The sequence below is a fragment of the Periplaneta americana genome, chromosome 12 (genome assembly GCF_040183065.1).
Source record: "Periplaneta americana isolate PAMFEO1 chromosome 12, P.americana_PAMFEO1_priV1, whole genome shotgun sequence".
NCBI lineage: Eukaryota > Metazoa > Arthropoda > Insecta > Blattodea > Blattidae > Periplaneta > Periplaneta americana.
This window is the reverse complement of record NC_091128.1, coordinates 47,590,785-47,714,543: the sequence shown is the minus strand read 5'-3', so window position 1 is coordinate 47,714,543 and position 123,759 is coordinate 47,590,785. Positions and strand designations below refer to the sequence as shown.

General features: G+C 35.1%; 1 protein-coding gene across 2 annotated transcripts; it reads left to right on the top strand.

Annotated features, from left to right (window-relative positions):
• The first annotated feature begins 42,302 nt into the window (after positions 1-42,302).
• Positions 42,303-109,886, top strand: LOC138710384 (salivary glue protein Sgs-4-like). 2 transcript variants are annotated; one of them, XM_069841265.1, is made up of 5 exons: positions 42,303-42,405; positions 93,960-94,082; positions 100,836-100,915; positions 100,958-101,207; positions 109,435-109,886. In XM_069841265.1, exons 2-5 carry the CDS (start codon positions 93,972-93,974, stop codon positions 109,507-109,509), a joined length of 516 nt encoding a protein of 171 aa, XP_069697366.1. In that variant the 5' UTR covers positions 42,303-42,405; positions 93,960-93,971; the 3' UTR covers positions 109,510-109,886. The 2 variants fall into 2 exon arrangements, with proteins under 2 accessions (XP_069697366.1, XP_069697365.1); XM_069841264.1 differs by having other exon boundaries at positions 100,836-101,207.
• The last annotated feature ends 13,873 nt before the right edge of the window (positions 109,887-123,759 follow it).

The window sequence follows — 123,759 nt, the reverse complement described above, 5'->3', positions numbered from 1 at the left end:
AAAATAATGCTTATTATTACTATTGATTGTTGAAAAAATGAACAGGAATAAAATCAACCGATTTTTAAGAATCACACCTATACTACCATGTATTGTGGGTCCCTATCACCACGGCATGGCGCGTCCTCAGGTTGCGGATCGAGGAGACGGCCTCCAGATATGGAGGGTAGCTGTGAATATATTGAATAAGCAGTCGCGGACAGCCGATGAGGGCTGGTCCTCCAACTTCGGGGTTGGGCGAAGGGCTAACAACCCATCACCGTAAAAAAACAGCTTGTTACGAATCCTTCAAATAAGTAAATCCCGAAAAGACAAAGCATATGATTATGTCTCGTGACGAGAATATTGTACGAAATGGAAATATAACAATTAGAAATTTATCTTTTGAAGAGGTGAAGAAGTTCAAATATCTTGGAGCAACAGTAACAAATATGTGATACTCTAGAGCAAATTAAAAACAGAATAAATATGCGAAATGCCTGTTTTTATTCGGTTGAGAAGCTTTTATCATCCAGTCTGCTGTCAAAAAATCTGAATTTTAGCATTTATAATGGAGTTATATTACCGGTTGTTCTTTATGATTGTAAAACTTGGACTCTCATTTTGAGAGAGGAACATAGGTTAAGGGTGTTTGAGAATAAGGTGCTTAGGAAAATATTTGGGGCTAAGAGGGATGAAGTTACAGAAGAATGGAGAAAGTTAACACAACACAGAACTGCACGCATTGTATTCTTCACCTGATATAATTACGAACATTAAACCCAGACGTTTGAGATGGGCAGGGCATGTAGCACGTATGGGCGAATCCATAAATGCATATAGAGTGTTAGTTGGGAGGGCGGAGGGAAAAAGATCTTTGGGGAGGCCGAGACGTAGATGGGAAGATAATATTAAAATGGATTTGATGGAGGTGGGATATGATGGTGGAGACTGGATTAATCTTGCTCAGGATAGGGACCAATGGCGGGCTTATGTGAGGGCGGCAATGAACCTCCGGGTTCCTTAAAAGCCAGTAAGTAAACCAGTACGACTATATTCAATCTCTTCATTGGGTGGCAACGTTCATGACGTAATAGCACACAGCGACATCATTGGAATAGGAGTTGGTACTTTACGCTGTGAAAGCTGACGAGGATATATGTTTGCTGTAAAATGTAAACTCTGATGACATCTAACTTATACATTATAGTTACTTTTTGACAAACATTCTTCTCTCATCAGATTCTGAAACCTAGTACGTATTTTCTGCAGCATATTACTCATTTTTCGAATATTATGTCTTTCGTAACCTTTGGAAACAAGCCCCAAATATGCTATTTTTCATATTCTGTGAGCAAATCACTGCCAGATGTCGATAATTAGTATCGACCAAAGTGATTCCATAGTTATAGAAATTACTGGTATGCAGTAATACTGATACATGATTAAAGGTTATTAATATAATTATAATGAATTATGATTTACCAAAATATGAGCATATTAATATTTTAATGGGGCAAAATTCCCATTTTTAAAGGAACGACGGAACGGGGGAAACATGAAAAAATAGGCCTACTCTCCGTTCAAAAAGGCACAATGGTCAGCCTACTTTTGATTCTGTTTATAGTCTGATGGACTTTCAAGTAATTTGCATTATTTGCTGTTATTGTTTGTATTATTTGTATATGTTATCTAGTTGGATGGAAAAAAGGCTGTATGGCTTTAATCCTATCAGATTAAATGAATGAATGAATGAACGAACGAACGAACGAACGAACGAACGAACGAACGAACGAACGAACGAACGAACGAACGAACGAACGAACGAACGAACGAATGAATGAATGAATAAAGAAATAAATAAAATAAATAAATAAATAAATAAGTCAATAAATACATAACATTTAAAAATACATGTCAAATATCCCAGTTAAGGTTGTCCCTGTTGCATTTAAATTACACTAATAACATAATTCAGAAAAAAAGTATTTTGATACTATTAACTTATTCATTGATTAATATTTGTTGTTAAGTAAATACATTATCGACTAAGTTTATAGTAATAGTGAGATGGTGCTGGCAAAATGTGACCAAGGATTCCCTACGGAATTTTCTGTCGTCTGAATCTTACAGTTCGGGAAAACCTCGAAATAACCCAACCAGATAATAACTCCAAGCGGGAGTAACAGATTAAATCTGCAGATTTACGTCATACATTTCTCTGTTATTTTTAGCTATCTTCCAGTTTATTACATCACTTCAGAAATACATTTGGCATAAAATACAATCTATTATAATTGCATTAGTTTGCTGGTACAAAAGCATATTACGCGCAATTTTTCGTCATTTCCATGAAATTTTAGTTTCTGCAGATAATTTATATGACGTACGTAGGAAATATTTATTGCTTGTTAACTTCAAATGTCTCTTTGGTTCCATTAGAGTATAAAGTTACGCTTGTTGGCTTCCTGCTGGTATCACGGATGTTGTGTAATAACTAATAAGACTGTTAGTTTCAAGTACTTGTACGTAATTTTACGTACTCGTTACTTCCTTGTTTCATAGCTTACAGAATTCTGTACATATGATAAATTTTCCATAGAGTAATACATTTTAGAATTAATTTGCTCAGTATACAAAAGTTCGCACACATTCATTGAAACTTTCCCCTTACGTCTGTTGGTCATATTTTTCCTAGTAATAAACATTAATCTTCAAAAAAATTCTTCTACGTGTACAAAGTTAAATATTTTATAATATGTGGGCAGTAAAGAGCTGCAGAAATATTAGTAGTAGTTGGCTATTTATTTATTTATTTAACCTGGTATAGATAAGGCCGTTAGGCCTCTGCCCCTCTACCAGGAGATTCCAACTATAATATGAAGAATAAAATTACAATTAGTATTAAATTTACAATTACAAATAAAATTACAATTACTTAGTTACTTACTCACTTACTTACTTACTGGCATTTAAGGAACCCGAAGGTTCAATGCCGCCCTCACATAAGCCCGCCATAGATCCCTATCCTGAGCAAGACGAATCCAATCTCTATCATCATATCCCACCTCCCTCAAATCCATTTTAATATTATCCTCCCATCTACGTAGTATTAAATTTACAATTACAATTACAATAAAAATCAAAGTACGAAAAGATTACCTGACTAATGAAAGCTAGATAATTTATCATAGAAAAACAAAGAATATTTCATATTTACTGAATTACAAATTAATCCTAGAATAACAAAATTGTATAGTGATGAAATTACTGGATATTGAAATATTTTGTGATAGATTAAGGAAACTATTTACAAGAAATCAATTACTGACCAAGTGCCTAGTAAGTTTGCATTTGAATTCAATTTTATTTCGACAGTCCCTGATGCTAGCAGGTAGCGAATTCCAGAGTCTTGGCAGGGCTATTGTGAAAGAGGATGAGTATGAGAAGGTACGATGGGATGGTATTGTTTGTATTGTTTCATGGCGAGAGCGTGTGTTCAGATTGTGGTGAGAAGGAAGGTAAGTGAAGCGAGACGACAGGTACGAAGGAATAGAAGAGTTCAAGATTATGACCACTACAGAAACTCTTCTTGTTCGTTTTACTACTACTTCTAGTACTAATAATGGTACTGGTAGTCGTGGTGGTGGTAGTGGTTGTTTTGGTGGTGGTGGTAGTATTAGTAGTAGTAGTAGTAGTAGTAGTAGTAGTAGTAGTAGTAGTAGTAGTAGTAGTAGTAGTGGTAGTAGTACTAGTAGTTATAGTAGTAGTAGTAGTAGCAGCAGCAACAGAATTACAGTATTAGTAACAATACTAGCTTGTTTTTATTAGTAGTGTAGCAGTCGTAGCAGCAATATTAGCGAAAGCATTGTAACAATGTTATTATTCTTAATAATAGCTATATTTCTTCTTTATGAAAATATATATTTTAGACAGTCGTTTTTTAATGACAATTTTTCGATTCTCATTTTTGTACCGAAAAATCACCTTTTTCCGTATCTATAAATTAGCGTGCTTAAAAGTAAATTTACGTGTCTAAAGTACTTTTAAGCACGCTAATTACAAATACTGAAAACAAATTCCAAATATTTATTTATTATCAATATTCACAACACAACTAATTAAATTACAATGTTTGGAGATTTGATACATGCTTTTTATTTTCTCCTCGCAGGACACAGTTATGTTCTGTAGCAGAATATTGAATCTCTATTGTCCCAGAGTTTCACCTTCTCGGTTGTACTTTTCTTTTCTCCTCGTGAAAGCAGCAACGTTGGGTAGATCGAGTAATTCGGCGATTTTTCTGGCCATGCTATCGATCATATTTATGCCTATAGGTTGGATACAAAATTTAGATCTTCTGCGAGTAATAAAAAACCGACTACGATCAATGTTGCTAGGACATAGGTTTACTTACATATTTGCGAAAAATGTCCAAGAAATTTACTCTGTCTATATCGTCTTCTGTTATTGTAAATAATTTTGGCACTTTAGTTTTGGGGATGGTGATATTCCTAAGATCCTTACTAGGTGCCATCGGAGAAACAGGATACTAAGTTCAGCCATGCAATAAAAACTGCATGTATAAAATATAACTGAAGAAATCAGGAAGTATCAACAGGATTGGCTACAGCATTACTCAAGTATGCCACACCAAACATTGCTTTCAATTACAAACCCCTTGGTCAACAACACATAGAAAGGCCTAGACAATGTTGAACCAACAACATCATCCAGAATCTCATGGGAAAAGACCACAATAAGCCTAAATCCAGATATCGAAAAGAAGAAGAAAAAGAAGAAGAGGAAGAAGACAGTACATGTCTATTTCACTGTCGATAAGAGTTACACCGGAAAAATTGTAGACGTATGACATAGTACGAAAATATTTATTAATTACTAGGTAATGGATTAATAAAAAAACGGCGTAGTTTTTATTTGAGATTAACAGAAAACAGAAATTAATGAGTGAGTACGAAAGAAAGAAAGTAAGTAAGGAAAAAAGAATGAATGAAAGGATGAATTAACATGCATTGGAACATTATTCTATTTTCCTACATTTCATATTTCAAATAAATTGTAATCACATAGGCTTCGAAATTGTAGAAGGCACCCTTACCAGAAAGAATAGGGCTCCTTTAGGTATATTATGGTCTTGGGGCATATCTGAACTTCTTTCATAATTTAAAATTGTAGTATATCTTTACTTATGCAGTGTGTAACAAGACATCACCGACAAACTTTGAGGAATGATAGGTCAATAGAACGGATCATTTCTTGTTAAGAAACATATGCTCCATGACACGTCCTTCATGAGTTTGCATCCTTTTTAGAAGCGCATTCCGCATCACGTATACAGGGTGTCTCTATATTAGACATACAAAATTAGGGAGCACACAGATAACCTTCGTGGAAGCATATTTTGTTAAGGAACCTATGGGCTGCGGTGCTTCGTTTCATTGCAAGAAGGCGGGAACGGATAATCACTCTTTTCAGTCCAAGAGGGATGTGTTATTACTACTACTACTCGGTTTGTTTACGTCCGGAGCCCAGTATCATTTGGTATCGATTACAGCACGTTTTTTTACTTCTATTGGTACGACCTCTTGTTATCCGTGTTATCGTCGACGTAGTTTAGTACTTGTACTGCACTCATTCTGTTGTAATGTTCAGTACAGTTTACTGCGTCGTTGGTTTTGTTTTTCTCCACGTATGTTTTCTTTGCTTAGATTAACACACAGAATCATGTGACACAGAATCGCTTGTTATTATTCCGACCTGTAATTCCTTCTTGCACCGAAACGAAGCATCGCAGCCCATGGGTTCCTTAACAAAATATGCTTCCACGAAGGTTATCTATCTGCTCTCTAATTTTGTCGGTCTAATTTAGAGACACCCTGTATTGCATAGTAAGTGTGCTCCTTAAGTCCTTATCATATCTGTTACATTGTTGTAATTTGTTATTGATCTTTGTGATGCATCTTCAGTCCGTCTTATCATCTAACAAATCCAACACAACCCTGTCATGCTTGATAGTTGGATGATGAATGCTGAAAAGGTATCAAAAATGTAATGCGGTACCGATACTGTATAGGGCATGTAATTTTAACGGTTGTTGTAAATTGTCAAAATATGCATGGAAAATTAAATTTAATTTCCGTAAAAAAAATTACTAGAGCTCTGACTTTCCCGATACTAGCTCCTTCAGGGTGTGTCTTCGAGCGTATGTTCCTTAATAAAGAATGATCCTCTCTGTGTGACCAATCATTTCTCAAAGTTTGTGTGTTAGATCCTGTTACATCCTGTACAATGAAAATGTACGTCCGAATAATTTTTATGTATTTCAATAATTCTCACAGGGAATCATTATTATACATCTGGTAAGATAGCTTGAAATGTTCGTAAGTCTAGCACAGCTATGGGAACTATCAGCAAAGTAGGGAGGGAACGTGTCCTACTCACCCCACATTCGTTTGATTGGCAGACGATGGGTAACACAGTTGTTTTGCTAAGTCAAGTGCAGTGGTGGATTCGACACACTTTGCGCGTCAGTAATTTCTCTGCTGTTATATCTTGTTTCCAAATCTTTACAGTCTTTTGTTTATATGAAGTACATGTGTCATACAATAATTATTAAAGCCACCTACTGTGATTAGGCTAATTACATTGAATATTATAGATTTATTAATTTGTCCTACAGAATAATATCTGTAATATTGACAATTAATTTTTCTCCTCAAATATTAAATTATATTGAAGTTCTGGTCCACAACCCTTATATATATAGCTAGTTGTGCTGTATCCTTTGTATCTGTGCACTTATCTAGGGCGAAAGTATAGAAAAGTAGGTGCTCCATTTTTCTTTTCTAACTGCTCCTGTATGTCATTTGCCATTTCTGTAATTCTGTCGGTGAACGTCCGACGAGACAGAGCAACAGAGTTTATAGCAGACATTGAATTTGGAGAAACCTCCCCGTCAGCAGTCGGTAAGCAATCTTTAACGAATTTCTAATCTAAAAAACAGCGGTTTCTTTTAGCTATAAACCAGGATATTCGAAAACTTGCGCGTAATATTTTCTGTCGAGAAGTTTCATTCTGGGGTACATTTGATTTCGATTTCAGTTCATTAAGTCTACGTTCTCTCTCCAACCCTAAAGAAATAGATTTAAAAATATATTACAGAACTGATGACGTCGCATCAAGTAGGCTTAATATGCACTCAAAGTTTTAAACAAGTTAGTTCAGCTCCAACTTTGATAAAATAATAAGTAACTAAACCCCGAAAATAACATAAATATATCTTGTTTTGTATCTTTTCACAAATATTACAAAAATAGCTTTTCAAATTGTAAATAAATCCCTGTAAGGTCATGAAACTGCGCTTTATGCTTCTGATCAATGTGGCGTTTAATATTGAAGCGTTTTAAACCCACATATTAAGCAGCAGACTTTTTTCTTTTTGTAAGTAACAAAGAATTCTTTCTCCCACTCTTCCTGAAACTGACGTCCCGAGATCGAAGCCATACTCTCCACTGAATGAAGCGTGTCTTTACGAAGTGCCAGGCGGAGGAGATGGTCGGTGGAGTGAGGTAAGGAGACTTTGAGTGCAGTGGCCCTTCGGAGCCATTTTTCCCCATGGTTGGTCTAGCACAAGTAGTTTTCCTATAAAGCATAAGTAATAATTTGGAAAATGCATGTTTCGGAAAAGAGCATTTAAATAAATATTATTGATCACTATGTTGCCACGATATGAATAAGTATACAGTCATTTATTTAACACAAATATTCTCGGAATATATACGTATGTAATATAACTTATATAAATTTATTATATTATTTTAATGTACCGAAGTACGTGTGATATTTCCATGCAGATATTCTGCGTCATCATACGATGAAAGAGTAATGGAACAGAGAAAAATTCTCTCCGGCACCGGGATTTGAACCCGGATTTTCAGCTCTACGTGCTGATGCTTTATCCACTAAACCACATCGGATACCCATCCCGGTGTCGGACAGAATCGTCTCAGTTTAAGTTCCAACTCTTGGGTTCCCTCTAGTGGCCGCCCTCTGCACTACGTCATAGATGTCTATGAACGTAGGACTGAAGTCGTATGATGACGCAGAATATCTGCATGGAAATATCATATGTACTTCGGTACATTAAAATAATATATATATATATATATATGATATGCGTAAATCACTTCGTGATTTAAGACGGCGCTTATTCCGTCGGATCCCGGCCAACTAGTCACTCAGCACATGTATGGACTTCAGTCCTACGTTCATAGACGTCTATGACATAGTGCAGAGGGCGGCCATTAGAGGAACCCAAGAGTTGGAACTTAAACTGAGACGACTCTGTCAGACACCGGGATGGGTATCCGGTGTGGCTTAGTGGATAAAGCATCAGCACGTAGAGCTGAAAACCCGGGTTCAAATCCCGGTGCCGGAGAGAATTTTTCTCTGTTCCATTACTCTTTCATTATATAAATTTGTTTAGAAAAGGACGTCCTTTAATAGAGGGAAATTTATATTTATATATATATATATATATATATATATATATATATAAAACCTCTTCAAGGAGCAATTCCCCTTAAAGGGAATCTTTATAATGAACTTGAAAATTTATATGATAAAAGTTACAACAGTTGGTTGTTGATCGTTCGGTCGACTGACTGACTGAATATATATATATATATATATATATATATATATATATATATATATATAAATGGAAATCTTCCTGCATATTGCTAGTTTGGTGGTTTGGGGAATTTCACTTCTGACTTCGGGACATGTAAGACAATCCATATCCTCGATGACGTGAGTGATTGTCGAGAATGATGACTTATAGGACTAAATTTTGACATGGAGGAGAAATATTAGGTAATAACTATCTAGAGATCTCTAATTGGGATATTGCATCGTTCTAGGTATAATAAATTAACGGCAAGAAATGTATGTGATCTTCAAGTTATCACTGCTATTGGATGTATTTGAACTCTTAAATCTCGGACATAATGGGAAGCATATTAAACACTTGGTCATCCGGGAGAAACTTCATGTAGAAGGAAATAAAATTTCCTGATGCTGAAATATATTCAGTTTTATTTTATGTCAAATAAATAGTTTGTCGCAGAGAATGTGGATGCCCTTCTTTGCGCTTCTTTGTGACATTTTTTGTTACATCGAAATGATCTGTAATTGGCTAGATGGTCTACCGTTCTTTAAAATTGTTCTTAGATAAATCGCCCAATGATCTGTATTGACTGTGTAGCCTAACAATCAATTCTTGTAAACTTTACTCGTTCCCGTCGCGTTCCATTTTCATTAACTATTTTCCACTAAGTTAATCTAATGTATAGCGGACAGGAATTGTGTCAAGGGCGGATGAGGGATAAAGTAAAGAAAATAAAGAGAGCGATGTTGATTGCAGATAAATACAAAAATAAATACCACGAATATTAGTGCAGCCTATATGAATACTTACTTTACGGCATGTTGTAGTTTACACACATTTCATTTCATATAATCTAATTTAATTTTATTTTATTTAATATAATATAATTTCCTTTTATATTGTTTTATTTTATTTCATGTATATCCTCAGCGCTAAGTTTTATCACTTATCAAGAAATAACCTTGCCACGTGTAATTTTCATGAAAATTCTACCCAAAATTTGTCCGTAAATAATGTTCCTTTTATACAGGGTGTTTCCGAGGTGATGTTACAAACTTACAGGAATGATGGCGAAGGAAACATGTATCAATTTGAGATAAGGAACCCTGGTCCGGAAATGACTGAGTCGAAAATTACAAGCAAAAATTGTTGTGTGGAAATGAAATAATTTTATTCCTCTGTACACAGTTATTTATGTGTATTTATCTGTACATCTTACACATACTCTTTTCATCTGACGTTGTTTACGTTGTCTACTTTCAGTATTCCATTCAGTGCGCTGTCTGAGGGATGGGGACAGGAAACTACACTAAAGCAATGCAGATAGCTTAATGTGTAATATCGGTCCTGATATGCACGTCTGTAGACAGCAGTGTATATGTAAAAATTGCAGTGTCCAGTCGATCAGTCCTAGTGAAATAGAGGAGTACACAAGAGCGGAATATGCAGCCATGATTTTCGAATACGAATGGGAACAGTAGACAAACCTCACAGACTGTATCGGGGCAAGAACACACGTAGGAGACATCCGGCCCATACCATCTTTCCACGACTGTTCCAAAGGTTAAGGTAAGGAGGGCACGTGGTGCCAAATTACAATTCCATTTCCACACAACTATTTTTTCTTGTAACTTTCGACTCAGTCATTTCCGGACCAGGGTTCCTCATCTGAAATTGATACATGTACCCTTCGCCATCATCCCTGAAAGTTTGTAACACCACCCCGGAAACACCCTGTGTAAGTAGCACGGAAGAGATACGCGATAATGCGCGTCATCTGTTGTCACCATTTTGAAGGAAGTAGACTATGCGTACTTGTTTATTCTCTAAGTGTAGAACAACAAAAACTTACAGTAACTGCAATGGCTCGTACTAACGATTCAGAGAAAGTACAAGTCGTACGAAAGTAATAGACTGCTTCCATTCCGCCTCTTATCCTCGAAAACCATCTAGGACTTCTTAAGTGTGGTGAAGTGTATGTCCCCTAAATTTTCTTCCATATATCCGTAAATGTGTTTGAGTTCACTCATTATTCAGACTACAGAACATTCTTACACAAAATATGGATTTGGAATGAAGATGTCACATAACCTGCTTAAAAACAACTCCGATCTGTATGTGTAGAAAGCAGTGGCGGCCGGTGACCGAAATCCTCGGTGAGGCCAGATGCAACTAGTTTAAGTGCCTCCGATAGGAAATGTTTATTTATGATATTAATTATTATTGTTATCATATCTATATATAATATGAACTGGTAATGGAAATTGCGGGAAAACGGCTGAATGGATTTTAATGAACGACCCGTCATTTTGAAGCTTGGCATCCAAGGATTTTCAGAAAAACAGTAACTTTCATTGAAGCGTTAGTTTTCCTACATAATTTTCCTATTTTCCAAAATCTATCTTTCGTCAGTTTTGAGAACTAATTAATTGCATTTCAGTATAAGACAAAACACAAACTGTAACAAACAATAAGCTACTACACGAACACCATGACCTGGAGGATTGGTGACAAATTCAATTGGTTATTAAAAACTTCAAGACTTAATAAATATAATTTACAGACCTGATTCTGCGGTGTGCAATTTTCTCAGTACAGCTGTGTATTGAATATTAAAATCTACAAAACAACTGGAGATGGTTTGATGACATTATTACCATTAGAAATGAAGTATTATTATAGTTAATACAATGATGTGACTATTTTTCATATATATATATATATATATATATATATATATATATATATATATACACGTTTTGGGGTTATGTAAGTGGATGTGGAGAATATCTTAAATAATATCTTTATTTCTAAAAATGTATATATCTTCTCACCATTCGTGAGCTGCCACAACAGACAAAGAGTATTTAACCATAGAAATTTTTACAAGTTCATGAAAAAACCATTAATTTTGTTTTAACAATGAAATTCTTACAAGTACATAGCTTCAAATATTTTTTTTTTAGATTAGTGGAAATATACCTATTTTTAGAAAGGTAAGTGTTACAAAAAAGTAAGGAATGCTACTGAACTTAGTTTGATTTCGAATATAGGTGATTCTTCAGGAGAACAATTGATCCTTTCAATGCAGCTAAGGTTACAATCGGAATAATGATGTAGGTATTCCAAGCCTCTTAAACACATCTTTCATGAAGAGAGTAGCGGTACCTCTTGCTCCAACCAGAAGTCCGATTACTTCAAGCTCTTTTAACTGGTATTTTTTGAGGTAATAGGGAATGGTAGGATTGTAGATATTCTTTTTTTCATTATCCACTTCTGCTGGCTGTTTCTCATCCGTTTCGAAACGCACAGTGGGATCAATTACGTATACAGATCTTTTAGATTCCTTGAAAGCTATTATATCTATGCGCCGTGTACTGCCAATGACGGAGAGACCATATACTTCTTCAAAGGTGTTGTAATCGGCATGTTTAAGAGCAGTGGCTATAATTGATCGTACTTGGTGGTATCTAGCGTTTCGCAGAGCTTTGCCGTGCGGACAGGATCCCAGGACGTGTGCTAGAGTTTCAACCTCGTTGTGGCGGCTTATATATATATATATATATATGAAGGGTTCGGCTGTAAAAGATGGCAACCCACAGTTACAGTTTATATATATATATATATATATATATATATATATATATATATATATATATATATATATACTGTATATAAAACTACAAAACGTACGTAAGATAATAATACAGTATCATTAAAAATCAAATATTTTTATAGTTATTAATCAAGTGGGAGCGCAAAAATTACAGTTCCTAAGGAAAGACCAAAAGGTATTACTTACTGATAAAATAAGAAGCCTACAAAATTATGTAGTCTCCCGATTATTTCAGCAAGATCTCTTAGCAGAATAAAATGATTTTATCCTCTACATTTCAAGCTCTACATGCAGCAGCTATACCAAGATGCTATGTCTATTGTTCGGAAGCATAGCAAACGTTGACTTTTTTTTTTTAACTTTCATCTACAATCCACAATGACCTGAAATAGCTATTGCTTTACTGCCACATGAAAAACCCACTGATCGTCTTGACATTGTTACTTGCGTTTTCGCGTTGAAACTCAAAAACTGAAGGTGGATAGGTTCAAGGAAAATTATTTGGCATAAAAAAACTATTCAGAGGGAATATGTTTCGTTATTATGGAAGCAAATAACTTTCAAAATGTCTGGTATTCTTCATTGAAAATAAATCTGAAAAATTTTTATTTGAACGTCTGATGAACATAGGTTGCAGCACTTGCTGCACAAGCCACTAGTTATTAATATAATTATTACTGTATTATTATTATTATTATTATTATTATTAATGAAAAATAATACTGTCACTCACCAAATAAACTGTTATGCTGTGAGTTTGTTTCAGTGATGTTTGAGTGTGATGAAGCAACCCATATTATGCTCAGCTGATGAAGTATATGTTGAAATTCCCCTGGAAATATTTTTCAGATCGCTGAAGCTCTCAGTAGACATACTGTTCTTCCTTTCCTTCTTTCCTTTCTATTTTTTTCCTTTGATAGCAACAAACAAGGTTTATTTTTATTTAAGATTGTTTTGCACCACACTACTAGTTAATCATTTAGGTTGCCCATATCACGATGCAATAGAAACTCGCGTTTTAAGATTACACCGAACAACAAGAATTTTGCTCCGACTTAAAACAATGTGTCCCTTATGGTTTGGTGTGCGCTGAATCCGAAAATGCATCTCTTTTCTTCGTATCACGAAGGTTTTTAAGATATACTATGATTTCACTTTTCGATAAGCGCTCCCCCAGGAAACATCTGGCGCGGGTTGGGGGTTGTAAACCAAAACAAAAACTAATGCATCTTATGAGTTTATGACCTATTTCCGGTTTCTTATGGTTGTTAGCATGCTCTTTTGTACTTCTAATAAATAAACAGATATTGGCCCCTTCTATTAAGTAAATTTCATAACAGTTCAAAGTGAGGTCTACTCAATGAACAAACAAGGGTGTGGTTTTCATATTTAGAAGAAAAGTTTACCATTTTGAATGAAGGCTAATTAAAAGCGGGCATTTTCATTGGCCCACAAATTCGCAAAGTTATGGTTGACTCTTTCTTAGAGGAAAAACTTTCCATTACAGAAAAAACGGCGCGCTTTCAAAGATGTTTGCTCAAATTTCCTTGGAAATTCTAAAACAGACAACTGCATCAAACTTGTGGAAACCATGTTAAGTGCATATGAGAAAATGGGGTGTAATATGGCTCTTAAAATACACTTTTTACATTCTCTTTTGGATTTATTTCCTCCTAACCTTGGAGTGGTAAGCGACGAGCATGGGGAAAGATTTCGTCAGGAATTATCTGAAATGAAAAGGCAATATAAAGGAAGATCATCATCCAGCATGCTTGCAGATTATTGTTGGTTCCTTGTGAAAGACAGTTCCGAGTCTAGTTATAAATGGAAGTCATGTAAGAAATCCTTTTAAATGGTAAGTTCAAATTCCGAGATTTTTCTCATTATAAGCATGAAATATTTTTATTGTTATTGTGTTTTTTGTGTTTTAAACTATGTAATATTATTTTTGTATCCAGTACACATTTATCACGTATTATGAGGCATTTTTAATCCCTAGTGTGTTATAATTTTATCAATCGCAGCAGAAAATATAAAAAAAAAAGTTTTTTCATTAAAAAAAATTCAATTCCCTTTCCCCGAAAAATGGTACGTGATGGGGCAATTTCGATTTTAAATTCAGATTTAGGGCACACATATTAGTAATATTCACCTATTTTAATTTTGGAGCAAGACAAAAGTAAAAATGTGTTGTTCAGTGTTATCTGTCAGAAAATTTTCAGCGATGACGTAGTCATCTCGGTAGGCTATATCTTTATTTAAAACTTCCTTTCTTTCAATATAATTTCTTCTCGAAAAAGGACACTCTAACAATGGATTAACTAGGACTACATCATCATTATTTCTCGCATCTCTTTCTGTTTATATTTTCCCGAAACACATAACAACATTGAACCACACTCACTACTGTACTACAAAGTACAATAGTACATCACCCTCGCTTAAGTCATAAACTGAGACATGAGGGAAGAGAACAGTGTGGATCTCTGCCTGCTAAACAGCTGGAATTTTTATGTTATTAATGCCTATTTAGGAAGACAAGTCACCACTGCTATACCCACCCCATTCCACCTTCGAGACCGGTCCATGGATGGGAGGAGTGAAAGCTGACCAGGCCACGAGGCCGGACTAATTGTGCCTCATCTACAACGTTTCAAGTGCAACTCCAAAGCCTGCGAAAACATACGAAATGCAGAAGCCAGACCCGGCACGAGCGATCCTGGCCTCAGGAACAAATTTTACTCAAAACAGATCTATATACATCACAAAGTCTTCAAATACTTCTATAGCGATATACGCTTCATTCAAAAGACTAATATATTGTATAAAAACACAAAATTTTATTTCAATTATGTCAAGTGATTGAGGCCTGGCCTCACTTGCCTCAGTCAATCAACCGCTACTTGAAGAAAGTCAATAGGATCCAATTCAGAAGCGCCATTTTTCTCCATATGTATTCTTTCTAAGTAGCAAAATAAGTGTAATGAGATGAAATCCAAGTTAGACCTATCTACCAACAACGTAATTAGTAGAGACATCCATTACTAAAAGGCAATACGATTTACTGGATGGATGATTGAGACATCTTTCATTATAAGACAGCAGAGTAAAGTTAAGTACCTATACTGTTTTCCATTTTATAACTTATTGATAAAGGATCTGATGACTCATAAATAGGCACTTTTCAACTATATGGCCTCCACGATCTCCAGATTTCAATCCGGCCGACACCTCAATATTTTGTAAGAATCAAGACGCACTCTTTGTACAACACGGTGATGATTTTGTTTTTTTCTATCTCAATCATGAAAATATTTAAGGTAAAATGCTTTAAAATTCGGAGTGACTTTTGAATGAGTTCATACATAAAACTATTTATAGAAATTGGCATGTTTGATGTAATTGATACGATACTGCTTACACATTACTGACAAGATTTTTGCGGATTGTGTCCACAGCTCTGTAAAACATTTCAATAATGAATAGGCCTATACTGTATTTTAAAAAGTGTGCAAACTTCAAGCGAACGTATTATACTTCATAATTAAATTGGTGTGTATTGATCTTAGTATCTATTGTCTAGCATCGCTAAGGTTTCCCATTCCTATCCACAAAGTATGGTGATACTTAGGCAACATTATTATTTTATCTACTAATGTTACAAAAGAACTTCAGTTGACACTTTCACATTGCAAAACTATCACTTTATTGTTCTATAGTAAGATTCCATAGTAACGCGTTATGAAGTATTTTATACAATACTTTTATAACACACTTTTCTATTTACCACAATAAAATAAATGTAAGCTTTTTGAGTAAAAACGTTAAAGAAATGTTATTGATATATTGCAGCATTCTGTACAGCTTCTAGGATTTCAGGCGGAGTACTAGAAAACCCTTCTATTTCAATCTCTTCCTCCATAATTCCGATATTTAATTGCAATTATCATGTTGAAAATGGCGACTTCGCCAACAATATTGGTTAATCTCTACGTACACAATCTTGTTCCTGGAAACGACTCTGTATGCAATCAAGTAGGCTTTGACTAGCTCAATTGCACCACAGTCTAGTACAGTGATCGCCAAAAGCTGTGTCGCGACACATGCCCCTTCTTCCACTCAAGCGTAACCATGGCATCATACCCCCACCCTCTGTTTACAGCCATCACTTCGATATAAGTAAAGACATTTATCAGCAGCGGACGTACGCATGTGATGTGTAGGATAATATGTTTCGATGTCTTTTCGAAAACAGATAGTAAGCAAAAACTTAATTTTAAGGATCTTGGGAGGAAAAGTATTTATTTTTTTGCAGATGGCAAAAATATGAGATACTTAATTTGTTGTAAAATTTTAAATGAAGTATAAAAGAACAATGTACGTTGTCATTATTCTTCTTGTTATGAAGACAACCACGCCCTTACCTGTAACTTGAATATTTAATTAATAAACGAACAATAAAAGGTATCGGCTTCTATGTTTTAATCGGGGTAAAATACTTCCACGTTTTTTTTTCGACTTATGTAGTGTAATTAGAATATTTCATAAATAAATAAACAAAAAAAATATTGGCTTCTATGTCTTAACCGGAGTAAAATACTTCGACTTTTTTTTTAAGTATGTAGGCCTAGTGTAATTTACAACTTCGTGACCACCCTGGTACGTTTTTCTAATTTCAAATATCTGCTGATGTAAAGTACACGTTCTTTTTATGGTAAATAAAAAATAAATTTATTTTATTTTTTTTAATAATACAAAAATAATGAGTAGGAGGGTAAAAAATGAACATGGAAAAAAGTGTGTATAGTTAATAAGTAGAAGAATATTATATTGCTTTTGTTTTCTGGTCACAGTCCGTCTCTGCATTGTTATTCACTGCATTACCTGAGGAGATACCCACTCCACTCCTCTCCTTGCGATAGTGGTGTGCGGGTTGCATTTCTATTACGTCACAATTTCGTGGTGTTTGGCAACCACTGGTCTAGTATATACAGTCACGAAACTCAATACGTAGTAAATATGTATCCATAGATAGTTGCTAACCACTAGGATCGTTACTATCGCCTCATTACAGACAATGCGAAATAGTAGCTGCATAGTCTATTGTTACTAGTACCTTCATAAACTGAAGCTTCGTGACTGTCTATACTAGACTGTGATTGTACTACAAATTATTATAAATTTGTTTTCTACATTTTTAAAATAATTTTTGTTAAATAGACGACAAGTAGATAACATATTGTAGTCAACACGTTACGAAACTAGCTTTAGTAACTCTTGGGTATTAGAACACTGCCTCCGGTCGTGTTCTAACTCCACTCTATCGTTACTAGTGCTCCACGTTAACTAGTTATCTATATAATTATATATATATATATATATATATATATATATATATATATATATAATGTAATTTTTCCGTTAATATGGAGTAGTGTATGTAGATTACTTATTAAGTTATTACCTTCTTGGTACAATGGTGTTTCTTACAATTTTTTTTGTGTTATTTTTAATATTATCTACATATTTTTGTAAATGCTTTTAATTATAAAGTCCCGCGTCATGGCGTCGTGGTCTAAGGCATCCTGCCTAGGACTCGCGTTACGGAATGCGCGAAGGTTCGAGTCTTCATGGAGGAAGAAATTTTCTCATGAAACTTCGGCCAGTGTATGGGACTGGTGCTTACTCAGCATCGTGATGCACCTGGGGAGCTACGATAGGTAGCAAAATCAGATTACTAAAGCCAGATATAACGGCTGGGGGATCATCGTGCTAACGACACGATACCTCCATTGTGGTTGGATGATTGTCCACCTCTGCTGCTGATCGGTCATGATTCTTCATGGGCTGTCGTGCCTCGGATTATAATTTTAAGTTATGAATTGCTTTTGGAATAGTTTTTCTAACACTTTTTGTTTCTGAAGATAGTATTATTTTGGTTTCTAGAGTGAGAAAAAGCGTATTTTTGAAGTAGATTACAAAGACAAACATGAAAACATACAATTAAAAATGCAGACAGTTTATGAAAGGGGAAAGTCTTCTCAAGTAGAAGAGAGACACAGTGAAAGGAAGGTGCAGTTGGACATAATGTTTTGCAAATATCTTTTCAGTAAGTCAACGTAATCTTTAATAAAAGAGTATCAACAATTTCCTTGAGTTGCTCCATCACTTATTTGACACAATAACAAGCAAGGGCATTGGCTCAAGGAAAGTATGTGATATTGTCTGAAATCATCTTCTTAGAAATACTTCTCTGTTGGAATATTTATAACACATAGATGTGCTCCGTGTTTACTTTTAAAGGAAGTTTCTACTCATGTGAATTAGTCATGCAGTTACTCGTGAAATTACAATTTTCGCTACCATATACTGAGCACAACTGTAATCGAGTTCTTTTTCGAGCATGTTGAAGAGTAGAAAAGAGAAGCAGCAAAGAGGAACATAAAGTCAACGAACGGAACAGTAAAACTTCCCTTACCTCTACGAACCAATATTTATCTATCTTGACATGGATCTCACTAATCGAAACTACCTATATTAATGTTTAATATTTGGTTCTCCACAGCATTAAAATATATAGGGTAAACATTGGTAATTTCGTGGCAGTGGTCATTTCATGATATTTTTTCCTGGCTCTCTCGTGAACTAACCAATGGTATTACGATACGAGATTCAAACTTCCGCCATGGGACTGCATATGTTGTCCGGTTTCCAGAAACATACAGCTATGCTTTGTGTGACTATTGTAGCCGCTTCAGTGAGCTTTTGTGTTTGGAGAGAGCAAGTTAGAGTCGATTTTTCAGGCGTACAAATTTTATGGATGTTTATAATTACATTATAGGCTTATTACTGAACGTAAGCATATGATATTTCGTACAATGATTTATTATATGATTCCTATAGATTCAAAATCCCCTATATCCACTTTCAGAAATTAAAGGATTTTGACAGTAACTGTTGGAAAATAGAGGGAATTTCCAACCTAACAGTGACTTTTAACAAACCTTTTGCTTCAAATTTAGTGGCTCTTTGAATTCAAATTATATAAATCATTAGAATTCGCTCTTAGCAAGCAATATGCGGGTATAACTCAATTCTGAACAAAATGGTCTTTAGGGGGTTTTGAATCTAGGGGATTCATATATCAATGAAATTTTAGAACATACTTTTCGAATTTTAGATACACCTCTAGTCGACATATAGGCTTAGCTTTACTGATAGAAATCTTAGCTGATTGAGGCGACATTTTGTTGAGCATTACGGTTAAGAAAGCTTTGTGCCAGATAGGTTCCGAGGATGTTGCCAAAAGTCCACAAAGAAACTCAAGAAACAGTGCGCAGTGAAATTTTGGACCAGTATGCGAATGGTGGAGATGACTTAGGCCCGTTACACAGTCATCCGTATGCTACGCGCTACGGACTACGGATCCGTAGCAAAATACCTTACATATATGGGAGCTTACACAGTTCTGCGTACTGTATGCATCCGTAGGATACATACGGACGTCCCGCTACGCGCTACGGACTACGGAGAACAGTTGAATACCTTGGACAAGTGTGGGCTTACACAGTCATGCGTACTACGCATAGCGTAGCGGCATAACAAGCAGTAAAATTCATGTTTGAAAGCATTATGATTTTGAATGCGCAGCTGTTATCAGTCAATTAGATAGAAGACAATGTTTCTGGGATCCTTTTTGTGAATAATACAAAAATAGAGGCATCAGGTAGAAGTTGTGGCGTGATATGTGTGACACTATATTGAAAAATTTTGCAGAAATGGACAATAAAACACAATGAAATGCAGGTGAGTGATGAAGATGAGAGAAGACATGGCAGAAGTTCCAGAAAAAAATCTTCCGTTGAGGATAATTTTTGTTAGCTGTTAGGACATTTTTCAGAAGAAACTACATTATTGTATGGAAACACAGTCTTGCGAATACAAAACATGAACCATCCCCTTTTATTCCGTCCTTCCAATTCACATCACCTACTTAGTCTGTTCATTTGCCATTTTTCGGTGGGCTAATATTCAGAAAAATCGTACATCAGAATACACAAATATCAGTTCACATTGCCACACTGGAAACATTTCCCAAACAGAACAATAGTCTTCCTTGATGTCAATTCTCCAATCTCCATCAACCTCCAAAGATACTCTTTCACTCACAGGAATTTACCTATTATGGGCAACACACTACTGCATATAATATAAATAAAACCTCTTATCTATAAAATAAGTTAAGAAATATTTAATTAAGAGTACCTAGTCAATATAAACATTTCCTCAGTGTATTTAAAACAGATTAAATCTAAATCAGTGATTCTCAACCGGGAAGGAGGGCTGCAGCCCTGAGGGTGACCGACCAACTGGTAGTGGAGTGCAATGGAAAAAAATAATGGTGGTAATAATAATAATAATAATAATAATAATAATAATAATAATAATAATAATAATTTAAAAGTTATTCTTTGAAAATTTTATTATGTGACAATTTTACATTAAATTAAAACAAGCTAATTAAGTTTTTTTCTCTTTGAATTGATACCAAATTTCATATTACTACTTTGTATGTTCTACATTCTACTTTACACCTCAGGCCAGGGGGCTGCACTAAAGTAATGTGAGGAAAAAAGGAGCCTCAAAATCAAAAAGGTTGAGTAACACTACAGTAATCCACCGCTGTGGAGTAATGGTCAGCACGTCTGGCTATGAAACGAGCGGGCCCGGGTTCAAATTCTGGTTGGAACAAGTTATCTGGTTGAGGTTTTTCCGGGGTTTTCCCCCAACTAATTAAAGTAGATTTACTAGGTAACTTTCAGCGTTGGACCTCGGACTCATTTCGCCATTATTAATTCACATATCATCATCATCCATACACGATGCAGCATGCTGTACTTGTACAAGAGCGCGGCAGTTCGGCTACCCAATCATTCACAAGAATAGGGTGGTAAGCACAATAAGCCTAAGGCTGCAGTGTAAGCATACAAGAGAAAGGAAAAACATTACAGTACATTCTACACAATCTACACCTTAGACTTTGCGGCCCGCACTAAAATAAAGTGAGGAAATGAGAAAGGATGAGAAACTCTGATCTATATAGATTATAACAAAAATAATTGATGGTTTTGTAATTTGTTATAATGAACACGAAATAATAAAATGTCGATTATAAATAATTTATTCATCTGAGTAATTTTTATCACCTTATGTTAACAGCAAACCGCTCGGTAAGGCATAATTATGTAGATCCAGTTCAAGCTGCATTCATTGTAATTTTTCCAATTGTTCATCAAACGAATGAATAAACATGCGAAATTAGTTAAAAGAACTTTCTTTCGGTCTCGCGCAAGTCACTCTGTATATTTATAAAAGCTTCCTTCAGGATTTTTAGAATTAGTGCGGGTGAACACAATATTGTCTATTAGCCACTCGTTTTAATACAAATAATGTGCAGCCAAAAGCTTTCCTTGAAGCACGCTCATTTTGAAACAAACAAGCCGACTGATATAATTAATCTGCTACGGATTTACTACGCGTGACTGTGAAAGCAAACTGCCTGCGGATCCGTAGTGCGTACTGCGTAGCATACGGATGACTGTGTAACGGGCCTTACTTGCAAGAATTGTGCCAGGAGATGAAACATGGCTCCACCATTTTGAACCGGAGACAAAGAGTCAGACAATAGAGTGGCATCATGCAAATTCACCAAAGAAACAGAAATTCAAAACTGTGCCTTCGGCAGGAAAAGTTACGGCTACGGTATTTTTCGATCCAGAAGGATTCTTGCTTGTGGACATCATGCCACACGGAACCACCATTAATTCTGACGCGTATGTGGCAACTATCAAGAAACTTCAAGCTCGAATGAGTCGTGTTCGACCACATCGGGAGAAGCAGGATGTTCTGCTATTCCACGAAAACGCACGGTCACATGTCAGTCACAAGACCACAGACCAGATCAGAAAACTCGGATACACAACACTGAAACATCCGCCTTACAATCCTGATCTGGAACCATGCGATTACCATCTCTTTGGTAAACTGAAGGATTCCTTCGAGGAACGATGTTAGAAGATGACTCCCTCGTGCACGCTACTAAAGAGTGGCTCAGACGTGTTGGTCCTGATTTCTACCGTGTTGGTCTACAGGCCTTCGTTCCTAGGTTACATAAGGCAGATGAAAGGGACGGGGATTATGTGGAAAAGTGGCATTCTGTTCCTAAAGAATGTATCTACATTCTGTGAAAATAGCAAAGCTGTTGGATAATAATGTAATTTTTTTATAAATCTTGTGCATTACTTTTGTAGTGACCCTCGTAATATACAGTAAAGTATGTAATAAAAGTGTTCACCCTTTCAGAGCAAAGAAGATCCCTTTTGAATTTCAATTTTTATTTTGATTTCATTATTATTATGTGCTGATATGTATTCTATGTTTTCCTGCTAAGGATATTAGCCGAATTACTATGTTTGAAGTCTTGTAATAATAAATGATAATTTCATTTGACTTTAATTAATTTTTCCACAATTCTTCAATCTCTGATGAAATTATCAATGTAATATCACGAAATTACCAAGGTTATCATGAAATAACCAACCAGTGGTTTTTGGCAATTGTTCAAAAACGTATCCAATCTTTTATGTCTCCACATTTGTACAGCACATTATCGTCTCTTAGATGGAAAAATCGGAATAAGAAAATATTTACACATTTACATTTTAAATTAATTTTCATAAACTTATCACGAAATTACTAATGTTTACCCTATAAGGATTACTCTTTATATTTATTTGAAGTTCCGTAACCTTCACTCTTCACAAGCCAATTCATATTTGAAATTCTCTTCGGTCTTTGCAGTCTACATCGATAAGTTGTTTTTATACAGCTTCATTCAGAGAAATTCTTCATTTGACTCTTATTCATCTCTTTCTCACTCCGGTATCCATTTTGTGATTGTGTAGCGCAAACTCTTTGGTTTCCTGCTTTATTTATTTTCTTATCATGTTACCCATATTATTATGCATTTATTCAGCTGTATTATTTACCAACTAGCCGTACCCGTGCGCTCCGCTGCACCCGTTAGAAATAAATGTAAAGTAATTACATAATTAAAATAGAACATTTGATCCAGGGAACATTCGTGTTTGATAGAAGGATAAATCTTTTAATATGTTACTTAATTTAAATTGCATCCAAATAATTAAAATGCGATCATTTTGATCCAGAAACACTCATTTGGTGCAATGACAATTCCTTTAACATGTTTCTAATTTTTATTACAGGCATCCACACTTTAATGAAGATTGACATCATTTAGATTTAATGTGTATATTTTATTTTACTTGTTATAGGTTTCCATTGAATTATGGTAATAACTTAATTTTAGCCCTTGTTTTCTACGTATTCAGTAAATGGCGCTTGGCCCACTATGGTCCTGAACCCTTCAAATAACTTAAATTATATTATATTATATTATATTATATTATATTATATTATATCACAAGTTACTGTAATAACATTATAGCATTATGTCCATCTAGAGAAACTACACTTTCCAATGGTGAAATAGTAATTAATTATTCAAATCGGTTAATTTAGCTTCCGATATTACTTCATACAAACACAGAAACATTCTCTGTAGGCTATCTTTCATAGCTTTCGATTGTTGCTGTCCAAGGCCCCTTATAGACGAAGTCATTTGTTTTTTAATTCGTTACACGGCCTTAGATGGCAGTTATTTTAATTTTAAAACTCATTTATCTCATTAAATATCAGTCCTATCAAAATTTTTGAAGGAATAAAACCTATCGTAAATTATTTTTAAAGAAACTTTTGTTATGTAACATTTTTCACAAAAATCACTAATAAGCGAGATATTTCGATTTATTTCATTCAGGCCCCCTCATAACCCCCCTTTTAAATAATGTATTTTGAATGCCATATAGCCTAAAATCTAAGTTAGAACGAACTTAATTTATATTCCAATTTTCATCGAAATCCGTTCCGCCATTATCGCGTGAAAAGGTAACAAACTTGCAGACAGATAGATATACAAACAAAAATTTCAAAAAAGCGATTTTCGGTTTCAGGGTGGTTAATTATATATGTTAGGACCAATTATTTTTGGAAAATCGAAAATTACCAGAAAAATTTCGGCTACAGATTTATTATTAGTATAGATGTAAACAATCTCATTATATCATACTTTATTTTCTGACAATCCTAGGCTTCTTCTACAGAAATATTTCGCTAATGCATATATTTTCAAACAATTAATATTGGGTCTGTGAAAGCGTTGTAAATTCATTCCAGGTATAATAATAAATTCTCTCTTTACGAAACCGAGCTATTGTAACACACAACGTTAAAGCTTTGTTAACTTCAGCTGTTACACCTCATTACATTAACATGTGTCAGGACTATTGAATATTATGTATGTATGTATGTATTTATTCACACTGCAATGGGTATATACCCGTTGGCAGTGGTAACTAATTACACTCAATAATGACAATAATAAACTTATTAATTAAAAATACAATTAATGATAATACTAATAATTAATACTAATAATAATAATAATAATAATAATAATAATAATAATAACAATAACAACAACAACAGGGAATATACTAAATTAAATGAAACGATCACTTAAAATAACATTTGAAATATTCTAATTTGTATCTTAAAACTAAGACCGAACTAAAACCCACGAGTATATGTTCATATCTGCACAAGTACCTTTCAACATTACACTCATTTCGCTGTCAACTCACTCACTGCACTGGAACTACGACACATTTCACTGATTCTATCCTGATTTCACTAACACTTCAAAAACATTTCACTGTTCAAATACTTTGCACTGCCACTATAACCTATACAGCTTCACTGACAGGAACACGTTTCACTTACACAGCACACTTCACTGACACGACATACTTCTTCACTGATACAACACACTTCACTGACACAACATAATTCTTCACTGATACAACACTTCAATAACAACATATCATTTACACCCTTTAAGTACTGTGTATAATTACCTTCTATTAGTAAGGTCCTTAAGCCTATTTTTAAATACATTTTTGGTTGTTGGTAAAGCCTTTAGTAAGTCTTCAGGTAAAGCATTCCAGTCCCTGATAGTACGATTGAGAAAAGAAAACTTTCCAGTGTCCGTCCTCTGCCTTCTTTCCCTCAATTTATATGAGTGGTCGTTCCTTGAAGAGTAATTTGGCGGCTGCAACCTATTTTTTATTTCTTTCCAGGCAGGCTCACCTCTGTATGTTTTGAACAGTGCGCATAATCGAATTCGCGTTCTCCTGTCCGTGAGTGTGTCCCATTTTAATGGTGAATTTTTCCGACAACACTTAAGAGCCCGTTTTTGAATCTTTTCCAGTGTCTTAATATGTTCTAATCTGTAAGGATCCCAACATGCAGCACCATATTCCATTACTGGACGTACTAGTGATTTATATGCAATCTCTTTGGATTTATCAGAACCTTTTCTTAGTACCCTTATCACAAAGTGTAACGCTCCCCATGCTTTTCCCGCTGTGTCTGTAACGTGTTCCCCCCAGCCGAGATCGCTGCTAAGTGTTATTCCGAGGTATTTACATTTGTTAACTTCCGGAATGGTTTCACCCCCTAACGTATACGATGCGACTATTTTATTTCTTTTCCTTGTAAAGCTGATGGCTTTGCTCTTTAGAGAATTTATTTTCATTTTGTTGGCTATTGCCCAATCATTTATTCTATTGAGGTCATTCTGGAGAAGAGTAGTATCTTCATGACTTTTTATTTCCCTGTATAACATACAATCATCCGCGAATAAGCGAACCCTAGACAAGATATTAACTGGCAGATCATTTACAAAAGCCAAGAATAGAAGAGGCCCCAAGACACTCCCCTGCGGGACCCCGGAAGTAATTTCAATTGGGTTCGATAATTCCTCCCCTGCCCGTACTCTCTGAGTGCGACAAGTTAAAAATTCCTTGATCCACTGGAGCACTCTGAAGTCAATCCCCGTTGATTGTAGTTTAACCAACAATATATCGTGTGGGACTACATCGAATGCGCGTGAAAAGTCAATAATCACTGCATCTACTTGGCTATTGGAATCTATTCCGTCTTCTAAATCCTGACATACCGTTACTAATTGACTCTCACATGAATAGCCCCCCCGAAATCCATGCTGACAGTTATGTAACCAATGTGAGTCATCCCAATGCTGCCTCAGATAAGCTGAAATCAAGTGTTCCATCTGTTTGCAAACGAGATCTGTTACGAGATAGTTACAATATCCTGAACTGTTTTCAGTTTTGTGGTTTCTTTATGGGTTATTCGAAAATTAATGGCAACGTTTTAATTAAGGGCAAAAACTTATTCCTTCACAATTGACACACTGGCAGCTATTAAACTTAGGGCCGATTGTATAAACCATTTAATCTTAGATCAGAGGTTAAATTGATCCTTGTTTCAGCTGAACTTGGAATTTTGTGTTGTATTAAGTTTAATCTGAGATTAATTTGCCTCAAACTAAAGTCAACTTTGACTGAAGAAATTTCTCCGATTAAGTTAGATGATCCAAGTTCAGTTATTTCTTTTCTGTTTGAAATATACGAGTGACAGATCGTGCAAATAAAATATCCATTATTATTATTATTCATATTAGTAGATATGGTAAATACATGTGTGTGTGTGTATATATATATATATATATATATATATATATATATATATATATATATATATATATATATATATATATATATACATGTGTTTTAAGATAAGAGGTTAAAATTATTAATGAATATAAATACAAGATTGTTAACAAAGTTACGAAATTATTTCGTGCTACAAAATGTACATCCCACATTTTTGCACACGAACCAGAAAAGTGCTCTGATTGCCAGTAATAAGAAGAAATTGTACAGCTAGATCTTTCGTGTTTACTCGCATAGCTTCCTGTTTATAAACAACATGTTTCATTTTCACAATGTCGCCGGTTTATTCAGTCACTTCCAAGGGGGACAGCAATCAATTGACTAAAACCTCAAACCAAGAGCAATAAAAATAAAAACGCTACAAGAAAAAAGAGAGCGAAACCAAATAATGGAACGAGAAATGCAAGATTCGACAGCCTGACGTGAAGGGAAAGTCAGCACAGCTTGCACGATACGCCGGACCCTTCTCCGGCAACTAGGACATTGATCGTTTGACCAGAGTCGGTATTCGATCGTATCCGCTTGTATCTGTACTCTTATTTTGCATCCCACGCACAATTTTCACCAACATTCCCAGATAAAAATTTTATTCCTTTTTAGTCAAGTGCATTTCTCTCATCTTAAATTGATGTTACCAAATTTCGAACACTAAAACGAAAAGTCATGGCTTTTAGGGGCACAGTTCACATTAGAACTCCCATTAGCATTGCTAACAAACCCATAGAATAGATTATAAGTAGACAGTGGATGCGGGATGACTTATCGTTGAATTTAGGTGCACATTTATTATGTGTTACATTTTTTCATTCAGATCATTGGCTCAACAGGTTTTAAATGTAAACAGACGACGTCAACATGCTACTGTATCTCCGTACAGTCAGAAAGAAAAGAAAAATAACGTACTGTAGTACATACCTTGCAAGGTTCAGTCCTCGTCATCATTGATTTATTACCAGCGTTGCAGTAAACGACGATATATTCTCGTAAGTTGTCGAAGCTGAATCGTCTTCGCCTATCGCTTAAACAGTTTTTGTATCGAGAGAATTTCTGAATAAAACCTCTAAAATGGGGATCACTCAATTTCTTTAGAGGAATATTTGCACTGAGCATCATGTTGCACGTGTCGTTTAGACTCGCACAACTAAATGATGATGATGATGATGATGATGGCTCCTCAGATTTCTTTTCAACGCATTTCCTGTGAGATGTACTGTTGCAATGTTTCTCTATAGCGTGAGTTGTTCTGGTTTGTATTTCAATTTTACATACATAACACACGATATTTTCTTCGTTAACACATAAAATGTCACTCTCATACTTCTTAATTGTATTTCGTATCTCTAAGCGAATTTAACGTTTTGCCATTATGAATGGATCAGCACAACATATTCAACGCGTATTAATACTTGAGCAGGATAACACAACTGCACACATTGCGTTGCAATGTTACAAAACGAAGGACCTCGGTTCCTTCGTTTTGTACGCTGCTGTAGTCGCCAGGTACACAAAGATGGACGGCGCGGCACGTGCCATATACTCCGATACGAAACAACTTCACTTTCCCTTAAGTCATCCCGCATCCACTGCCTAATTATAAGCTATAGGTCAAACCAGAATATCCAAGAAAAAAATTGCTACATTCCATCACATGTCTGGAATGCTTTACCTGCAGACTTACTAAAGGCTTTACCAACAACCAAAAACGTATTTAAAAATAGGCTTAAGGACTTTACTAATAGACGATAATTATACACAGTATGTAAAGGATGTAAATGATATTTTGTTATTGAAGTGTTGTATCAGTGAAGAATTATGTTGTGTCAGTGAAGTGTGTTGCGTCAGTGAAACGTGTTCCTGTCAGGGAAGCTTTATAGTTTATAGTGGCAATGCAAAGTATTTGAACAGTGAAATGTTTTTGAAGTGTTAGTGAAATCAGGATAGAATCAGTGAAATGTGTCGTAGTTCCAGTGCAGTGAGTGAGTTGACAGCGAAATGAGTGTAATGTGGAAAGATACTTGTGCAGATATGAACATATCATACTCATGGGTTTTAGTTTGAATTTAGATTTAAGATACAAGTTAGATTTATTTTAAATGTTATTTTAAGTGATCGTGCTTCATTTAATTTAGGATATTCCCTATTATTATTATTATTATTATTATTATTATTATTATTATTATTATTACCATTATTATTGTTATTATTATAAATTATTGTTAGTATTAATTATTTGTATTAATTATTGGTATTATTAAGTGTATTTTTAATTAACAAGTTTATTATTGTCATTATTGAGTGTAATTAGTTACCACTGCCACCGGGTATATACCCATTGCAGTGTGAATAAATACATATACACATATAAATAAGAACTTTTACGTAATAAAACAAGAGAAGTTATTCAAATAAAATTGTATCAAGTTATGGCAATTCCAACATTATTATATGGATCACCGACCAGGTCTATAATGAAATTTCATACACAGGAAATACAGTCTTCAGAATGGGATTTCTAAGAACAGTGATTATTATGAATATGAATAAAGACATAATAAAAGAATTAGCAATAGATTAATTAAACACATTCAGCATGTACAGCGGGTGAACAGCAGGTTACCAAGGACAACTCTTTAGTGAGGTGTGATTTTAAGACCTGTGATTTTGTCTCTGTTTCAGCTTTGTCTCAGGTTCCGACTGTGACTCCAGTTCCAAAATCACAGCTCTGAGAAATCGCAATCTCCCCGATATGTGACTCACAGCGATGACGACTGATGTACGTATATGTGCCAACTCCAGACTCCAGACAACTGCAAGATTAACTTGAAGGACAACATAACTACGATCCAATTAATTTTCGTCCCTCTCAAAAGGTTAACGTCGGCAACTCTTCGATACTGAAGTGATGCTCTCGCTAAATTCTTTCACGAATGAATTCATTTGTCTTAAGCAGAGATGGGCATCGTGCCTCACTTGAGAATTTGTGCCTGACTGACCTTCACAGAGCTTATCGCTCTGAGTGACATCATCTTCACAGTCCCCGTTCCTCCCTCACGTAGCTCCTAGGCGTGGACAGGTTCTATATCAGTTTCATAAGCAATATCAGTGGTGGCATAATGGCATTATCAAAGCAGTGTGTACGCGTTAGAAAACGATTATTTCATGCGAAATGGGAGGAAGAGTTTTTTTGCTGTTTAGAAGGAGAGAACATACGATGTATGTTATGCTCGAAATTCCTATTAGGCATTAATAAATTTAATATACAACGACATTAATCCTTATGTCATAAAGAACATGCTGAATTAGAAGGTAAGACAAATTAAATGTTATTTTTAGTACTATTCCGAAGAAACTTTATGAGCTTAACATTTGCATAGTATACTAAATACGACATTATACCTTAAACACGCTGCATTAAAAGGTACTAGGAATTAAATGTTGTTTGTACGTATTATTTCCAAAAGAAATTTATAAAAAAAATATCAAATGTGCGTAGAAAACGAAATATGATTTTCTGAAATTATTTTAGGTCGAGAACGTGCAAATCTATTAAGTAATCTTGAGAAACGCCAGAATATTCAAGAAAATAAACGTAGACAACGTGATGGAATATTATTGGCTAGTTACGCCATTTCTCGCCTGTGATTTAAATCAATTCAGCTACGGAGAAACAGTAAAGAGGTTTATGATTAAAGCTGTCGTATTAATTTTCCAAATTGAATCAAAGTTTTCGAGTCTCTCACGTTAACCAAGCGCTTTCCTAATAATTCGCCACTGACCGCCTTAGCGATTACGATAAGGTGACGCTGGTCACAGCAGTTTATATTTCCCATCCTACTCTGCAGTCTCCTCTCCTATAGTCCCGTCGCTCTAAATTCCGGCAGCCAATCGCGTTGCAGGTCGGCTACATTTAAACATGTGCGTCTTGTGATTCGCTGATTCGATAAATACTTAATATAATCGCCCGCCATTTTAGCCCTTTAGTTGGCGTTCGCAGAAAGCGCACGAAGACGTTATTTGCCGCTCAATTATATGGCGAATTACATTGCGTTTGATTTATTATCATAGGAGCTACGACATGATAATGTTTAACAGTATTGCAAATAGATTCCTCGTATGGTAGCTCGGCAACGTAAGAACAAAAATGGCGAATGATACTACTTACCTAGACATTATAGAGCCTTCACTTTCTAAGACGTAAGCAAAGAGGCGGAGTCACGCCGGAAATAACAGCGTCGGGACTATAGTAACCAAACTATTTCAAATCGAGTGCCTCACGTAACCGAAAATTGTGCCCAGGTATGGCCTTAAGTGAATCATTCGTTAATATTCTTGGACGAATATACGCGCCCCACATCGCGATAACAGATCAGAGCGTGTTTTGTTTTCAGTATACTCGCAGCGTTAATCACTATTGTTGATATAAGACTTGGCACCGGCACATCAATTCAATTCGCAGAAGATGATAAAAATAAAGATCTGTCGGCTCGTGATGGGATGCATGAGTATTCCTCGTTGTTTGTTAAGAGGTAAGTACAGTCAACTCCGGTTATAGTGAACCTCTGCTGACTAGCATATTTCATTCACTAGGCCTATAGCCGAGGTTCACTAAAATCGAAGTATCTGCTTTTATATTACTGAAGTTGTTATACATAGAGTATTAATGTCTCTGGCAATAAATGAAAAATAAATAAGTTAGCAATCCTTAAATTGAGAGGAATGGAAAATAATATAACTAAAATAACTCAGATATTGTATACTTGGCCTTGGAATTTTCCTGAGTTCACTTTTACAGGTAGGGTTAAGACTCATTATACACTAATCCTTTTTGTACTTACCCTTTGGTCATTACTCTACTTCCCTTTACAAAAGAAAGCACTTTCTATTCCTATTCTTCTACCATTTAAAGGGTCAGAATTAATCCTTTCTTTATGTTTCACTGGGTACACTATTCTCTTAAACATGTTTTAAGCTGTCCAGGAAGGTGAACAGATCCTTTCTTTGTCTTTCCATGCACTTACGGAGTAGAAGTCTGTGTGATGTATCTTGTCTCACTGTGAAAAGAGAGAGAAAGGAGATATGTCTTACTTCGTCTGTATTGTTACGGCAATGGGGCAGTGGAGCAATGCCGTCCATCCATCCAGTGGCGGAAGGGACCAGTTGATACATTCTGTAGCGCAAAATAAAATTACAAAATATCTCTCTTCATACTGTGTAGTTCCGTCACTGAGCTTGTCTTTTCAAGAAATTGAGCTCCGGTAGCCTGTACAATAACAAGGTTTCGAAAAGAATCCTGAAAATTTACAACCCTCCTATAATCTCCACCCTCATTTGAAGGGACTTGGTTTTATTGCTACTGAGACAAGATAAAACTTTGCAGGTATAGCAGGTTTGAAATTTTGTTCTAAATATATTCTTGCTATACGAGAAAGGGTTTTCATAAATTAAATTTTGGTCATTTTAAAGTTACAGCATTTTCTTAAAAGTTCTATACTAAAAGCCAGGTTATGAACCGACTAAACCGGAAGCAACGTTCTGTTGGTCTCTTTCTGAGCTCTGTTGCCACATAGTGGGGAAAGATTCAAAGCGTGTTGAGCGTTTGTCACCGATATGTTTAAAATAACTACTGTATATAGTTCTCGATAACACTATCCACAATATTAGTAATTAAAATTACTGTTTTTAAGAAAGCACGAGCTAATGACGCTGGTACGAAATGCGACTCGTAATGCACGTGGTACTGCAAATGAACTGGCTACACTGTCTCCGTGATTCCGTTGCCAGATTTTCGTTAGCAGACGACATTTTCACGCGAGGTCCAATGAAAAGCTCAGTTCTCGTTCTCCCCTCCATCCCCCAACGTGTCATCACTGCACAGGCTACCCCTCTAACCAGCACTTTCCTTTCGCCCATCCAACTACTTCCTGTTTCGTCGGTTCATAACCTGGCTTTTAGAATAGCATGGACCAACCATTTAGGTTCACTTTAGCCGAATGTTCACTATATCCAGAGTTGACTGTATCTAGAGTTGACTGTAGATGGCAGTGATATTGAGTTCTAGAGGACTTGAAAATCAAATCACTAAGAATCATCAGAACAGAAACATGACATTGTGACAAAATCGCTATAATCTGTCACAGCGATTATTTCGGAATTGTCACAGTTCGGAATTGTGCCGTAAAAACGCTGTCACATCCCATCTTTTAGACGATTCTACAGCAGACACCAGCTGGAAGCAGACATTTGGGAAGACCTTTGAAAAGATGGACAGACCAATAAATTACTGAAAAAAGTTTGGAGTAGGAAAGTGTACAGAGACTACCAATCCTTCACTTTGGTGATGATAATGATGATGATGATGATAGTGATGATAATGATGATGATGATAGTGATGATAATGATGATGATGATGATGCCAAACATACCGCAACATTCCGTTGTTATGTTTGCGCTGTAGATGTGACATGGGAAAAGCATTCTACAACATTAACAGAGAAGCAGATTCGCTTATGTTTTGCTTTTCGAGTCCTTGCGAAAATATCACAAATGGGATTTTTAATACCGGTCTACATTGGATATGCAAATCTAGCTTTCATGTATAACTCCCTGTGAAGCTTACTTTGGATATGTTCGTTCGATATTATGATATGGCATTATTACCTGGGAATCTTCAACAAAATTGACACAAGTCCTCAAATTACAGAAAGAATCATGAAGCAAGTTCTTATTCTCATTTACAGATAACTGAAATCTCACCTGTACCCTGCATGGTATTGTAGAAATAGTGTGCTTTATTCATCAAACACAGATGCATTTAAAACAAATTCAACCTATCCTGAGTAACACCAGAACATCCTAAAACATATATTTCAATTACCATATACTTACCAGAATTTTAACAGTATATCTCACAGAGGCAGCAATTTATACAATAAACTTCCACAAAATATAAAAGAACTTAACATGAGAAAATTAAAAAAGAGGTAAAGAAATTTTATTAACACAAAACTTATATCATTTTGCACAAATGAATATAGGCCTATAAATTTAAAATTTTAAGAATTAACGTTCTCTCCTTGATACTGCCCTTGATAATTTCATGTTTCGGGTAAGTAGAGTTTGGGAAAATGAAACAGAGAGACTGAATGGAACAGTGACGGAAGATAGAGCTTATATAATAAAGAATGATAAGAATGACTATTTTTTCATCTCATTCAGTATTAAGCTTTATTAGAATATATAGGTTGAATCAAAAGTCTTTAATCATATAAATATGTTCCATACGCTTGATTTTCGATTACTATAGGTATTACCAGTTTTTGTAAGACCAAATGCTCTACCAGTGACACATTCGATTCTAGCCCTCAAATATCTCAAAGCCGCCATTTTGAATGCCACTTTGAAATTTTAAATGGAAAGGAGGTCATGTAGGTACTCAAAATGGTGTGAAATTTCCTGAAAAAAAAATGGTGCAAACCGGTTTGAGATATCTCTAATCGTTTTCAAATTATTTAACGATAACTGTAATAATGACACAAACATTAGTTACTGCATCTACAGATATTTTGTAACAAGGTACGGTACTAAGGAGGCTTTGGAAAAGGTGTTTTTATGCAATTCTGGTAATTAACTTTTCGTGCTTTACTGTTTTGTTAACCTGTGACAGTTTCAATGCATTGTTGTGATTATTTTAAGCTTTCCTATAACAAATTTCTTGATTTTCGTGATGGCATTATCAAAAGAGGAAAGAATTGATATCATTCTTCATTCTGATAGGTTAAACCACAGAAATGTTGCAGCAGACTGGACGAACAGTTCCCTGGACATTGAATTGGTCGACGTAGACCAATAGAATGGCCGGCCAGATCTCCAGATTTAACACCCCTTGAATTTTTCTTTTGGGGATACATAAAGAGCTTGGTAGGATGAAGAGAAAATGGAGAATGTGGAACATTTAAAGAACCGTATCATTGAAGCCTATGCTAAAGTCACCCCGGAAATGATACAAAATGTTCTATCCACATTCTCAATTTTCTCTTCACATATCAAGCTCTTTATGTAACCCCAAAAGAAAAAGTCAAGAGGTGTTAAATCTGAAGACCTGGCCGGCCATTCTACTCGTCCACATCGACCAATCCAATGTCCAGGGAACTGTTCGTCCAGTCTGCTGTAACATTTCTGTGGCTTAACCTATCAGAACGAAGAATGATATCAATTCTTTCCTCTTTCGATAATGCCATTACGAAATCAAGAAATTTGTTATAGGAAAGCTTCAAATAAACACAACAATGCATTGAAACTATCACAGGTTAACCAAACAGTAAAGCAGGAAACGTTAATTAACAGAATTGCATAAAAAGACCTTTTCCAAAGCCTTCTTAGTACTTTACAAAATATCTGTAGATGCAGTAACTAATGTTTGTGTCATTATTACAATTATTTTTAAATGACTTGAAAATGATTAGATATATCTCAAAACGGATTGCACCATTGTTTTTCTCAGAAAATTTCACATGATTTTGACTACCTACATGACTCCTTTCCATTTAAAATTTCAAAGTTGCATTCAAAATGGCGGTTTTTGAGATAGCTGAGGGCTAGAATCGAATGTGTCATTGGTAGAGCATTTGGTCTTACAAATACTGGTAAAAAAAATCAAGCATATAGAAGGTACTTATACGGTTCCAGAGTTTTGATTCACTCTATATATTACTTTGTATAATCTAAACTGTTTTTCACTTTCATTATATTTAAGTTTATTTGTATTATATTGGATGTTATGCCATTTTTCTTGTTCACTGACGATGTCATGAATTCTTGTAATTCTATTAGTTAATAAATATCTAATGTAATCTAATCTAACCAAGCCTTTAATTAATTGATTAGCATATAATTCTTTCTGCTGATTTATTTTCAAATTCTCTCGTATTACTTCTACGAGTATTTATATTTAAAATCTTATCTTCTTGATAATCACACATGAAAAGTGTTGTGAGCTCCTGCCTCCCAGTCACTCTCCAGAAATTGTTCTTAAATACTGAGTTGGAAAGAGTTCAATCTATACAGACAGCATTTGATCTCAAGGAAGTAGAGCCCGAACAAACATGGTTTAAAAACCTGTAACATTCTAGCATATAAGAAATGCTCATAGCTTCAGAAAATAAACGCCAAATTGTATTTAATATTTACTGCAATCGATGACTTAAAATAAAATTTATAACCACTGGATTTTTATCACAGTTTAGAGCTTAGACATTCATTACTTTAATTCACAAAAATTTTGTTCACTCTCCATTCACAACGCGACTGACAAACAAAATTACAGATCATATAAGAACGTAATAAAACGCACACAGACAGACAAAATAAGTCTACGTTTATAACTATTTAAGTGTTGTTCTTTCTTCTTCCTCTTCACTAGCACCACCGGCACAAATCTATTAGGCCAATTATATTGTCGGTTCACATTCACTTGGTCCATTCCTTTCTACAATCGCACATAACTCACGCCACTGGACTTGTGTTTGTATGTCACTAATTGAATTCTATAATTTTCCATTCCCTAGCCACTCTCACTCTTCAATTTTCTCTACAACTGGGTTTTCGTGAATTATACAATTAGTTAACGAAATGTTCTACTTACAACAGAACTTAATTCCGCGAAGTTTGTGTGTAATTTAATCAAACCTTATAGGTGAAAAATGTAGGAATACGCTAAAACTAGGGAGATATCAACTCAGATTGTTAATTCTACATAGACCTATACTAGGTTATTGTGCATGCAAGGACATTTATGAAAGATAGTTAGCAATGCAATTTTTGGATACGGTGTAACATATGTGGTGAACCAACACAGTATTTTTATCACTGAAATATAGACACACAGGATTTGCCTTCATTAAACCAATTGAAAGTGTTTAAGCCCGAATCAGATTAATATGTACTTCACGACATTCAAATAATATGAGGCTGAATGAAACATACAAATTAGGATAGTGTAGTGGATCTATAATTCATGTAACGCTTTGGATTGTTCAAGTTCACTATTTAACATAATCTTAAAGTTGATTATGTATACGAAATTAAATTAAATATACATCTTGTCCATAAAGTCCCGATGTCATTTATGGGTTAGGTACAGTTTACAGCAGTAAATTTTTGGAAATATTCAAAAATGTTTTTCCTCCATTACTGAATATTGTACAATAATGAAAATTAGTGTGTGTAAAACACTGTCCTTCTGCTATATGAAAAAAGTATTTTTGCGATTTAAAAGAAATTATTTACATTTTTTTTTTTTCAAAATTCAGTTCACTGCGCAATGATGATGCTTTTCCCACATAACTAAAAAATTATCCAACATTTTGCGAGGAAATTTTTTGTGTGTATTTATGCATTTCATATCTACAATATGATGTAAGATCACTTCTCTACCTTTGATAGATTGTAAGATAAAAAATCAATTCATTTTAAAAAATGTTCAAATAACAGTATTTTCTATTAAACAAAATAAAAAATATATATATATTATTTATTAAGGAATGTAGTTGAAAAAGCATGATATTGTAAACATGAGTTTCAGCAATAAAATAAAAGAGAGCGTACAAGAAAACGTAACAAGTTTTTGAGTTACGAGGGAATCGCTTCATCACTACACAGTGAAGTGCCAACATTTTTAATTTTGAAATATATATATAAATATATATATATATATATATATATATATATATATATAGGCCTATAAAGTGCCTGTAACATTTGCAACCTTGTATCACGAAGACTGATTTTCTTGTCTATGCTTGCCAGCACAACGAAACCAAAAAATGTTCTTGAAATTCAAATATTAATATGTGTGTAAAACTAACCGCAAGTGGAAGATAAAACAACTTTTTTTGTATATTAAATATTTAAATTGTAGAAATTGTATTTATATAATAGTATACCTTTGTGTAAAATTATAAAATGTGTAATGTAAGGGTTTAAATGATTACTTGTACGTACTTTGTCTGTGAACTGTAATCATATCATAATAGTACATTATGCAACGAGCCTATAATGATAGTAATTAAGACGCAAGTATGATTGTTTATGAAACGAGCGCAAGCGAGTTTCATAATTTTCATACGAGCGTCTTAATTACCATTATAGGCAAGTTTCGTACGACTTTTTATGCTCGACCATATTTCTAACTTGAAATTTTTCAGAAGTATCATTTTATTTGTATCTGACTCAAGATCGGAAGTGACCTTGTGTATAGCTCGTGTGAGATGTGCGCAGACGCGAAAGTATTGATTTTTTCCGAGGAACAATAATGTCATTGACCTTGATGTAGAGAATAACATGAACTAATTTTGGTATAACCTGGAAATTGATTTAGAATTGAAAAACGAGATGACAAATTGACTTTATTTGAATATTATTTACAATTAACGCTAATTATTATAGTAACAGAACATAACCTTCTGCGACAGTATTGGATTTCCAGCCTCCGTGACGTTTCCCTCGTTATCTTTCGATTGTATATCCGAGAATAATCGGAAACCTGAACTTTAATGAATTGGTGTATAATTACTACATTTCGGCATGGTCGAGCATTAAAATAAATATGTGTGTGTCGAATACAGAGCTCAAATTTTAGAATATACTTTCTAAAAAATAGAGACATTTATTGAATTAATTACTTTTTGCTTTATAATTTCTGAAAGATTTTTCGATTTTTATGTTCAACCTTTCTAAGTACAACATAATATATGTTCAAAGGAGTTTTTTTTATTTTTTTTTATTTTTATTTTTTTATTTATTTATTTATTTATTTTTGTAAACCATCTCACGACCCCTGTCAGCCCTTTACACGACCCCCACTTTCGGAACCACAGTTCTAGAGCAACGTGGTGGAAAATATAAAAAGCGATAGTGCGGTAGGTCACGCCAAGAATTACTGCACAGTAAGAGTACTAATGAACCTTACAGATTGTGAAGTATTGTATTTGAGAAAATCTGCTACTGCTTCCCAGTCCCTGGGCATTCATTCTTACCTTGCGATCAAGACCTTGCACGCATAAAAAGGGTTCATTACAAATGTGATAGGATCTACAGTGTTGAACATTTCAGTGAACTTATGCTAAAGGCCAGTTCAATTGGGAAGTTCAGCGTCATTAATCCAACAACTGATATATAGTCCGGGTCAGCTTATTTCATACCCTAAGGGTGAAACCTAACCATTTTTCCCCCATTACTACATATGCTAGTTGGAGTGTGGTGATGTTATAGTTTGCAGGTTGAATTTTCTTTTTCCAACTTCGTTTCGAATTTCGATACTGACCTGATGACCTTAACTACACCAGAACAAACAAACAAACAAACAAACAAACAAACAAAAAAATAAACAAGTAAATAAATAAATACATACATAAATAATTAAGTAAATAAATAAATACTACAAATGGTAGTGATTTTGTAACTGGTATGTTGGCAGCCGGGACAAATATCGACAATATTGTCGGTACTGGAGTTCCATGAAATTAAAATTGTACTAGATTTCTGAGCCGGTTGCTGGAAGTTAGTGAAATTTGAACATACTAATAATTAATTAATATCAGTATTAATATTAATACATAATAGTAGCCACCGGCGTGACTCAGTTGGTTAAGGCGCTTGCCTCCCGATCTCAGATTGCGTTCGGGCGCGGGTTCGATCCCCGCTTGGGCTGATTACCTGGTTGGGTTTTTTCCGAGGTTTTCTCCAACCGTAATGTGAATGCAAGGTAATCTATGGCGAATCCTCGGCCTCATCTCGCCAAATATCATCTCGCTATCACCATCCCATCGACGCTAAATAACCTAGTAGTTGATACAGCGTCGTTAAATAACTAACTAAAATAAAATAAAACTACATAATAGTTATTATATGCGTTTCGTTGCGTTGTGGTTATAATTCAAGACTATAGGTAAGTTTTCGGAGTGAGTACTAATAATTTCATGTGATCGAAAAAAATACATTTTTAGGTTAGGTCTCCTGAGTCTATTGTTTAGTCAAACCAATGAATTTCGTAATGCCAGACAAAATACTTGACATGTTGATCCCTTTCCCGTGTAGTTTGCCTAAGAAAATATGTTACAAATTATTCAATTATTTAGAATAACCTTCCAACATAAAGTACGGTAAGTCATTTAGTACTTAGGATCGTGTGATATCTGGTAACAGTTGGCAACACTGACAAGAAGGCGATATTTGTTGTTTAGGAACTGTTCTTATATGACCCTCACTATAGTTGTAGATTACCATTAATGGCGGCCAACAATTTAGAAAAAGAAATGCGCTCTGATGAATCATATGATAGAGATGTCATAAAACGCCAACAGTTAACATTCCAAGTGTCCGTAAAAAAAAAAAAAGAAACAATTCAAATCTTCTAAAAATATGAAAGGTAATGTTACTTACAGTATTAAGCTTCATCGATTAACTTCATGAGCATATTTCTATCTTGGGGACACAAGCAAGAAGTGGTGTCGATCTTCCAACTACCTAAAAAAGGAAAGATATCGATAGAGAAGATACAAATGAACAATATAAAGACTCTACCCTGTATAGATTACTTTTGGAAAGAAAGCTGTGAATGGCCAGTGTGTGAGAAGAAAGTAGAAACCAATAATGTTAATGTGGACTAAAACAGATGTACAATTTCTTTCAAGTGTTTAAGTATTGTGAAATGTCCGACACACTTATTTTTTTACAGTTTTTCGTAGTTTGACTTTCGTAATATTGATAACATTGTATTTTACTTAAATGTTTCGATTTTCTGAAGACAGGACATCAATTTTCTGGTTAAAAAAAAAGTTTGCTAATAGCGTAATGACATATCAAAAATATGTGCGAAAATTTCAATTTTCCTTCTTTTACATCAAATTAATGAAAATGGTTTTGTAAATGATATAATCATTAAAAATGAAGAACTTCATTAACCTATGATAATGTTGGCATAGAGTAACCTATAAAATTGAAATGAAGCATCAGTTCTTTTATCTCTCCTGTATAACTTGAAAAAGAGAAGACGTACCCTTTCTGCATTAAGCTATTCAAGTGTGTTTTTGAGGATTCACGAATATTTATTGCGCCTTTTATATGCTTGCAATCACAATAATCATTGCTGTCGCATCCGAGAGACGATGCCGAGGATTAGCTACAGATAACCTGACATTTACCTTGCGGAGATAAAACCTCGGAAAAAAATCTACTAGGTAATCAACTCAAACGAGAATGGACCCCATGCCCTAGCTAGACTCTAATTAGATCAACACTTGGTACTAAAGTTAAAGTTGGACAATGTTTGATTACTATCATTCTACCTCGATTATATCAGGACCAATGTCAGCTTGCCTTATTTCGACCTTTACTCATGCTGCAGGAAAGCATTTTTATAGCTCGACAAACGCATTCTCGCTGTAGTGTGTAACGGAACTAAAACTGCAACTACACAGTTCAATATTCCAATCGCGTATGCGTGCAATCTGGGAAGAATATTGAAAGAATCAAGTTTAAAAGGTACGTTCATTTAAGATACATGTGTCTTCACTGCGTAAATATATTAATTAATATTGAATATCAATCTTGCATTCATTGCTTTAAAGTTGAAAGGACAGTTTAATCGTGTAGTTGCATCTTAATGTATTCATGATCATCAATTTATGGGGAAACAGTTGGCGACAACGACTAAACAAAAGAACGACCATGCGATAAATTGATAGCGAAAAATCTAGCTGAAAAAATTATCGCAAAGCGTGACTGTGGTTGGAATTCAAAATTTCATTACACTTCATTTGTCGAAAATGGAATGACGTCATATAAACGAAATAGTCATTTATAATTCATATAGTATTCTACATTAGTAATCATTATGATTTACATAACAACGTTAACATTCTTTCAAAATAATATTAATTTGAGAATTACATACAGTTATGTCGAAAGTTATAGGAAAATACACTTAGGCCTACTTGTTACGAGGAAGGCAGAAGGGTTATCATTGCAGCATTCTCGGAACACTATAATTTTCTGTTTCTGTGATAGCGCATTGTAATGTGGAAATGTATTGCATGTATTTCCCTACAAACGCAACTAATCGTCCACTCTATAATTTACATGAATCTTAGGAAAGTATTGAAAACAGAAACTTTCTACACAAACAAATATTTGTTGGATTTTGTGGCCGTATATCTATCATTAAAGATTTTTTTTCCTCCACGGGTGGAGAAACCGGGCAACGAAGCAGTGTGATCTGTAGTGGTCGCTGGAAGTAGGTTGCGGGAGGCAAGTTCTTCGCCGCAGCGAGTCCGCTGCAGTTGCAACCCGTTTACCAGCGCGAGGGGACGCACGACAGCTTCTGCCCGCAGGTGAGTGAGTCGGTGCTTACCTAATTTATTCTTCGTTACTTATAGACCTGAGGCGTTCAACATCAGATCGCTTGTTAAACAAACGTGGAATAAGTATTGTCTGTATAGACACCTCGAAATGAATGACAGCATTAATAACACAAAGCCGACATCAGAATTGTGTACTGGTCTATTGAAACTTTCAACCTTGACAACAGCATTATGATCTTTGACAAGATATTATATATATATATATATATATATATATATATATATATATATATACATATATACTAGTGGCTTGTGCAGCAAATGCTGCAAACCAAGTTCATTAGATGTTCAAATTTATTTCCAATGAAGAATAGCAGACATTTTGAAAGTTATTTGCTTCCATAATAGTAAAACATACTCCCTCTGAATGCTTTTTATACCAAATACTTTTCCTTGAACCTACTCATCTTCAGTTCTTGAGTTTCAATGCGAAAACGCAAGTAACAATGTTAGGACGATCAGGGAATTTTTCATATGGGAGTAATGCGGTAGATATTTCAGGTCATTGCCGATTATAGGTGAGGCTTAAGAAAATTTCAAGTTCGATTAAACCAAAGAAATATGAAATTACTGTAATTTTGATTTAGTTATAAGATACAGCTAAAATAGGAAGCATGACTCATTACTACCTGGGAAAATTAGAGAATCACACATATAAATACCTACATCACATTGCCATTAAATATATGAAAAAAACCCACATCACTTGACTAATAACTATAAAAATATTTCATTGTTAATACAAATATTGTTACCTTACATAAGTTTTATAATTTTCGGTAACAATATATATAGCTGTTACTCAGTAAATAATAGAAATAAAGATCTAATTTAAAATATTCTTTCTCTGCATCTACTTATATAAAACCTCAAAATGAGTTCACTTTCATATCATCAATATAGTATTAATCTGTGTAATTAGTGGCAAATAGGTCTACTCACATAATATTGCATTAACTATAATAATATTTCACTTTTAATGGTAATAATCTCATCAAACATTCTTAAGTTTTGTAGTTCTTAATATCCAATACACAGCTGTACTCGGAAAACTACACACCATAGAATCAGAACTGTAAATTATTTTTATACGCCATCTGAACTCTAAGTATGTCAGCAATCCTGCAGATCATTGCCTTCATGTAATATTGTTTATTGTAGTGTGTGTTTTGTTTTATTCTGAAAAGCCATATTTTTTCAAAACTGACGACAGATGGATTTTGGAAAATAGGAAAATCATGTACGAAAATTGACATTTCAACGAAAACTACAATTTTTCTGAAAACTTTGGGTTCCAAGCTTCAAAATGAGGAGTTGTTTTTTAAAATCCGTTCAGCCGTTTTCCCGTAATAATTTCCATTACCAGCTCAAATTATATATATATATATATGTAATTTGAAATAATAATGGAAATTACGGGAAAACGGCTGAAGAGATTTTAATAAATGACCTCTCATTTCCAAGCTTGGAACTCAAAGTTTTTCACAAAATAGTAGTTTTAAGTTAAATGTCAATTTTCCTATATCATTTTTCTATTTTCCAAAATCCATCTAAAGTCAGTTTTGAGAAATAATGTTTTTTCACAATAAAACAAAACACAAACACACTACAATTAACAATAGGCTATTACATGAAGGCCATGACCTGCAGGATTGTTGACAGTTTAAATTCAATTGGTTATTAAAAACTTCAAGACTTACTAAAAATAATTTACAGGTATGTAATTTTTTGAGTAAAACTGTGTATTGGATATTGAAACCTACAAAACCTGAGGTGGTTTGATGGCATTATTACCATTAGAAATGAAGTACTATTATAGTTAATGCTATAATGTTATTATTATATATTATAGCCTATATTAATGTTATTATTAGTACATAATTATCTCATTGGAGTGTTGGGAAGGTAAAAGAATTGTATTGTATTGTATTGTATTGTATTGTATTGTATTGTATTGTATTATGTTTTGCTCCTTAGCAATATAGTAATTTTATATTTTTACATCGCACTGGTTGAGTGGAAGAGAAGGCTGAATGGCCTTAACTCTGCCAGTTAAAATATACAATTATTATTATTGTTAATATTATTATTATTATTATTATTATTATTATTATTATTATGTGACTATTTTTCATTAATTATACTTATTAATGCTATATTGATGTTACGAAAGCGAAACGTTTTGGAGTTATGTAAGCAGATGTAGAGAATATCTTAAAGTTAAATATTCATTTCTATAATTTATTGAGTTGCGGCTATTATGTAAAACTGCAAAACTTACGTAAGATAATAATATTGTTATTAAAAATCAAATATTTATATAGTTATTAATGAAGTTGGGTTGGGTCATTTTCATATACTTAATGGCGGTGTGGTGTAGATATTTATATGCGTCATTCTCTTCAGTATTGGCTCGAAAGAGCGCAAAAATTACAGTTCCTAAGGAAAGACCAAAAGGTATTACTTACTGATAAAATAAGAAGTCTACAAAATTATTTAGTCTCCGGATCATTTCAGCAAGATTTCTTAGCAGGATAAAATGATTTTACCCTCCACATTTCAAGCTCTATTATGCAGCCGCTATACCAAGATGCTATGTCTATTTTTCGAAAACATAGCAAACCTGACTTTAACTTTCACGTACAATCCACAATGACCTGAAATAGCTATTGCTTTACTCCCACATGGAAAACCCACTGATCGTCCTGATATTGTTACTTGCGTTTTCGCGTTGAAACTCAAAAACTGAAGGTGGATACGTTCAAGAGAAAATATTTGGCATAAAAAAACCATTCAGAGGGAGTATGTTTCATTATTATGGAAGCAAATAACTTTCAAAATGTCTGGTATTCTTCATTGGAAATAAATTTGAAAAATTTTTATTTGAACGTCTAATGAACTTGCTGCACAAGCCACTAGTATATATATATATATATATATATATATATATATATATATATATATATATATATATATATATATAATGTAACATAATATCTAGACATAACGCGGTTTTAGGTAGATTAAGAATGGTGTTTAAAGGTCGGTACTTAGTTGGAACTTAGTAGATAACTACTTAGCATCGATGATATGACAATTTAACAAAAATGGAATAACTATAAAATGAAACAATAGCAGCAAGGAGAAAGCACATATATTGAAAAAAACCTGCTACGAAATCGTTATTTAGCCAGAAATATCAGGGAATGAACTCCGGTTCACATGAAAAGTTAGCTCGTCGAGTTATGGTAGGTGTGGCTTTCATAAAAGAAATACAAGTATAAATGAAGGATGTCTACGGAGGTAAACATAGAAAGTCACAAAACATCATTGTCGGGAGAAACAAGTTTTAATACCTGAATATTCCTAGCTTTAACCAATGAACCAAACGTTTAACGACACCTTACACGAACATTTCAAGTTTTAAATTTTTTATGGACAGTTCTATAGTCCCAGTTGCTACCTATACAATTCACTATACATCATACTATAGCTAAAAATTGACATTGCTTTTTTCTTCCTAACACCTTTGAAGCACTGCAGTTGTGCTGATCAATCCGCCTCTTTTCAGGGTGTTGATCCTTCCTTTTGTGCAATCTAAGTACTTAATTTGCAATAATTTTGGAAACATTCTGCTTATAAAGTGTTGTATAGTTTTCAATACCCTTAATTTGTATGTAGACTATTTATTTACACTACAAGTGGGCAAGCACCTGGTGATAGTGGTATACACAATACAGGGTGTTTCAAAAATACGGCGCATAATTTCAGGTATGTATTTCCCACATGTAGACAATCAAAATAGTTCATTACAACATGTGTCCGGAAATGCTTTATTTCCGAGTTATGGCCTTCACAACATTGAAATTCACCGGAACCATACCTCATGTTTTAGAAGACACTCCACTGATCAATCGTCAACACGTTCACTTCTTGCATGATGGCGCTCCTGCACACTTCAGTCGTACGGCTCGCCGGTACTTGGATCGAAGGTTTCCTGATCGATGGATAGGTAGAGGTGGCCCAATTGCTTGGCCTCCACGCTCACCTGATCTGAACCCTCTCGATTTCTACTTGTGGGGCCATTTAAAATCATTGGTTTATTCGTCTCCGGTGCCTGATTTGGAATCCCTTCGGAATCGAATTGTGGCATGTTCTGAGGACATACGCAATACTCCTGGAGTTTGGGATCGTGTTCGCAGGTCAATGAGATATCGATGTGAGGTCTGTATTCAAGCAGGCTGTGGACATTTTGAACATCTTCTGTAATGACAACGACCTGCGGAAAGAAAAACGTTCCGGTGAATTTCAATGTTGTGAAGGCCATAACTCGGAAATGAAGCATTTCCGGACACATGTTGTAATGAACTATTTTGATTGTCTACATGTGGGAAATACATACCTGAAATTATGCCCCGTATTTTTTAAACACCCTTCATAAACAATACACAATAAAATTACAATGCACAATACAATTATATACACAATACAATAAGAATACACAATACAATTTAACACAATAATTACAATTAATAATAATACATAAAGTAACCTAATTAATAAGTGAACCTAATTTTACAATACAACCTACATATGTATAGGCCCTACATAAGTTTCACATTGGTACTGATAATAGTCTATCACTTTACTCTCATCTCACTCACTGTAGTGGCACTATGACGCATTTCACTGACAGTTTAGAACACATTTCACTGACAATATAGAACACATTTCACTTACACTATAAATTATCACTGATCGGAACTATTCACTGCACTGTAAAACCATAACTTCACTGACTCACCACGCTTCACCGATACAACAGCTCAAATAAGACAAATACTTACACACTTATGCATACTTATAAACAGAACTATATTTAAGCTAAACATTTAGGGTGCTATTCATAGACATTTCGCTAGCCCGCGCTACGAGCGTGCTAAACTAGCCCCGGCTATCGGCTGGTTACTTGTACAGGATTCATATATTATCATATCGCTAACACTGGTTTATGAATACGAAAAACGTTAGTTCGCTGATCATCCACCGGAAGCCCGCTCTAAGAATGTCTATGAATACGGCCCTTAGTCTAAGACTCTTTTACACGCTTATTTTAAATAATTTACAATTCAAACTAAGGGGGTAACTCGTCGGGCTAAATAAATACATGTCACCTTAAAAAATTTAAATGTTAAATGTCACCTTAATTCTAATTTACACTTTATACACAACTTTTTAAGTTATTCTTGAATCTCCTTAAGGAAGGACAGCCCTCAAAGACTTCTGCAGGCCGCGCTTGCTAGATTAGCCGTGATGTTGTCAAATGCTTCATAGAAACGTAACGATTTCCTCTAAAACAGTGAATGTTAGAGAAAAAACTTATTTAGATTTTCAAATCTATCCTCATGATCTATTACCAATTTATAGCATAGATATAGTGACAATGATATTATTTCTGTACAAAAGAGGCACAGCTATCGATTAGGCGATAGGCGCGTTTTTATCTATGGAGCGTGGGTTCAATTCCCGCTTGGACTGATTACCTGCTTGGGTTTCTTCTAATATTCTCTCCAACAGTAATGCCAATGTCAGAGAATCCTATGGCGAATCCTCGCTTTATCTCGCTAAATACATCGTGCTAAATAATCTAGTAGCCGATACAGCGTCGTTAAATAACCGATAACAAACAATTCTATACAAAATGTGTCAATGAAGTACATGTAATTAGGAAGCACTGTGATCGTTTTACTTCTCTTTTATGATTTTCCATCTTCAGGAGGCAAGAGCAACAACCATCTCAAACCGCGCCTATGGTGCACCGTGAGTCTGAGAGACAGGTTCTTTACAAGTACTGTAACTTGTGTCGTTGTCTAATAATTCATTCAACTTACATTCCTTTCTTGTCTCAGATCATCTCGTGGATCCTTAGTACTTTTTATAGTTTAAGGCAGACGTTAACAATAAACTAAACCAGCGGTGGCGAAAATGTAATCGTGCGCCGAGCCACTGTGTAACCTGCAACGTGCATTGCACCTATGGAGAGAGACGGACACCCTAAGGGGAAGTGAAGCAACTGTCTGACTTATTAACGGATTTTCTTTTTCCTTATGTCCAGCACTTAAATATAATTTTATACAGTACAAGGCTACAAACTAATGTTTAGTACGTGTAACGAAGAAAGAAATGAATAAGAAAACATGGGACACATTATCACAACCTAAAATTAACTGTCTTCAGAATGTCTCTGCGACAGTTTCAAAATCAGGAATTATGTCACTTACTGTCAGTCGTAGTTGATCACGAAGGTATTTGTCTGTCAGTCGTGATCTAAATTTGGTTTTCACTATTTTAATTATTAAAAATAATTTTTCACAAACGTAAGTTGTAGCGAACATGGCTTCAACAGAGCAAGCGAAAGAACGAATCTTCGGATATTTATTTTTTGGCAAAGATTTGAAAGTTCAACATTTGTCAAGTCCTTACAGTAGTAGTAGTAGTAGTAGGGTTTAAAAGGAACGCGTCAGCTACTATGGCTATTTGTGCCCTTATCTAAAATTCTTCACAAAACAAAGACATAAATAATATAACAATCAGCGTGCTAAAGAAATTAAAAAGCGTTATCACGGTAAAACTAGGTACACTCAAGTCCTTACATCTAGCTTTCATTTGACATCACATAGTAAATCAGTGAAGAGCTAACCGTATTATTCGTACATCTGTTGAAAAAGGGTTGACGTACAGAGATGATGATGATGATGATGATGATGATGATAACAACAATAACACTTAGCTTAACCTTTTAATGTTTCATCAGTAACATGTAGTATAATGCCGTTTTATGTTATACAACCGTTTTCCTCGTAATACTTGTGAACAAATCATACATTTAATATTCTCATCATATTGACAGCAAAAAAATGCGTCCTCCCATCCTACATGGAACTTTAGTAGGCTACATGGTTTCGAGAGAGACATATGCCACTCGCAGGTCAGAGACAAATACAAATGGAACGGAGTTTGACTACAGTGAGTGAGAGGGTGGTGGTTAGCGGAGGTTAGAAGCAAGCGAAATGCACAGCTATCACTGTGAGCCACAATGTCTCGCGAGTCACGTTCTCGCCACGGCTGATCTAAACTATAAAATGAAATTTAACAAAATGAAATGTGTTGTATTTGATTTATTTTCAAACATAATTTTTTCCTGGAAAATTGTACAATTGCTCAAACGCAAGCGGGCTGTATGAAGTGAGGCCATTACCTATTTATTTATTTTTCATCCATAAATTTAAAAATGCTCTCAAGTGAACTATGAGCACCCACCTCTCATAACAAGGAAGCAACGTAATAAAACAACGAATCAGACGCTTATAAAATGTCAGTGGTCCATGTTACGTAAAGATACAATGCCTGGTGTCTCACTGTAGCACTAGGAAGAGATTTAAAGTTACGTAACTCCCTGCCAAGCATCCAACTATTCATGCATTAAATTCCAAGCACGGTAAGTGGCTGGTTCGATATGACCTCACACGCGCAGGCTTCTTATCCATCGATGATCTTGTAATTAATTTCTTTCAATGAGATTTTGCTGTTGCTTCTGAACGGGGTTCGGAAGGTGTACTAAAGGAGGTTAACGGAAGTCTATTGACGTAAACTGCGTCTTTCTCGTCACTAGGTTTGGGGTGACGTAGCTTGCAAACCCCCTCGTTGCTCTCCTTGTATTCCCCTTGTTCTTTTTTTATTTCCCTATTTCTCTTGTATTCCTATTGTTATCTTTACCTCTCCTTGTTCTCCTTGACTTTCCATTGTTCTTCTCTTCTCCTAGTTCTCAGCTTGTGTTTCACTTTTTCTCCTTGTGTACCCTTTATTCAAACAAGGAGATGCACTATCACCTTTACTTTTTAACTTTGCTCTAGAATATGCCTTTAGGAAAGTTCAGGATAACAGGCAGGGTTTGGAATTGAACACGTTACATCAGCTTCTTGTCTAGGCAGATCACGTGAATATGTTAAGAGAAAATCCACAAACGATTACGGAAAACACGAAAATTTTACTTGAAGCGAGTAAAGCGATAGGTTTGGACCTAAATCCCGAAAAAACTAAGTATATGATAATGTCTCGTGACCAGAATAATGTACGAAATGGAAACGCAAGAATTAAAAATTTATCCTTCGAAGAGGTGGAAAAATTCAAATATCTTGGAGCAACAGTAACAAATATAAATGACACTCGAGAGGAAATTAAACGCAGAATAAATATGGGAAATGCCTGTTATTATTCGGTTGAGAAGCTTTTGTCATCTAGTCTGCTGTCAAAAAAATCTGAAAGTTAGAATTTATAAAATAGTTATATTACCGTGTGTTCTTTATGGTTGTTAAACTTGGACTCTCACTTTGAGAGAGGAACAGAGATTAAGGGTGTCTGAGAATAAGGTTCTTAGGAAAATATTTGGGGCTAAGAGGGATGAAGTTACAGGAGAATGGAGAAAGTTACACAACGCAGAACTTCACGCATTGTATTCTTCACCTGACATAATTAGGAACATTAAATTCAGACGTTTTAGATGGGCAGGGCATGTAGCACGTATGGGCGAATCCAGAAATGCATATGAGTGTTAGTTGAGAGGCCGGAGGGAAAAACAACTTTGGGGAGACCGAGGCGTAGATGGGAGGTTAATATTAAAATGGATTTGAGGGAGTTGGGATATGATGATAGAGAGTAGGTTAATCTTGCACAGGATAGGGATCAATGGCGGGCTTATGTGAGGGCGGCAATGAATCTGCGGGTTCCTTAAAAGCCATTTGTAAGTAAGTAAGTACCCTTTATTTCTCCTGTCTTCTCCATTCGTCTTTGTATTTCTCTTGTAATCCTCTTATTCCCCTTTTTATACTTGTACTCCCCTCGTTTTCCTTACCTTCCCCTTATTCTCCTTATCTTTCCTTTATTCTCGTCTTATCCTTGTTCTCTCGTGTTTCACTTTTTCTCCTTGTGTACTCTTTAGTCTCAATGTTTTCTTCTTGTGCTTGCCTTCTCCTTTCCTCTTTGTCTTCCCCTTATTCTCCTTGCCTTCCCAGGTTCTCCTCTTATTCCCCTTTTCTTCTTGTCTTCCCGTTATCCTTGTATTTTTCTTGTTATCCTCATATTCTCCTCGTTTTATTTCTCGCATCATCCACACGGGTTCTAAGTAAGATTTGTAACATAATAAATCTACACGCCATGCACCTGCCGACAGGTGATAATAGTTCTACGTAAGGTAATATGCAGCATAGAAAAGCTATACATCTTCCAATTCGTTTGGACTCTTTCGAACCTTACGCTAGACGGTAAGTGGCATATGGTGTTCATTATGTCTGGGCTCTGCTGAAGCCAAAACACTGAAAACAAACTAAATTTACGTCACGAGTTAAATTATAACTCAGGGATGCAATTTCAAAATAAATCTTAACCTATGCGTATACGGTCGGTCAGTTGGCTAGTTTCCAGCTCTGAGCACTTGCCTACAAGTTTCTTCCTGCTCTGCACAGTTCGGTGGACATCAATACATATGAAAGTCTTCACAGTTGTTATATTCGTTACCAAGAGCTGAGACCAGACTGATGGTCAACATAATGGAGAAAGGAATGTTTTAATTCTGCCAAGTTGTACCAATGACTTTACACTTGTTGTTGTTGGTGTTGGTTGTTGTTTAGTCAACTGTCCGAAAACAAATCTGAACCTCACAAGTGATACCAACATGGCACCAATTATGAGGCTACTAGGTCAGGAGATAATGGGATAGGGTGGTCAGTTCCTTTCCCCCTCCATTGCATACATCGCCGATTAGCTACATATTACTAGTATTGCATTTGACAGTTGTCAAATCCTTTTCTAAATCATTTTCACTATCACTAAGAATGATCACATCTTCTACAGTATTATTCTCAACTGAACTTTCTTCACTTGGTAACTTACATTTATTTTCGCTAGGACTATTGCTTTCGGATTTCCTGTGTTCACTGTTAGAAAGCAAACTTGTATCACAGTCTACTATATACAGTCACGAAGCTTGAGTTTTGAGGGTGCTAAAACAATAGACTGTGACGGTACTATTTTGCATTGCCTGTAATGAGGCGATATTAGCGATCCTAGTGGTGAGCAACTACCTAATGTTTGCATATTTACTACGTATTGAGCTTCGCGACTGTATATACTAGACTGTGCTTGTATTACAACTGTCAATTTTTACAACCTCAACTTCATCTACATTTTTCTCGGCTATTCTAGGAGACTCATCCGAATTTTTTGTTCGTACGGTCAGAAGACCCGTGCATTTGATTTTAGAGAAAATTATGATAATATACAAATCTGTATGCATAATATTACACATTAAATCTATCTGTCTGTCTGTCTGTCTGTCTACATATTACTAATATGACGGAAACTGCATTTAGGATTTCTTTCCCTGAATTAGCTCTCGGTCGACTTGAACTCATGATATTTGGATCCAGAAATAGGCATAATAGCCATTACACCACCAAGGACGAGTGGAAATCATTGTGGCCAATTTTATTATCTTCGAAGTATATGCCTTTATGTGCATTGAAGAGTCTAATAATATTTTCCCGACTAGTAACGAAACTGGGTCATAGAGGGAAAAATAAGAAGCTTTCACGAAATTCAGATTCATAAAGAAAAGAGTTTTGTTAATTTCGTATATTTAGAGAGAGAAATATCATTACAAGTTGTTCGTGAAAAGAATCTGTAGCTAAAAAGCTGAATTTCTTAAATTCTCGGCATTATTGTATAAAAATTAAATTAAATATTCCTTCAACAGCACTTTGAGAAAAAAAAAAAAATGTCAGAAATCAAAACACGTCTTAAAACTCAACACATTCCCGTTGGTCAATACAGTATGTTGGATTACACATCTCCAAGGGTGGGTAACTCGTGTTCTCGAAGTGTGAACACAACCTCAGTGCAGGTAGAGCGGACTCTGTACTGTAGTGTCTGTATACAAGTTTGCTCGCGTCTGCAGTAAGTAGCGGCTCGTTTTAAGTGAAAAACAATATAATCCGCAGATCATTTCCCTTTAGTGATGAGTCGAAAGAGAAAGATTTTTTATTAAGAAATGAGGTGAAGCTTGTATTATATTCTATTAATTTCCTTACTAATGACATTTTATGTTACAAATAAACACAGTGAAGGTTTTAGTAAAAAAAAATACTGTTTAGATCTGCTTTAGAATAGCTACAGATAAAAATGGGATATCAACAAGGTGAGACGGATTTCAAATATCGTTAGCACGTTGTGCGTGCGAGTTACAGAATTGCACGACATATGATCGACTAGCTAAGAGCATTTATGGATAAATTTGAAATGTGGCAGTATCATGTAAAACATAGACAACTTCACTTTCTTTGACTATAAACTATCTTGAATAGTGATAAGAAAATCTTCTTAACAAGTATAAGACCCTACTTCAAGACGTACAGCAGAATTCACAGGTAAGTTTGGAGAAACAGTGACAATTGACAAGGAATCGAGATTTTTCTGAAATCCTTTTGGCTTACAGCCGACAGAAAATCCTGAAAGTTTATAGCTTGAATTGATAAATCTACAGAACAGCACGCCACTCAGATTCCAGCGATAATCAGGAATCGAACTGTTCGTAATGCTGCCTAGTCAGAATTTCCAAATATACTCTTTGCTTCCATATATAATGTATGTACTTGAGTCAGAGTTTAATACAAGAAAGAAGTGTAAAAGCTCTCAATGTACAAAAAGAGCTTAGAAGTAAGTTTATTTCATCTGCCGTGACAAGTAAAAAATACTTCCTTAAATTTGTGTTTGTTTGCGAATATAGACTGTTACCTTTCTGAGAACAGAGGAATACCCTTTAATGTTCTCGCGTTCTATGTTTCAAATAAGACATATAATAATAAATATTAACAAATAGTATAATAATAAATAAGTGTTGCAGCTATGTTTGTTGTCTCTTGAAAAGGTGTATTCAGGTTGTGTTTCCAGTACTAAATTAATTTACAAAGCTAGGAAATAATATAATTTGGTTATGTGTGTTTCGGTACAGCATGTCTAAAATTACTATAATTATTGTACCAGCGTCATTCTGAAATTCAAATCATGGAGTAGATATCACGACCACCTGCATGAGCCTCCAGATCTGCGGCTGGCTCCGTCTGTCTTTCTCTCTTTCAAGGTTTTTTAGCACTTTGTGAGCACGAGTTGCCCATCCTTGCACATCTCCGTGAGTAGGGCGTACACCACAGAAAATGTTTACTTCCTAACGTAAGTACAGTTACGTGGTCTAATTTTCTGAACAATTGAACGTTTGTATAGCTGTGAAACGTGATCTCTTCATCTTCTCAAGTGTTACACTTTCAAGGGCAGTGTGCTCAATAGTGGACACCTAATCTCAAAATAGTACAGTAAACATGTCCGCGTACACGACTTTGAGGGGCACGGGAAGCTGTGACTAGCCCCTCATTGGCTGGCTTTTACGCCGGGGAAAGATTCAATGCTCAGCTATGATGACAGAGTAGTAATCTTGAAGCCGTTCTGGAAGTTGTGACGGGATAAAAAATTTCTCCTTCTCCTGGGCTTAAAATTGTCGCTTTTCTACTGACAAAAGCAGTATCATAATATTGAATAGGAAAATAATCATAGACAAGTCCAAGAGTAACTCCGAAGTGCGACTTAATTCAATTCTATTGACAATAGGTAAATTATTAAATATGTCCAAGAAAAGTAAAGATCTAGCATAAATCTTGGAAAAATAATTACTTTGACTAAGTGGTTTAGTGTCGTTGATACACTATATCAATGATGTCAAAGCAAGCGCATTTTTCTGACCTTGACGTCGTGCGAGGACATTAAGCGCTAGGTATGCTAGGAGGAATAAGCAGCCTGTTGGATTATGAAAACAGTGGTGCACAAACTTCAAACGGAACGTGAAATTTTACATCGTTATTTTATATGGCTTCTTTCTGTTTGTTATTTTCTAAATTGTCTGTAAAACAAAAGTACTAACACCTATTTCTTAGCCTAATATTGCACTTGTGTTTTAAACGTTAATAACATAATAAAGAGTATAGAAGGAATATTCACACAAATTCCATAATAACTACAACTATACTGTACTAAGTGAATTAAACTCATCATTCATAAAGAAAGTGATATCCCAAAGAAAGACACTGAATATGATATGATAAATTGCAATTGATATTGACGGTATCTTTAGCCTTATAAAAGTAATCAATACAATATTATAGTACAAAGCAAAGTTGTCTAGGTGTATGTTTTAACTGTAACTAATATCTATACTAATAATAAATCTGTAGCCGAAATTTTTCTGGTAATTTTCGATTTTCCAAAAATAATTGGTCCTAACATATATAATTAACCACCCTGAAACCGAAAATCGCTTTTTTGAAATTTTTGTTTGTATGTCTGTCTGTCTGTCTGTCTGTATGTTTGTTACCTTTTCACGCGATAATGGATGAACGGATTTCGATGAAAATTGGAATATAAATTATGTTCGTTGTAACTTAGATGTTAGGCTATATGGCATTCAAAATACATTATTTAAAAGGGGGGTTATAAGGGGGCCTGAATTAAATAAATCGAAATATCTCGCTTATTATTGATTTTTGTGAAAAATGTTACATAACAAAAGTTTCTTTAAACATAATTTGCGATAAGTTTTATTCCTTGAAAAATTTTGATAGGACTGATATTTAATGAGAGAAATGAGTTTTAAAATTAAAATAATTGCCATGTAAGGCCGTATAATGAAATAAAAAACAAACTTCGTCTATAAGGAGCCTTGGACAGCAACAATCGAAAGCTATGAAAGATAGCCTACAGAGAATGTTTCTGTGTTTGTATGAAGTAATATCGGAAGCTAAATTAACCGATAATTATAATTGTATAATTAATTATTATTTCACCATTGGAAAGTGTAGTTTCTCTAAATGGACATAATGCTATAATGTTATTACAGTAACTTTTGATATAATATAATATAATATAATATAATATAATATAATATAATATAATATAATATAATATAATATAATATAATATAATATAGGCCTATGTAATGTAATATTATATAATATAATTTAAGCTGTTTGAAGAGTTCAGAACCATAGTGGTCCAAGCGCCATTTACTGAATACGTAGAAAACAAGGGTTAAAATTAAGTTATTACCATAATTCAATGGAAACCTATAACAAGTAAAATAAAGTATTCACATTAAATCTAAATGATGTCAATGTTCATTAAACTATGTTTGCATGTAATAAAAATTAGAAACATGTTAAAGGAATTTTCATTGCACCAATGGACCAAAATGATCGCATTTTAATTATTTGGATGCAATTTAAATTAAGTAACATATTAAACGATTTATCCTTCTATCAAACACGAATGTTCCCTGGATCAAATGTCCTATTTTAATTATGCAGTTACTTTATATTTATTTCTAACGGGTGCAGCGGAGCGCACGGGTACGGCTAGTTACATAATAAAACTCTCATCGCATTATGCTTTTTGGTGATATTGGTACGCAACTTTCTGTTATCAGAATATTAAATTATCTAGAAATCTGCTGAAGCTATAGAACTGACGTTTTACCAACACATAGGCACATATGTTTTTTTTTTTTGTGATGTAACAGTATTTGCTTTGCTAATTCATTTACTTACAAACATTTTCCATGTGAATATTTTCAAACATTTTAATACACCATCTTTAGTAATACTTACGTATTTACGATATATTAGATTTACGAAAACATTGTTTCAGTACCTGTAAGACTACTAAACAAACATATCTGAAAATTTCACTTTTCTGTAAAAAAAAGTTAAGAAAATATTTCTTTTGAATAAAAAAGCAAATTTGTGAAAAATGAGCATTAAAATTAAAACTTACATTCTTATAATGCACTTACACCTCTCAGACAAATCTAAAAATTAACATGGATACAGTTTTAATAAGTTCTCTTCCCTTTATCCATTGAATCAGTGCTGGCCATCCCTGAATATAGCTCGACCAAGCGGCATATAATACCTCTTTCGTCTGTCTCTTTCCTTTCCGCTGTAAAGCGCTCAGGCTCTCCTGGACTCTAAAGCGCGCTCTTGCTCCTATGGGCATCAGTTGACATCACTTCACTATATCAAAACGCTGAGACATCGTTACCAACCAATGCAGACTGAAGAAAAACAAGAATAATTCATTCTGCTAATACGAATCGTCTGCAAAATGTGATACGTTAATCATAAATAAGTCAGCCAGACGAAATCTTCAATAGATGCACTGTTGCCAGATCCAAAGGCAAGCATTATTGATTTGCTTTTTTGGTAATGAAATTTCAATTTTTGCGATAACAAAACTTCGAAATTTACAGAAAAGATAGTCGGTTATTGGCTAATGCCAGACATCGATCGAGGCAATGACACAGCAAGAATGACGCACGTGGAAAGAGAAACCAAATTACTGGGAATAAACCTGTTCTACAGCCACCTTATAAACCATGAATTTAACAAATAGGAAAGGAATGAATTTATGATAAGAACGATGTCATGATTAGGGAGAAAGAAGTGCCAGGAGACGCAGGGGAAACGGAATATAAAAACGACAGAAATCTACATTGAACTAATCTAGACCGTGGATACTGAAAACGACATTCCTTGTCGGAACCGGCGATCATGTGTAACTTTTCTTAAGAATTATTAGTATTGTTCAAATCAAGATTTCAGGTATAACTCCCTGTAAAGTTGATTTGAATAATTTCGAGGGAAAAATTGTTCCGGAGCCGGGTATCGAACCCGGGACCTTTGGTTTAACGTACCAACGCTCTACCACTGAGCTACTCGGGAACTCTAACCGACACCGGTTAAGAAATATGGAGATTTTACGCCACTTTTTGTCATTTTTCACTGTTTTAATCTTTGTAAGATATTTTTAATTTTGAGGGCATTTTTTGGTAATTTTGTAACTTATAAAGTGATTTTTTAGTAATTAAAGTCAAAGAATTCAATGACGAACTAAAATTTCCCAAAATAGGAAAACTCGCACTGACACTACTCCATTCAAATGCGGAATCTGAAAGGATTTTTTCGATAGTATGTATGTATGTATATATGTATGTATGTATGTATGTATGTATGTATGTATGCATGTATGAATTCACAGTGCAAATGGGTATATACACGGTGGCAGTGGTAACTAATTACACTCAATAACGAAAATTAATAAAAAATACAAATAATAAAAAATACAAATAATAATAATAATAATAATAATAATAATAACAATAACAGGGAGAATCCTAAATTAAATGAAGCACGATCACTTAAATTAACATTTAAAGTAAATCTAATTAGTATCTTAACTTTAAGTTCGAACTAAAACCCACGAGTGTGATATGTTCATACCTGTACAAGTACCTTTCACCACTACACTCATTTCGCTGACAACTCACTCACTGTACTGGAACTATGACACATTTCACTGATTCTAACCTGATTTCACTAACACTTCAAAAACATTTCACTGTTCAAATACTTTGCACTACCACTGTAAACAATAAAACTTCACTGACAGAAACACACTTCACTGACACAACATACTTCTTCACTGATACAACACTTCAAATAACAAAATATCAATTACACCTTTTAAATAGTATGTATAATATACTATTGTCTATTAGTGAAGTCCTTAAGCCTGTTGATGTCGAAAGGAAGAAGAGAAATAGAATAGGAGATGAAGCTATCGGCTGAATTGTTGTACGCTCTGCTTTTCAAAGGAAGGAATTGTGTTTGACAAAAATCCAGGATTCAAACTTCGTGTATAATCGTTAAAGTACTCTCGGGAGAAAGCTTTAAAACAGCACAGATATAAGAAGAATAATTAACACTAAGTGATCTGTCACTCTTCAAGTATACTCATGCGATTAGCGCGGATGTGGAGAAAAAACTGCCGGTCGTTCATATTTCAAAATCTTCGGATTACATTCTGTATGGAAATGGAGAGAAGAGCTTCTAATTTGAGGTAGGATTTTTACTACTTATGTATAGGATTGTTTATTTTTAGATAATTATTTTCAGCATTTTAAACCATTTTCTAAAATGTTAGAATCATTTTATAGGTCACTAGTGGCTTGTGCACCAAATGCTTAATACTAAGTTCGTTAGACGTTAAAATAAAAAATTGTCAGACTTACTTTCAATGAAGAATACCAGACATTTTGAAAGTTATTTGCTTTCGCAATAATGAAACATACTCCCTCTGAATGGTTTTTTATGCCAAATACTTTTTCTTCAAGCTTTCAGTTTTTGAGTTTCAACGCGAAAACGCAAATAACAATGTCAGGACGATCAGTGGGTTGTTCATGTGGGAGTAAAGCTATTTCAGGTCATTGTGGATTGTAGGTGAAAGTTAAAAAAAGTCAGGTTTGCTATGCTTTCGAACAATAGACATAGAATCTTGGCATAGCTGCTACATGTAGAGCTTGAAATGTAGAGGGTAAAATCATTTTATCCTGCTAAGAGATCTTGCTCAAATGATCGGGAGACTACATAATTTTGCAGGCTTCTAATTTTATCAGTAACTAATACCTTTTTGTCTTTCCTTAAGAACTGCAATTTTTGCGCTCTCTCGAGCCAGTAGTGAAGAGAATGACGCATTTAAATATCTACACCACACCGCCATTAAATATATGAAAAGGACCCAACCCCACTTGATTAACAACTATAAAAATATTTGATTTTTATTAATATTATTATCTTACGTAAGTTTTATAGCTTTCAGTAACATATACTATATAGCCGCCACTCAGTAAAATATAGAAACCAAAATCTAATTTAAGTTATTCTCTACATCTACTTATATAACCCCAAATCGTTTCACTTTCATATCATCAATATAGCATTAATATGTATAATTAATGAAAAATAGTCACATCATGGTATTAACTACAATAATATTTCATTTCTAATGGTAATAATGTCATCAAACCACCTCAAGTTTTGTAGTTTTTAATATTCAATACGCAGCTGTACCCAGAAAATTACACACCACAGAATCGAACCTGTAAAAATGTTTTTACTAAGTAAAGTTTTTAATAACCAATTTAATTTGAGCTCTAAATATGTCAGCATTCTTGCAGAGCATGGCCTTCGTGTAATATTGTTTATTGTAGTGTGTGTTTTATTTTATTCTGAAATGCAATTAGCTAGTTCTCAAAACTGACGACAGATGGATTTTGGAAAATAGAAAAATTATGTTGAAAAAATTGACATTTCACTGAAAACTACTATTTTTCTGAACAACTTTGAGTTCCATGCTTCAAAATGAGGGGTCATTTATTAAAATCTGTTCAGGCGTTTTCCCGTAATTTCCATTACCAGTTTAAATTATATACATATATAGATTTGTAGTGTTTTTAGGTCATACAAATCCGCGCTACAGTTATTACCGTATTACGAAATCATTTAGTTCTGTAGATATTGTGCTCCTTCTAGTTTACTAGTGCAGCTTCCAATATAACTCAAACAAATACAGTCAACTTCGGTTATAGTGAACCTCTGCGGACGAGTATATTTCGTTCACTATACCCGAGATTCACTAAAACCGAAGTGTCTGTTTTTATATTACAGATGTTGCTATAGGCCTACATACAGCATTAATGCAGTTTGGGACAGACCACGTACAATATCAGTATTAATTTTCGCTTTATCTTCCAACTTAAACACTTTACGCTTCGACATCCTGATGATCACAGTTCCAAACTTAATCTAATCTGGCCATGTAGGTAGTAGACACTGACCGATTTCGCACCTCTTTCCAATAGAGGTATGCTACTCGGCCTTGGAATTTCCCAGGTTCACTTTTACAAAGATGCGAGAGGAAAGGTTGAGGACTATTATACTGTAATCCATTGGTCATCACTATACTTCCTTTTACAAAAGGAAACACTTTTTCTTCTAATTCTTCGAATAACCTCTTTTAAAGAAGTCAGAACTAATCCTTCCTTTATCTCTCACTGCGTACACTATTCTCTTTAAAATGTTTCAAGCTGTCCAGGAAATTGAACAAAACCTTTTTCTTTCAATGCACTTAAGGAGTAGAAAGTTTGAGATTTTGTTCTAAACATATTCTTGGAAGTTTAAAGGACAAAGGGTTTTCTAAGTTACAATTTTGGCCATTTAAAAATTACACTTTCTTGGGGAAGTTCTAGTTTTAGGTTCACTATAACCGAAGTGAGGGTTCACTATAAACGGAAATATTAATGTACTCTATAATGTATGCGGGTCGGGACCAACGATTTAGGTTCACTATAGCCGAGTGTTCACTATAACCGAGTTCACTGTATCCAGAGTTGACTGTACTATAGGCCTATACAATTTTAAGATTAATCAATATATTTGTCGGACAGTTGCTACTAAAAATAAAATTTCGAATATTATAAGTGCGAATTCATTGGCGACGCAAGTTTTACTGTCATTTTATCAACTTTCCTTCTTTTGCTTAACATTAATGCATAAGATACCGGTTTAAAATTGTTCCTATGAATTTTAATAAAAGAATGTATCGTATTCATTCCCATGTCTAAGTTTTATACCATAAAATACTTATAAAAAAAAAGAAATGAGCGAAACATGTTCAATTCACTATAAAATAATTGTATAAATTGCTGTACCTATGCTGAATATACATAGCGAAATATGTGAAATTATGAATTTGAGTAGATTTTGCATTTAATATTACCTCGTAGATAAAATGCAAATTTCTCAGTTTGACAGTAAAAGTCATGCATCTCTTGTGTTGTATTTTATTTGGACAGTAACATATTACACACGTTATTACAGCGGAACATTTCCTACTTTCTGTGGCTTTCTGAGAGAAGAAAGTGACTTATTTCCTACTATTTGTACGTGGAAGTTAATTCGTGATGCTATGTGTGTTGTGAAACGTACTAAAGAAAGTACAGAATGTTTGATGACCGTGATAAAATTAATACTAGCTGGAGTTGGTATATGCGTAATATGTATAATTATTAAGTTATTTGAAAACTGTTACTGTTTAAGGCGGGTGCATCCATTGTTGAAATGCTCAAGAGAAAGTGTTTCGGTTGAATGCATATCCGTAATATCAATTTATTCTACAGGGACATCATTTTATTTTTACTTCAATTTTTATTCTACCTGAGTTTTTGAATGTACTTCACTCCCACCCCTTCTACTAAGGAAGTTCCAACTCCACACAGAACCAAGACCGCAGATAGTAAGCAGTCCTGAGTTACTGAGTATAGTACGTTCCAGAAATATGTTCGCGTTTTCCAGTGACGAAAGAGCTTTCAATATTGAATCATTTTCGCACAGGTACTGTCGTCCATTTGCCTACGTCGCATCCCGATTTCCCCCATCTGCTTCTGCTCGCCCCTCTGTAATAGCTGGGCTGTCTTAGCTCTTTTCTGAAAACATTAATTTCTCTTAGGAATTGGAAGTTTACGTAATATTATACAGCTGTTTAATTTAACTTAAATAAAAGGGCCTCGTTAAGTAATTAACTGTCACGTGATTTCCTCCCTTTCTACGATCCTGCGGCATAACCACTTGGACGGACAGTAGATAGCATGTCTGAGTAATTTTATATTTTCGGGTCGGGCAGAAGTGAAGATTGAATTTACAGTACGTAGAGTAGGTACAGAATTATTTCAACATGAGTTACTAGTACGAAGGACGAAACTGGCAATTGGAATTAGATGCAATAGTCTATAGTGCGATAATATGCACAAAAGAACTGAAGCCTGTATCGAAATGAACGGCCACCATTTTCAAAATTGTGTTTAAATATTTATATTATCATTATTTTTCAATTTAACTTCTTTCTCTATATTGTACGCTAATGTGCTGTAGACAGTATACACTGCATAATGAATACGTTCGCATGGATAACTCAGTTTGTGAGTAAAAACACTTATTCTTAATACAGTACTGTACTTTGATTAAAGAAAAACCTAATGAAAATTATCAAACTCAAAATCGCGGTATTTCCTAGTTTACGTAAATGGATGAACTACTTTTCTTCCATCCTATACCTAGTAGAGTATCATCGAACTCCAGTCTTGGAGGGGGGAGCTAGCGGTGTTTCCGGTTCTCTAAAGGTATAGAGAGGTTAATATTAAAAATGTTAGTAAAAATAAAATGATGTCCCTGTACATTTACCCAGGGTAGATAATATACTCGATAATTCTAACTGGTGATGGTGGTAGTGTTATTGATAGTATACTCTTGTTTCGGTCTCCTATTTTTCTTCTTATTTTTTCCTTTTATTCTACCTCCTTTCTTAATAATTCGATGATGTTTGAGTAAAGGAGAAAAGTGATAAAAATTTGTTTTGTGATAAATGAAAACTAAACTTCGGACTCTTATTGCAAATAATTTTCTACACAGATAAAACATATTAAATACTACTATTATTTTGTATTTTGCACACCCACTTGTAGAATTTAGCTTGTGTTACCTCATTAAGAAAACAGAAATACAACATAGCATACAGAACAGAAAACACACTACAAAGACATCTCAACACACAAACAACACAAACAAATAAACACAACCACACAGGCGTATACAAACTCACATGCAATAGTTGCGACAAGTTCTACATTGGACAGACAGGCAGATCATTCCAAACTCGATACAAAGAACACATTAAAGCCATAACCAGAGGACACAATACATCTACATATGCCGAACACATAACTAATGCCAACCACACATACAATAACATAAATACAGACATGGAAATCCTACACATACAACCCAAAAACCAAAAACTCAACACACTAGAACAATATGAAATATACAGACACACTAAAACACACCCTGATCAAATTCTCAACACACAGATCAATTTCAGAACACACACACTATTTGACACCACATTTCAACACTTTTCAACAATCGAACGCACCCACACAACAGGCAGCGAAGTTCGAGATGACGCCGAGATCTAGTACGCTCTGAGGATGGTGTGAAGAAGCACCGAAACAGCTGTAATCCGCACATGCTTACACAATTAACACGAGTAAGATCGCCATTTAATCAATTATTTATATTCAAGTGTTAAAAGTAGTGTACGAAAGATTCAACATGGATTAACTTGTGTACCCACCTAGGGAATAAAACTCAATTTCCACAAAAAAGAAAATGACTTAACCCTCTTTCCTCGAACACCATCGAATCTTAGTTTGTCAGGATTATATTTTTTACCTTTGCATGAATTTAATTGTTTTAAGATAAGAAAATGAGACAGAGCATACACGGACAATTATCACTTCAAAGAACGACTGCGGTTTATTGAATTATTATTATTATTATTATTATTATTATTATTATTATCTTATCATCATCATCATCATCATCATCATCATCAAACTGAGATATTTATTGTAGCCATGACCAAGACAAGATTACCGACATTAGAAACTAGAGCAAACATCATTTACATTCCAAAACAACAGACAGACACCAATTCACAAAATTTAAAGTATAATATTACAAGCAAACCACAGGCATAAGTGCATGCCATTTCACCTTCCCTTGTATATGAAGAGAAGATAATTTTCAAAACAAATGAGAATATTGTAAACTCGTACGTATAATGATTATAAATATATTAATCTCTCTGTTACAAACATATTCTAACAAAAAATAATGTTGGGAGGATGCAAGATTAATTTAGATGTAACTTTTTGAGGTTTTGGAACATATGTAAGGCAGGGGTGGGAATAGGGGATGAGAGTCAGATAAGCTTTATTTATCCAGCCGTGGCCACCCTACCCTGTTATCTCCTGGCTTAGTTGCCTCATGAGTGATGCCTTATTGGTGTCACTTATGAAGTGCAAACCTATCTTCGGACAGTTAACTAGACAACAATATCTCTGGCAGTTTGGCTTGGCTTGTGTTAGAATAAAATTTGTTTGTAGATACTTAGAAGGTAATTTATCTTGAACCGTTGAAAAAAAAATAGATCTCTTGTAGTATGTACTTCCCTTTTCACCCTGAATCCACTTTTCAAGAATAAGTTTTCGTATTTGCTTTTTTACAAACGAAAAGGGGTTTAGGGGAGATTTGAGTCAGGAGCAAGCTTTGCCAATTCACCTGCTCTCTCGATCCCAGTATTCCCGACGTGTTCTTTAGCCCATGGTAGATATAATTTAGACTTTCATTAATTAGATGTTTAATTTCGAAGGCAAGTAAATCCAAATATATTTGTCTTCAACAGCCTGATTGAAAATCGCTGGCATTGGTTTCATTTGCAATGCACCATTTTGCTCTAGAATTAAAGTTTCAAGTTTCTTGTTTATATTAGTTAATAACTGAGCCCTGTTAATTAACTAGGATATAATTATTACTATAGCTAATCACTCACTTACAGTAGACTATGTGTGACTCCCTGTATATATTTTTGTGTGCTTTTACTTTGTTTACAGTTTGATTTTGTTTTATAATTGTAGCTGTATGGGAGCAACAGTAACAAATATAAATGATACTCGGGAGGAAATTAAACACAGAATAAATATGGGAAATGCGTGTTATTATTCGGTTGAGAAGCTTTTATCATCCAGTCTGCTGTCAAAAAATCTGAAAGTTAGAATTTATAAAACAGTTATATTACCGGTTGTTCTGTATAGCTGTGAAACTTGGACTCTCGCTTTGAGAGAGGAACATAGGTTAAGGGTGTTAGAGAATAAAGTGCTTAGTAAAATATTTGGGGCTAAGAGGGATGAAGTTACAGGAGAATGGAGAAATTTACACAACGCAGAACTGCACGTATTGTATTCTTCACCTGACATAATTAGGAACATTAAATCCAGACGTTTGAGATGGGCAGGGCATGTAGCACGTATGGGCGAATTCAGAAATACATATATAGAGTATTAGTTGGGAGGCCTGAGGGAAAAAAGACCTTTGGGGAGGCCGAGACGTAGATGGGAAGATAATATTAAAATGGATTTGAGGGAGGTGGGATACGATGATAGAGGCCGGATTAATCTTGCTCAGGATAGGGACCAATGGCGGGCTTATGTGAGGGCGTCAATGAACCTCCGGGTTCCTTAAAAGCCAGTAAGTAAGTAAGTAAGTTGTATTTCTAGTGATGTGGAAGAGAAGGCCTGATGGCTTTAACTACGCCAGAAAAAAAAAAGATAGAGTTCCCCATTTTCCTTCAATATTTCTCTTATTTTCTCTGTTCTACTATTTTCAAGTCTCTTATTAAAAATCGCTGTATGAGCCATGGGGTTATATAGGATCGTTGGAATTGGTAATAACGAGATGGTATTTGGCGATATAAGAGCGAGAATTCGCCATAAGATTACGTAACATTCGCCTTACATGTTGAGAAAACGTCCAAAAAACAATCAGGTCACCAAGCCGAGCGAGATTCAAACATACATCCAAGGGCAACCTCGGACCATGAGTTCAATCTGCCACTGTCTGAACTACGCCAGTGGCCTCAATATGGTACCAATACCAGCACGCAACTTCCTTCATACTCTGATGCACCTGCTTCCTTACATGAAAACAAATAATTGATAATTACGTGGTGATGTGGAATAATGTCATGTTCTTATTAAGCACAACAAATGTCAGAAATAGGTTTGTGTAATAGTTATTACGTCACACCTATCTATTAAATGCACATTTCGCCTTTCTGTTACACACGATTTCATGCGAAAAGCTAATAAATACTTTTATTTACTTTTTGTGTGTCACTGGACTGCACGTGTTACGTGTAGCGGAAATTTACGGGAATGCGAAATAAGGAACAGTGTTCTCGCAGAATTTCACAACCAAATTTCCTGCCACAAAGCAATGTAAGAGGTAAAATTTGATTAAGTAGGATAATAATACCGAAAAAGCGGAAGTGGAAGATTACCGAGAATATGACTCAAAGCATAACAAAGCATGTGCATAAACAATTTAGTGAGGAAATACTTCTAAAAGTAGAATAAACCGCTACAAGTAGAATTTAAAGTTTCCAAACAATGTAATACAAATAGTGCAATGTAAATTTAATATACAGGGTGGAAGGTGTTCAGTGACAGTAATTTTAAGGCACGAATCCTTAACATATTATTAATTGAAACGTCCTCTAACATTTTGTTCCTTTGAGCTTAGATTTTTCAGAAATAATTATTTTAGTGTTAATTTTCGGTCCTATTATCTTTCCAACACATTTAGAATATATATTTTATAAACGTCTTTACATTAGAGTTCCCATTTCTAACATATACAGGGACAGCATCTTATTTTTACTTCAATTTTTATTGTACCTGAGTTTTTTAAATGTACTTCACTCCCACCCCCTCTACCTGTGAACTTACAACCGTCCTCCACACAGAACCAAGGCCGCATATGCAGTGAAAGTCGCCTTGCGGTCATAGTAACCAGTAATGAGTCAGTGAGTATAGTGTGTTTCAGAAATATATTCGCGTTTTCCATTCACGAAACAGCTTTCAAATATTGAATCATATTTTCGCACAGGTACTGTCGTCCGTTTACCTACGTCACATCCCGGTTTCCCCCACTCGCTTCTGCTCGCCTCTCTGTAAAGGCTAGTGGCTGGACTATTAGCTCTTTTCTCAAAACATTAATTTCTGTTAGGAATTGGACGTCTACGTAATATTATACAACTGTTAAAATAACTTAAATAAGAGGGCCTCGTTAAGTAATTAACTATCACGTGATTTCCCCCCTTTCTACGACCCTGCGACATAACCACTTGGACGGACATGTCTGAGTAATTTTTATCTTTTCTGATCGGGCAGAAGTGAAGATTGAATTTACAATACGTAACGTACTCTTTTATAGAGTAGGTACAGAATTATTTCAACATGAGTTACTAGTACGAAGGACGAAACTGGTAATTGGAATTAGATACAATAGTCTATAGTGCTATAGTATGCAAAAAAGAACTGAAGTCTGTATCGAAATGAACGGTCACCATTTTCATAAATGTGTTTAAATAATCATATTAGCTCAGTTCGTGAGTAAAAACACTTATTGTTAATATAGTACTGTATTTTGATTAAACAAAAACCTAATGAAAATTATGTAACTAAAATCGCGATATTTCCTAGTTTACGTAAATGAACTATTTTTCTCCCCTCCTATACCTAGTAAAGTTATTAGTTTGTATTTTACGCCAGTATCATCCAACTTCAGTCGTGGAAGGGGGTAGCAAACGGTGTTTCCGGTTCTCAACCATTAATCCGAAGGTACAGCCAGGTTAATATTCGAAATGTTAGTAAAAATAAAATGATGTCCCTGTATTTTGCATAGCTAATGTTTCTGTCACGTTTACAGTTTAAGAGCATTTTAATGATTCAATATTAGTTAATTACTTTAAATAATGGATGTTTGGCAACGTTGTTACCAAAATGTAGATATGTGCTTCACCACACGGTCTGAATAACGCTGAACATAAAGAGTTTTGTAGAGCGAAGCGTACAGCAGGCAGTGTTTACGTATGCATACTATATTTCCACTCCCTATTGCGGGAAAAGGATGTTTCCATGTGCTGGCAAGTGTTACTGAATTTACTACGATGTTGTAACTATTTCTATAAAGTCTATTTCTCAATAAATAAAAATAAACGCATAACGGAAAAGACAAATTTTGTTCCCTCGATCTTCACGATTTAATCTCTGTCACTGAACATCTTCCACCTTATCTTCTTCTTACTTTGTTATTTAACGACGCTGTATCAACTACTAGGTTATTTAACGTCGATTGGGTTGGTGATAGCGAGATGGTATTTGGCGAGATGAGGTGAGACCGATGATTCGCAATAAATTACCTCACATTCGCCTTACAGATGAAGAAAACCTCGGAAAAACCCAACCAGATAATCAGCCCAAGCGGGAATTGAACCCACTCCCGAGCGGAACTCCGGATTGGCGGGAAAGCGCCTTAGCCGACTGAGCTATTTCGGTGGAGCTATTTTTTCGGTGGCTATATTATCTAGGTGGCATAAGATTATTATTATTATTATTATTATTATCATTATTATTACTATTGTTAGTAGTAGTAGTAGTAGTAGTAGTAGTAGTAGTAGTAGTAGTAGTAGTAGTAGTAGTAGTAGTAGTAGTACGAAAACAGGACAAAAATATCAATTTATTTAAAAAGTGTGATATTAGGGAATACAGTCAAGTATGACACGTCGAATATCAACTCTGAATCCAATAAAAGGTGCATTGACATATAATACCTTAAGAAATTGAATATTCATGACCAGGGAACGGATTTATATGGACTAAAAATATATGAAATATGTAAATATATATGTAGTTATTTTTACCAAAATATGGAATTAAATATGGATTTTTACCAAAATATGGAATTAAATATGGACTCAAAATTATAAAAAAATGACTATGTACGTTAAATATTGGTACATTTTAATCAAACTAAACAAAAAATATAATGGACGTACCTTATCTTCCAATGTAGTTTCAACAAAACACAATTTTTATTGTCTGTTACCATAACAATAGGTTACAAACATTTCTTTCAAGTGCTGAAAAGTGAATCTTCTTCTATTGTCTCTGAGGATAGATTTATACTGACTAAAAGAGCGTTCGACGTCACAAGAAGTAACTGGTACATAATTCAATTTCACAATGTCTGCTGGGGATAAGTCCAAGTTAATCTTCACTGTTGATTCACCACTCATCACAGCAACAACCTTTTGTAGTTCTTCATATCCAGGGTTTTTTGAAAGTACAGTGTCCACCTTAGCTCTTACTGCATCTGCAACTTTACCTCTACCACGATTCAGTTGTTCCACAGTACTATTTATAATTTCAAAACTTTCAGATAGTGAAAGGTGCCTATTTTGGAGACTTTTGAGCGTTTTTATGATGCATGAAAATGTATGCTGAATGTGAGCTAAGTCATTCTTCACACTTATGTCACAGGTAACTGTTTTCGCAGTATCAATTGAGACTGCATCTTCAGAGTCCAATGCAAGGAGAACATTGTTAATAGAGTCTATATGTTCGGCATAATATTCAACTGCTTCTAGCCATGTACCCCATCTAGTTAAAATTGGCTTTGGTGGCAATGGAATTTCAGGGTACATTTCTTTCAACACGTTAACTCTACTGGGAGCTTTGAGAAATACTTTTTTCACTGATGAAATCAACAAATCTACTTTAGGGAAATTGTCTCTGACCACTTCTGCCACACGATGAAATGCATGCGCCACACAAGTAAAATGAGTCAATTTAGGATATACAACAGATAATGCTTGTCCAGCTTTGACCATATAAGGGGCAGCATCACTAATAAAGAATAACACATTATCGTACATAATACCCTTTGACCACAGGATACCCATAGCTTCGTTGAACAGTTTAACTATAGTTTTGTTATTGCACTTTTCTAGAACATCACAATGTAAAAGAATTCGTTCAGAATATTGTTCACTTAACAAACCGATAATTACATTACCAACAAGTCTACCTTCTTTGTCGGGAGTCTCATCAATGGAAACCCAAATTGAACTATCTTTAATTTCATCTCTTATCTTCTGTATTGTCTCATCGTAGATGGATGGAGCATACGTCTTCCTAAGTGTTGACTCATCCGGGATTGTATGTTGAGTATATTTTTCAAGGAATTCCCTGAAGACCTTATTCTTTAGTTTGTAGAGAGGAATATCAGCAGAGATGAGAGAACGGCACAGGTCGATGTTAAACTCAGATCTTACATTCGATGTTGTTGGTTGTGTTAAAAACAATTGTCTCTGCTTGGAATTTAGTTGTTTGTTGGCCTGATGTTTACTAGTTGTAATGTGTTGTTGCACCAGGAACTTTTGTGTAGATGATACTGCACACTGACACAAATTACAAAATAATATTTTATTGTCAGTTGATAAACCATCTTCTTTAAATTCTGAAATGTAACTTGTTAGTTTTGATTTTAAATTGACTGAATGACGTACTTTTGGCATATTTACCGTCTTTATAGTATGATTTACAAAACTGAACCTATGTGTACTCTGACTGGCATTTAACTGTTGAGCTGCACAACTGAAGTCTGTTAAAAATTTTAAATTAAATTAATACAGTTTTGTAACTTACTTTCCCATTGTTGATAGGACTGCTAATTTTCAAATAACTCTGATGTTAAAGGGATTACTGAACATGTGTTTAAATCTCTATTGTTGAAATGTATTTTTAAAAGTTAATGGAATTTTGTTTTGTTTTATTGTTAAACCTAATATAATATGGACTGTTTTATATGAAATATGGAAAATATATGGAAATTAACGAAAATATGTACTAAACTCTAAAATATGGAAAAATATGGAAAATAAAAGTAGGATTTTTCAACCCTACACATTGTGAAACATAAAGATAATGCAAAATATAAATTATATTAGCTTTATAAGTAAATATGTATTTACATATAAATCCTTTCCCTGTTCATGACTATTTCGTTTATATGACGTCACTCCATTTTCGACCAGAAGTGTAATGAAAGTTTGAATTCCAACCAATCACAGTCACACTTTGCGATAATTTTTGCAGCTAGATTTATCGCTATCAATTTATCCCATGGTCGTTCTTTTGTTTAGTCGTTGTCGCCAACCGTTTCCCCGTAATACATTAAGAATACATTAAGATGCAACTACACGGTTAAACTTTTCTTTCAACTTTAAAGCAATGAATGCAAGATTTATATTTAATATTAATTAATATATTTACGTAATGATGACGACATTCAAAACGGCGCACCATGTGGACACAAAATCTTTATGATCTTACTTGAACGTACGTTTTAAACATGATTCTTTCAATATTCTTCCCAGATTGCACGCATACGCGATTGGAATATTGAACTGTGTAGATGCGGCTTTAGTTCCGTTACACACTGTAGCGAGAATGCGTTTGTCGATCTATAAAAAATGCTTTCCTGTAGCACTAAGTAACGGTCGAAATAAGGCACAGCTGACATTGGTCCTGCTGCCACAGGTAACTTAACCCATAATTTGTAGCCTATAAAAAATTTGTATTTTGTGAATGAAATAAAACAATTGGCATTACTGAATAATAACATCGAATTTCTATATTGCCATAATCGATATCCATCTATTTCAACTTCACAATGTCTGAATAGGTTAAGTATTCGTAAATATACAATTATTAATATTTTTTCATCGAATTTTAGGAATATATTATTTATATTTTTATTTTATTCACTAAATAATCCTAATAAATGTCACTCGAGGTCTGAGATTTCCCAGATAAATCGGCAAATCTCAGACCTCTCGTGACATTACTACAGATAATTTTTTTCAGTGAATGTGTCAACACTAGGATTATAAACAACTGTAAGATAGCATAGAACAGTGGAGGAAAAGTAGTTATCAGTGATTGGCTGAAGATTTTCAATAGAGTCATCAGGTGATAAAGTGTGATAAATATTCATTTTTATTGCTAATTCGTCACATTCTACATCGTGCTAGCTCGATCGAAAATTGAGAGATTCAGTTCAAATAAATCGTGGCTACTTTTCTACCGTTTGTTCCATGATCCAAGAAAATAATGCTTGATCTCTCTGAGACAATTACTTCTGGAAACATACGGATTATTCCACTTTACTTGTCTTTTTTTATTGTATGCTAAAAGCAGGCAATCGTCTAAGACTAAAATACTGTTCTGTATTATTATTAGACCTATTATTTTAAATGATGACTTGTAAATTTATTGCTTTAATATTATACATTACTCTCGGATTAATTGACTAACTGATACTGAATATTAAAATAAATGGTCAGTAGTGACGAGAAATCGGGGCAGAAATGCCAGTTTTTAAAGTTGAATGACATTATTCAAGAATCACTAGGATGAAATGGACAGATTTTCGAGTAACATTGACGTAACTTTCTTTGGATGTAAATAACTTAGGGGAGAGTTGGGTAGTATCAGACAAAGTGTAATATCGGACAGTGCGTTTTTTTTCATCTACCACCAGATGGTAGTACCTGAATGACATGGATACGTTTCTGTATGCGACATCGCAGAAACTTTTTTTGTTCCAAACTTTTTTTTGTTCCTTATTTAAATTTATTCCCAATACTTTTCAATTGCTGATAAAATTCATGTTCTTGGAATAATAGGTTAATTAAGTAGTAAAATATCGCTGCAATCGAAAAGTATTGTGAATAAATTTGAATAAGGAACAAAAAAAAATTCCCTCCCTGGCAGGATTCGAACCACAAAAGTCTTAGTTACCAGTCTATCGTGCTCTGGGTGAACAAGGCTCTGAAATCAGCTACAAGGGTCGGTCCGGTTTTTTTTTTTTTTTTTTGCCACTACTGTACATAAAATCTATTAGATAGAAATATTTTACAGACGCATACGATAGGCCTATACAGGCCAAGCTATTTGTATTATTTCAGAATCAGGGTACACTGCTCTGTCGATATAGGAGGAAGCCAGTGTTCGCATACTTAAATATAACATGCGGAGCAAATCCCCTTCAATCGGCATACGGTAGAGCATGAAAGTCGAGGAATACAGGGTGTTTCGGAGATGGTGTTACAAACTTTCTGGGATGGTGGCGAAGGGCACATGTATCAATTTGAGATAAGGAACCCTGGTCCAGAAATGACTGAGTCGAAAGTTAAAAACAAAAATAGTTGTGTGGAAATGCAATTGTAATTTGGCACCACGTGCCCTCTTTCCCTTAACCTTTGGAACAGTCGTAGAAAAATGGTATATGGGCCGGATGTCTCCTACGTGTGTACTTGCCCCGTTACAATCTGTGAGCTTGTCTACTGATCCCATTGGTTCATCCGTATTCGAAAATCAGATCTGCTTATTCCGCTCTCGTGTAGTCCTCCATTTCACTTTGACTGATCGACTGGGCACTGCAACTGGTACTAATACACTGCTGTCTACAGACGTGCATATCAGGATCGACCATGTCCGTTACACATTACGCTATCTGCATTGTTTAGTGTAGTTTCTGTCCCCACCCCTCGGACAGCACAGTGAATGGAATACTGTAAGTAGACAACGTAAACAACGTCAGATGAATACAGTATGTGTAAGATCTACAGATAAATACATATAAATAAGGTGTACAGAGGAATAAATTTTTTTCATTTCCACACAACTATTTTTGCTTGTAACTTTCGACTCGGTCATTTCGGGAGCAGGGTTCCTTATCTCAAATTGATACATGTGTCCTTCGCCATCATCTCTGAAAGTTTGTAACACCACCTCGGAAACACCCTGTATAATGGAAAAGAAAACATCGTTGATACAGGAATAGGTAATTAAGAGCTGTTAATTAATTATCAAATGTGAATCTGATAAAGATTCAGTACAAATTAATTTAATGTCCTATAATACATCAATAAAATACAATAATTATAAATAAATAATTAATTATTAACAAAAAATTAATTAATTAAATAAATGGACGGGCGGACAGGTAAACAGACAAATAAACAAATAAATATTACCTTAAACTCTCCAGCAATATCCTTAAAATATGCGCCGTTTTCTAGGCATTGAATAATATTTACGTTGTCAAAAATACTAGGCGCGAACGTGTTGTGACATGATATGCGGGGGCTTTAATTCTCGTCACAACTATAGACCACGCTGCTTTCTGCAGACTCAAACGCATTCTACTAAATCGGCGGAACAGTGTACAATATCCTGAAGAAAAAAAAATGAAATTATATGTGACATAAAAACCAAAGGAACTAAAAGGAAATGAACATAATCACTCACAGGTAATAAACATTAATAAACCACAATTAGTGTATCGCAGAGCTGAACTCCAAGTGCGCATTACGCTGAGATTCGCTTTCTTCCTCCTTGCGCCGACTCCAAGTGCGGTATATCATTACGCTCTTTATCCGGAAATGTCCGGCAGTGATGCAAGTTTCTCCGGAGTCAACGACTCCAATTTACTCTCACTGTCGTCGACCTTGATCGACTCTTAAACGTAGCGCAAGACTTTAATTGGCAGAGTACCAACAACCTACCAGACTACTTCAATGCATTGCATTCTGTGACCATTCTGGTACTTCTTTTGATAAATAAACCTCACTGAGTTCTGATGCTAAACATAAATAACGCAAAATACAAAAAATATCCAGCAACTCCTTTCGATGGCTATATTGCAACAGTCTTTATTTAAGACAAGTATCAAAACATCAATTGCCACACTGCCTTTATGTAGTTTAAAATTTATGCAACATTCCAGGTATTACATAAAACATGAAATGTGAAATGCAGTAGGGGTGTAGTGGGTACAGTGAGACACAAAATATTAAGACGTATGTATGCAAGTGATAATTCAAGTATTTTTAAAATCAAGTGCAATAGAAATAGACATTAAAACATGGAGTATAATAATACATAAACAAAAATGTTAATAGATGAAGGACATATTATACAATACGTGCTTCACAAAAAAAATGCAAATGTCTCACTGTTCCCATTCAGGAGGGTACAGTGAGACACCACAGTGTCTATTAACGGACATTGAAATGATTTACATTTATTTCAAAAGAAAACAAAAACTTGCTGTCTCTTTATCTTGACATGTTCCGTAGGCTTATTTAGAATCATTTTGATGTCTGACTTCGAAACCATTGAAACATCTGGAACATTTGGAAAAGTTAATTTTCCAGGACATTTCAAACTTTTGTGAAAAAATTAAATGAATTTTTGGTGACAACAAAGCTTATGATTTAAGAATTTAATTTAATTCTTTATTATTTTTTAACTTTTTCTTAAATTTTGTGAATAATTTTTTTATTTATGAAACCATTAAAACGTAATGTATCCATTATTTTAAGCTATAGTTCCTAAATTGGTTACTAGTATGTTCATTTTTAATGTTAGTTATCGGTAAATGTAATATAATTACAGTTTGTTTTTGCAAATCATTGATACATAGGAACAGTGAGACGTCTCAGTGTACCCTTCAATGTCATATCTCACTGTTCCCTTTACGCATAGTTCATTTAAAAATGACGCCATCACTTCAAAATTAAAACAAGAAAGACGAAACTTTGACAAACATAACCTCAAATACCATAGTATTAGGTAACAAAACATTCATATTTATATCTCATTTGTATATCCAATATAAACTTCATTAAACACAAGCCAAAATTTTACTTCTAGAGTGAAAAATTACCAATTATTTTTTCATCACTCACCTTTATAACTAGAATCAAATCGAGTGGTATGAAAAAACTGTTACTTTACTCATGCAACATACAACTCCACTGTTAAACATTTCAACATCAAAATTTACCATCTAATAAAAAATGTCTCTCTGTTCTCCCTGTCTTACTGTACCCACTTCTCCCCTATAGTTGTTTACATTACAGTTTCGAAACTCTTTTCAATAAAAATAAAATTCGATCATTATGAAATTGGGGCTATCACAAGACACAAAATATTCCAATGAATAAGTTATGTATGCAGCTCAGATGTAACCTATATGCATTTATAAACCTAGAAATATGCATGCAAATGTGCTTTATAAAGTCAAAACAGTGATGTCAACGAGAGCGCAAGCGTGCCTCATCGCTCGTATGAGCTGATCAGAGCACGTAAGGCACGCAGGTACAAGTCACTGATGAACATAAGGCTTGTACACAGACATTGAGGAAGAAGTCGTTCAGCAAGTTTAAGGCTGACTGGACTCTTGACTTCTTATGAGTGAAAGAGACGAAAATGTTCTTTGTCTGATATATGGTAAACATTTAGTTACAAAGAGAAGCAATGTGAAACGCCTGAAATTATTAATTGGTGTACATAATGGTGTACTGAAATTTTGTTGTTTTATTGACATTAAATAGTAATAAATATATGTTTAGATGTACTGTAGAGGTTCTTCCTCGCTGCATTGCATTTAAGTTTACAGAATAAAGTACAAAAAGTGTATGATGCTAATAGCGTAGACTCGTTACGAATTCTGTCCAAAAATTGTCAAGATATGTCGTCCATAGATTTTCAGTTTGACATTGTTCCTTAGCATTGTGATGTCCTTTGGTTAAGCGAGGAAAAGTTCTGTCCACTTTCTTTGAATTGCGTGAACAGAGCCACGTTGGAAGTTCGCTTTGTCGGGTAATATATTCAGGATATGAATATTAGCTGCGCAAATTATTTCTACATTTGGCAGTAAGCACGTATGTGAGCAATTTTCCTCACTTGTGAACCTCACAAAACCAAGACTAATACCAAGATTATCTAAGATAATATGCGTGCTATGCTACGTCATGCTGCAGGCAGCATAATTTCTCTGGACATAAGAAGGTTGGTGTTGGCTAAAACAAGAAAAAACACTTCTGTATTACTAGTAGACGAGAAGTCAGGAATTTAAATTTGTTTCTAGAAATGTGCTGTTCATATAATAAGTACAATATTAAGTATGTAACAGTTTCATAGCAATTAATTAGGTAGGCCACATTATCTAAAACCGCTAAGATAAAGAAAATATACTATGTTTATTATTTGTTGTAGGCCTATTATTTCATTTTTCCATATGCACAATGACCTGTAATATCTTTCACTTTTGAATTGGTAAGTTTAAAACAGGAAAAAAGTGTTTTTATACTAGTTAGAATATTAGATAATTATATAAAAATTAATTACATTCTAGCTATTATCTGAAAATATATAAGTTAAGGAGAAGCTACGCTTATTGTTTATTGTAGCCTACTATTATATAATTCATTGCATTTATTAGAGAGGTACACTCTACAAAACACGTTCTGATTTCTTGTTGTCTTGTATGAATGTAACACGTTATCTATTATTTAAAAACAGTTCAATTCATCTTGCAGTGATAGGCCAATGGACTTCACTTTGCTCACCCCTTCTTATTCACTGCAGAACAGATTCATTGCACCCAGTGAGCGCTTGATCGCACGCAGAACCTTCTAGTTGCCCTTGACCTTGACATCGCTGTCTTAAAATATGCACTATAACATGCAATATAGATTTCGAAAAATAACAGTTCGTAAATGTTTTTACTTTTAAATCGAAAAAATGATAGCAATGTTTTAAACCTCAATGTAAGCAGAATTTGTAGAAAGTTCTGTAAAACATTGTACATTGCAATAAAACACTAAAACTAAGTCAGCGGTGACAAAAACTCGAGCTGCAGTGATTACATGCGACAGACAGCCTATGAAGTAAGGAGACGGAGGAAAGGTACTTGCCATGAAAACTACGACCAGTGGTGGTTCCTGTACTAACATCTTGATCAATCCCGCGGATAAGAATCTCCAGCTTTGCTGTATCAGTAATGTCACTGCTATCATCAAGAGCCAGTAAATGATATACTATTTTTCTTACTTCCTTTTTTAACCTTCCTATTGAATATAATCAGGAATTTTTGTAAAATCTTCTCTCGATACTTGGTCGAGATATTCGTAGTTCTTCAAAATTAAAAACTTCTTATGGACAAGTTATTTAAACTATTCTAATCATTACTCTTTTGAGAAATTCTATTCTATTAAAAGGATTTAGAGCACGAGATATTTCAAATCCTATTAGGTAGCTGACTTCCTTACATTTATTTATCTCATCTTTCTCTTCCTGGCTACGATTTAAGACATGTCAATTCCTGGCGTTTAACAGTTCGTTGGCACATAATATTGAATCAGTTTTTCTACAATAATATTATTAAATGAATAACTAATAAATAGTTACCCTCATCTAAAGATTAAAGGAGGTTAAAACTGAGGTAAAAACTAATAATTTTATCCTTCTAGGGAAAAGATCTAGAAATATCAATATTCATGCACGTACAGAAGAATTATAGAAACACATACTGAGTGGTTAGTAATAATGGTTTTAATAATAATACATTATTCAGCATGACAATTATTAATGTTTCTATATACTCCTAATTGAACCGTTGAGCAAAGGAAACATATTACATTTTGTCCGAAAGAACAACAAAAAAGTTCTCCTCATTCTTTACGAAACCACCTCTTACTGCTTGTAGGGACAGAGCTTGTAGAGCGATATGATACCGCCACTGCTTGCCTTCAGTACGTGAATGAAAAACACAGCAATGTACAGGAAACTCCTCGTACCCGTTTGAATGTCTGTGATTACACGATGGATTCACGAAACCCGCTTTGGTCACCGCTGATATACATTATACGAAACAAAGTGAACTTTATTTAAACAATTCAAACTTCATTTTTAAAAAATAAATAAATATTATTCCAATAAATTGAATACGAAATAGGTCTATTACAAGTATCTGAATTATTTTTACTCCTTCACATTGAAGTTGATGGTTAGGGTTGTACGTTGGCTAGGCTGCTAACCTTCGGTCAGTTGTTCATAGTCTAATGTCCTGTAAGTACGTATGTCCTGTATTAAGATTTATTAAAATATTATTTTCAAAATATACTATTGTACAAAAAGTACTGTACAATAGACGTTTGTGAAGTGCGCTGTCATCCTTGTAATACACTATTCTCGAATTCTATATACAAAATAATTTTGTAACTAACAACAATTAAACAGCAGTGACACAACAAATCAATTATATCTACTACGTAATTTATTTAAGTACTGTATACAAATGTATGTTACACTTAAGGATGATTAGGTAGGTTTCCTCCTTTCATAATTATTGTGATCTACACCACGCTTGGAAAAATTTACGAAAAAGAAGTCTTGTATGTAATATATACTGGGTGTTCATTGCAAAGTGTGTCATGACGTCACCGTTGATGAGTGAGCGATTTGAAGCGAGTTTTAGCTTTGGTGTCAGAGAAGTCGCCTATTAATCAAGGCGTTCAATCTGAACTTGAGAACGTGTACGGTATAACTTGAACGTCGTAGCAACAGATGGCGGTCTGTATTGTCTGTGTGCTACCATAACCTCTTTCGAACTGTGTTTTGCGCGGCCAAGTCGTACGCAGGGTATTTGTTATTATCGGTTGCGTACGGCAACATTCCACAAATCAAATGCTCCGTGCCCATGTTGACCGTCGAAATTAATGTCAACAAATACTGTACGTAAGTAATCGTCTTAACCCTCTCCCCATATCCCGATAGTAAGAAAAAACTCACTTCAGTACGTGTTTCCAAACAGTTCACATTCCTGCCACTACCGGCGTTACCGTACGTATCGGTAAGTACTCTTCTGAATGAACGCCGTACTTTTTAGGCAACTTCTCTGGCAGATAAGTAATACACCTCTGCGGAAGTGTAGGAAGATAGAATTCCCTAGGCTCATCGACTAGCCACGTGACGGCATACAGCGAGCCATGACACACTTTGAACTGAACACTCTGTATTAGAATTAAAAATACGGAAAAGCTTTATTGCAAAGATAGTTTCTGTACTGCTTGAGATGAAGTCACATTGCCTTAAAAAGAGAGACTGTTATGTCGAAAATAGTGCATGTAATCAACTGGAACTGCATTGTCTTGGATGTGGTGGTCTTAGTGGTACCAGACAATGATATTATTTAACAACAACCAGAAGTTTTATGGAATTCAGTCGTGAATTGCGTAGTAGACAATATTACTTATTCTTGTTGTGAGAAGCGGTAATACTGAAAGTGAAAGCTTCTTGTCTGAGAATTATAAAGAGCCCTTGTAACTAATTCATTCAGTCACGTTAATAAAAAAATCTAACAGACACATTTCTTGCTGGGCTTTTCATTCACATCATTCGAAAGTGGAACTTGTGCAATTCTCTGTTTATTTAAAATATCTATGCTTCTATCTGACTCCGAACTACAAACTTCAACTTATTGCTGCTTTTATTATTTTAAAATTGTAAGTCCAGTTACCTCTGGAATTAGACGGAAGCTGAAAGTATTTAATTTATCTTTCTCGCGCGGACCATCTTCAGGTATTTCTTTCCTAAAAATGATTTACTTAATATTTTGTTTCAATAAAGTTTGTTATTGTCAATATCCAGTAATGTCAAAGCGCCTTATTACGTGCTGATACCACAAGCAATATAAATCCAATAAGGTTCACTCTTTAACAAGATGAAGTACAATAATCGCGCTTAAGAAAATGTTGTGTGGGTTCTTTAGAGCACGCAGTGCAGGCGCTTTGGCATCCCTGGAATATTATGAATCAAGACTGTCTCAGAATTTGCCAGGAAATTAACTAAATTAGCTATGAACCTTTCAATTGAAGTATTAGAAAAGTGAGCTAAGGCGCGTCCAGACTTCATGAAGTGTTTACTAGAATAAATCGATGAAATATTGAATGCAATAGGAACGAGGTCAAGTTTAGGAGGGGCAAGACTTGTTATAAAAGGCCTTGTTTGGGATATCGCGTGGCGTAGGCCTGCCACCTCCCTATTTCCTCTTAAATGATCTATTTTCCAAATCGTAAATTGGGGCAGACTTCACCGCTGGAGTAAAATTGGCCATAAAACAAAAGAAATTTAAACCATCATATCAGATGCGCTGAACATATTTTAAGATTGGTTATTGTTCTTCAATTTAAGTACTTTCGTTATTTTAAGTGAAAGATTTGGTTGATATCAAGGTTTAATTTTTTCTGTTTTATGGTCATGTTTACCCCACTACACAGTATATTTGCAGTTTTCTCACATAGCCCTAGTTTTAACTTCTTATCTTACATGATAAGTAATTCACATGATCTTGCTGTAAATATGACAAAGGTGCAAACAAATGAACAAAATTTTATTGCTCAAGGATTTTAAGTTCATTTAACATAACAATGGTATTTTTATTTACATTAGTTAGTAACTACTAATGCATATTGTCCACATCTGTGGAGTAACGGTTAGCGCGTCTGGCCGCGAAACCAGGTGCCCCAGGTTCGATTTCCGGTCGGTAAGTTACCTGGTTGAGGTTTTTTCCGGGGTTTTTCCCTCAACCCAATATGAGCAAATACTGGGTAACTTTCGGTGTTGGACCCCGGACTCATTTCACCGCCATTATCACCTTCACCTCATTCAAACGCTAAATAACCTGAGATGTTGATATAGCGTCGTAAAATAACCTACTAAAATAAATAAAACTACCTAATGCATATTTGAGTGAAGTCATGAACAGGCATAAATTCTAATATTTAATAATTCAAATATATATTTTTACCAGCATTTACTCCGAGGCTACCGACGTAACGCAGACGATAGCGAGCTGAATTCGTAGTAGTTCAGAGCTACACTTAGGCGCGAGTTCGAGTCCCACTTGAGCCTATTACTTGGTTGGAATTTTTGCAAGGTTCATCCCAACTGAAAGCAAATGTCAGTAATCCCATGGAGATCCCTTGGGCTCACAGTCACACAAACCTTTCATATAGCCAATTTCATCGACGCTAATAATATCGTAGTTAATACAGCGTCGTGAAATAACCGATTAAATTTGTCTGAATGAGCTTTTGATCCAGAAAGAATGCTTGCGATGAAGAGTTCCTTTGTGGTGGTTGATCAGTTTTCACATTAGCAGACGGAATTTTTAATTGTCAATAATTATTTATGCATCAATTCATCTGGAAAATACGAATGTGAATGAAGATAAATTACATTCAGTATTGGACCTGATAGTTTGAACGATATATATAGGCCCATTTAATTTTACTATTTTTTCCAACTTTATACTTTCAATAAATTTAAGTCTTACTCACTGCACATGTATTTGGCAGGTCGAAATGTTGATGGGTTCCAACTATTAGCACAGAACATTGTAATGGAAACGGAAAAACATTCGTGACCGAGATATGATTCCATCCCCCGATCCCATTTTCCACGCAATGTCAAAACTACGACTTGACGGCTACGCATAGATCTGCAGGCATTGCAGATTCTTAAGCCTCCTGTATATTATATATGACAAGGTATGTCCTTTCTTACTCCATTTAACCTCCCCTTTTATCCTATCTACATACCACTGCTGGTAGTAGAAAGACATTCATCTGATCGTACAATAGACATCTCACAAATGCTCGCCTTCCTGATCATGGGATCGGCAGGGTCAGCTCTGAGACATCACAGGCTTGGTTTGACTTCGCTATATCGTTGGATTTAGGCCGTGTATTTACTAAGCGATGCTGCTACGCGTGACCGCCTCTCGCGGCAGCCTCGCTTGCTGTTTGCCTCGCGGTTTTTTTTTTGTAGTGAGGCAAAACGCGTGAGCCATCCGTTAGTGCGCGGCAATTGAGGCAGTAACAAAGAGTTGCGTGATGACATAGCCTATTTATCAACGGGTGAGTGAGTTAATCACTGCGAGGCACCTTTGATCGCAGCCAAAAATCGTCTGTAATTGGCTCACGAGTGAGGCAGCCTCTGACTATGGCGAGGCAAGGTATCCACTGAGCGAAGCAAGCATCAAAAGTCAGACTTGCTTCGTGGATACGCAGCTTTAAGATCGCATTGGCCCATTGTATGTTCCATATTTGCGGTTATTGCCCAATTTCGACAGGTGACCCAGGTGACATTCATGATTCCGATGGTGGCAGGACGGTCATCCTGCCTCAGCTCTGATCAAGCCAGGTCCCATCCTCAAACGAATAGTCTGATAATCCTCATGCCTTTCCTATATCACCATCCCATGCGGTAGCTGAGAGGCCAGATCTTCAGTCTGTCACGCAGGCGGTACAAGGGATTCGTCAGGCCTGGGATTCTTCATTGAAAAATCCATACTGGCACTTGTGGCGAACAAGGTCGATGTCGTCGTTTTTCTCGGGGTTCTCCCGTTTCTCCATATTAGGCATCTATATCATTCCGTCAGCATTAGAGCAAATGGACAGCTTCAAATACTTCGGGTGCAGTAACATGAGTTGCTGCCAGAAAGTCAAAAGAAGGACAGCAATGGCCAAGGAATCTTTTAATAGGAAAAGGAGCATCTTCTACGGATTTCTGGAGAAAAAAATGAGGAAAGAGTAGTGAAGTACATTGTGTGGAATGTAGTATTGTATGGGGCAAAAACATGGACATTACGACGAAGTGAAGAGAAACGAATACAAGCATTTTGAAATGTGGGTATGGAGAAGGATGGAGCGTGTGAAGTGGAGAGACAGAATAAGGAAAGAAGCTGTGTTGGAAAGAGTGGGTGAAGAAAGAATGATGCTGAAACTGATCAGAAAAAGGAAAAGGAATTGCCTGGGTCACTGGCTGAGAAGAAACTGCCTACTGAAGGATGCACTGGAAGGAATGGTGAACGGGAGAAGAGCTCGTGGTAGAAGAAGATATCAGATAATAAACTACATTAAAATATATGGATCATATGAGGAGACGAATAGGAAGGTAGAAAATAGGAAAGAATGGAGAATGCTGGGTTTGCAGTGAAAGACCTGTCCTGCAGAACATTGTAAATGAATTAATCATTCCGACAACATTTCTCCATTCCGTATCATTCATGAAACGCCGCCTGGCGACGACGACGCATTGAGGGAGCTGGCCTAGGAGCAATTGTGGTTGCCTGCTCGAAACCTGGGTACGCAGTGAATCTTAGTATAGTCAGCCAGTGTGGTCTGAAAATGCACCTAACTCGAGGGTTAGTTCAATAGATCTTGAAAGGTCGCAGTGGTGGATCGTAGTGCCCCCTCCCGAAATTCCATTCCTATATCGACATCGGAAGCTCGAACTGTCTCAAAGTTTATTCTCGTTCTATTTGAGTCGCAACATTTCAAAACGCGCTTATCCACCAAAAACCATAATTCAGGTTATGCATGATTTCTACTCCTTTTTCTAGCCGGAAACTATGTCCATATAAACACATCAAAACTTAATCCTGTACAAAAGCATGCCTCAAATACGACTAACTCTTCAGAACTTTCCTTCTCCTAGCCTACTGCCATAACTGCACTCGCCTTATCCATGTAGCCAATAGGTCCTCATATGGAACTGTACGGACGCTTGGTAAGGATTGTGAGGTTCGAGCCTGGAAAGCAGCAGTTGGATCCATCATAAAGCCAACGTTTTCTTTTCGCGCATGAAAAGATTCATTCTACATAGAAACAAACGGGAATCCGTGACTCTCGAAGGGGAATGTAATTACAATAGCGACGTTGGGATCACGAAAAGTGTTCTGAAGAAAAAAAACAACTGGGATCTATGGATCCTGGTATTGTGACAGTTAGGGGTTCCTTTGAAAACTGTCGAACTACGGAACGTGGAGAAGTTACTTCTTAAGCATTTTGGCAACGAGTGGATGATAGACTCTTCTCTGGAGTTCTACAAGAGGCTTCTTGATGGACCAGCAGTGGACACAGAAGAGGACAAGGAAGATAGTTTTTGTGAGCCGCAAGAATGTGAAATGGTTTGAAGCAAGATTGAACTTGGCGTGTTTAATGTTGTTCAGCAGTTTATAGAATAATTCTATATGTTTTCAATATTATTACTCACATATCAATACTGTATAGAGAAATAGGTACCGGTACTTAATTTTGTATCAAGATGCTGGGCATAACGTGGAATTCAAAGTGATTTATTGTGCTTTTATTTTGTTTAAACACCAGTTTTGTTAGTTATATGCAGAGACCGGAACTTTGGCAGAATGCATTTTTAAATGTGTTAAATCTATCTTAATTTTGAAAGTAAATTCGTACGAATTATATATTTGTGATTGAAACGTCACAGTTTTATGTTGCCCTTTTCTGCCTTTTTAAATAGAAATGCCTAATTTACTAAATAAATAATAAAATAAAGGCAAAAAAGCATTTATCTATTATTTATTAATTTATTCTTAAAAATTTCCTCCAGGTATATTTTAATTTATTTATATAACCGCTACAATGAAAGTGACTTCACCGAATGTATATCATTGTCTTTCATATTCTCTTTGCAACAATGAGTGCTGCCATGCAAAAATGTATAACAGTAAGCGTTTTAATTATCGCTTGCATTTATTTGACAAGGCAACAATGAGTGCGGGTCTAACGGTTATTTTCTTTCAGTTTTCATTGCAACGTTGTTGTAGCTAGCTAAATATTTCATATCGCAATATATCAGTACAACCTAACACAAAAATGCACTTTCCAAGGCTACTGGGAAGACGATTTCTTTGCTTCCAACAGTAATTGCAACATCGAGTCGAAAATCTCAATTTGCATTTGACTATGTAAAGCTTTTCTTGCTGCCCTTTGTGGAAAGTGAAAGGTTGTGAATCTAGTGTAAGGTTTTTATAATTGCCTTTTATTGTGTATTTTAACTATTTATAATGCCTTTTTGCCTGCTTATTTTAGCTATTTATAATGCCTTTGCGCCTGCCTATTTTAGCTATTTATAATGCCTTTTTGCCTGCCTATTTTAGCTATTTATAATGCCTTTTTGCCTGCCTATTTTAGCTATTTATAATGCCTTTTTGCCTGCCTATTTTAGCTATTTATAATACCTTTTTGCCTGCCTATTTTAGCTATTTATAATGCCTTTTTGCCTGCCTATTTTAGCTATTTATAATGCCTTTGTGCCTGTCTATTTTAGCTATTTATAATGCCTTTTTGCCTGCCTATTTTAGCTATTTATAATGCCTTTGTGCCTGCCTATTTTAGCTATTTATGATGCCTTTTTGCCAGCTTAGTTTAATGACTCATGATGCCTAAACTTCCGGTCTCTGATTATATGTAATCATAAATTCAGTCATATGCTTTGAGTAGGGCTTATCCAATAAACCGTTCTCAACGAGAAAAAAATACTTACATGAATGTCTAGTTCTATAATATGCATGAAAAAACTCGCCTTCTCCTGCATTTCAACTCAACATTCTTTGTCATTTATTCCATATGGTGAAGAATGGCTAGAAGGAGGAAAAATTCTCTCCGGCACCGGGAATCAAACCCGGGTTTTCAACTCTACGTCCTGACGCTTTATCCACTAAGCCACACCGGATTCGAGTTCCGATGAGGATTGAATCTCTTTAAGTTTACGTTCTAAATCTCTGTTCCTCTTTGGTGGCTTACCTCATAGACTGTGTCACAGAATATAGCGTCACGACGTAGAGGTGAAAACCTTGGTTCGAGTCCCGGTGTCTGAGAGAATTTTTCTCCGTTTTACCCATTGTTCACCAAGGTAGTGCAGAATTCCTACACTGAAATATCATATGTACTTCGGTACATCATAGTAATAAGTATAGTAAAATGTAAGAAAATAGCAAAATGTAATAATGTAATTTATTCCTTAATTATTTATTTTATGCTCGACCATGCCGAAATGTAGTAATTATACACCTGGTAGCAGACCTTTAATGTATGTCATTAAAGTACACCTACTCATTAAAGGTCAGGTCTTTCAGCCAATGACGACTCAGGTTACAACAGTTCAGCCAATGACAGGTCAGCTTTCTACAGTTATAAAACCGCAAGTATCGATTATTCTCGGATATGCAATCGAAAGAGAATTGACGAAAAGTCACGGAGGCTGGAAATCCAATACTGTCGCAGAAGGTTATGTTCTGTTACTATAATAATTAGCGTTAATTGTAAATAATATTCAAATAAATTCAATTTGTCATCTCGTTTTTCAATGTCTAATTTAATTTCAATGTTATCTCTGTAGGTTCTTATGGCCTAGCAAGGTCAATGTGGACATCTGTTCCTCGGAAAAAATCAATACTTTCGCGTCTGCGAACATCTCACAACATACGGGACATTGCTAAAAAATTAATAACATCAAGTTAGAAATATGGGCGAGCATAAAAAGTCGTATGAAACTCGCCTATAATGGTAATTAAGAAGCTCGTATGAAAATTATGAAACTCGCTTGCGCTCGTTTCATAAATATCCATACTCACTTCTTAATTACCTTCATTATAGGCTCGTTGCATAATGTACTATTATAGTTGAAGTTGATATAAAACTAACAGTTGGTGTATAAATAATAGGTGAACTTGTAGAAACGCTAAAATTACAGTCGTAATACGTTTTTTTTTTTCAGTTCTTGAAAAAATTAGAAAAATGGATATGACGAGTTTTGAAAATTTGCATCTAATTTGTAGTTACTGCAGTTGATAAATTAAACGAGACGAAGGAGGAAGGTGTTGGTGGAATGTTAGAGGGAAACGGGAGAACAAAACAAAAGTACTCTGTATCGCCCACCACAAATTCCATCACTACCTGGTCTCGGTCCGAACACGGGCAGCCTAGGATAGAACAGCAGCGCTTACACGGTGGAGGTGGGGTATTCATTAGATGGTAGGCCTACACTAGACATCCCACATCGTCATGGGATCAGCCTGACACAGGGACATCACAGGACAACGGAAAAACCATCTAGTTCAGTAGACGGAAGATAAGTTTCTTCCATTTCCCATGCCGGGAATTCGGATTTATTAGGGAGCAATAGAAGCACTTTCGCTACGAGACAGAATTACTAACGAAACACTACAAAGACTGACGAACACTACTGACGCAGCAGAACGAGCCACGGTAACGAAGTGGACCTGGGGGGACATGTGGCGAGACTACACCAGGCAAGATGGACCCATGCTGTCACGATGTGGGACCCCTTCGTCGGAAAGAGAGGACAGGGAAGATCACGGCTCAGATGGTCTGACATGTTTACCAGAGAGGCGGGGAAACAATGGTCGAGGACAGCAAAGAACAGAGTTTTGTGGAAAGAACTAGGGAAGGTCATTGTAAATAGATAACGTAACCAGTGTTAAGATATCGTAAATAGTAAAGTCAGTATTAGTGAAAGTGTAAGATAACTTTTGTAAATAGTTAAGTCAGTGTTGAGAAAGTGCCAGGTAAATAGTGTAAATAGCAAACAGTGTTTGTAAAAGTGCAGAGTGCTGAGACTGATTAAAGTCTAATAGAATTATTAACCATGTCACAAAAGTAGTGTACACGACAAGCTCGCCTGGATTAGCTCACCAAGCGAGTACACTTGAGCCATCCCTGTCGAAGGGGGTTCTAACCCCATCACAGGAGGCCGGTGCCCAACATGGGACATCATGGCTAACATTCATTCATTCATTCATTCATTCATTCATTCATTCATTCATTCATTCATTCAGAAGCACTTTCCCCGGGCTTCTGCCGAAGGAGCCCATACATAATACAAAAATATGAATTTAATGGCCTGCCATTTTTTCTGCTGTGTATTTCAGTTTATGAGTACGAAGAGCCCATTTAGCCTGGAGTGCCCAGCACTTCCCAAGGTCTAAATCCGTCATTGTCTCGGACGCTTTGTTTGGAAGAGCAGGCACCATCCTCATAGCCGCAACAGCTGTCCCGAAAGTATAATTTATGTCATAAGACAAAATAGTAGCAGTCCGTTACGTTTATTACAACATACAAACGAATATCTATCATTCTCACACACGAGCACCCGCCAAGGTCGCGTGCACTCCGTAACAGTCCACTGACACATCGAGAGAAACGGCAGCGGTAGTAAATTTTCAACTGTAGGCGTATGTGACGTAATTACAGTCCTGCATTTGCGGAAACCAGGTTGGACATGTGAACAGCGAAAGTAACGTTCCCTGACAATAGTCGTAGGTGGTAAATTACGTTCACTCTTGTAACTTAGGTAAGAAAGAACGTAGAGCGTGTCGAGTTACGTAACAAGCATAATTATTCATCGCGGGTTGTTGATCTATTTATCCAGCCTAGTTACATTTTTAGTACTTATTTATTGATGTGAAGCATATCTAGCTCAGTGAAAGAAAATTAACAATGTAAAAGGAGATGTAAATAATTTCAAATCTAGAAAGTGGACGGTATCCCAGACCACGATATAGTAATATGCGTTATAAGAGCGGTATGTTGATGTTTTCATGTTCGAGGAAAAGATTGAAAAAGCGAAACGTAGTTGAGCTTTTTTAATTTCCGAGAACATGAAAACAAACATACCGCTCGTGCATCGTACATTATTTTGTGCGAAGATCGTTTATTACATACCTGAAAGAGAAATTTCTAATTAGTTGGAATGAAATCTCCATCTTGGTTTCTGTTCAATGACGGCAATTTTGGAAAACAAAAATATCTTTCTTCAACATTGTTGCTATAAAATGTTTTCTGTGTTTACTTTATTGCAGCAGGCCGTAATATACGTCTGTCTTTTTTTTTTCTCCCAGTCTATAAATGCGAACTTAAAACAAACGGTAAGGTTATGTAATGATTTATTTTTCATTTTAATATTTTAACAATATTATTTATATAACATATTACAGTAATAACATCGGCATCTGGAATGTTGTTGATTTTTTCACGGCTTCCTTAATGTTACTTGCATCACGAATGCAATAACTTTAGTGGAGTAGTAGAGTTTACTGAATTTTTGCAAATATTTAAAAACAATAATTAACAGTGCAATTTAGGTGAAATTGCAGCGGTAAGTTTCCAATTTATAATTATTACTATGTTGAACGTCTTTAAAAATAATATGATAAAAGCCTAAAGCAGTAAAATGAATATGACGCTTAAGCGGTAAGAATAGAGAAATTGTTATGTGTGTTACGTTGGGAATACTGAATGCGGTATTTCATATTTACCGCGTATTGGTTTTGTGCGGAAAGCAAGCAAATACGCACGATCTCGCACCCTTAGAATTGACATGATTCATTGCGTTGAATATGTGGTGCGACTGAATGATTAGCGAACATTGGGGTGTTCGTTGTCAAGACTGGAGTTCAAACGAAATGTGGATGAAAGGAAGATGATATGGAGAGATCACGTGTGTGAGGATGCTGGTAAAGTTGCATAGAACAGTAGTAGTAGTCAGTGGCGTAGCATGAAATTTTGAGCACGGGAAGCTACAGTAACTGAAGTTGTCTTTCATGTTCGAGCAAACGTATTGCAAAATATAGTCTTAAAATAAATAGTAGTAGATGTCAAGTCAGCAGTCCGAAGATTGGTTGTAACCTCGTAAGTAACACCAATAAGGCATCACCTCAAATGGTACAGGTGGTAAAATACGATTTCATGGTTTACACATATCTCTAGCAAATAGATACTTATACGTCTAATTTAAAATTAGGTCACTCATTGTCATATTTAGAGAAATCGCAATATTAACGGTCAATAGATAGTCTACAGTGCGCATATTGTACCTCCAATGGACCTGGTCCACTTTGGTTGTGAGTCCCTCATATAATGGACGTTTCTATTATTTTAATCTCGCTCCCGAAATAATTCCAATTTATATTAGTGTAATTACTGATTTAGATTAGAGTGGACTAACAGTTCCCTGGACATTGGATTGTTCGGCGTGGACCAATAGAATGGCCGGCGAGGTCTCCAGATTTAACACCCCTTGATTTTTCTTTTGGGGTTACATACAGAGCTTGGTATATGGAAAGAAAATTGAGAATGTGGAGAGAACATTTTGTAATATTTCCGGGGTGACTTTACCACAGGATTCAATGATACGGTTTTTTAAATGTTCCACATTCTCAATTTTCTCTTCATATACCAAGCTCTTTATGAACCCCAAAATAAAAAATCAAGAGTTGTTGAATCTGGAGACCTGGCCGGCCATTCTACTGGTCCACGCCGACCAATTCAATGTCCAGGGAACTGTTCGTCCAGTCTGCTGCAACAATTTCTGTGGCTTAACCCTCCAGAATGAAGAATGATATCAATTCTTATCTCTTTCGATAATGCCATCACGAAAATCAAGAAATTTGTTGTAGGAAAGCTTCAAATATTCACAACTATGCATTGAAACTGTCACAGGTTAACCAAACAGTAAAGCAGGAAAAGTTAATTACCAGAATTGCATAAAAATACCTTCTCCAAAGCCTGCTGAGTACTGTACCATGTTACAAAATATCTGTAGATGCAGTAACTAATGTTTGTGTCATTATTACAGTTATCTTTAAATAACTCGAAAATAATTAGAGATATCTCAAAACGGATTGCACCATTGATTTTTTTTTTTTCAGAAAATTTCCCATGATTTTGAGTACCTACATGACCCTATTTAAAATTTCAAAGTTGCATCCAAAATGGCGGTTTTAGAGATAGCCGAGGGCTAGAATCGAATGTGTCACTGGTAGTGCATTTGTTCTTACAAATACTATAACACTAATAGTAATCGAAAATCAAGCATACGGAAGATATTTATATGGTTCCCGACTTTTGATTCACTCTGTAAAAATACTTATCAGTCAACCTCATTCCATTTCACAGGGAACTGGAATACGGAGCCTGATCATTAATATTACACATTAAAATTGGAGAGTGTGATCCCAAAACGCGTTAAGTCCATTTTTATGGAGGGACAGGGCTAGTTTTTGTACCCACCAGTCTACGGACTGAGTGAATTTTCAAGTGACATGCACAATAACACAATCGTTTAGACAAGGGTTGGCGTTGTTTTGGAAGAAAACAAACTTAAAATATAATGATATAGGGCTTAAACATAAGCATATATATCCTGTGACGTCATAGCGCAGGTACAGGTACGTTCGTATACAAAATAGTTACACATCCTCTGCCCTCTCCTTCTAGAAAGTCACAACCGGGACGCAGTCATAGTGAGTAATCTTATCGATCACTGCTCTTACTAGTCGTGTTATTTAAATAACTACATCTTTGTGGCTGATTGAAGGTTCATTGTAGAGGTAAAATGCCTTAGGTAAGACGCTCAAGCGTGTAATATTGCGGGGCATTCTTGAGGATGTTTGAATATTTTCACTGTCAATATAGACAACATTATACCTAAATGTGTAAAATAAGCCTAAAAGTGACAAAAGCAGTGGAACTGAAAGACACTGCAATACCAAAAGTTATAGAAAGTGTGTTGAACGCAATCCAAAAAAACCAGTACCACGAAAATCTGAAAATTATGAAGATATTAACTCCAGGTTTAGCATTGATTTGTGTAGGCTACCATGATGTTCAGTGCCAATATCCCAATTAATAAATTAAATAATATACATTTTAGAGGAATTTCTAGAAAAGGAAATAGAACATTAGTGGGTTTTCTTTCAGTGATGAGCGATACATGCAATATCCTAATGAAACACGAAAAATATCAGACAATAGGAATATCTTGTACTACATCTTGCGTCAATAATGCCATGTGCTACTGAAAGAATTTCTTGCAATATAAAATCATTTCAAGTGACATCCGTATATGTTCAAGTTCCATAACTTAGGAATGCACGTTATTATTCACGACGAAAATGAACTTCACGGCTCAAGCATGTGTTTACTAGTATAGCTTCAGAATGTCGGGAGTTGACTATCCTCCACGAACACGCAGCGATGACGTGTTTGTGTACGTACATCCTTATACGTTGAATTCGGTTGTGTTCGGGGTGCTATATACTCAATGTGCCTTTAACTTCAGTCTTTAGGTAGCTGGAATACGAAGCATATTGATGATTATAGTATTAGTAATGGTGGCAGTGATACAACAATTTCTAAAATTTAAACATACTTTGTGAAATAGGGAGAGGGAGGGGGGGGAGAGAGAAAGAGAAATAATTATTATAATTAGTTATTTAATAAAATACGTTGTAACTTTAACTAAATGAACTATTGTATTCAATTTCCAGAACACAATCACCATGATCTCATCAAGGCTAGCGCTCCTGGCGGTCATCGTTCTTATCGGTTCAGCGACAGGAATGCCACAACGTGACGACACGAAGGATGAGATTGACAACACGATACCACAGGTGAAAGATTACCCATTCGTAGCAAACTTCGTACTACAAATTATTAGCAGTGACTAACTAAAAAAAAAATCCAAAGCATTGATATACTGTAGTTTATATTCACACAGCAACTCTTATAACTTAAATATGGGATTACGATACACTTACCGCAACGTAACATGACTTGAAGGAAACAAATACAATAATATCAGTTATGTGTTTAGGATTAATTTAAGGCAGTATATACATATTTCGCTATACAGGGTGTTAAAAAAGTATCCAATATTTTAGGAGATGATAGTATGCATCAAAACAAGAAAAAATGTCTAATAAACATGGGTCCTACAACACATACTTTCTGAGATCTGAACACTTGTTCATAAGAGGTGCTCAATGTGACGTCCATTTATGGCAATGCATTTTTCCGCCCTACAATACAGCAGACTACCAGATAATCATACCGTAGTTGACACCCCTGGCATGGGAAATTGATACATTGCAAGGAATACTGAAAACAAAAGTCTGGTTGCGGATATGGGGTTCAGTAGAGATAGTGTTGTGGATTTTCGTAATCAGCATGTGTGGGCTGATGAAGATTTCCATTCACTTGAAGAAACAAGGATCAGCACCGATTCTCAATGAACGTATGGGCAGACGTTCTTGGTGACGGATTAAGGGCCATACGTGCTATCACAGAGATTAACTGGGGATCGTTATCAGGACTTTCTTATTAACGTATTGCCTACCTTGCTGGAGTATGTGCCATGTCAGCAAAGACTACAGATGTGGTTCATGCATGATGGCACACCAACACATTTTTTCCGCATTGAGCGTGAACACCTGACGCTGATATTTCAGGACCGCTGGATTTATTGGGGAGGCCCCACACCTTGGCCTGCTCGTTCCTCAAATCTAAAATCCCCTAGACTTTTGGTTATCAAGAACAACCAGGTCAATTTTAGAAAGAGTGCGTGATTTCTTATGCACTGCCATGAATGAACGTTACGTTGAGCACCTCCTACGAACAAGTGTTCAGATCGCAGAAAGTATGTGTTGTAGGACCCATATTTATTAGACATTTTTTCTTGTTCTGATGCGTACTACCACCTCCTAAAATATTGGACACTTTTTTCTTAACATTCTATATAATTTAGTAAAATTCTAACTTTAATTTGTACATTTTCTGAATTAATTTTACACTGGAATTTGGTATGGTGATTAGAAAATACTTCTAGATTAATAAAAAAATTTAGAAACCAAAAATAAATTATTGTTAAGGGGTCATTATATTTTTAAATTTGGAGGTACAGTATATGCAGAGAAAATTGGTTTCGCTGATATCTTATACAATTTTGAATAATGAATGTGTTAACAAATCGTACACTTTAAGTTGAATATGTAAATAGGGTTTTTTTTTTATTTTTTGTCATGGATTGCAAAATTTAATTATTTTATATGAAGAATTATTAATAAAAAAGGAACATAAAAGATGAAACATTGGTAAAGACAGAGTTTGTTTTCCAGTATGAAATATAGTTACATGCAATATTTCATGAATTTATCTAAAAAAAAAGTGAATGTTATGAGGGAAACGGATTTGGAAAACTTAAGACATGGGAAATGAGCAACAAACTTACCGAAGTAAAGAAATTCTGCCTATATTTAAATCGACAAATCAATTGACAGTCTCACATTTTAGTTCATAACTATAAATATATTAGAGATATTTAAACATTTTTAAGCCATACTGCTGAGAAAGGTCCATTAAAAAAACAATGTTTTTCGACTTCCGAAGGTGTGTACGCAACGTTATTGAACTAACTTTTATTGTGCTAGAGTCGATAAGAATAAACATGTCTGACACAAAGAGAAACACACCGTATCAACTATTCTTACTTTCTGGATATCTTTCTTTTAAAATGAAAACAAAAAGATTACCTACTTTCATTTGGAGTATGAAATGTTTGAGCGACGAATTCATAGAGATGACAATAACCTTATTCAGGAGTTGCGTCTGTGTTATGTGGATTTCTTCTCCATAGCCACGAGAATCAACGTCGAAAGCTTAGCTTGTTTAGTCATAAACTTTATTTTGTTACATCTTGATTGCACAACTTTTAACACTATATCACTTTGAAAAACGTATTATGTGTCTTTCACGTGTTAAATTTTATGTTACCTTGTTAACATGTTTCGGCCTGCTATTGGCCATCATCAGAACTGTTGTTGCTGGTCTTGGCGCCTTTTGTTTTGTTGCCTGTGGAGGTGTGTTTGTGTCATGTAATGTGGAGTCAAAGAGTGTGTGTGTTCTGAAATTGAGTTGTGTGTTGAGAATTTCATTTGGATGTGTTTTTGTGTGTCTGTATATTTCGTACTGTTCTAGTGTGTTTAGCTTCTGGCTTTTTGGTTGGATGTGTAGTATTTCCATGTCTGTGTTGATGTCTCTGTAGGTGTGGTTGGCATTTATGATGTGTTCTGCATATGTGGAGATGTTTTGTAATTTTGTTATGACTGTGATGTGTCTTTGACTCCACACACCCCCACAGGAAACGAAACAAAATGCGCCAAGACCAGCAACAACCAGTTCTGATGATAGCCAATAGCAGGCCGAAACATGTTAACAAGGTAACATAAAATTGAACACGTGAAAGACACATAACACGTTTTCCTTTATTTTGAATTATTAAATGTAGAATATAAGGTTTTGAATCAATAGTAGTGAGGTTTGCCGTTGGCTCTTTGTTATATTTTAGGTACACGAATTTTGAAATTATTTTTTGTTCATTTCTGCGAAGTATCGAGAAGAAAAAAAAAAAGAAAACTTAAAAGAGAAAAACGTATCTTCACCCATTAATCCGAACAGAGTATATTAAGTTGGTATAGACACGGAAATCTTGACTAGCTTCGCTCACGTTACATACTTTACGTTAAGTGCATCCTAATTCCGCCTGTAAGTAAGTTTTTCATTCGTAAGAAGTCTTTTATTAACTTTTTCATTTCTATAAATATTTGACGAAATGATATTTGGAAGGCAGGTTCAGCTCTGTCATAATTAATTAAGAGGGTATTACTTATACAACAATTACAACAGATAATTCAAATAATTGTTTTCGACCGAACATACAGTAGCGTGCAAATTAATCCGAACACGACATATTTTTACATCTTCTGTCATTGTTGGCCTCACAGCTGCTCATACCGCTTTAATTGACATCTGTAGTACGTGTAATTCCATTGTTGAAGGTCTGTCGTTATTATTTTTTTTTTTATAACATGTTACATTTTGCCTGTCGTTTTGTACTTATAAGCATTTCAGTTGTGTTGAAGACTTAATACTGCAATCCTGTGTACATTCTGTCGTCTTCAAAAATGGATACAACTCCACGAAAACGGTCTAAAATTATAACATTAGCAGAGCATTCTTCTATGACACAGAGGCAAATTGCTGCAGAATGTCACATCGGTTTGGCTACTGTTAATTCGATCATAAAACGATACAGGGAGACTGGATCCATCACACCCCAGAAAAAAGGAAACTGTGGCCGGAAAAGGAAGACTTCACCTGCAGATGATCGTTTGTCAGGAAAAGTAAATTAAATCCTGGACTAACTGCTGTCGACTTAACCCGCGAGTTAATGGCTACCACTGGGGCGAATATTCACGTCACAACAGTGCGGCGTAGGCTTTTGGAAGCTGGACGAAGGGCTCGTAAGCCTATTAAGAAGCAACTGCTAACCCCTGTTATGTGCAAAAAACGCTTAATGTGGGCAAAATTACATCAACACTGGACAGTGAATGACTGGAAGAATGTACTTTTTTCCGATGAGTCTCATTTCGAGCTCCACGCCCACCGTGTTTCTTACGTACGGAAAGGATCCGAAAAAGTAACAGCAGCTCATCTCCAACAAGCACCCAAATACCCCCCTAAAGTAATTTTTTGGGGTTGTTTTACACATGAAGGGCCTGGAGCATTAATACCTATCAAGGGAATGATGAATTCTGACAAATATATTCACTTATTGGAAACTAGAATCGTACCCCAGCTGCAAAAATCATTTCCGGATGGCAGAGGTGTGTTCCAACAAGACCTGGCACCATGACATACGTCTCGAAAAACTACCGAATTCTTCAACAAAAAGAATATTGAGGTTCTCTCTTGGCCAGGCAACTCACCCGACATCAACCCCATTAAGAACTTGTGGTCAATTTGCAAAAGAAGAATGCAAAAAATGGATTGTTCTACAAAGGAGATGATGATTCCTGCCCTCATTGGTGTATGGTTTCGCGATGAAGAAATGAATATTTGTGGGAAATTAGTGGAATCCATGCCAAATCGTCTCAGAGCTGTTATTAGGAACAAGGGAGGCCACATAGATTACTGAGGTACCTATGTCTTAGATCCTTTTTTTTTTATCCCGTTTGAGTGTTTTTGCATTAGTAATTATCAGGGAACGGATTTATATGGACTAAAAATATATGAAATATGTAAATATATATGTAGTTATTTTTACCAAAATATGGAATTAAATATGGATTTTTACCAAAATATGGAATTAAATATGGACTTAAAATTATAAAAAAATGACTATATACGTTAAATATTGGTACATTTTAATCAAACTAAACAAAAAATATAATGGACGTACCTTATCTTCCAATGTAGTTTCAACAAAACACAATTTTTATTGTCTGTTACCATAACAATAGGTTACAAACATTTCTTTCAAGTGCTGAAAAGTGAATCTTCTTCTATTGTCTCTGAGGATAGATTTATACTGACTAAAAGAGCGTTCGACGTCACAAGAAGTAACTGGTACATAATTCAATTTCACAATGTCTGCTGGGGATAAGTCCAAGTTAATCTTCACTGTTGATTCACCACTCATCACAGCAACAACCTTTTGTAGTTCTTCATATCCAGGGTTTTTTGAAAGTACAGTGTCCACCTTAGCTCTTACTGCATCTGCAACTTTACCTCTACCACGATTCAGTTGTTCCACAGTACTATTTATAATTTCAAAACTTTCAGATAGTGAAAGGTGCCTATTTTGGAGACTTTTGAGCGTTTTTATGATGCATGAAAATGTATGCTGAATGTGAGCTAAGTCATTCTTCACACTTATGTCACAGGTAACTGTTTTCGCAGTATCAATTGAGACTGCATCTTCAGAGTCCAATGCAAGGAGAACATTGTTAATAGAGTCTATATGTTCGGCATAATATTCAACTGCTTCTAGCCATGTACCCCATCTAGTTAAAATTGGCTTTGGTGGCAATGGAATTTCAGGGTACATTTCTTTCAACACGTTAACTCTACTGGGAGCTTTGAGAAATACTTTTTTCACTGATGAAATCAACAAATCTACTTTAGGGAAATTGTCTCTGACCACTTCTGCCACACGATGAAATGCATGCGCCACACAAGTAAAATGAGTCAATTTAGGATATACAACAGATAATGCTTGTCCAGCTTTGACCATATAAGGGGCAGCATCGCTAATAAAGAATAACACATTATCGTACATAATACCCTTTGGCCACAGGATACCCATAGCTTCGTTGAACAGTTTAACTATAGTTTTGTTATTGCACTTTTCTAGAACATCACAATGTAAAAGAATTCGTTCAGAATATTGTTCACTTAACAAACCGATAACTACATTACCAACAAGTCTACCTTCTTTGTCGGGAGTCTCATCAATGGAAACCCAAATTGAACTATCTTTAATTTCATCTCTTATCTTCTGTATTGTCTCATCGTAGATGGATGGAGCATACGTCTTCCTAAGTGTTGACTCATCCGGGATTGTATGTTGAGTATATTTTTCAAGGAATTCCCTGAAGACCTTATTCTTTAGTTTGTAGAGAGGAATATCAGCAGAGATGAGAGAACGGCACAGGTCGATGTTAAACTCAGATCTTACATTCGATGTTGTTGGTTGTGTTAAAAACAATTGTCTCTGCTTGGAATTTAGTTGTTTGTTGGCCTGATGTTTACTAGTTGTAATGTGTTGTTGCACCAGGAACTTTTGTGTAGATGATACTGCACACTGACACAAATTACAAAATAATATTTTATTGTCAGTTGATAAACCATCTTCTTTAAATTCTGAAATGTAACTTGTTAGTTTTGATTTTAAATTGACTGAATGACGTACTTTTGGCATATTTACCGTCTTTATAGTATGATTTACAAAACTGAACCTATGTGTACTCTGACTGGCATTTAACTGTTGAGCTGCACAACTGAAGTCTGTTAAAAATTTTAAATTAAATTAATACAGTTTTGTAACTTACTTTCCCATTGTCGATAGGACTGCTAATTTTCAAATAACTCTGATGTTAAAGGGATTACTGAACATGTGTTTAAATCTCTATTGTTGAAATGTATTTTTAAAAGTTAATGGAATTTTGTTTTGTTTTATTGTTAAACCTAATATAATATGGACTGTTTTATATGAAATATGGAAAATATATGGAAATTAACGAAAATATGTACTAAACTCTAAAATATGGAAAAATATGGAAAATAAAAGTAGGATTTTTCAACCCTACACATTGTGAAACATAAAGATAATGCAAAATATAAATTATATTAGCTTTATAAGTAAATATGTATTTACATATAAATCCTTTCCCTGGTAATTATGTTGTTCGGATTAATTTGCACGCTACTGTAGTTGTAATAATAAAGGCAATCCAGACAGAATGTGTTCTGAAGTGACGATCAATACTGAATTGTGCACTAAATATTGCTCTGTTTCATGTGAACAGAAATCTGAAGTCATCACACAGAAGTCTGAATATGTAACGCCGAAATCAGAGCCAGTTACGCAGAAAACGGAGACTTCAACGAAGAAGACGGAGCCTGTAACGCAGAAAACGGAGACTTCAACACACAAAACAGAAACTGTAACGTCGAAATCAGAGCCTGTAACCCAGAAAACTGAGCACATCACCCAGAAGACTCATACTGTGTCACAGAAGTCTGATTCTGTAACGCAGAAAACTGAGACAGCGACGAAGAAGTCTGCAGCAAACACTGTGACGCCTTCGACCACACCGGTCAAAGTACACATCACCAGGGCACCGCCTACGTCACCCACGACGACCGGCTTCTCCAAGTTCATTAATGACGTCTTCCAGGTAATTTCAGAACAACATCGTCTAACTAAAGAATATTGTTAGTTACTCTCTATTCAATGTCTCAGTAGAAAAACAACACGTCTCATTTAGGTATGAAAGAATAGATATCTCGAACTGAGTAATAGTCAACAATGTATATTCAGTTATATATATAATAAAAGTAATTTAATACAGTTATATGAACACTTTTTATATATTAAAAAGTGTTCATATAACTGTATTAAATTACTTTTATTATATACAGCTATCCTACTCATGAACACTGTTGCATCTGACCTAACTTATGTAATTCAATCAATGTATATATATTTTTTATTTGGGTATTTAACGACGCTGTATCAACTATTAGGTTATTTAGCGTCGATGAGATTGGTGATAGCGAGATGATATTTGGCGAGATGAAGCCGAGGATTCGCCATAGATTACCTTGCATTCACATTACGGTTGGGGAAAACCTCGGAAAAAACCCAACCAGGTAATCAGCCCAAGCGGGGGTCGAAACCGCGCCCGAGCGCAAATTCAGACCGGCAGGCAAGCGCCTTAACCGACTGAGCCACGCCGGTGGCAATGTATATTCAATTTATCGAAGTTTCACAGGAGTAGGCTACGTGCCGGCACCGGGTTTCCCCTTCTCCCTTCCTCACCATCATTATCCTCACCGACTTCCTACACCAGTGGTTCCCAACCTTTTTTGACTGACGACACACTTTACCGAACGTCCACGAAATCGCAACACACTTATTTGTTTTTATTAGTAATAATACTATAATAATAATAATAATAATAATAATAATACTAATAATAATAATAATAATAATAATAATAATAATAATAATAATAACAACAACCAGTCACAATGACTTTGAAAACGGCAGTTCTAAATGTCTTTTAGTTTATTAGACAACATCGACTGATTTGTCAAGACATTTCCGTACATAAGACACTCGGGATTTTGTTTATATTCATCTGCAAGCCACGTAAAGCATATTGCAAATATTCATCGCCATATTTACGAAACGCAGTAGATTTTTGTGAACCCTGAGGGAATTTTCGCTAACATTATTTGAATTAGCACTGCTGTGATCTAACGCAGACCTCAAGTCAGATTATATTTTTCGAATTCAAAATTTGTCCATGATAAAATCCAAATAGTGCGACTATTTTATCAAAAGTGCTTTATCACCCGCTCACACGTACTATATACTGAAACTGACCAATATGTTCTGACTCTAAACTCTGTTTATTACTGAGTGGGAAGAGTAAACGAATTACTAAGCATTGTTGCTGTGTTCATTTCCATTTGAATTATCGCCAAGCAGAAAAACTGAACAGAACATTGTTGCAGTATTCACTTTCATTCGAATTATCGCCAGGCAGAAAAACTGAACAGAACATTGTTGCAGTATTCACTTTCATTCGAATTATCGCCAGGCAGAAAAACGGAACAGAACATTGTTGCAGTATTCACTTTCATTCGAATTATCGCCAGGCAGAAAAACGGAACAGAACATTGTTGCAGTATTCACTTTCATTCGAATTATCGCCAGGCAGAAAAACTTAACAGAACATTGTTGCAGTATTCACTTTCATTCGAATTATCGCCAGGCAGAAAACTGAACAGAACATTGTTGCAGTATTCACTTTCATTCGAATTATCGCCAGGCAGAAAACTGAACAGAACATTGTTGCAGTGTTCACTTTCATTCGAATTATCGCCAGGCAGTAAAACTGAACAGAACATTGTTGTAGTTTTCACTTTCATTCGAATTATCGCCAGGGAGAAAAACTGAACAGAACATTGTTGCAGTGTTCACTTTCATTCGAATTATCGCCAGGCAGAAGAACTGAACAGAACATTGTTGCAGTTTTCACTTTCATTCGAATTATCGCCAGGCAGAAAAACTGAACACAACATTGTTGCAGTGTTCACTTTCATTCGAATTATCGCCAGGCAGAAAAACTGAACAGTACATTGTTGCAGTGTTCACTTTCATTCGAATTATCGCCAGGCAGAAAAACTGAACAGAACATTGTTGCAGTTTTCACTTTCATTCGAATTATCGCCAGGCAGAAAAACTGGACAGAACATTGTTGCAGTTTTCACTTTCATTCGAATTATCGCCAGGCAGAAAAACTGAACAGATCATTGTTGCAGGTCTTCACATTTCATTGGTAAAGTATGTCTCAAAATAAAGTGTGTCATATCAAAGACTTCGTTGTAAATAAAAACTGTGTTGTAAAGAGACTTTCTGGATGGCATAAAATTTATTTTTCAATTCCAAAATTTCGCGACACACTCCATGGGACTGCGCAACCACACTGGTTGGGAATCCCTGCCCTACACTACACTTACACAGACATTTACACATACAGTCACCCTAGTATACGACATAACTCTTCACAGATACACATCATACATAGCGTGGCCCGCCGAAGTGGTGTGCAACTTGAAAATGGGTCACAGTCTTGCCATCTATCCGCAGTATGCGGAACCTGAATCACGTAAGTGAAGTGGGTAGGTATTAGACACACACACATTTCTAACAGTAGGTATTGATTTTCTATTTGTGCATTAACTTTTGCACCTAATCTTGAACTTGGGATTGTACAGGTACATCATTTTATTTTTACTAACATTTTTAATATCAACCTGGATATATGTTTGGATTAAATGTTCAGAACAGGAAACACCGCTTGCTCCCCCTTCCAAGACTGGAGTTCGATGATTCTGGGGTAAAATACAAATCACTTTACCAGGTATAGGAGGGAAGAAAAGTAATTCATCCATTTATGTAAACTAGGAAATATCGCAATTTTGAGTTTGATAATTTTCATTAGGTTTTTGTTTAATCAAAATACAGTACTGTATTAACACTTAGTGTTTTTACTCAAGAACTGAGTTATCCATTATGCAGTGAATATTGTACTGTTACAGCACATTAGCGGTACAATATAGAGAATGAAGTTTAATTGAAAAATAATCATAATATGGATATTTAAACACATTGTTCAAAATGGTGGTCGTTCATTTCGATACAAGCTTCAGTTCTTTTGTGCATATTATCGCACTATATACTATTGTACCTAATTCCAATTACCAGTTTCGTCCTTCGTACGAGTAACTCATGTTGAAATACTTCTATACCTACTCTATAAAAGAGTACCTTACGTACTGTAAATTCAATCTTCACTTCTGCCCGATCGGAAAAGATAAAATTACTCAGAAATGTTATCTACTGTCCGTTCAAGTGATTTTGTCGTAGGTTCGTAGAAAGGGGGCTGGGAAATCACGTGACAGTTAATTACTTAACGAGGCCCTTCTATTTAAGTTATTTTAAACAATTGTATAATATTACGTAGACGTCCAATTCATAACAGAAATTAATGTTTTCAGAAAAGAGCTAAGACAGCCCAGCTACTAGACTTTACAGAGGGACGAACAGAAGTAGGTGGGGGAAACCGGGATGCGACGTAGGCAAACGGACGACAGTACCTGTGCGAAAATATGATTCAGTATTCAAAGCTCTTTCGTCACTGGAAAACGCGAACATATTTCTGGAACATACTATACTCACTAACTCAGTACTGCATACGCGGCCTCGGTTCTGTTTGGAGACGGTTGGAAGTTTACTAGTAGAGGGGGTGGGAGTGAAGTATTAAAAAACTCAGGTAGAATAAAAATTGAAGTAAAAATAAAATGATGTCCCTGTATAACGTCTATAGCTATTACAATGATCCCAATTAGTGTATATATGGCCGTTTCTATGGCTCAATATTAACACGATGGTCTTCCATCCAGGTTCGATGACTATCATGCCTTGATGGAATTTGTGGTTGACACATCTGACGTTACAGAGAATTCCTCGGGGCAGCTTAGTTTTGCACTTTCATTCCCCCAATACTTTGCAGCTCTCCCTCATTTCATCTAACATTTGTAAGGTTACGACCGTGAAGGAGGTCTGCTTATCGCCAGGTGGTTGGCTAATCACTTACTGTACTCCAACCAGGAGAAAGTCCCAGGGGAATGAGACGCAGCGGGGTAATGCTGTGAATGAATGTTGATGTCATAAGGTCACACACGTGGGTACATGCATCTCCATTGGCTAACTCTCAAAGCACAAACCATAACACTGATACACACATACTTATACAGGGACATCGTTTTATTTTTACTTCATTTTTTATTGTACCTGAGATTTTTAATGTACTTCACTCCCACCCCTTCTACTAATGAAGTTCCAACTGTTCTCCAGACAGAATCAAGGCCGCATAGAGTAAACAGCACTATGTTATTGAGTATAGTACGTTCCAGAAATATGTTCGCGTTTTCCAGTGACGAAAGAAATTTCAATATTGAATCATATTTTCGCACAGGTACTGTCCGTTTGCCTACGTCACATCCCGATTTCCCCCACCTGCTTCTGCACGCCCCTCTGTAAAAGCAGGGCTGTCTTAGCTCTTTTCTGAAAACATTAATTTCTGTTAGGAATTGGACGTTTACGTAATATTATACAACTGTTTAAAATAACTTAAATAAAAGGCCCTCGTTAAGTAATTAACTGTCACGTGATTTCCCTCCTTTTTACGATCCTGCGGCATAACCACTCGGACGGACAGTAGATAGCATGTCTGAGTAATTTTATCTGTGCGGGCCGGGCAGAAGTGAAGATTGAATTTACAGTACGTAAGGTACTCTTTTATAGAGAAGGTACAGAATTACTTCAACATGAGTTACTAGTACGAAGGACGAAACTGGCAATTGGAATTAGATGCAGTAGTCTATAGTGCGATAATATGCACAAAAGAACTGAAGCCTATATCGAAATGAACGGCCACTATTTTCAAAAATATGTTTAAATATCCATATTATGATTATTTTTCAATTTAACTTCATTCTCTATATTGTACGCTAATGTGCTGTAGACAGTATAATATACATTGCATAATGAATACGTTCGCATGAATAGCTCAGTTCGTGAGTAAAAACACTTATTCTTAATACAGTACTGCATTTTGATTAAACAAAAACCTAATGAAAATTATCGAACTCAAAATCGCGATATTTCCTAGTTTACGTAAATGGATGAAGTACTTTTCTTCCCTCCTAAACCTAGTAAAGTGATTTGTTTGTGTTTTACGCCAGTATCATCGAACTCCAGTCGTGGAATGAGGTAGCGAACGGTGTTTCCGGTTCTCTAAAGGTATAGCCAGGTTAATATTAAAAATGTTAGTAAAAATAAAATGAAGTCCCTGTACTACCCTAGTTACAAAATTATATCACGGTTCATTTCCTGGTCTTTTAATCCCTCCATATAGGAAAAAACATATGCAGGAGGGCGCATGTTTTTTAAACTGACGTTATAACGGTAATATTATCTATCTACTTCGCTCCAATAGATGACGCAATAGTAAGCACATTCCTTTCACGGTTAATCTCCTGGTTGGAGAACAGTAAGTAAGACATATTAGTTACATAAAAACGCTAGGCGCCTATTAGACAATCATTCTTTGCTTGTTTCTTCAACTGTACGAATATATTATCGCTTTGAAAATTGACTAGAAAACTACTTCTTACGGAAAATATTTCTTTGAAATATGATTTGCTATATCGATCGTTAAAGTGGGTACATAATGTTAATCTTTCGAGTGTTACGCCTTTACATCTTTGCTTAATCCCTGTGCTACATCTGTCTCTCATTTGAAAAGAATTGCATCAGTCCCTCACCCATATTATTATCATCCATTGTTATTAAAAACACATAACAATAGCCTAACTGAGCTAGTACATCAAGAAACACAGTTAATTGCCTGGTGATTATCCAGAGAAAGCAGACTGGTTCGTTCGCTTCGACAGTTGCTAGGCGACACGCCAAATTTCAGACCACGCTGGCGGCCGTCCTGATTCTTCCCGACTGTTCGTTTACTTAGATTACTCATCCAGGCAATAACCAAGCCTCCTTCGGTGTGGCAGTAGCTTTATTTCTAAAACTAGGCTGGGCGAAGTCCGGGTGGTAGTACAAGGTTTTCGACTCTGACATAGGTTCTAAGGAATTGAGGCTTGCAGCCCTGAGATTTCTGATGTCTCATCTGAGGATGGAATCGGGTCCTGTCAGGACTGAGACAGGATGGGCAGCCTATCAGCGTCGCACTAACGAAAGCAAACAATGCCCATCCGTAGGACTTGGGAAAACCATTTGCTGCAGAGAGCACAACAGGCCATTGAGTGCCTAGGTGCGTGGATCGTATGAGGTCCGTCCTCGGTTGAATACCTAGTCCTCGAAATGCATTTCATTTTGTGGAATTATATGAGTTTAAAATTGAACTTACATAATTCTAGCGTTCTAGAACAAAAAATTCATTTTCTCTTTCACATATTGCATTTCTCCACTCCTGTCTACATATCTTGCGTCTCGTTTTCAAAATTTATCCATTCATCATAACCTAGACACACGATCACAACACTCCTCAATATTATCCATTCCCTCCCACCGAACATCCTCATATTCATCTTCTTTCACCGTGGCTGTTCCTCTGCTTTGGAATTTCCTACCGAGTAATGTCAGGGACTGTCAGACATCAAACCAATTTAAGAATAGACTAACGAAATATTTTTCTAACAATTCTTGTTAACAATAAAAGCTCTTTTAGGTTTCTCAATGTTTAATGGTTATATATATCACAGAATAAATATTTAAATTATCTCATTATTATTATTATTATTATTATTATTTCTTACCAATGTTTATTATTGTCACACTAACATTATTTATCCAACTTTCATTATTTACTTTCATGTTGTTTTATGGTCTATATATTAATGTAATAACTATGTAACCAATTGTATTCAATTATAATTAGAGTCTGGCTGGGCGGAAGAGAAGGCCTACTGGCCTTAGCTCTGCCAGATTAAATAAATAAATTATTATTTTCGATATATCATTACTGTGCAGCCACCGGCATAGCTCAGGCAGTGGGTGTGTTTTCTTGCTGATATGGAGCTGTGATCAGGCGGGGTTCGATTCCCGCTTGGGCTAGTAACTTGGTTGAGATTTCTCCGAGGTTTTCCCCAAAAATGAAGGTGAATAGCAGAAAATAACTTATATGGCGAATTCTCGACCTCATTTTGCCAAATACCATCTCGCTATCGCCAATTCCATCGGAGCTAATAATCTAGTAGTTGATACATTCCCGCCCTCACATAAGCCCCCATCGGTCCCCATCCTGAGCAAGATTAATCCAGTCTCCAGCGTCATATCCCATTTCCCTCAAATCTATTTTAATATTATCCTCCCACCTACGTCTCGGCCTCCCCAAAGGTATTTTTTCCCTCAGGTCTCCCAACTAACGCACGTATGCATTTCTGGATTCGCCCATACGTGATACATGCACTCCCCATCTCAAATGTCTGGATTTAATATTCGTAATTATGTCAGGTGAAGGATACAATGCGTGCAGTTCTGCGTTGTGTAACTTTCTCCATTCTCCTGTAACTTCATCCCTCTTAGCCCCAAATATTTTTCTGAGCACCTTATTCTCGAACACCCTTAACCTCTGCAAATCGAGCTTCCATGTATAACTCCCTGTAAAGTTGATTTGAATAATTTCGAGGGAAAAATTGTTCCTGGGCGGGGTAACCTTTGGTTAAACGTACCAATCTGAAAGCTCGATTTGCATAAAACACGTCACTGTTTGTTAACAGAAAACCACAATTTAAGTCACACAGAGTTAGTGTGCACTCAGTGTTGGTTGCTTGACGGTTGTCAGCCCACTTTGAGGTCTGTGGATAAAGAGGGAAAATTTGAATCGGTGTCTGGTGGAGTTCCTGGGTAGCTCAGTTGATAGAGCGTTGGTACGTTTAACTTAAAGCTCCCGAGTTCGATACCCGGCCCCGGAATAATTTTTTCCTCGAAATTACTCTTAACCTCTGTTCCTCACTCAAACTGAGTGAGACTCCAAGTTTCATAACCAAGTCATTTCACTGGATAATTTTATATTATTAATAGTTTTAATTCATCTTAATTAAACCGTCCAAATATACTTCTTCTAAAGTTTTATAACACTTAAAAAAGAAAACTAAATTTCTTCATTTAATGACGCGCGTATTTCGAAATATTAATGTTGTATCAATGTAAAGTATAATAAATTATTAAAATAATTTAAACGTTTATTTTAGAACTATGCTTATACCTTGAGCCCTTTTCTTAAACCGCTTATTTTTCTTTTACAGATCCCAATCTCCGTTTTGAAGGCTGTCAGCAACTTTATCACCAGCAGCTTCGGAGGGGGACAGAAGAAATCTTAAAAAGTTACATTCATACACAAATTTAAATTGATAATCTTATGACTGATTTTAATATTACAACACATGAATGCCTTGTAAAATGCATAACAGACATCAGAATATAATAATTCAGTGATGTGATACGAGTGATTCGTGTGTGGATAAAGTTACGTAGGCTATAAATATAAAAGAAACATACTTTTCCCTAAAATACCCTTTCACGTAATGATGGTGCACTTCAAACAAACCACTTCTCTCGATGTTTAACACTTTCCTGAGGCAGCAAGAAACTTAGGGGAGAGTTGGGTAGTATCGGACATCGGGTAATATCGGACAGTGAGTTTCTTTCATCTACCACCAGATGAAAGTACCTGAATGACATGGTTACGTTTCTGTGATGTCGCATACAGAAACGTAACCATGTCATTCAGGTAGCCTACTACCATCTGGTGGTAGATGATAAAAGCACTCTCCGATATTGCTCGATGTCCGATACTACCCAACTCTCTCCTACATAAAACTATGTACACAAAATCAAATTAATCGCTGCCTACCGTAAAGAATAATGATATTTTGCTATGGTGATTTTTGTTATCTTGAATGATCTGTAGTGATAGAAAATCTAGTTCTTGGCGTCTTCAATATTTCATGTACTGAAGTTCTAATCACAATTGTAAGGCAGACCAATAGCATGTGGACGAACAGTTGATATTCTTTTCCAATAACGATTGTACCTCTTTCCCGTTATAACTTATATTTATGTGCCCTCATCTTACAGTTCAGTGGGATAGAGTCACGTTATGAAATCAATATGTGTCAAATTTTAAAGTAGCATGACACACATCTACAGGAATACAATAAAAAGTTTGTATTTGTCAGTTTTTCAGTCTGTTAAGTCTACAGCACGAAACATATTGTTTTAGGAATTAAATTTCTTACTTTATAGTAATTCCGTGTAAATATTGTGTTATTAATTTTAACACGAAAATACTGTTACTATAAATAAGTTACCATGGATTTTTAAAGCAAATATGCATTTTTACATCCAAAACTACACTTTTTTTATAAATGTTTTCATGTTACTAAATTAATATTCAGAATGAGAGTATAATTATAAAATATTATTAATTAATATTATTATTTACTACACTGTGACTAGAGACAAAGAAATTTTCATAACATTTATTTCAGATACAAGTCTTAATAGTGGCATTTTATTTTGTGGGTAGGAATGTTTGCGAAACAAGATCTCATGCCAACGTAGCAACTCGACGAACAAAATAAAGTCACTCTTTATATGCGTGTCATACTCTATTTTAGACAGTCATTCAGTAATGAAAGAAATAATAAATGAATAAATTCATCATTTATTGCATTAAGAATTAGCAGATACCTGGTAGTGATATTGGTACATTACAAAAGGGAATACACGCAATGTACTTACAAACACATTTGAAAATAGAATAATGTATTTACATATTGTACTTGAAATTGATGGAACTGATACCTGGCCGCAAATTTATGAATTATCATTTACAGTTCACAGTACTGATCGACATGAATGCCATCTGGCGATAAACTTATGAAATGTTATGACTAAAGTTTCACCTCGCGTTCCAAAATAAATCAAAGAAGCTCCATATAGAGTAACACTGGAATTATTAAGGAGCAAAATCAAAATGAAGGAAACAATATGATATGGATCATAAAACAGATTTATAGAATTATGCAAGATAATGAATGTTCAACTAAGTACAGCGAAAAGATTCTTCCCTTTCATTCAGACAATGTTTCAATCCCTAATTTACTTCCCCTAAATTCATAGTTACCAATAAAGTGGTTGTTTAATCAATCTATTTTATTTCTGTACGTTAAAAAAAAAGTCTGTCTTTGGATCGCCTTGTTTTTATCAGTTTCCATTACTGCTGTGTTACATCTAGTGGGAAACAATTGACATTCGGCGCGAATAGTTGAAAGTCAGTGTTAAAATACTTTTCGCACTAGTGTCAAAAGTGTTTTCTTGCATGGTGTAATGTTCAGCACTTAAGCATATTGTTAATACGCAACGTAAGTTGACATTCCCACATATATATATAATCTAGTTGGTATGGAAACAAAAGAAATCTCAATGCTGGAAATAAATACTGACCAAAAACACTAGTATCGTGAGAAAATTCATCGCACTACAAATATCTCTTTTGGAATATTTATTGTGACACTACAATTTGTATAATTATTAAATGTAATTCCTCGACACATACAGTCATTCAAGCCTCTTCGATTTCTACATCATTTTTCATGTTATCCATAACTTTTTCCATAATATTTTAAAAATAAACAACAAATCGATTTGATTATATACCTTTCAAGATATGGCGACGCGGACAACAATACTTATTTACAAACATATTGCCATAGCAACAATATACGAGATTTATCTTCTAATCTCTTTCATTATAATATAGTATAATCCAATTCAAATATGTCTTTATAAACGTATTGATTTTCCATCTCAAAAATTGTTTTTAGACTTTAATGTTCTTAAAATAAGACAAATTTATTATATTGTATTAATAAAATTCATACATAAAAATCGAAATAATTTTGAATTGTATTCGCATAGTTATGAAAAAAAAAAGGTATGAATTCTTTAAGTTTGAACGAAAATGAAACTCTGCTACAGTATTTAATCATAGTAGTAATTTAGGTCCAAGAATATATAACAAATTTATATTTAAATAGGCCTATCCTAATCTTGTCAATTCTAATAGTTCTAGTATTAAATTAAAAAAGTTACGTATGAATTTTATAAAAGTTGAAAAATTGTAAATTTAAATTTATATATTTTTATTGCGTAGTAAACATAAGACAAGTTGTATTATATACTTCTTAATTTCAATTCAAGAATCCGCCCCTGAGCACGAGTTCTACTCTTTCAGGGGAGAGCTAAAGTTTTTCTGTTTATTTATATTTTATGTTATTATTATTAGCAAATAAATAAATAAATTTGGTAATTTGGTATACATAAATACCCATCGTGCAAAAAATAGTATACAATACATGTGTGTTAAGTGTATTACAGAAACTCGGAAATTGAAAAGACTCTACTTCCGCTCGTCTTTTCAAACTTTGCCTCGTTTCCGTAAATCTCACTTAACTACACTAATTTGTATCGCAATATACTATTTGCACGCTAGCGTTGAAAGATCTACTTTCAAGAATGACTGTCTAAAAAGCATTCACAGCATCCATTTCACAGTTTTATATACGTGGCAAGCAAATCTTTAAAGTTAATTTAAAGTTTAAACTGTAAATAGATTTAATTTGCACACAACTTGTTTCTGTGGATTAGCCATAGTTTACAAATTAAATTTGAAAGAACGCACAGCAAAATTTCAGCTCACTCACACTAGCAAAGAAATATACTTTCAATATTAAATAGAACGTGTTATGTGACTTGATCGTCTTAAAACATTTTATATCTTCGTGCGTATTTAATAATACAGAAAGTAAGTTTTTTGAGATAAGAGTTGCCAATTAATCGGAAACATATAGCCTACTCTGAAATAATATTTGATCAGACTCACAATGAAATGCCAGAAAAGGTTCCTTACTGCAATGATGCACAGTATATATCAATCTCTTTGAGAATGCAACTGTATTATCATTCACTCATAGTGGTTTTAAGGTAGCAAGTTCAAACTCTGAAGATTTATAGAATTGTGTTCTGTGTAAAACAAACTAATTGTTCACTTTGAGTGTGTTTAAGTATGATGTTTTTAAAGTGAAATGTATATAAGTAGTACAAAGTTACCATTTTGTATGTATGGATGATTGTTTTAATAAATGCAGTTAGTCACATAGAAGTACAGTATTCTACTTCAACCCATTTCAATGAATTTTTTTATCGAAGTTAAAGAAACAATTGAGTTCATTACCTGTATCTATTTCAGTATACAGAGTGGTACACTAACTCTTTCACCTCCGATAGTGTGCGAAATATTTCAGATATATACAAACCGAAAATTACAAGTCAAATTGTATCGAAGGGGACATCTGATACACGTAATGTATTTTTTGTACATGAAATAATTTTCAAGATATTAGAGCAGCTGTGGCAAAAATGTGACTCGCGAACACATCGTGGCTCGCAATGATAGCTAAGCGTTTCTCTTGCTTCCTACCTCCCCCATCCCCCACCCTCTCACTCACTGGAATCAAACTCCGTTCCATTTGTATTTGTCTCTGACCTGCGAGTGGCGTATCGTCGCAATGTCTCTCTCGAAACCATGTACCTCTACAAAAACGAAAGTTTCAAGTTAGATGGAAGGACTCATTTTTTTGCTGTCAATATGATGAGAATATTAAATGTATGATTAATTGTTCACAAGTATTACGAGGAAAACTTTGTGTAACATAAAATGGGATTATACTACATGTTACTTATGAAACATTGAAAGGTTAAGTGTTTATTAATATTATTAATGTCTGTACGTCGATCCCTTTTCAGCAGATGTACGAATAATGCCGTTAGATCTTCAATTTAAACTCACAGATTTACAATGTGATGTTAAATGAAAGCTAGATGTAAGGACTTGACAAATGTTGAACTTTCAAATCTTTGCCAAGAAATAAATATACGAAGCTTCGTTCTTTCGCTTGCTTTGTTGAAGCCATGTTCGCTAAAACTTACGTTTGTGAAAAATTATTTTCAACAATGAAAATAGTAAAAAAAAAATTATATCACGACTGACAGACAAATACCTTCGTGATCAACTACGACTGGCAGTAAGTGACATAATTGCTGATTTTGAAACTCTGTCGCAGATACATTCTGAAGACAGTTAATTTTAGGTTGTGATAATGTGTCCTACGTTTTCTTATTCATTTCCTTCTTCGTTACACGTACTAAATATTAGTTTGTAACCTTATACTGTATAAAATTATATTTAAATGCTTGACGTAAGGAGAATGAAAATCCGTTAATAAGTCAGACAGTGGCTTGACTTCCCCTTCGAGTGTCCGCCTCCCTCCATAGGTGCTATGCACATTGCATACAGTGGTTCGGAGAAGAGTTCGGGGCAGAAGAAGATATCAGATGAAAGACGACATTGATGTAAGATTCATAAGAGGAGACAAAGAGGAAGCCAGAAAATAGGAAAGATTGGAGAAAGCTGGGTTTGCGGTGAAAGACCTGCCTTTGGGCAGAACACTGAATGAAAATGAAATGAAATTAAATAGAATAAAAGGCTACATACCGCCCAATCTTGTCACCTTGGCTAAAGAGATCTTGCATGAACCACTGCTGGAGAGGAATATTGTTGGAGAATCTTCAGTGTATTATAAATATTCATAACTTAATTATGTATTTCACTATTGTATTGATTAAGGCTGGTTGAGTGGAAGAGAAGACTTTATAACCTTAACCCTGTCAGCGAAAATAGAACATTCTACAATCTACTGCTTTGGAACACTGGGCATGCGCAATGCGTTGTATCTGGCACTTAGAACATTCAGGAGGGACCTTTTTTCTGAACTGTACCTACCGTACCGGGATGAAGTTACAGGAGAATGGATAAAGTTACACAACGCAGAACTGCACGCATTGTATTCTTCACCTGACATAATTAGGAACATTAAATCCAGACGTTTGCGATGGGCAGAGCATATAACACGTATGGGAGAATCCAGAAATGCATATAGAGTGTTAGTTGGGAGACCGGAGGGAAAAACACCTTTGGGGAGGCCGAGAGGTAGATGGGAGGATAATATTAAAATGGATTTGAGGTAGGTGGGATATGATGATAGAGACTGGATTAATCTTGCACAGAATAGGGACCGATGGCGGGCTTATGTGAGGGCGGCAATGAACCTTCGGGTTCCTTAAAAGCCATTTGTAAGTAAGTAAGTAACTAAGTAAGTAAGTACCTACCGTACTTTCAGAGATGACTGGCGGAGATATCGACGTACGAATGAGCTCGCTCTAACAGCACTTCATTATGAAGCTCTTTCTTGTGATATCCGATGAATATTCCTCCTGCAAATATAACTTCAATTTAATTATGTACGGCACAAATCATAATCAATGACGCATTTTTAATTATTTAAAATCTAAAGAAGTAAATTTTTAATTTCTAACTTACATTAATAAGTCTCCAATTAACAGAGTTCAAAATGTATGTATGTACCACAAGTTGCAGTTATCCTGTTTTGCCAAAGAAGGACGCATTTACTTTTCCAGTTTACAGTACTTATTGCGTGATTAGTAGGGATTAGTAAAGTTTTACTAAGAAATTTTATGAAAGCGGAAATTTAGAAATTTGCTGCGAACATGAACTAATTTAAATACCAAGGAAAATCACAAAAATAAATTCAGCGATTAAAAACACTGTCATCCATGCATCATTCTTTGTTTCACCCGCTCGCCACGATGAGGCACAGGATATGAGCGGGGCCTGAAACAAAAGAAACAAAACAAAACAAAAAAAAATGGCATTAGTGAATACACAGAAGTTTCTTGATTTCTATTAATTCCACTTGAGTACTGTCTCCAATTTTCTTTCACTTACATTTACTCTTCCTCCGTAAATCAGGATCCTCTGTCTGGTGGCTTTTGAATTCTGCATATAAAGTAGTAAGAATTATATTATACGGGGAGGAAACCAAAACTAGCAACCCGTGCAATATCTCTAAATTAATAAAAAGTATTAATTCAAGGTGTAAATGGGATAATTCAATAAATGAGCAAAATATTATATTTCATTCGCAAATTATTAACACTATATGTAATGCTGCGACGATGGACAAGTGGCTAAAGCCCTTGACTGAGTTCTCTGGACCCAGGTTCGATCTCCGGCATACCACCGGCGTAAGCCCACGGTCCTGGTAAGAGACGGTTTTCTCCGAAAGTTCCAGTTACCAACAAATCTCTTACCATCTCATCTCAAGCGGGTGAAGTGAAGACCAGCCTCCAATGGCGCAACTTGGACCGACTATACCCAACTTACTGAAACACTACTGATGAAAGCATAACAAATGAATAAAACTCATCCACAAAGAGCACTATTTACGTTAAGCTAAAAATATATTAAGGCATTTTGAACTAATTTATGCTGAAAAGAAACAGGTAAGTACATACAGAAAAAAGTATTATCGAAAGAAATTATTTTAAATATTCACAAGGTGTTAAAACATAAACCACTTTATCATCCAACATTCACATTGTTCAAGGTTTGTTGCTTAAACTAAGCACTTTTTACTCAGAAAGCCGTTTCAAGAGAGTCACTTAACTTCACTTCACCTTGACGTTTTCAAGTCAAACGTTAGACCTTACAAAGTAAAGTGTCGGATCCACAATCAAAGACAATACTTATCCTTCCCCTGACAAAATCATAAGTAGGTAAATTGCAGTGAACTTGGTGTTCGACGTCATCACAATGACGTAGGGCCAGCATACAGCGTCTCTATGTGAAAAGAGTGGGAATCATTAATTCATTTCTGGCTACGTTACGTTTCAAACCTGTTATTTTCAAAAATATCCATTGAAATGGAACGAACCACAGACGAAATTGTAAGACTACATTAAATAACTTGTTTACAAATAAAGACGTGCTGGAAAATAGGAAATCATGCGTCGTTTATGTTCCGGCAATAAAGAAAAAAATTCATGAAAGTGAGAGCACAAAAATGTAAGCAATAAGAATAGACCTAATATTAATTACATAAACATTCAAATTACAATCTTAGCTACTTGTTCAATAAAGTATAATCATTTACAATTAATATTAAATTTTGTTCTAAGATGAAAATAATCGAAATTTATTGCAGATAATTATATTGAAACTCCATTACGATATATAAACATTTACACGTTAACCAAAGTTACAAAAGATATTCCTTCCTCACCAATTATTTCAGATGATCCTTCATTCATTTCCAGATAATGATCGTGATTATCACGATCATGATGAAGATAATAATAGAAGTAGTAAGGCAAAGTAGTAGTGAAAGAAAAATTAATAAAAAATAAACACATAAAAATGGGTCAATTAATTTTTTATTAAACAGAAACTAAAACAAAAAAAACCCAACACGATGTTATATAATAAATAAAAAATGTATGATATCTGTAACAATAGAGATACTCGTCAGCAGACTAGAAGTAGTAAAAGTAGTAGCAGCAGTAGTTGTATTCGTAGTAGTAGTAGTATTCGTAGTAGCAGTATTCGTAGTAGAAGTTTTCGTAGTAGTAGTATTCGTAATAGTAGTAGTAGTAGTAGTAGTATTCGTAATAATAGTAGTAGTAGTAGTAATAGTACTACTAGTAGTAGTAGTATTCACAGTAACATTAGAATTCGTAGTAATAGTAGTAGTAGTAGTAGTAGTAGTATTCATAGTAGCATTAGAATTCGCAGTAGTAGCAGTAATATTCGTAGTAGCAGTAGTATTCGTAGTAGCAGTAGTATTCGTAGTAGCAGCAGTAGTTTTCTTTGTAGTAATACTAGTAGTATTCGCAATAACAGAATTTTCGTAGTAGCATTAGTATTTGTAGTAGCAGTAGTAGTAGTAGTAGTAGTAGTAGTGATAGTAGTATTCGTAGTAGCAGCAGTGGTAGTAGTAGTATACGTAGTCGCAGAAGTAGTGTTCGTAGTAGCAATATTAGAATTCGTAGTATTAGTAGCAATGGTGTTAGTAGTATTCGTAGTAGTAGTAGCAGGAATAGTATTCCTAGTAGCGGTATTCGTATTAGCATTAGTAGTATTCGAATTAGTAGTATAAGTAGTATTCATAGTAGAAATAGCAGTATTCCTAGTAGTTGTCTTAGTAGTATTCGTAGTAGTAGCAGTAATATTCGTAGTAGTAGTAGTATCCATGGTGGTATTAGAAGTAGTGGTATCCGTAGTTCTGTTCGTAGTAGAAGCAGTAGTAGTAGTAGTAGCAATGGTAGTAGTAGCATTGATAGTAGCAGCAGTAGTATTCGCAGTAGCAAATATTAGTCATAGTAATAGTAGTAGTATTCGTAGTAGTTTTAGTAGTAGTAATATTTTCGTAGTAGAACTAGTATTAGTAGTAGTATTCGTAGTAACAGTGGAATTCGTAATAGTATTAGTAGCAGTAGTATTAGTAGTAGTATTAATAGTAGCGGTATTAGTAGTAGTACTCGTAGTAGTATTTGTGGTAGTAATATTCGAATTAGTAGTAGCAGCAGTAGTAAACGTAGTAGAAATAATATTCGTAGTATCAGTAATCCTCGTAGTAGCAGTAGTAGTATTAGTAGTAGTAAATTCGTAGTGGTATTAGTAGTAGTGGTATTCCTAGTAGTATTTACAGTAGTAGCATTAGTATTCGTAGTAGAATTAGTACTCGTAGTAGCAGTAGTAGTATTCGTAGTAGTAGTATTCGTATTAGTACTATTATTAGTATCTGTAGTAGTAGTATTCGTTTTAGTAGTGGTAGTACTAGAAGTAGTATTCGTAGTAGCAGTAGTAGTATTCCTAGTAGAGTAGTATTTAGCAATAGCATTAGTAGTAGCAGTTGTAGTATTCGTAGTAGTGGTAGCAGTAGCGATCGTAGCGGTAGAAGCATCCGTAGCAGTATTCGTAGCAGTATTCGTAAAACCAGTAGTAGGCCTCCTATTAGTAGTAGAAGTATTCGTAGTAGTAGGCCTAGTATTATTCCTAATAGTAGTAGCAGTATCAGTAGTAAACGTAGTATTCTAAGAAGCAGTAGTAGTACTAGCAGCAGCAGCAGTAGTATTCCTAGTAGTAACAGTAGTATTCCAAGTAGCTACAGTGGTATTCCAAGTAGTTACAGTAGTATTCTTACAAGTTACAGTAGTATTCCCAGTAGTTAGAGCAGTATTCCAATTAGATACAGTAGTAATTCAATTAGTTACTGAAGTATTCCTAGTACTTGCAGTAGTATTCCAATTAGATACAGTTCTATTCCAAGTAGTTACAGTAGTAATCCTAGTAGTTACAGCAGTATTCCCATTAAATGCAGTAGTGTTGCAAGAGGTTACAGTAGTAATCCTAGTAGTTACAGTAGTATTCCAATTAAATGCAGTAGTATTGCAAGAGGTTACAGTAGTATTCCTAGTAGTTACAGTAGTATTCCAATTAAATACAGTACAATTCCAAGTAGTTACATTAATATTCCTAGTAGTTACAGTAGTATTCCAATTAAAGCAGTATTCGAAGTAGTTAGAGCAGTATTAGTTACAGTAGTATTCCTAGTAGTTACAGTAGTATTCCAATTAAATACAGTAATATTCCAAGGAGTTACATTAGTTTTCCTAGTAGTTACAATAGTATTCCAATTAGTTACAGTGGTATTCAAAGTAGTTACAGTATTATAGCTAGTAGTTACAGTAGTATTCCAAGTAGTTAGCGTAGTATTCTTGTAGACACAGTAGTATTCCATTTAGATACATTAGCATTCCAAGTAGTTACAGTAGTATTTCTAGTAGTTACATTAGTATTCCTAGTAGTTAGAGCAGTATTCCAAGTAGTTACAGTAGTATTCCAAGTACTTACAATAGTATTCAAATTAGATAAAGTAGTATTCCAAGTAGTTACTGTATTATTCCTAGTAGTTACATTAGATTTCTAGTAGTTACTGTATTATTCCAAGTAGAATACAGTAGTGTTCCTAGTAGTTACAGTAGTATTCCAATAGATACAGTAGTATTCCTAGTAGTTACAATAGTATTCCAAGTAGTTACAGTAGTATTCCTTGTAGTTACAATGGTATTGCAATTAGACACAGTAGAATTCCAAGTAGTTAAAGTGGTCCTCCTAGTAGTTACAGTAGTATTGCAATTAGATACAGTAGTATTCCAAGTAGATACAGTAGTATTTCAATTAATACAGTAGTATTCCTAGTAGATACAGTAGTATTCCTAGTAGTTATATTAATAATCCTAGTAGTTACTGTAGTATTCCAATTAGATAAAGTAGTATTCCAAATAGGTATCGTAGTATTCCTAAATGTTACAGTAGTATTCCTAGTAGTTACAGTACTATTCCTAGTAGTTACAGTAGTATTCCCAGTAGTTTCAGTAATATTCCTAGTAGATACAGTAATATTCCTAGTAGTTACAGTAGTAATCCTAGTAGTTACAGTAGTATTCCTAGTAGATACAGTAGTATTCCTAGTAGATACAGTAGTATTCCTAGTAATTCCAGTAGTATTCCAAGTAGCTATAGTAGGATTCCTAGTTGTTACAGTAGTATTCCTAGTTGTTACAGTAGTATTCCTAGTAGTTACAGTAGTATTCCTAGTAGTTACAGTAGTATTCCTAGTAGTTACAGCAGTATTCCTAGTAGTTACAATAGTAATCCTACTAGTTACAGTATTATTCCAGTTAGATACAGTAGTATTCCAAGTAGATACAGTAGTATTCCTAGTTGTTACAGTAGTATTCCTAGTAGTTCTAGTAGAATTCCTAGCAGTTACAGTAGTATTCCTAGTAGTTACAGTAGTTTTCCTAGAAGTTACTGTAGTATTTCTAGTAGTTACAGTAGTAATCCTAGTTGTTACAGTAGTATTCTTAGTAGTTACAGCAGTACTCCAATTAGATACAGTAGTATTGCTATTAGTAGCATTAGTATTCCTAGTAGTTGCAGTAGTATTCCTAGTAGTTACAATAGTATTCCAATTAGACACAGTAGAATTCCAAGTTGTTATGGTAGTATTCCTAGTAGTTACAGTAGTATTAATAGTAGTTACAGTAGTACTCCTAGTATTTACAATAGTATTCCTTGCAGTTACAATAGTATTCCAATTAGATACAGTAGTATTCCAAGCAGTTACAAAAGTATTCCTACTAGGTACATTAGTATTCCAAGTAGTTACAGTAGTATTCGAAGTAGTTACAGTAGTACTCCTAAATGTTACAGTAGTATTCCTAGTAGTTACAGTAATGTTCTTACAAGTTACAGTACTATTCCTAGTAGATACAGGAGTATTGCAATTAGATACAGTAGTATTCCTAGTAGAAATAGTAGTATTCCTACAAGTTACAGTACTATTCCTAGTAATTACGGTAGTATTCCAATTAGATACAGTGGTATTCCAAATAATTTCATTAGTATTCCAAGTAGTTACAGTAGTATTTTTACAAGTTACAATAGTATTCCAAATAGTTACAGTAGTATTCACACAAGTTGCATTACTATTCCTAGTACTTACAGTAGTATTCAAATTAGGTACAGTAGTATTCTTACAAGATAAAGTTGTATTCCATTTAGTTACAGTAGTATTTCTAGTAGCACTATTAGTAGTAATATATGTATTGCAGTATTATTTGTACTAGCTGTAATTGTAGTAGTAATAGTAGTAGTAGTATTAATAGTATTCTCACTTGCAATATTATTCTTATTAGCGGTAGTATTCTTTGCAGCAATACTATTCATACTAACAGTAGTAGTAATAGTAGTAGTATTAGTATCCGTAGAAGTGGTAGTAGTTGTAGTATTAGTAATAAGCGTAGGATTAGTAGAAGTAGTAGTAGTAGTAGTAGTAGTATTAATAATAATACATGTAGTAGCATTAGCATTCATAGTACAGTAGTATTCGTAGTGGCAGTAGTATTCGTAGAAGCAATAATATTCGTAGCAGTAGTAGTAGTAATATTAGTGGTAGCATTATTCATAGTAGTAGTATTAGTAGTAGTATTCGCAGTTGCAGTAGTACTGTTCGTAGTAGTAGTATTAGTATTCGTAGTAGTGGTACTCGTACTAGCATTAGTAGTATTCGAATTAGTAGTATAAATAGTATTCATAGTAATAATAGTAGTATACCTAGTAGTTGTGGTAGTATTATTATTAGTATTCGTAGTAGTATTAATAGTAGTAGTAGCTGTAGCAGTAGCAATAGCAGAATTAGTAGTATACGTAGTAGAATTAGTCATATTCGCAGTAGTAGTATTAGTAGTAGTAGACATGGTAGTTATTTTAGTAGCAGTAGTAGTATTCCTAGTAGCACTATTAGTATTCTTAATAGCATTAGTATTCGTAATAGCTTTTGCATTATTCTTAGTAACTGTAATAGAATTCGAAGTAGTAGTATTAGTATTCGTATTAGTAGTAGAAGTAGTGGTAGTAATAGTAGTAGTAGTATGTGTAGCAGTAGTAGTAGCAATACTATTACTAGCAGCAGTAGTATTACTCGTAGTAGTAGTAGTAGTAGTAGTAGTAATTTTATTTGTAGCAGTAGTAGTAATTGAATTCGTAGAAGGAGTAGTAGTATTCGTAATTTTAAGAGTAGTAGTAGTAGTAGATGTAGCATTTGTAGTAGTAGTAGTAATAGCAGGAAAAGTACAAGTATTCGTACTCTAAGCAGTAGTAGTATATTAAGTAGTAGCAGTAAATGTAGTAATATTCGCACCAGTAGTAGTAGAAGTAGTGTTCGTAGCTGAAGCAGTAGTGCTATTCGTATTAGTATTAGAATTTTGGTAGTAGTATCCGTACTAGTATCACTATTTGTAGTAGATGTATTCGTACTTGTATTAGTATTTGTAGTAGTAGTAATCGAATTAGTAGTGGTAGTAATAGCAGTAGTATTCGTTGTAGCAGTTGTAGCATTCGTAGTAGTAGTAGTAGTAGTATTTAGCAGTAGTAGTAGTAGTTTTTAGCAGTAGTATTCGTAGTAGCAGTAGTAGTATTCAAAGTAGTAGTAGCAGTAGCATTGTTAGCGGTAGAGGTATTCGTAGTAGAATTTGTAGCAATATTCTTAGTACAAGTAATACTATTCGCAATGGAAGAATATTGGTAGTACTAGTAGTAGTATCAGCAGTAGCTGTAGTTATTGATGTAGATGGAGTATTAGTAGCAACAGTAGTATTCCTAGTAGTTACAGTACTATTCTTACAAGTTACATTACTATTCCAAGTATTTACAGCAGTATTCTTACAAGTTACAGTAGTATTCCTAATAGTTACAGTAGAATTCCAATTAGATTCAGTAGTATTCCTAGTAGTTACAGTAGTATTCCAATTAGATACAGTAGTTTGCCAAGACGTTCCAGTAGTATTCCAATTATATACAATAGTATTCCAAGTAGAAGCAGCAGTATTCCTACTAGTTACAGTAGTATTCCTATTAAATACACTAGTATTACAAGTACTTACAGTAGTATTCCAATTAGATACGCTAGTATTCCAAGATTTAAGCAGTTACAGTAGAATTCCTAGTAGTTACAATAGTATTCTTAAGAGTTACACTAGTATTAAAGTTGCTTATAGTAGTATTCCAATTAGATACAGTAGTA

Bases quoted from the DNA above. Each gene is read 5' to 3' on its own strand.
- LOC138710384 (XM_069841264.1), top strand. From the start codon at position 93,972: ATGATCTCATCAAGGCTAGCGCTCCTGGCGGTCATCGTTCTTATCGGT. The intron at 94,083-100,835 runs GTGAAAGATTAC...TCATGTGAACAG, and splicing joins TTGACAACACGATACCACAG to AAATCTGAAGTCATCACACA. The intron at 101,208-109,434 runs GTAATTTCAGAA...TTTCTTTTACAG, and splicing joins TCATTAATGACGTCTTCCAG to ATCCCAATCTCCGTTTTGAA.